Genomic DNA, 123,117 nt, shown 5'->3' with positions numbered 1-123,117 from the left:
AAAAAAAAAAACACTTAACGAAAAGAAACAAAAAACAAAAACCAGAACCCACCCAGAAGTGTACCTACACAGTTCAAATCCACGTTGTTCAAGGATCAGCTGTAGCACACACGATGTGCTCAGCACCTTAGTGCCTCAGTAAATGTCACTCTTGTTCTCCTCTATGCTTGTTTTCCTACAACCTTGAAGCCTCACGTCCACACACCTTCGGAAAAATGCTGGCCCCATGCCACCTTCTCTCTCCCCTGCACGGCCACCTCCGCCCATCCCACCCCTACCCACACACACTCACACACTCTCCTTCTGGCCAGTGTTGCTTGCCTGCCTTCTGGCACCTGAATAGTCTGACCCCCACAGGGCTCAGGCAGAGGGGCGTCAGCTTGTGTCTGGCTTCATCCTCTCCACTGCCTCTGGGGGAAAAAAGGCGATGGGTGGAGCAGGTCCTCCAAGGGGGCCTAGAAGAAATGGGTCACAGACCCCAAGGAACCATGAAACCATAGCTCCTGATGGGCTGGGCTGCCTCAGTCCACCAGAAAAAGCCCTCCCCCTCTGTGACCTGAGAAGGCTGTGAATCAAGACGCTTCCTGAATCCTGATGCATCTGTGAGACCAGAGCTCTGAGGAGCCTGGAGCCTTCAGACGTGCCTCAGGGCTGGCCAGGGAGAGGAAGGAGGGAGGAGAGCCCTCGCCCCTCCATCACCGGCCCCCCATCACTCCCTCTAGCAACATGGGTCTGTCCTCTAGGGCACCAAGCTTTTTCCTGCCTGGGGTTAGGGAAGCTCCTGGCCTCCTTCTTTGCCTGGCTGATGCCTGTTTATTCTTCCGGGTCACCTTAGCCACTACTTCCTCAGTGAGGCCTTTTCTGGCCCCCAGTGGAAACTAAGGGCTCTCTGTCCCTCTATTATTCTATCTAGCGGCCCCCTTCCTTTCACAGCCCATCACAATTCCTGATTATAGAGCCATTTGTGCCCTTATTTATTCAACCACAGCCTCTCCTACTAGACTATCAACTCCATGAGGGCAGCAAGCACAGCTTTTTTTTTTTTTTTTAACCATTGTATCCCCAGCACCCAACACAGTGATGGGCCAAACTCTTGATTTTCTCCCCAGACTTTATCCTTCGTGATTCTTCTCCAGCTTAGTAAATGGTGGCTCCATTCTTCTCACAGCTCAACCCGAACGCCTAGGAGGTCAATCTTTTTCTTTTCTTTTAATCGAAGTGTAGTTGGCGCACCATGTTATGTTACTCTCACAGTGATCTGACGGTTTCACCCTTTACACGGGGCTCACCATGCTAAGTGTGGTCACCACCTGCTAGGGGGCATTCCTGACAAATTTTCTCACACCCCACTTCCAGCGTGTCAGGGAATCCGGCTGGACTCGCTTTCCCCACATCCAGGATCCAACCTCTTTCTGCCTCCTTCACCGCCCACTTGGCCCAACGTGCCACAGCGTCTCCACCGGACAGGCCTCCTAACTGGTCCCCTGCTTCCCTGATTTGTCATCTTCCATGTGCCAGACAGACAGGAGATTTAAAAGTCTAATTCGGGGGCACCTGGGTGGCTCAGTCAGTTAAGCATCTGACTTTTTCAGCTCAAGTCACGATCGCATGCTTTGTGGGATCGAGCCCCGCGTCAGGCCCTGCACTGACAGCAGGGACCCTGCTTGGGATTCTCCCTCTCCCTCTCCCTCTGCCCCTCCCCAACACCACACGCTCTCTCTGTCTCAAAATAAATCAATAAACCAATAAATAAACAAACATTTAAAAAATAAAAGTCTGGGGCGCCTGGGTGGCTTAGTCGGTTAAGCGGCCGACTTCGGCTCAGGTCACGATTTCGCGGTCCGTGAGTTTGAGCCCCGCGTCGGGCTGTGTGCTGACCGCTCAGAGCCTGGAGCCTGTTTCAGATTCTGTGTCTCCCTCTCTCTCTGACCTTTCCCGGTTCATGCTCTGTCTCTCTCTGTCTCAAAAATAAAAGTTAAAAAAAATAAATAAATAAAAGTCTAATTCAGATGAGGTAACTCTCTTTTTTGAACTTTCTAGGCTTTTCTTCTCATTCAGAATAGAATTCAAAGTCTTTCCCAGGGTCTTCAATACCCTGGGTGAGGGGGACATGACCTCAAAGGGCACTGTGGCCACACCTCTTATTTCTCTTCCTCTGGCTTAGGCTGCTTCAAACACACTGGTCCCCAACTCTTCCGTGACTGAGCACGGGGAGTGCCCTCCCACCTTGCTGCCACTTGCTGTTCCCTGTGCATGGAACGCTCTGTCCCCCCAAATCCACGCGACCTGTCCCCCCGTTCCTTCTGAACTCTGCTCAGAGGTCACCTTGTCGGAGGGGTCTTCCTCATCATTCCTGATTTCCTTATGCTGCCTCATCTGACCCCCATCTATTAGGTTACACCTATTTACTTGTTATTTACGTGTTATCTATCCCCTCTGCTATGATGTTAGTGTCACCAGGCCACAAACTTTCTTTGGGTTTGCTGCTGTATCTTCAGTGCCAGAAACAGTATCTGGCATACAGTGGCCACTCCATACGCGTTGCTTAAATAAATGACTAAGACTTTGGTCACGCTTTGTCGAACGAATGAAATAAATGTCTCTTCTATCTGTTGGGCACAAAAACAGGCTGGAAATCCTAGAAATGAAAGAATTCCCTCTGCTGGGGCCCTCCATTCTAATGGAAGAGTCAAATATGTAAACGGTGAACTGTAAGAGAGGACAGAACTGAGTAGGTACCGTTTAGAAATGCAATTCAACGGAATAAATGTGTTCAATGACTCATGAACCGGGCAGCGCCCCATCCAGCAAGCGGACGGGGGCTCCTCGAAGCTGCACAAAATTGAAGGGGCTTATCGGCAGAAGGGAGTGGGAAAAAGGAAGTTTCTAGTGAAGCCTGGAGGTCTCCTTCCTTTGGGAAAAAGCTGGGTTCTTTCACACAGGTTACCTCGCTAGCGCTGAGGTTATGCCAGACTGACTGGTCAAAGGTCAGATTCCTGAGAGGCCTGAAACAGAAATCAGGCTGGGTATTAAGTCTTGGTTTGCTGATGTGGGGCTTAGCACAAGTGACTCCATCGTGCCTCTGGTGTTTCTTTTTCAACACGACCAGTTAGGAAAACAGCAGGAGGCCCAAGGGAAGGAGGATAGCTAACATTTACTGAGCACTTGGGGGTGCCAGGCTGGGTGTTCTCTGACATCCATCGACTCTCCGGTCGCAGAAACAGTGCAAACCCCACAGGGTGAGTGCTCAGTCTCCCCACTTCAGATGTCAGTTGGGAGTCTTGGGCCGCCCATACTTCGACTGACTGGCTGTAAATCGGAGCTTCCCATGACCTCTTGTTCAGTTTTGGTAACTTGCTGGGATGGCTCACAGGACTCGGGGAGACACTTTAATTACCTTTGCTGGCTTATTTTTAAGGATGCAACTCGGGAACAGCCAAATGGAAGAGATGCATAGGACAAGGTACGGGGAGAGGAGGCGAAGTTCCCTTGCCCTCCCCAGGTGTGTGGCCCTCCCAGCACCTTGCTGTGTTCACCAACCTGGAAGCATGAATCTCACTGTTGGTTTTTTTTTTTTTAAGTTTATGTATTTACTTTGAGACAGAGAGAGAGTGCCAGTGGGAAAAGGATGGAGGGAGAGAAAGAGAGAGAGAGAGAGAATCCCAAGCAGGCTCTGCGCCACCAGCACAGAGCCTGATGTGGGGCTTGAACTCATGAACCGTGAGATCATGACCTGAGCTGAGGTCAGACCCCTTAACTGACTGAGCCACCCAGGCGCCCCTCATTGTTGGAGTCTTTATAGACCTCAATCTCCGGCACCCCTACCCCTTTCCCAGAGGCAGAGGCCGGTGGCACTGAAATTTCCAACCCTCCAACCACTAGTTCTCTCGGGAGACAGCCTTCTCTCAGGAGGCTACCTCAGATTCCCACCCTCAGTCAGCATTAGCAGAAATTCAGGTGTGATCCAAGAGGCTCCTTATGAATAAGGAAAGACACTCCTATCCCTGAGGAAATGCCAAGGGTATGAGGGGTTCTGGGTCAGAAGCCAGGACGAAGTATATTTTTGGATTATACCACACGGCATCATTTATACACAACTGACATCATCATTACAATGATGAGGGGGACACTATTGTTTATCCCCCATTTCGCAGATGGGAAAACTGAGGCCTAGGTAAATTAAGTGATTTGCCCAAAGTCGCATGAGCCATAAAACAGAGAGCCAGGATTTGAATCCAGCTGCACAGCCCATGCTCTTAGCCACTGTTCTCAAAATGCAGGAGCCAGTCCATCATCTGAGAGAAGGCAAGTAGATTTTACTTTAAAGGGTGAGTCCAATCTGAATAGAGACAGAGATCATGACCACTTCCCGCAGGAGTACCGAAATCATACACAGGTCCCTAACGTGCGGTAACATCTGATCACCAATGGGAAGCCCTTGCAGGCCCAAGTATCTATCTGGGTGGCTTCTCCCAAGTCTTATCCATTCCTTCTGGTTGGGGCACGAGCATTTCCGTCTCACAAATACTCGGTGTGAATGTTCCATCAGGACAGGCAGCTCAGCCCAGTCCCCAGAGGAAGGTACAGGACAGGGAAGAGGGACAGAGAGCCCAGAGGACTGCCTGGCACAGCCCTCCTGGGAGGGAGGTGGGAGAATGGGGGTGTCACGGGCTCTGTGCCTTCATTTCGTCTGTCTAAGCTGGTGGAGCCCTGGAGAAACGTGACATATCGACCCAATTATGGGCCACTATCTCATGTAGTGTCATCCTGGGTCTGTGTTGGGATCCTGCCGCTAAAGGCCACAAGGCACAGAGGGAGTTAGAAAACCTAAGAATTCAAAGGTGAACATCCAGGAGGGGGTCCCCACACAACAGAGGTGAGGACAGAGTAGCACATGGAGCTGGGAACCCTACCTCCTGCCGGCTCAGAGTCTACACGTGTTACGGTCTTTATTCACCTCTAACTCTCTTCTAGCTGAGCAGGGAGACCGCTTTGGACAGTTTCTGCCTTCCCTGACTCTGTTAGAATAGGAGTCCTGGGTCCACTACCAGCTATGGTGTGGGAGTGGACATCTACAGAGGTTCAGCTCTGAAAGGGCCAGGGAATCAAAATGAGAAAACCTCTTGACGATAAATTTCATATTAAAAAAAAAAGAAAAGAAAAGAAAAGAAAACAGAATTGAAAAAAAATGAGAAAAACTCACGGGAAGTAAAATGTGGGGGGAACGGTTGAGAGCCCTTCTCCTCTCCAGAAATTATAGACCAAGGTGGTTTAAAATTTGGACTCTGGAGCCCAGAGTGCCTGGGTTCAAACCCTATTTCTATCACTTACTAGCTTGTATCCTTTGGACTATCAAGGTGCCTCTTCACACCTCAGTTCTCTGCTAAAACATCCTCACCGTGTTGGGAGGCCTAAAGGAGCTAATTCTTGTAAAATGTAGTCAACAAGCAGGGCACCTGGGTGGCTCAGTCAGTTAAGTGTCTGCGGCTCAGGTCACGATCTCACAGCTTGTGAGTTCGAGCCCCACATCGGGCTTTGTGCTGACAGCTCAGAGACTGGAGCCTACTTTGGATTCTGTGTCCCCCCCCTCTCTCTCTGCCCTCCCCTGCTCACACTTTGTTTGTCCCTCTCTCTCAAAAAAAATAAATAAACATTAAAAAAAAATTTTTTTAATGTAGTCAACAAGTGCCTGGCACATAATAAGCACTCAGGAGATGTTAGGTGTCCTTCTGTGCAGGTCCCCCCGTGGTGGCTCTGGTCTGCTCCAGTCTCTGATGGAGGGGACACTGACGGTCACCCCATCTTCCACTCACTGCTGCTCCAAATGGAGGGGCTGGTCTCCCGTGAGGTGACCCATGTCAAGAGGCCCCAGCTACCCCTTGACAAGGAGGACTGGATCAGCATCGAAGCTGGGGGCACAGAGAGGTTGGCTAGCAGCTAGAACCTAGCAAAGGCAAACTTCTTTTGAGAGCGACAGAGCAGATGTGAGCCCCAGACCCTTAGGGAATAATTATGGTTTAGTAGAGTCAGGTGGGTTACACGTCTCCCCTAAATGGGACTAAAACTTTTGGTAAGCTCCCTCTCTCTCTTGCTTCGGTAGGATCAATTCAGCCTCCTCTCTATTATCATGGTACCTTATCCGTATCCCATTGAAGAGTTCATCACACCATCCGGGTGTATTGAATTGGCCAAACTCCCTAGCCAGACTTCTGGAGATTGGGACTAAGTGTGAGTTCTCCTTCTGTCCCAAACAAACTTTGAAACAAAAAGATTTTCATGTAGACCACTCATTCATCCCACCCTGCACCTCTGAGAACAGCTAAACCAGGAAGCATCCTGTGGGAAAAGCTTTGAGCGGTTCAGAGGAAAGAGCACCTGAAAAGCAGTCAGAGGGTAACTTCCCAGGCCTGACCGTTTACTGCTCGTGACTCAGTTTCCTCATCCACACTTGTAAAATGGGAAAGTGACTCCTGCCCCCATTCACCTCCTCTGGGCAGGTATGGAAGTCAAACGTGATGCCAAGCAGGACAGGACAGCATTTTATAAATGTCCCCGTGAGGCACCTCGGTCCCACCTGTGGGGAAGCTCTGCCTCATGAAATGTCACGTGGCCTCTGTACAGCCTCAGAGAGTTCATGTCACAGTGCAACTCCCGTCCAGACTTCTGACTGTCTTCGTTTAGCAAAAGGAATTGACAAAAGAAGCCGTGTGACCCAGGCCAGAGCCCTCTCCTCCTCCTCTCTGAGAAGTTTTCCTTGCCTGGGAGCAGGAGAGTTGAATGGCAGACCGTGCCTGTGGCCGTGGCTCTATCTCGACCCTTCCAAAGGAATGCGGTCTCAGCCTGCCTGCCGCCCCGCGGAGGGCTCCTGCTGGGGAGTCGGTGCCCCTTCTCTCTTACTCCATTTGCAATCACTATTTATTTATCTTTGGAAGTTGAAGGAACCAGAGCCTGCGGCCTGGAGAGACTGGTGGAGCCAGAGAGGGAAAGTGAAGAAGCCAGTGTCTGGGCCCAGTGTCTGCCACTGGGGGCCAGGAAGAGAAGGCGCTTCCCCGCAAAGAGAGGTGGGAGACTGGATGAAAGGCCACAGTGCTGGAAAAGGTGCTACACACACCAACAAGGCCAAGAGCACAGAAGGAAGGCGGCAGATGGCGACCTTCTTAGGTGACACAGTAAAAGATGAGGAACAGGACTCCTGCCCATGGATCCCCCAACCCAGGCAGCCTGCTCCTCAGCAGCAAAGGCTCTATTAAGTGACAGGTACGGCCACTTTGTGGAGAAACTGAGGGAGCAGACACACTGGACCACACTTCCCTTTTCCCTCCCATCCCAGCCCCATTCCCAGCTTGCATTACAGCGCATCTAAGACCCTCGGTCAGACTTTCATTTCCATCCCCAGTTGTCAAGGTCAGACGCTACCCAAAGCCCCCAGCCCTCTGCCTATGGAAACTGAGTGCCCCTCTCTCACTCACTCATTCAAATGCCACAGCTGACATTCATAAACTAGGGGGCAGGCAGAGCCCCATTCTGACCCCAGAGACTAGAGATACTCCAGGATATTAGAGGCTGTGTTCAAAGTCAAATAGAGCTGTCTAGAAGGAGGCTCTCCTGACTCACAGTGCAGTGCTCTTTCCACACCCTGGTAGGTTCCCTGCTTTTTCTCTTCCCATTTTCCTCATTCCCACTGCCTCCCAAACACACACGCGTGCCCCCACCCCACACGCACACGCGCACACACATAAGAGGCCAGATCTAGCCTGTTGCCTTGGCCTTTGACCCCTCCTTGGCTGAGTGACAAGCACCCCCCGCTGCGTGAGGTCACCGGCGTCAGAGGAGGGTCTGAGACTCCTAGGTCTGTGGGAGGGAGAGCCGGCTTCCAGACTAGCCCATCAGGTCAGGAGCCAAGCGAAGCTGAGTCTCAGCGACCCCAGGACGGTGAACGAAGTTCAATCACAATCCCAAACAGGCAGCACCAGGTATCTCCGGCCAAACCCGCAGGGCAATGAAAGACCCAGAACACGGGGGCGCGGGCTGGATGAGCTTGAGCCAGGGAGGGTTTTGTGGAAAGTGATGGTGGTTGACTCTGAGGTCCGAGACGGGGTGTGGAGAGGAAGAGTCCCGGCCCCGAGAAGAGGGGCAGGAGGGAGAAAGTCTAGGTTCAGGGCGGGCTCGCGGGACAAACGGGGCCTCAGGCCGCCCGGCCCGCTCTCGCTCCCAGGAGGGCAGCGGCCTGGCTGCGTGTCGGGAGGCGCTAGGGCCTCGCGGACGGGCGAGCCGGCGAGGGGAGGGCGCCCTCCGCGGAGGGCGGGCGGGGGCCGGCGGCGGCGGGAGCGGCGCCGCGCAGGAGCTGCCTCCATCCATGGCACGGAGAGGCAGCGGCGGCGGCGGCAGCAGGAGCCCGGCGCGATCCGCTAGGTCCCGGCCCGGCAAGAAGGGAGCAGGCGTCGCGGAGCGGTCCGGCCTCAGCCGGCCCGGGAGCACGGCGCAGAGCCTCGGGCCGCGCCGCCGGGGGCCGCCTGCGCCGCGCTGACAGCCGCGCCCGCGTCCTCCCCGCCGGGGCGCTCGCCGGACATGCCCCCGGGGCGCGGCGGCGGGGACCCCGGGGCTTGCCTCCGCCCAGGGCCCCCCGCCCCGCCCTCGGACGCCCCGGGCCCCCGCTGAGCACGCCTCCCGCAAGCCCGGGTCCCTGTGGCCGGCGCGCAGACGGGCCCCAGCGCTGTGGGTCCCCGCGGGGCGATGGGCTGATGGGCGCCGCGGGACGCAGGATGCGGGGGGCGCCAGCGCGCCTGCTGCTGCCACTGCTGCCGTGGCTACTGCTCCTGGCGCCCGAGACCCGGGGCGCGCCCGGCTGCCCCGTGCCCATCCGCAGCTGCAAATGCTCGGGGGAGCGGCCCAAGGGGCTAAGCGGCGGCGCCCCCAACCCGGCGCGCAGGAGGGTGGTGTGCGGCGGCGGGGACCTCCCGGAGCCTCCGGAGCCCGGCCTTCTGCCTAACGGCACCGTTACCCTGTGAGTACCCTACTCGGCCGGCCCGAGCCCCGACGAGGGCGAGAAGGAAGACAGGACGGGAGGGGCGGGAAGAGGGGGACGGGACGTTGCCGCCGCTTCAGAGACTTTAGGACAGGCCTGCGTCCAGGCGCCGTGAAGGGAGGCTTGGAGCAGTACGGGAAGGATTAGGGCTCCGGGGTGTGGAAGGAGGAGGGGACTTCGGGGGCGGCTGTGCCCCAGAGAGAGGGACCGCGGGCGCCCACTCACCTGCACAGGTGAGGGGAATGCGCCCTGGCGGGATGCCCACGCCCCTCGACTTTCCAGTCTGGGCTGGTGTTGCAGACTTCGGGGACCTGAGGTGGGTGGGCTGGGGGAAGGCTCAGGAAAGATCGACCCGCGGCCCAAAGGGTGGCTGTGGTCGTCACCTCGGAGGACGCGTCCTTGGCCGGGCTGGAGGAATCTCCCGGGTTCACCCCGCGGGCCTGGCTCCTCCAGTGGGGGGCGCCCCACCCGCCCCACGGGCCTGCCAGCCCCGCTTCCAGACTGTCTCCGCGGGACAGGCGGGAGGGAGGGCTCGGAAAATCTGTCCTTGGGATTGCGGCGCTTCTGGCCTGGATGAGACCCCGGCGTCCCGGTAGCCCTCTGGCCCCTCTCCCTCCGCGCGCGTCGGTGAAGTGAGCTGTGCGCCGGGTCCTGCATCCCGCCCTCTCCTTTACCTCCCCTGGGTACAACACGACCTTTGGCTGTTAATCGATTGACTCCTTCGCTCCAAGACTGCGAAGAAAGAAACCTGGCTGAGGGGGAGGCGACTGCCTCCCAGCCTCCTTCCGTCATCCCGTTTCCTTTCTCAGCCAGGGCCCTCCCGAGCTCTCACTTTGCTGGCTACGAGCGCGGCTCGAACCACCACCCGCCCCCAAGCCTCCTTGATGGGGGCCTGAAGCCCCCACAACCGCAGGAGAATTAGCGACCCCGACCCGCCGCGGCGATTTCCTGCCCTGACCACGTGCTCCCAGCTCCACGCACGCCGTGGAGTGGAGGGTCCGGCCCTAGCCGCGGCCCATGCCTTTCCTGTCCCGGACCTAACCTGCATGCGCTTCCCCTTTCCTGGCTTCCTGACCCCAGTGGCAACCGTCCCCCGCCGCCCCTTGCCCAGAGTTGGGGCTGGCTCACAGTCTATCCTGATTGTGTCCAGAACAATACAGTAATGCCTCTGGTTGGGTGAGTTCAGAGGCTGCCGGCTTCCTGACAGGACACGACTGGTCAGCCTCTGACGTTCGCCGCCTGGCCTGCATTCTCCCCAGCTGTGTGTGTGTGTGTGTGTGTGTGTGTGTGTGTGTGTGTGCGCGCTCGCGCATGTGTGTGCATTGAGGGGAGTGGAGGCAATGTGTCCCCTGGCTCCCACGTCTCAGCAGCAGCCCTGGGATGTGGCCATGGCCTGGGAAGGCAGCTGTGGCTCCTCTTTCCTGGTCTCTTTGATTGTCCAGTGGTGTTGAAGGGTCCAGACAGGCCTGGGCATTCCCCGGCCCACTCAGTTCTGGAGGAGAAAAATGCTTGCTGTGTGGAATGGTTGGGCGGGAGTCTGTGTGAGTCCCCGCTGAGCAATGATAACTCAGTTCAAGAGAGGACTCTGTGTGTCTGTGCGTCTGTGCACTGGCTCTTGTGGCTGTGCTCACACACATATGGGGGACACCGTCCCTCTGCATGTCTGCTTGTTGGGATTAGGGAATCCTAACACACTGAAGGCAGAAAAGAGGGGGGGGAACATTAAAAGGTGGTTTTGCAGTACATCTTAGAATGATTTGGTAACTAATGCTTTCCAGCCATAGCTAATTCCCACCGACGCCACTGCAAGGAGTGAGTGAGTGGGCACAGCCAACTCTTGGTGAGAATATATTGTGACAGGGCAGCAGCAAACGTGACTGCTAGCTCACCTTCCCGTCGCAAACCATTCCCAGAGGAAGGGCCTCTTCTTTGTCCCAGGCCACTGACCTGGCTGGCTTAAGATACCTTCCATAGGAACAGCCCCTGAGCCTGGCTGGACATCCCCACAGTGATGGCAGGGCAGGCCCTAGAAGCCCCTGAGAGCCCACTGGCCCATCAGCCTAGAGTGCGACTGAATCCCAGCCATGGACATATTTCTTAGGCTCTCCCTCCAGGCCCCACATAATCCTGATCCTGGTTGCTGGGCAGGGATTCTCTTCTCAGGGCTCAGCCATACCCATCCCTTCCCAGCATGCCTCTTGAGGGAAGAAGAGAGACAGGGCTGGGAAGGGGCTTCAGCCTGGCAGCAAAGCATGAGGCTAAGAGCTTGGAAACCTTCTCCACACCCTCCCGAACTCCTCCTCCTTACTCTTTTTGTTTCCTTTCACCTTTTTGCCTGTCACCTGGTACAAACAATAGGACTTAGGCTGATGTTTGTTGCTTTTTTTGTTTTTGTTTTTGTTTTTTTTATTGCATCACGGCTTTACCTCCCTCCTCCCCTGTTTCCCTCCAGAATGGGCCACCAGGTTCCAGTCCCCCTCACACCCCACCCTGCTCAAGGGGACCCAGGACTCCCCCTTGGGAAGCCTGGTAGACACCAGTGCTGGGATTACTCAGGCAAAGAAAGCTCTAGATCAGGTGCCTGTGTGCAAGGAGCCTCCCGTCTCTGCTCAGAGAGAGCTTGCAGGCAGTTCTGAGGCAATTCCATGAACAGCCCTATTTACCTCACTGAAAACCCTTCCACCTCCACCCCTATTATCTTAACTTCTGCCTTCTGTTTTTGTAGACCGTGTGCCCCCTCTCCCCACCCTTTGCTCTTTTCCCTTCTAATGGATTTTCATGCACAGTTTTCCAGGAAAGCAGAACTCTTGGCTCCTTTCCTGATCCATCGGTCCCACCCCTCAGCTCAGTCCACAGGACAGCCGTGGGCACCGAGGCTCCTGTCCAGAGCAGGAGCCTTTATGGCTCTCCCCCAAGGGGGAAGGTCTCGTGGGGGGTGTGGTGGGTGACTTGTTTTGGGGAGAGCCTGGGAGAGATGTGAGGAGCCCTGTGAACCCCCCACCCATTCCTGGGCAGCAGCTGATGGGCCTGCCCTCTGCTTGGCAGCTCTGGGAGTGAGAGGGAGGGGGAAGGGATAATAAGGAATTCTAGGAAAGGACTGATAACAGATAACTCCAGAAGGAAATCTCCTGCGAGGACCTTGCAGGACATCTGAGCAGCCCCTCAGAGGATTCCAGCCACCACATAAATTCCTAGACCGTCTGCACTGAAAAGGCCCTTGCAGATCAGCAAATCCAGCCCTGCATCTCCCATCTTACAGGCTGAGCAAACTGAGGCCAGGATTAGCTGGTTGGGCTGCCTTCCATTCCTCTCAGGTGAGGGACTCAGTGCTCACCTGGCTGGATTTGGGACCCAGCGGACACAAAGGCTGCTTTCAAAAACCCAGTTCCTTCCCAACAGAACCTTGGCCCTTTTGACCTGGGAACATTCCAAGGCTGGGTGCGGAGGGGGCAGGCGCGGTACTGGTCACTCCGGACTCTCCCAGAACCCACACACCCCCTCCGCGCCGCCACCCGAGCCTCGCCTCCCGTTTCTGGGGCAGGGGGCGGCCCACCACGTCAAAAACCCGCATGGAAGAGAAGGGGCATTTGCCATTCAGACGCACCTAATGGTGGCTGGGTCCTTTTGCTGTGGGTTTGGTGGTCTTTAGGAGCAGCATGGGGGAAGGGGAGGCCCCTTCACAGCCCTTGCGCTTGCTCCAGTCTCAGGAAAGTGGTTCTCGAACACAGATCTCCCTCTGAAGCCCCAGCTCTGGACGGGGCCCTCCCCCCAGTGCCCCTCACCCCAGCCACCAAGATCCAGTTGGGGGAGTTTGGGGCAAAGTGTGCCAACAGCCCGTGCGCAGAGCCTGAGGGGAGTGGAAAGATGCTGGCTGGAGGGGCGGGCCCTCGCCAGCTTCCCCACCCCCTTCTCTTCCACCCTCTTTCCCCCATATGGTTCTCATAAGGTCTGGGCTCAGAGACAGCAGCCAGAGGAAGTGGCTGTGTACAGAGAGCTTTTGTGAGGGAGAGGAGGGGGAGGGGGAGAGAGCAGAGAGAAAGAAGGAAAGAAAAGAGGGAAGAGGCTGGGGGCCGAAGGTGGGAGGAGGCTAGGAGACTCCAACCCACTACCTTCCCCTCCTGATGCAGGGTCTCAGCTGCACCAAGCCCTTGTGGGCTTCTGACCCCGCCTGTGTGAAATCAGGGGCCCAGAAGAAATCCAAGTTCCCCCCTGACTTTCCAACTACCTGCCCGGAGAAGCTGGAGGCAGCCAGCCCCTCCCTGGAGGTCTTGGGGACTCTTGCCCTTAGGGCTCTTGTGAAAGATGTAAGGGTCCCTGCTCACATCTCAGGGCAAGCACTGGGCGGAGACCAGAGCCCTCTGGGGTTTACTGGTTGAGTCCTCATTGCGCAGATGAGACTGGAGAGGCCACCGCACTGAGCTCCAAAGACAACCCCTATAATTCAGCATCCCAGTGGTTCCAGGACCCAGAACGGGTAATTTGGCCTGAACTACTCAGAACATGTGCATGAACCCAGCTACTCCTGATCCCCAAGGAGGTCCCTTCCTGCTGACTACCATGGATCATCCTTCTGTGCTGGGGGATGGGGTGGTGGGCAATCCCCAGTCCTGGGGGTGAGTCTGAGAATTTCCCCCAAAGGCACAGGCAAACCAGTGTAATTTGAACCTGACCATAAATTGACCCTTAAATTGGGGGTCATGTTTTTAAAGGGAGAGAGTTTCCAAGTTTATGCCACATGAGAATCATTGGGATAAGAACCCTTTCCTGAGGGAGAAAAAGTTCCAGCCACCTCTGAGCTGATCCTTCCATTCAGTGGGCTCTCCTCACCGAAGTCCAGAGAGGGGAGGTGAGTTCCCCGAAGCCACACAGCCTGAACCAGTACGCCTCACTCCCTCTAAGGTATAGACAGCCCCCCCCCCCCACTCCTCCCTGGGACCAGACAGAGAGCAGGGGAGAAGAGGGGAGGGAAATGGCCCTGGGCTGAGGAACTAGAAGGCAAGTCCGGTAACTGCTAGGAAGGGGCTGCTTGGAGGGGCTGTTTATTTTCATTCCCCCAGCCCAGCCGCTCTGTTCTATTTAGGGCTCAGACACTGACAGGACAAAGCTGCCTCCTCCCCTTCCTCCCTCCTCTGGCGGGCCCCCATCCTTCCCAAACTCCAGAACATTCCTTTGCTTTTAGGACTGGTGATGGGGGTGGGGGGAGCAGAGAAACTGTGGAGTGTAGCAAAGTCAGGCAACCTCCCAGGACCCAGCTTCTCCAGCCCTTCGAGTGGGGAGAGGCGGGATGGGGGAGCAAAGGGGTGTGCAAGATGGATGGGGCCAGGTGAGGGGCAGGGGAACCAATCTGTCACAGAGGAGCAGGGAATGGGGGTGGAGAGAAGCCTGAGGAGGGAGTTGCAGCCTGACCATGAGGGGCCAGACATCTCCCAGCTGGAAAGAGAAGGAAGGTCCGAGAGCTGCACCCCCACCCACCCACCCAGGGCTCTTTGCCTGCTGGGAACCGTGTGGTGAGGCAGAAACTTCAGACTTCAGGCTCTAGGAGACACAGTATTCAGGATGGGAAAAACCATCAAATACAATGAGTGGGAGTCTTCTGTCCAAACCCTTCTTTTACTGAGAAGAAACCCCCAGAGAGGGGCTGACCTGCCCAAGATGACACAGCTCGGAGCCAGACCCAGGGTTCCTGCTCTCAGCCTCTTCCCATAGTGACAAATCAGAGACCACATACCCCCCCCCCCCGGGGACAGGGCAGAGGAGATATACTAATCCACTTCCTCCATACGGACACATGAGCCAGGGTTAAGGGGTAGATAATAGCCTAGCAAATACCTGTGTTCTTAGGGGACCTCTGTACAGAATCACTGCACAGAGGATTTGAAATCAGATGGACCCAGGGAAAGTGGTGTCTAAAGCATGCTTCCTGGTGTTTCTCTCCCTCGCTTGCACCACGCACAGCTTCAGGACGATGCCACCCCTGTGGGGGTGGGTGATGTCTCAGGAGGGCTATACTGTGGAGCCAGCTTAGCTCGGAGAGGGATGGGAGCTGTCTCCAAGCTGTCAGCTCTGCCCAGACGGAGCGGTAGGGGGCGGGGCGGGGCGGGGGTGGGAGAGGGGAGTGGAGGAAGGAGGAAACCGGGGTTCAGCGTGAACTCTGTCCATCCACCACCCCCACATTCCCTGGAGCTCTGCCTCTCCGGATACCCATCCATTCATTCAGCCAGCGCCTGCTGTTGACCAGCCCGGCGCCAGTGCCAGGAGGCGAGAGACCCGGTCTCTGACCTCAGGGGCCTTACAGTCTCATCATGGAGACTGGATACCGGCTCACAAAAGCAGGACAGGATCGGGGCCTCAGGGCTCCCAAGGAAAACTTCAGGGGTAGAAAGATTAAAGGACAAATTTGTACTTGGGTAAAAATGACTGATTACAAATTGATCCTTTCAGGTTTATTTGTCTTTGAAAAGCATTTGAAAAGAAATCCACTTTCTTCCCCCAAAACCATGCCCCCTCCCACCCCTACCCCAGGCTGAGATTTTAGGCCGTTTGGAGAAGCACTTAAGGTGGACTGGGAGTAACTTCCCAGCTTCTTCAAATCCAGGGACACACACACACAAACATTGCATCCTGTCTGACACATGGCCCTCCACCTTTCATGAATGGAGGATTGTAGACGCCGTGTCTCATTGATGTTTGTAGTGCTATTGTGTTACACGGGGCTGAGCCCACAATGGGCGTTAGTGTAGATTTGAAGAATAAATGAATGAATGCCTAGGTGTGAATGATTATAGCAGACTCGATTCCATGGGCTCAAGCTAGGGTGTTGGGGCCCCCAGACCCCCATCAAGGCACACGGACCACCCAACCACAAGCACCTGTAGCACCTCTTCTCCAGTCAGTCCTCCCCATCTCAGCCCCAATTTCTTGGTCGTGCCTGCTCCCCACCAGGATAGGGTGCCCTTGTACAGAGGGTAGGTTGGAGAAAAGGAGACTAGAAGGCCCCACACATAGGAGCCATTCCAAGACTATCTTCTTTCCCAGCCTTGACCTCAGGCCCTTGCCTGGACAGTTCAGCTTAAAGGCTGAGATCAGAGACCATATCCAGACACAACCCCCTACAGCCTGAGGAAGCAAGTTCCTACCTAGGTCTCCTTCCAATCAGGCTTCCAGCCAAGGGAGGGGATGGCAGGGAATTTCAGGAGCACTGTATGTCTCCTCCAACATGTAAGTCCCCTGCAATCAGGCTGCATAGACATGAAGGGCAGCCCTGAAGAGAAGGGAAAGGAGGGGAAGCCACAGGAAGGCAGCCTTTCGTCTGAGGGTATGTGTCAAGGCAGGGCCTATGGACCAGAGGCAATGTCACTTTTAGAGACCCTATTGTCATATCAGGCATACTGAAATGCACCCACGGCCTGCGAGGAACATAACAATCACTGCTAATCGACATAGTAGGACATTTGGTTGTTATTTAGTTAAGGGTTTGTTAATGTCAATTTTGCTTTTTATAGCATTTATATTTCAGAGGCAGTGATTATTCTTTCGTTTTCAGACATCTTTGTGGGCCCTGGAAGTGCTCAGAGGCCTTGGGCACTGTGCCCGCAGAAGGAGCTGGGAGTCTGGTTCCACTTGACCGTTCAGAGTGGCTGTGGGCCTGAGATCCCTCACTGATGGCGTCCCTAAGACACTGCCAAGGTGCCAGCAACAGATGTTGGAGACAGGTCCTCCTGAACCCCGAGGGCCTTGAGGATGGTCTGAATTCCAGGCTCAGACTCCCTGGAGAGCACAGATTCCCCAAGTGTCCAGACGTGTGGTCCTTACACGGTGGAGGAGGGGGGTATGATCTGTATGACTCTTCCTGCATCTGAGAGAACAATTTGGTTCAGGCATGTGTTGGCCCCATGTCCCACGGAGTGGTGCCCACATGACCCCTACGGGGTCATCTCTGATGTTGGGCTGGGATCTGGTGAGTTCCTGTGGCTGCCCAAAGGCCACAGGGCCTCTCTGTAGACGCCAGCCACTCGCTCCCTTGGCCTCCAGCCTCGTTAGCGGTAACTCTGCTTGCTCCTCTTCCCTAAAATAGGACCCTGGCTGGGAGAGAGTTCTGGAATAGACTCAGTGTGCCCCCTCTCCTTGGCCAGATTTCAGACCCTAGGGTAAGAGAACAGGGGACTCCAGGGACTGGCCCCCCTTCCTGGGACTATGTGACGATGTCGGAGTGGTAGACGGGGAGGGAGGGAAGAAAAGCTGGAGAGGCCGGGTTGGGTGAGCCAGAGGTCCGTGCAGCGGGGCTAGCGTGGTTGGGAAGGAGATCCACCCGGCTGGCTCCCTGTGCTGTTGCAGGGCGAGGGGTTGGGGCAGGCTGAGGAAGTATCTGTCCGGTAGGGGTGGCAGGGCGGTTAAGATGGGCCCAAGCTGGCACTGTGTCTGTGAGGCTGCGTGGAACCATGGGCCAAGGCTCCCGATCCTTCCCTGCCTGATTGCTGGGGCCGCCTGGACTGTTTCTGTCCCCTTGAGACAGCCTAGCGTGGTGGGAGCATTCTTCTTCCCATTGGAAGAGGCTGTGCGTGTCTTCTTCGACCCCTACTAACTGCCAGCTTCCTACTTGCCCAAGACAACACTAGACCCAAGCACTTTCTGTCCCAAATCACTGCCCTCTCCACCCCACCAGACTCACAAAGGGCACCTCCTGAGAACTGAACCAACAAGCACAGCCGAAGCCATTCTCTGGATAATCTGGATCCAAAGCAAAAATTCCTCAGCCCCATCTAGGTTGCAAAGACCAAAAGATCCAATTCTGGGTATTTGGGGACTTGGATCATACACCTATCTGCCTGAAGTTTGTCCAAGAACTAGAAATATGGCAAGAAGGAGACCCATGGGAGGAGAAGGGTGAACCACTGTTTGCCTGGTGTCCCTGCTTTCATGAATGGCTTATAGAGAATGGGTATGGGGGAGATCAGGGACGTGTTCTCTGCTACAAGAAAAGTATCTCATTTCAAGACAGCGTTTGCACCGGGCTAGTCAAACCGGAAGCGTGGGCTGCAGCTGACCCCCCCCCCGCCCCCGCACCTCCCCAGCACAACAGGGGCTGCCTCAGAGAGAGGGGGCCCTGCCAGAGAGGGATAGGACACCAAGAGATGAGTTGGTCCTTTTCTGGGCCATAGGCTCATCCTCACCTGACTCTGGGCTGATCCCCAATCCTTTGCTCTGCCCCCACACGCTCCCCCCCCCCACACACACAATTTCCTCAGTATCTCTCAAGCAACCCAGACTTCCTCCTGGGGAGGTGCTGGCCACAAGGAAACTGGATAAGGGTTAAGCCACTAGCCACATGTGGTTCCTGAGCACCTGTAAGGTGGCTGGTCTGAATTGAGATATGCTGGGACAGTAGAATACTCGCAGATTCCAAAGTCTGAGTACCGAAAACAGAAAAAAGGAAAACGTCTCATTACTAATTTTGTATATCGATCGCATGTTGAAATGGTAACATTTTAATACTTTGAGTTAAATAAAATATATTATTAGAATTAATTTTTAAACTTAAAAAAAATGTGGCTACTAGAACATTTGAAATTATGTATGCAGCTCACACTATACTTCTATTGACCAGCTCTGGGTTAAAGAATTTGGGGTATGCAAAAGGTGTTCAAAGGTTAAAGGCTGAAGAGTCTGAAGAATGTGGGGTGCACCCCAACGCCACCTTTAGACCTGTCTAGACAGGATTCTCAAATTAGGATCCCAGGTTTTAATCTCAGGGGATTGGGAGTTGGAGGACTTTTTTTTTTTTTTTAATTTTCTGTTCAATGATATTTAAACAAAATTCTTTTGCAGATAATTTTGAGATAATTATTGGAAGGTATTTTCATAGTGTAAGATTTTCATTTCCAAAGTCAATATTTCTCAAACTAGAATCCTCAGACATATTCTCAGGAAAGAAGATATTTTTTCCTCCCTTTAACAGGTCTCTGCTCAAGTTTGAGAAATAATGTTCTCGGGCTTCCCCCTTCATGAACAGGCTTGTGATAATTCAGCAGCCCTGTTTCTCTCTCCTACCATACCCTCTCCCTCCTCCTCCCCCTCCCCTGTACCCTCAGCCTTATCAGCATCCCATTCCCCACAAACCCAAGGAGGGGGCAGTCCCTGGGGGACACCCTTGGGGTTGGGGGGGGGAGGTTGAAACCTATGCCCTTTCTCCACTATTCTTCCTGACACTTCTAAAAACATCGAGGGGTCCTCTCTCACCTTCTCTGACATTTAATGCAACCTCTAAACCTCAAACTCTGAGCATACGAAGGGAATGAACAAGAGATGAGGCAAGGTGGGCTTTGATTTAAAAGTCACACCATCAAGAACCCGTCACCATAGAGGGAGCCCCTGCAGCCCTACCAGGGCCTAAATGAGACCATTAGAGGCCCTAAGAACTGACAAGATTATTTATGATTTATAACCACCATGTGTAATGCGATTTAAAATCATCCTAATCAATCAGGGGCACCTGGGTGGCTCAGTTGGTTAAGTGTCTGACTCTTGTTTCAGCTCTGGTCATGATCTCTTGGTTTCTGCGTTCAAGCCCCACATCAGGCTCTATGCTGACAGTGCGGAGCCTGCTTGGGATTCTCTCTCTCCCTCTCTCTCTGCCCCTCCCCTGCTCACTCTCTCTCTCTCAAAATAAATAAGTAAACTTCTTAAAGTTTTAAAATCATCCTAATCCATAAAATGAGAATAAAGGGGTCAATGTGAGTTCTAATTATTCATATAATGACAACTGTGATGTACTTTTTGAAATGTCAAGGGTGTGTGTGTGTGTGTGTGTGTGTGTGTGTGTGAGCCCTTTGGAAACCCAGCATCCCCTCCCCCGCAACGCTTTCACACAGTCACTATTCGGGCCCTGCTAGGAAGTGTCACTGTTGAAAGGACCCTTAGTTGGGGACCAGAAGGGTGGGAGGGGTCTATCTGGAGAGCAGGGAAGGGAGGGAGCCCCCTTCCACTCTAGCCTCCATCCTGGCCGTTGTCTGTCCTCCATGAGCCTCTTGAAGGTGGAGTATTGGAATGTCAGCTGTCTGGGGCCATCTCACACCTGTCTTGATATATTCACCTACCCACTTCCAGTAAGCTTGTGGGCAGAACTCTTGACAGCTGCTAGCATGCCTTGTCCCCACCCCCGTCCCCCAAGATCTCTTTTACTGTCCATCCCAGAGGCTGCCCACTCGAGAGAAGATTCCAGACCTACAACTCTGGCCTTTCCATGTCCACCAATAGGAGCAAAGAAGTGAAACCCTTTGTTTCAGCCCAGAGCAGGCAAGAGTTTGGGCTGAGAGGCTCATTAAAGCATTTTAATAAGCAATTAACTCAAAGGATGAGCCCTTTGGCTGGTCTGGAACTTCCTCCTCCCAGGGAGGGAGTCTGGCAGAGAAAGGCTAAGTGGGTGGGCAGAGTGGGTTTAGTCAGTAGCTTGGGGCCCCTCTCCTCCCCCTCTAAATACAAATAAATAAACAGAACTCAGAGTGGGCAGAGGCAAAGGCCAAGGCCCCGGCTTCCACCAGGCACAGGGTTCTATCAGTTTTCTGTCGAGGCCGAAGCCAGGCTTAGGGAGGCAAGGGTATGCAGTCCCTCTGAGCTGGGGGCCTTCGAGGGCTGGGAACAGTCCCCTCCTGTGAAGTCCTCGGCTCACAGAGTGTTGCCCAAGGATGGGCAGCTCCTCCCACCTGCCTCCATACCTACTGGACCTCCTGTTCCACCTGCCAGAGCCCTGACCCAATTCAGACCATTCCCCCTACCACTCTCCTCAGGGTATGGGGCTGAAGACCTGAGAAAGAGCCCTGGAGGGCAGGAGGAGGGCGCTGTGGCTCGGGCAGTGGTTCTAAGGTGGAAAGGGGCCATTGCAACTTGACACCTGTTCAGCCCACTTACATAGAGTCCTGAGTCAGATGCGGGCCATGGCAGGGAACCCAGGGCAGGCGAAATATCTAATTTGGGGCTCAGTGGGCTAACCAATCTGCTTGAACCATTCCCTGGCTCTTTCCTGGAGAGGGTGGGGCTCCTGTCTTGCACCATTTACAAGAAAGGGGGCACCATTTACACAGAAAGCAACATGGTTGTAGTGGTGAAACCTCATCCCCGCTCCAGCCACACTTTCTGGCTTGTAACAGCACGTTCTCCTGTCTGTGTTCTCTCTGTTCCTTCAGGCTCTTGAGCAACAACAAGATTACTGGGCTGCGGAATGGATCCTTCCTGGGACTGTCCCTGCTGGAGAAGCTGTAAGTGTTGGGGCAAAGTGGGGCAGAGGTGGGGGATAACGGTCATGGGCAAAAAGTCAGTCCAGGCAGGAGGGGGAACACTGGGTGCCGAGGGACTTCTCAACCCTAGGACCTGCTGGCTAAGCAGGGCCCAGAGTCAGACCCGCGAGACTTGACCACCAGGTGAAGGTATAGAGAGAGACCGGCTCCTTCAACCAGTGACGGCAGCGAGAAGTAGGGAAGCCTCGCTGGTTTAGGCAAGGATGGGGCTAAGGGAAGTTCATTAACGCTCTTTAATGAGCAATTAGCTGTGAGGGCTGAGCCCCTTAGCTGGCCAGATGCCATCTCCCCCATCCAGCTGGGGGCCCAGCATAAAGGGCTGAGGAGGATTTAGTGTGACTGGGGCCTCTTTCCTTGTCTCCCCCCAGCCAAACAAACCAACAGACAAAGCCCCAAAGGGCTAGCGCCTGGGCTGAGGGTGGGAAAGTGGATTACATCCAGAAGGCCCCCACCCGCGCTGCCCTGGTCTGGAGCTGCGTCCTGCCCTACAGGCCCAGGCAAGCTGGCCTTGGACTCAGGACTGCAAGGACCCCGCTGGCCAGGAAGAACTTTTCTAACAGAGTTGGGGACCTGACTCAGTCAAGGGCAAGCCACTTAACCTGCCAAACGAGCCCCTCTGTCAACTCCCTGTTCAGCTGACCAGCTCCAGGAACCATAGCCTGTATGACAGCTTTAGGTCCTGCCTCCCACAGGACATCTGGGCCCCCATCCCTCCTGGAGCCCTATCCTTGCTTCTTTCCGCCCCTTCGACACCCTCTCTCCTACCTCTGCTCCCACCCTGCTGGGCATTCCTAAATCCTTTAACAGGGCCCCTGCCCCTCTAGTACCATTTCACCAGACAGGCTTGGATCAGTGTGATGGGGGATACAGAAGAATCAGGGGGAAGCCTGCTCTCAAAGAGCCAGAGATTACAGTCTAGTGGAGACTGCGACAATGCCACGCGTGTTAGAATTAAGGAGGTTGGGGTTTCCCTAATGCCCAAAGGAGGAACCTCACTGATCTGTGAGGGCTGGAACACTCAAGGGCAATTGGGATGCAGTATCTACATGACATGGAGTTTAGATCGTTAACCATGACCATGATCTTATGAGATCATCTCTATTACCACCCACTTCACAGGGGAAGGGAAAGCCTCTCCTCCAAAGTCCCCAGGGCCATAAGGAAAGCTCAGAGGCCTGGCTGGGCTAGTACGGGTGGAAGGTGCAAGCCCACGTTCCGGGTGGAAAGGCAGAGGACGTTCTCTCCGATCTGAGGCATGCTGGGGTGGGAGGGGGTCTCAGGATGTTGACTGTGCAAGCACACAGCTCCGTGACCAGGTCCCTCTACCATCTGCTCTGCAGCTCACAGGCAGGGTGGTCCAGACAAGGTAGAAAGGACTGCCACCAAGCTGCTATTAAAAAGTCTCCTTGGGTCCGAACAAATAGGGAAAGCTTTTACCTCCCACACGCAATTAAGCGTGCGGATGCTCGGATTCCTGCACTCAGCCCAGGCTTGGTCTTAGAGGGCTGGGGGGCCGGAAGCCTCGCAATCCTTCCAGGGATCTTTTGGAGGATGACAAACTAGAGCTGCCTCCAGCCTTTTGCCCTGCCCCCACCAGAGCTGACCACCGCCCAGAGCTGCTCTCCCTTCTTAGCTCCAGCGAGAGCTGCTCTGAGCCTCCCGTGGCCCCACTGACGTCTTCCCATCTTTACCCTCTCACTTTATCAAAGACCCACAGGGGTCTCCCTGCTTCTCATCCTTCAGTCTCATGAGAGTAAACGTTCTGATAAAGAAAAAAGACAGTCCTTCCCTCCTTCCCTTCCCACCCATGCAACCACACTGAACCCCCCCCCCCCCCCACAGCACCACGGACTCAGGTCACTGCATGGCAGGTGCTTTCAAAGCATGGGAAGCCATCAGAGAAAAATGAGAGTAGTCAAAGAATAATGACTGACTGCCACATCATGTGGCGTGGCAGGCGCAGGGGGCAGGAGACAGATGAGAAGTCAGAATCCTGAGTGTGAGCCCTGCTTGGAGGTTAGGAATCATCCAAGGTCTTCATTCTAGAGCCCTGTTTGTGTGCTGAGCTCCGTTCTAGGCACTGGGAGTGAACATAGCAAACCAAGTGCCTGCCCTCATGGAACTTACCCTCAACTGATGGGACCCGGAAAATAGCAAATAAATGTACAAAGATATCAGGAAATGATAAGTACTACAAAGAAACCCAACGCAGGGTGAAGGGGGGAGAAAGCAATGGCAGAGGGGAAGCCTGCTATTTTATGTATCGAGGTCAAGGAGGGACTCGCTGACAAGGTGACTGAGCCCAAGACCTAAGGAAGGGAAGAATCTGGAGGGGAAGGCCCTACATCCACAGTATGCCTAGTGGGTCTGAGAAACAGAAGAAGGACATGTTGGGGCTCCTGGGTGGCTCAGTCAGTTGAGCGCCTGACTTCAGCTCAGGTCATGTTTTCAGTTTGTGAGTTTGAGCCCCACATTGGCCTCTGCTCTCAGTGCAAAGCTGGCTTCAAATCCTCTGTCTCGCTCTGTCTTGCTCTCTCTCTGCCCCTCCCCCACTCATCATTTTCTTTTCTCTCTCTCAAAAATAAACATAAAAAAAAGAAGAAGGACATGTTAATGGGGGGTAGTAGGAAATGAAGTCAGAGCGATGCAGGCATGGGTGCCAGGTCTGGGACCTCAGTTTCCTCATCTGTAAAAAAAGGGGGGACAGGGTGATTTGTAAGGCACATTATGGATTTTAAACTTTATGATGTTGGGGTGTGTGTGTGTGTGTGTATGATACCCACGGGTGCTGCTTGAGAAAGAAAAAAAATCAAAGCGCCCAATGATGCAGCCAGGCTTTCCAGAAGAGGGGAGGCCTCTGGGCAGAGGGGTGTGCTGTGTTCAGTAGGTGCTCATGCTTCTCAAGGATAGAAGGCAGTGCAGGGACCAGAGGAGCCCAGGATCTCCAGTCCAGCTGATCACTGCATCAGTCAGGTTCTCCAGAGAAATAGAAGAAATAGAACCAATAGGAGATGTGTGTGTGTGTGTGTGTGTGTGTGTGTGTGTATCTGTATAAAGAAATTATTTTAGGGGCGCCTGGGTGGCTCAGTCAGTTAAGTGTCCGACTTCAGCTCAGGTCATGATCTCTCGGTCCGTGAGTTTGAGCCCCACGTCGGGCTCTGGGCTGAGGGCTCAGAGCCTGGAGCCTGCTTCCGATTCTGTGTCTCCCTCTCTCTCTGCCCCTCCCCCGTTCATGCTCTGTCTCTCTCTGTCTCAAAAATTAATAAACGTTAAAAAAAATTTTTTTTAAATAAAAATAAAAAAAGAAATTATTTTATTTTAGTTCTTTATAAAGAAGATTTAATTTAAGGAAATGGTCTGTGTGATTATGGTAGCTGGCAAATCCAGAATCTGTAGGGCAGGCCAGCAGGCTGGAAAGTCAGGCAGGAGTTGATGCTTTAGTCTCGAGATGGAATTTCTTCTCCGGGAAACTTTTTTGCTAATCTTAAGCCCTTCAACTGATTGGATGAGGCCCACCCATATTGCCAAAGGTAATCTCCTTTAAAGTCAATTGATTTGTAGACTTTAGCCACATCTACAAAATACCTTCACAGCAACACCTCCATTCATGTTTGAGTAAGTTACAAGGTGCCATAGCCTGGCCACGTGAACACATAAAACTTAGTCATCAAAAACCAGTGTCCCACTATCCCAGGGATGGGGAGAGATCCTTGCCCCACTCCCAGAGATGCTAATTCATCAGGTTGGAAGGGGCCTGGGAATTTTTTACAAGGTATGCAGACGATTCTCATGCTCATCCGGGGTTGGGAACCAGTGGACCAGATGACCCCTAGACTGTGGGCCTATTCATCACAAATGAGATGCTGTGGCCTGGCGTGCAGTTGGTGCCAGGAAACACTGATCTCTCTGTGCTGGCAAGCTCAGACGTCCAGGCTTGGGCAGCTGAGTCCATGGCAGCCTAACATCCCAGAGCCTGTGAGCAGCAAGTCCCGTGGGAGGGTTGGGGCCTGGCCTAATAATGGAAATGGCAGGTCGGGGCTGCAAAAAATGCCATCATTGCCTCCTTGTGCTGAGCGCCCCTCTGGCCTTTGAAAATTGGTTAAGTATAAGCGTATGGGGGGAGTAGGCCTGGTTAATGCATAGCAGGACCTTGAGGCTGGGAGGAGTACAGAGAGAGCGCCAAGTGGGAACGTGCCTGAGATGATCTCAGGGGAGGACAGGTGCTCCAGAGAGCACCTGGGGTGAGAGGAGAGATGGGGGACACCCTTTGTGGGGCTCTGTCGGCCAAGAAAACCTGAAACAGGGTCCAGCAGAGCAGTTCATGGCCAAGGAGTGTACAGAGTCGTCCAGATGGGTGTGAGAAACCCTGTCTCTGAGCCCTCCCCTCTGTGTCCCAGCTCCCCTCGGCATGGACAAGCCTGTCCGTTGCGGAGGAAAGACTTCTGGGGTGGGGAGGTCTTGAAGGGCATAGAACTCCACTCTGGAGTAAGCGAGGTCTGGGATTGCATCCTGCCTCTACCATTTACTTTCCGGGTGCCTGTCCAAGCCTCGGGTTTCTCCCCTGGAAAAGGGCGGTGTGGGACTCCTGGACAGGCTGTTGTGGGGACAGCAAGGGCTGTCAGTAAATGGCCACTCAGTTCCCTTCTCGGAAGAGTGCGAAATTGCAAGATGTTATGTCGGCAGCCCCTCGTTGCATAGGATCTGCCCAGAGCGCCCCAGCCTTGGGTGGACAGTCAGGTAGCTGAAACGTGGGCGCCAGAAATACTCACGGATGGCCCGTTCCTCTGGTCCCTCGCATCTCTGCCCACATCCCCCACCACACGCATTCAACAGAGAGCAGGCCACCAGAAGACCTTCCAGGGCTCCGAGGGTGCCACGGTCACAGTGAGAAGCCCCCCAAACGGGGGCCAAGTGGGCCACAGGACAGGCAGCCCCCAGAAGAGGCCAAGGGAGAGAGCCTGGGCATGCAGGCGAGTCAGTGGCTGTGTGTGGACACAAGCCCGCAGAGGCTTGTGCATGCCTGGAGGAGAGGGCCTGGTGAGGGGAGCCTGGTCAGCCCCAGGATGATTTGTCATTGCCTAATGAGATTAATGAGCCCCGGGGGCTGGTATGCAGCAGTGCCGGGCACTCATTAGAAGCAGATGCTCATGGGAACGATGGCAAGGAATGGGGGGTGGGGGGGACCTGGGGGTGGAGCGCTGCTCACCCGCCAGGTGGTTTCCATTAATCTGTGGGCGGGGCCAAGAGCAAGGCCGCCTGGCCCCGCCTTCTTCCCCTTCCCATCCCCACTCACACTGGGGAGGAATGCAGAAGAGAAGCTGCCGACTTGGGAGACGCTGAGGGCTGGGAAGGGAGGCTTACGGGTTCGGGGACAGACCTCTTGCTTGCTGTTGTAGCACCGATGCCTGGCATAGTGTACATGTTCAGTAAATACCTGTTGGATGACCTAAGAGACAAGAAGAGCCCCAGACCATCTAGGTTTCCTCCAGCCGGATCCTCTCCCTGCCCTCCCCTAGACAGCCCCCATACCTGCGGGGCGGAGCGCGGGGGGAGGCCAGCCCCCACTTTCCAATGAACCCTGGAAGTCCTGGAGGGCCCGGGGAAAGCTGCTCTGCGGCCTCCGAACCTATAATTTGGTTTCTAAACCCACAGGCAGGGAGGTCTGTGGGGGCCAGAGGGAGCCAACTTGGGGCCCGCCCCAACCCTGTCCAAACGCGGTACGCGCTCCCGCGCACACGTGCACGCTCTGTCGCGCACACCCGCTCTTTAACAGCTTTAGGGAGGTGTAATTAACATGCCGTGAAGTCCACCCACTGCAAGTGTGCGATCCGATGCTTTGTAGCATATTTACACGGTCGTGCAGTCACCACGACCTCACTTTAGAGCATTTTCATCGTCTCCAAAAAGCAACCTTGAATCATGAGCAGCCACTCCCCATTCCTCCCGCTATTTCCTAGCCCGAAGCAACCGCTTTCTGCCTCTATAGATGTGCCTATTCTGGACATTCCCTATCAATGGAATCATGTCATGTGTAATCCCTTATAGCTGGCTTCTTCCACTTAGCCTAATGTGTTCAAGGTTTATCCATATTATAGTATATATCAGCAGTTCATTCCTTTTTATGGCCTAATATTCTGTTGTGTGAATGTAGCACGAATGCATTATCAGTTGATGGACACTTGGGATGTTCCCACTTTGGGCCGTCTTATGAATAATGCTGCTGCGACCATTTGCGTTCAGGTTTCCGTGACCTTCTCTTGGATGTGCACCTGGGTTCTGTAGTTCCTCTGCCAAACTGGTTTTCACAGAGGCTTGCACCATTTTACACTGCCACCAATAATGCATAAGGGTTCTAGTCTTTCCACACCCTCGTCAACACTTGCTGTTGCCTGTTTTTTGTATTATAGCCATCTCAGTGCATGTGAGGTGAGAGCTCGTCGTGGTTTTTCTTTGCATTTCCCTAATGACTAATGGTGCTGACCATCTTTCCATGCATTATTTGGTCATTTCTGTCTCCTCCTTGGAGAAATGTCTATGCAAATCCTTTGCCCATTTTTTTTTTCCAACAGGTTTGTCGTTTCATTATTGAGTTGGAAGAGTCCTTTATATATTTTAGATAAAGGTTCTTATCAGATATATTTTCTCTCATTTATATATTTATATATTCTAGATAGAAGGCCCTTATCAGATATAGATTTTCTCTCATTCCCTGGGTTGTCCTTCACTTTCTTGATGATGTCCTTTAGAGAGGAAAAGTTTTAAGTTTTTACAAAGTCCACTTTATTAATCTGCCCTTTTATTGCTGATGCTCACACACTCATTCTTACACACTCAGCTTCCTGAGCTCCAGCTTTCCCAAGAAGGGTAGAGGGTATGTTTTGCTCTCAGGAATCCCACCCCCGCCCCCCATGCCTGACTTCTGCCATCGGGTCCTTCTCCTCCAAATTGGCACAGGTACAGGGAGAAGGGTTTGCCTAGAGTCAAGGTAGCCTGCTCTGGGTTGGGCGAGGGGTGGTGGGGAGGGGAGGTTCCATCCATACACCGCAACTTTCCCAGCCTACAAGACCTGGGCTCTGTGGAAGCAAGGAGAAAGTGAGAGATTCCACATCACAGAAACATCTGTTCATCCTCATGACCTCAGCTAAGAAATGAAGGGATGGGATTTAGACAATCCCGAACAGGGGGTTGTAACCTGGGTGCCACAAGCCCTCAGAAATCATACAGTGTTGGGTGTAGTGCATTTTTCTGAAGCAGGAGTCCATAGCCATCATCAGATTTTCAAAATGATGTGCTAAAGCGAGAAGCACCAACCTATAGGGACCTTGCTGGTCCAAAAAAAAAAAAAAAAAATCCAAGTTCTATGATAGTATTTCCTCCTGCTGCTAGAGAGGGTACAGCCCCAGAGCCACACTTCCCCTGCCTTAGGGTCCATGACCCCATCAGCCCCATCAGTGAGCAGCCTCCGGCCTATGATCCTCAGGAGAAGACTCAGCCTGGCCTTCCTGGGCTCTGGAAAGGCTGCCTTGGTCACCCCTAAAGCCACTCTGTGGGTGTGAGGCAAGGGAAAAGGAGTGCCAGCGCCCGGGGGAAGCTCCCCTCTCAGCCCCCCCCCCCTCCCGTGGTTCTGGGCTGCAGGAAACCCAGGGCAGGAAGGGGCTGGGGCCCGAGTGGCCGCCTTGCTCCCATCTGCAGAGCATCAGTGGGGCAGGCGGGGTGGGGGTTCTCAAGGGGGGCCGGGGAGGAAATGAGAATAAACACAGTGAGCAGAGAGGGAAGGGGCGGGGGGCTGCGGCCTCAGCCCCTTGGCAGCCCATGAAGGGAAGTGACACAATGAGGAATGTGTTTCCCTCTGCCCGTCCCCCGCGTGGGGGTGGGAGGCAGAGCCCTGAGAATGGCCAGACCCCAACAGGGGCCAGGGGGCATATGCTGGAACAGCACTGGAGGGGGTGCTGTGAGAGTAAGGAGCCAAAAGGGGGGTGCCGGGCAGGAAGGGCAACCCAGGCCAGGCGGGGCACCTTTCCTGTCCCTCTCCAGTGTCCATGCTGCGCGAGCATCTAGGGTCTGCATACTTGCACAGTCCCCGCTGGGGCACTACCAGCATGCCTGGGTATGGAAGCCATCCCTTCTTGAGGAAGCTGGCCCCTTCTGCTGACTTTCCCTTCTTTCTCAAGGGACACGGGGTTATGGAGGCCACGTCCTCGGTATGAGAGGGAGCTCCGGTATGAGGACCCTTGGCCATGGGCGGGACTAAGCAGCGTGTTTTATTTCTCCTCTCTCTCTCTCTCTCTCTGGGTGTTTTTGTCCCCAGCTGGGACTGTCTGTGCGAAAACAGGCCCCCTGGTGGGATGGCACCCCCCCCCCTCCATCCTGGACACCCATTTCCTCTCCCAGAGCTGGGAGCGGCTAGTTAACCCCCTTGTGCCCATAATCCACAGATGTCCCTGAGACTTTGGCAGGCAGGGCTAAGTGCGCCCTGTGTCATTCTGGGCTGGAGAGTGGTGGGCCTTGGAAAGCAGGCTGGCCCCAGATATCTCTGTCAATCTCCACCTTCTTGCACAGGCCCTTTTGACAGGTTGATTACTCCAGGAATCCCCCACCCTTGCCCTCTGCCTCATAATCTACCTAGATGCCTGGGGTGGGGTGGGAATGCACAGGGAGCACCATGGAATGAAGGGAGCAAACAAGGAGGCAGCAGCCCCCAGCCCACGGTCCCAGGAGGGGAGGCAGTCTGGCTGAGCAGGGAGGTTTCCTGGCGCATTACTCCGTGAGGCTGCGCACGTGCTGGGCGGGCTCAGGAAAGACTCCGGTGGTCCTTGAGTAGTTGGGTGAGTGGCCAGCTGGTGGTCTAGACACCAGTGGCTGTGCCCAGGAAGCAGAGGATGGGATGCAGCCAGTGGGCCAGTGCTCACTTTGGTCCTCAGTGGTCCCAGATAGCTGCCAGTCTGCCAGGTTTTGAGCTGGGACCAGGTAGGCACTGGTGGGTCCCCAGTGGGCAGGAACTGCCCCTTCAGCTCTACCCTGCCACCACTGGGGGAGGTGATAAAAGGGAGGGAGGGTTGGAGTGTGGCTGTGTGGTTGAGCTTGAGCAACCAGACCCTGGGACAGACAATTTGCTCCTCCCGGTGGGTGGCCTTTGGCCCCCGTGAAGCCCTGGAGGGCAGGCAGGTGCTGGGGGGGGGGGGGCGCACCACCTTCTTCTGTCTGGACCTGCTCGGGCTCAGCCCAGAGATGGTGTTTCCCTTGCCACTTTCCCTCAGTACTGTGGGCTCCTAGGAGACCATGGCGGGAAGGCAGGTGGACAAACCTTTACCCCCTCAGCCTTGCCTTCCTCACCTGAAGAATGAGGGATCGCTGGGCGGGGCGGGGGGGTGGGGAGGAGGACGATAATGGTTGTGTCCTGGGATCAGAGACCCAGGTCAGCACCCATGCGGTCATCGGCTGCTTGACCTGTTTCCACACCTGTCAAATGGGGAGATCAACATGGACAGGATGGCTATGAAAATACCTCCCCCAGTGCCACACTCCAGGAGATCTTACCTTTGGATAGCAATTTACAAAAGACTTTCACATCCATTTTCAAGTGGTGCACACAGCAGCCCCTGTGAGATCCTGGGTAGCTCGGATTGGAGCGACCTGGAGCGAGGGCTCCCGGCTCCCAGTTCAGTGCCGGCTCCCCTCCTTGCTTCCACCATGCGCTGCTTCTGTGTCCCAGGCCCCACCCCATCTCTTGGCTTCCATATGCTTCCTGACACCTTTCTGACCAGCACCCCTTGACGGTAGCTGGGGTGGGCCGCGGAGACGCGTCTAAGGGGTGGGATCCTTCATCCAGCCTCCCAACCAGCGCTGAGGAGATTTAGAAGGAAATCTAGTTCTTGTCTGGTAAAAGTGAAGCTTCTCCACCCCAGGAGAGCATGTGGCCCAGACAGGCAGAGGTGTGAGTACTCCCACTTGCCTCCCACAGGGACCTGAGGAACAATGTCATCAGCACAGTGCATCCCGGGGCCTTCCTGGGCCTGGGAGAGCTGAAGCGCTTGTAAGTGGCATGTCCTGCTCCCCTAGCCCTGGGGACGGTCCCCTGGGTCCCTTCTCGTTTCCCCACTCACAGCGCCCCTGTCCCCAACACGCTGTATTGCTGGGGCGGGGGGCGCTGATGGAGGAGACACCTCAAGCCCATCTCCTTGTTCATCCTACTCCCCACACGAGCCCCGGCCACACACTTGTGTCCCCCACAAGTGGATCCACGTGCTGCTACGCGGCCAGCTTGCTGAGGCTGTGTGTGTGTCTCTCTAGAGATCTATCCAACAACCGGATTGGCTGTCTCACCTCTGAGACCTTCCAGGGCCTCCCCAGGCTTCTCCGACTGTAAGTGAGGGGCAGTTAGTGGGGAGGAGGGGTCTGGGAGGAGGGAGGGCAGCACCAGACCCTCAGAGTCCCCTGTGTTCCCTTCACCCACTCCTCCCTCCTCTAGCTCAGGGAGACCCTGAGATCCAGGCTCACTGTTCCCTGCCCCCCTGCAGAAACATATCTGGAAACATCTTCTCCAGTCTGCAACCTGGGGTCTTTGATGAGCTGCCAGCCCTTAAGGTTGTGTGAGTATCTATTTCCAGCCCAAGGACTCAGACCTCTGCTTCCTTTCTCTGCCCAGGAAGGACACATGCAAGTATCATGACCACCGTGGCCAGCCTTATGCATAGGCGGGACAGGCAATGGCTGAAAGCATCATACCTGCCTTCCCACCATCGCCAGGCTGGTGGTGGCAAACGCATACCCAAATGTGCCCTTCCCAGCCTCAGTCTCCCTCCCGGGGCTCCGCCCCACCCCCTGAGCCCACGCCCCCTCCGCTCTACTCTGTGGCCCCTCTACCCATTCTGCAGGGATCTCGGCACTGAGTACCTGACCTGCGACTGCCGCCTGCGCTGGCTGCTGTCCTGGGCCCGGAATCGCTCCCTGCAGCTGTCGGAGCACACGCTCTGTGCCTACCCCGGTGCCCTCCACGCCCAGGCCCTGGGCGGCCTCCAGGAGGCCCAGCTGCGCTGCGGTAAGCACGCCCTCACCCTGAACCCTTGGCGCAGACGCGCTCCTGAAGGGCCCCACTGGCTCGAGGCTCCCCCTGCCTCTCGTTCTCCAGGGCATCCTCTCCCTCAGATCCCCCTGGGGGTCCTTCTCCATCAGCTGTTCCTAAACTTTCTTTGGGGCTGCTGCTTTGTGTTTGCATCCGGTCCCACCTCCTGGGGTGACAAATGTGCTGCCACAGGAGCGCTTTTCTTTGCTTGCCCCAAACCCGCCCGCCCCCTCCTTGTGCTCTTATCTCCAGGGGCTTTCTCCTGCCCCTTTTTCCCCAGCCAGAGTGGGCTCCAGTGCAGCTCCACTCCTGGCTCTACACACCACGCCCCTGCCCCCGGCATCTCGCACGCTGCTGCTCGCGGGCCTCACTGCCCTGGTGTCCCCCCCACAGAAGGGGCCCTGGAGCTGCACACGCACCACCTCATCCCGTCCCTGCGCCAAGTGGTCTTCCAGGGTGACCGACTGCCCTTCCAGTGCTCTGCCAGCTACCTGGGCGAAGACACCCGCATCCGCTGGTACCACAACCGGGCCCCCCTGGAGGGTGACGAGCAGGCGGGCATCCTCCTGGCCGAGAGCCTCATCCATGACTGCACCTTCATCACCAGGTACAGGCCCTGCTGCCACAGTACCCATCCCCCGCCCGCCCAACGCCCTGTGCCCAGATGTCCTTGGGAGTACATTCATGGGCGTTAAGAGTGTGCTTGTGTGTGTGCCTGGAAATCCAGGACTCACGGTCTGGATAGGGGAATACAGATTAAATGCCTGATAGAAAAAAAAAGGATCATATCTGACTTTTCTTTAGTGCCTTTACGATGTAAAAGCTCTATTATCAGACTTAATCTCTCCAATAGACTTGCGAGAGAGGTATTATTATCTCCCTGATACACACAGGGAAATTGAAGCTCAGGAAAACAATATCTTAAGGCCGATGGGAATGAAAGGAGTATGTACTTGTATCCCTCGCTCAGTTAAAGGAAAAAGAACCCCGAAGCTCAAGCCCTGCACACTTAGGCCAGGGTGACGTGGGTGGACGGGGCCGGGGCACTCAGGGAGAGTGGCGCGGCCACCTGGAGCACCTCGCCGAGCCAGCCCTCCCCCTGCCCGCCTGCAGCGAGCTGACCGTGTCTCACATCGGTGTGTGGGCGTCAGGGGAGTGGGAGTGCTCGGTGTCCACGGCCCAGGGCAACGCCAGCAAGAAGGTGGAGATCGTGGTGCTGGAGACCTCGGCCTCCTACTGCCCGGCTGAGCGAGTGGCCAACAACCGCGGGGACTTCAGGTGCGGTCGCCTCTGCTGCCCCAGAGGACCCCCCCCTCCCAGCCCCCACCCCCGCTCCTGCGTCTGACAGCACCGGTGACCAGGGTCTCCCCATCTGCTCTGAGATGCAGACAGCACTTTTGTTGTCCAGCTCCAAGTGCCACTGTCCCGCTGCTGTATTGACAGAGCCCTTGTCTTTTGGTATGAACTCCCCATCTGAGATGTGCTGTGCAGAACAGAAAGTTTGGGTGGATTTTTTTGTTTCTTTGGTTTGCTTCCTTACATTAACAGTACACAAAACTCTCACACAACACGCCGTAATATCTCAATGGCCCCCTCAGTTAGCGAGGGCGGGTCTGTTCTCGCCGTTGTACAGCTGAGAATACTCAGGGGTGCCAAGGCTAAGTGACTTGAACTCAGGGCTCCGACTCTGAACACACACAGAGTTAGAGAGAAGGTGGGGCTCAGGAGCCCCTGGAAGGCCAGTCCAAACCCTCGCTTCCGAAGGCTTCCCCCAGGTCCCAAGGGGCCCGAGCATCCAGGTTCTCGAGGGCAGGGGAGGGGCCCTTGCTCTGAGGGAAGGAAGAGCCTGGGGCAACAGCAGCCTCCTGCTTCTACCCCCAGGTGGCCTCGAACCCTGGCAGGCATCACAGCCTACCAGTCCTGCCTACAGTACCCCTTCACCTCAGTGCCCCTGAGCGGGGGTGCCCCGGGCACCCGAGCCTCCCGCCGGTGTGACCGAGCTGGCCGCTGGGAGCCCGGGGACTACTCCCACTGTCTGTACACCAACGACATCACCCGCGTGCTCTACACCTTTGTGCTGGTGAGGCCAGGAGAGGAGAGGGGCAGGGGGCATCCCGTCTGCTCTGGGTCGGGAAACGGGAAGGGGAGAAGCCCGCTGGCCCCACGGGGCCCGGAGGCCCCCTCACGGCCACTCCGCCGCCCCTCCTGTCCGTGGGCGTGCGCGGTGAGGGGCTCTTGTTCTCTCGATTTTCTTCTTCCAGGCAATTCAGACCACCCCCTCCCAGGGCCACCCCGAGCATCTTTAGTCCCAAACACAGCAAGGACAGCCTTAAGGGGGAAAACAAGGACAGCGTGAGGTCGTCCCATTGTCCTTATGCCAGTGGTGTTCGGAGTGGACAGCCTCGAGTCCTGAGTTCATTCCTTCCTTGTGCCTCGTGTCTTGATTAGACCCAGCTGGTGGGCTAGACCCCTCTCCCCAGGCACCGGCACCCTGAGCATCAGCACAGACAAGGGGGCCCCCTAGGGGCAGTTCTCGGGGAGAAGGAGCAGAACTGGACGGTCTCCTTTCTCCCCTCAATTCTCCCAGATGCCCATCAATGCCTCCAACGCGCTGACCCTGGCCCACCAGCTGCGGGTGTACACGGCTGAGGCGGCCAGCTTCTCGGACATGATGGATGTTGTCTATGTGGCTCAGATGATCCAAAAATTTTTGGGTTATGTCGACCAGATCAAAGAGGTGAGATTCAACCCGGCCTCTGGGGCCCCTGGAAACCACCCTGTCCCTTGCTCAAGCCTCTTGTGTCCCCACCCCTGGGCCCCAAACCCGACTCCTGCCCTCAGTGACTCCCTGCCCCCCGCCAGCTGGTGGAGGTGATGGTGGACATGGCCAGCAACCTGATGCTGGTAGACGAGCACCTGCTGTGGCTGGCCCAGCGTGAAGACAAGGCCTGCAGCGGCATCGTGGGTGCCCTGGAGCGCATCGGGGGGGCTGCCCTCAGCCCCCATGCCCAGCACATCTCTGTGGTAATATGGGTCAGCTGGGAGGAAGCTCCTTGGGGAGCCTCGCACTGGGAGGGACCTTAGAATCAACGGGGGCCAACCCTCGCCAGCCAGGACAGACACACTCCTCTCTTCAGGCAGCAAGTCCTCCAAGTATGCACCTGCCGTGCGCCCAGCTAGCCAGAGCACGGAGCATGACTCAACGGAGTGGAATTCAGTTCCGAGTTGTCAGGAGCAGTGCAAAGGAGAGGGGGCCAGTGAGAGGGAGAAGTTGTGCAAAACTTCACGGTGGGGAACGGAACCGTAGCACCAGCCCAAGGAACTAGAGGGGCTTGGGATCAGGGTGACAGCACTGTGATGGAATGAGGAGTGATGGAGACATCTGTCCCCTGAAAAGAGGGTGAGATCGCCAGGGGTGGGTTGTGAACCCATTAGCAACCACAGGGGAGCAAGATGCTCTGCCTAGGCACTTCCGGAGGTACAAGGAGGCTGGACGTGGACCCTGCTCCACGGTTTAGTTGGGGTGGCAGAACTAGTATCTGTTGAGAAGTGAGCAAGATACAAGGTAGGGTGTGAGTGGGAGGAAAGGTCTTAGGAGGAAGAAGGTGCCATCGCCAGGGGTAGGGGAGACTCGGCAGCAGACCTAAGACTGCCAGGCCTTGGGAAGATGGGAAGGAAGAATGCGTAGGGGGACACAGCCTAAGCAAACCCACAGAGAGGGACCGTGTGGTCTCAGCAGGAAGCCAAGAGAGAGCCGCCAGATCTCAAATGGGGGGGAGTGACAAGTTCCCTGTCCCTAGAACTCAAGAAACGTGGCATTGGAGGCCTACCTCATCAAGCCACACAGCTACGTGGGGCTGACCTGCACAGCCTTCCAGAGAAGGGAGGCGGGAGTGCTGGGCATACGGCCCGGAAGCCCCGGCCAGAACCCCTCCCCGGAGCCAGAGCCCCTGGCCGATCAGCAGCTCCGCTTCCGCTGTACCACGGGGAGGCCCAGCATTTCTCTGTCGTCCTTCCACATCAAGGTGGGCACTGGGGGAGGCGTGTGGGGGCGGATGCTAAGAGGGGATGTGCCCAGATGCAGGTGCCTCGTGGAAGTGGGTGCTGTGAGTGGGAGCTGCTCCAGAAAAGGGGTAGAGGGGAGGGGGGAGGGGGGAGCCGTTAGGCCTTGGAGTCCTAGGGGGTCCTAGATGTCTCTGAGGAACTCCGATGTCCCCCCAGAACAGCGTGGCCCTGGCCTCCATCCAGCTGCCGCCCAGTCTGTTCTCGTCCCTTCCGGCTGCCCTGGCTCCCCCTGTCCCCCCAGACTGCACCCTGCAACTGCTTGTCTTCCGAAACGGCCGCCTCTTCCGCAGCCACGGCAACACCTCACGTCCCGGAGCCGCCGGGCCTGGCAAGAGGCGTGGCGTGGCCACCCCTGTCATCTTTGCAGGAACCAGTAAGGCGCTGAACTCCCCACACCCCTTCCTGCCCTTCCCTCACCCACAGCACCCCCTAAGAGCCTGGGGGAGTGGCAGAGGAGAGTGACCACACCCCATTTCCCAGGAGGCTAGGGGACAGAGACATCCTGTAAAGGGCTTCTGGAGAAAAGCCTCAGGAAGACATTGGGATGTATATCCCAGATTTGTCAAATTGCAAAAGTTAAAAACACAGACCCTTGACCCACCTTGGCCTCCCTCCCTCCGACCTCCTAACCTGGTGCCAACTTTCCCTCTCCGGGTGCCCCCACTCCCTCCATCCCCGAATCCTCACTTCACCTTTTGTTCCCTGAGTACAAGTACCTTCCACCTTCCTGTCCCTGACCCCAGCCCCAGAGTCCCCTCTTTTCAGGTAGGTCACCACCATTCATTCAGCACTTGGAACAGGCCACCTCCCAGTGCTTTATTTTTCTTTAAAAAAATTTTTTTTAAGTTTATTTATTTATTCTGAGAGAGACAGAGACAGTGTGAGCAGGGGAGGGGCAGAGAGAGAGAGAGAGAGAGAGAACTCCACACAGGCTCTGCATTGCCAGCGCAGAGCCTGATAAGCGGCTTGAACCCAGGAAACCGCAAGATCACGACCTGAGCCGAAACTGAGAGTCGGATGCTTAACCGACTGAGCCACCCAGGCGCCCCCTGGTGCTTTATTTTGATCCATCCCTGTGTCACCCTGGTGAGACTGACCACCTGGAAGGCAGGGCCCGAACTGGCACCTAACCATGTCCCGAAGTCCGGCCGGCGCCCGGCCCGCGGGCGTTCAGTGCACGCTCGGGCTGTTGTTCACTCGCCGCCACCTAGTTCCATACAGCCAGCCTCCCCGCAGCCCGGTTCCACCCGTGTGGACCTCCCTGTCTCCCGCAGGTGGCTGTGGTGTGGGGAACCTGACCGAGCCAGTGGCCGTCTCGCTACGGCATTGGGCTGAAGGGGCCGAACCCATGGCAGCTCGATGGAGCCAGGACGGGCCGGGCGGCCCCGGGGCTTGGAGCCCCGAGGGCTGCCAGCTCCGCTCCAGCCAGCCCAACGTCAGCTCCCTGCACTGCCAGCACTTGGGCAATGTGGCCGTGCTCATGGTGAGTGCAACAGGGGCCCAGAGGCTGGGAGAACTCCGGGGAATGTGTGGGAGGTGAGAATGGGGGTGTTCGGATCACCTGGGGCCACAGAGAACTACAGAGAGGACAGCAGCCTTATCGGGCCTCGTAACTGTAGGACTCATGGGGAAACGTCCCTCTGGCCTTCCCCACACCTTTTCATCTTTCAGGAGACAGGGAGGTTCTGCCTCCGCTCATCGAAAGGGATGGACCTGGAACTCCCCAGCCCGGTCTTCACATCCTGCACATCCAGATTGTTAAAGTGGAAAAAAAAAAAAAAAATCTGGGAACATTTCTCCTTTCTGGTCACCCCACTCCCTCACCACATTTTGCACCCCGCTCTCCCAGATCAGCTGGATGATAGAAACTTCCACCTCTTTCCTCATCCCTGATTTTCAGGCTGAGGCTCAGAAAAGCTCCCGGAAGGGCAAGAGACTAGGAGGGAGGAATAGGCAGGCAGTAGATGATTAACACTGCCTAAGACTGACTTCCTAAGAGCGGACTCGCAGCACTTACATCTTCACCTACCTGGACGGACTAGGGGCCAAAGCTGACAGGGCTTGGGGAAAGGAAAAGTGGCCTGGGGGGCTGGCCAGGACTCCATGGGGTGGCCTCTACCCCTGGCTTCCTAATACGTCCTCTTTCCTACTCTTTCTAGGAGCTGAGTGCCTTCCCCAGGGAGGTAGGGGGCTCAGGGGCAGGGCTGCACCCTGTCGTGTATCCCTGCACCGCCCTGCTGCTGCTCTGCCTCTTCTCCACCATCATCACCTACATCCTCAACCACAGGTGGGAGCGCCCGCAGGAGGGGTGGGCGAGGAGGGAGGGCTGTGGGTCTCACCAAGTACTGGCCAAGTGTTCCTTTCCCCAGTGGGGCCACATGACTTTCTTGGGCCCTTGCCTAGCATTTTATTTGCAGGGTCTAGGGCTGGAAAACACACCTTGGGGGTTAAGCCCTTCCTGCCCTGGGGCCTCTATCACACTCGCACACATGTATGCACATAGATATCTGCCTTTCCCTCTTGCTCTCTGAATTACCTTGAGACCCCATGGGCCTGATCTTGGGCGGAGTGGCCCATTAATTACTATTTCTGGGGCAGCTCCATCCACGTGTCCCGGAAGGGCTGGCACATGCTGCTGAACTTGTGCTTCCACATGGCCATGACCTCCGCCGTCTTTGCAGGAGGCATCACACTCACCAACTACCCGACGGTCTGCCAGGCAGTAAGCAGGAGAAGGGGCTGGAGCAGGGTGGGGGGCGCTCCTAGATGAGTGATGGCAGCCTAGGCACAGAGTCTGTGGGTGCAGGGGGAAAAGGGGACTCATGCTAACAGGCCCCAGCTCCACTGTTGTGTCCAGCCTTGCTGGGGTCGGGGGCATGAGAGGAGGGGAGGTAAGAAGTAGAGAAACTATGAGATGGGTCTTCAGTGGAGAATGGGGTCTGCAAGGAGAGGGCAGGGACAAGCCAGAAAGCAAGAGCAGGGGTGTCAAGTCTCCGGAGTGGGAGAGAACCCCGGGCTGGAAGTCGAGAGGGTGACCACGGGGTCAGAACCTTGAGGAGGATCTGGGTAGAGCTGGGGATGGGAACCTGGGAGGAGCGGTAGAACGCTGCGCACTGAGGCTCTGGGGTGGCTCCAGTCGTAGCGGCCCCGTCCCCCAGCCTCAGTGGCCTCACCCTGCAGGTGGGTGTCACTCTGCACTACTCTTCACTGTCCACACTGCTCTGGATGGGTGTGAAGGCCCGCGTCCTCCACAAGGAGCTTACCTGGAGAGCACCCCCTCCACAAGAAGGGGACTCTGCCCCGCCCGCTCCCCGTCCCATGCTCCGGTACATGCCTCAACTGTCAGCTTTGCAAGGGTGAAGGGTTCAGAGGCGGGTATAGAACACCAAGCTCTGTCCTCCCAGGGTGGATGCAGGGTGGGTCCAAGATCCTGGGAGATCACGCTCCAAAGAGAAAAGGCCCTAGGTGGCACCAGGTTGCCCAAGGCCATGGGGTGGGTGCACCCTTAGGGCTTTTCCTGCATGACAAAGCCAGGGAAGGAAGAGACTCCAAAGGGCATTGGACAGGGATCCTGGCCATGTGAGCAGCACCCTGATTTCTGCAGTGTTTAGGGTGAGAGAGCAATTCTAGCCTCTGTCCCCTAGGAATCTACTGAGCCTGCCCCGTAGGGGCCTTGCATCCCAGGCAAAAAATTCTGACAGAATTTAAAGGGGAAAGAGGATGGGACAGAGACCCTGAGTCAAGGTTTCCGGGCACCTGGTTCCAATTCCCTTGGTTCCCCATCTCTCTGATCCCCAAACCCCATTCCTCTCCAGGTTCTATCTGATCGCTGGAGGGATCCCACTCATTATCTGTGGCATCACAGCTGCTGTCAACATCCACAACTACCGGGACCACAGCCCCTAGTGAGCGCCCCAAACCCACCCACCCTGACACTGGACGCCTTCTACTTCCTTGGCAGGGGCACCTGCCAGGCCCGCTCAGCCGGCAACCCACCCCAAACCCATGCATGTTGACTCAGCCAACCTCTGCTTTTCCACTCACCATGTCCTATCACCCCAGCCACCCAGCCACCTCAGACGTGCTCCCCCTCCTCATCCACTGCCTGTGTCTCCCCTCAGCTGCTGGCTGGTGTGGCGTCCAAGCCTAGGAGCCTTCTACATCCCGGTGGCTTTGATTCTGCTGATCACCTGGATCTATTTCCTGTGTGCAGGGCTGCGCTTAAGGGGTCCTCTGGCACAGAGCCCAAAGGGGGGCACCAGCAGGGTCTCCCTGGAGCCAGGGGAGGAGCTCAGGGCTTCCACCAGGCTCAGGAGCAGCGGCCCCTTCCTGAATGACTCAGGTTCCCTTCTGGCTACTGGGAGCGCGGGGGTGGTGACACCCGGGCCCCCGGAGGATGGTGACGGCCTCTATTCTCCGGGAGTCCAACTGGGGGCGCTGGTGACCACGCATTTCCTGTACCTGGCCATGTGGGCCTGTGGGGCTCTGGCCGTGTCCCAGCGCTGGCTGCCCCGGGTGGTGTGCAGCTGCCTGTACGGGGTGGCAGCCTCCGCCCTGGGACTCTTCGTCTTCACCCACCACTGTGCCAGGCGCAGGGACGTCAGGGCCTCCTGGCGTGCCTGCTGCCCCCACGCCTCCGCCCCCGGCGCCTCACCCCGGGCCGTGCCCGCCGCCTCAGAGGACGGTTCCCCCGTGTTCGGAGAGGGGCCTCCCTCCCTCAAGTCCTCCCCGAGCGGCAGCAGCGGCCACGCGCCGCCCCTGGGCCCCTGCAAGCTCACCAACCTGCAGCTGGCCCAGAGTCAGGTGTGTGAGGCCGGGGTGGTGGCCCGCGGGGAAGGGGAGCCAGAGCCCACGGGCTCCCGGGGGAGCCTCGCGCCCCGCCACGCCAACAACTTGCACCACGGGCGCCGAGTGCACAAGAGTCGGGTCAAGGGGCACCGCGCGGGGGAGGCCGGCGCCAAGAACCGGCTCAAGGCGCTGCGCGGGGGCGCGGCGGCCGGGGCGCCGGAGCTGCTGTCCAGCGAGAGCGGCAGCCTGCACAACAGCCCGTCCGACAGCTACCCGGGCAGCAGCCGCAACAGCCCGGGCCTCCAGCTCGAGGGCGAGCCCATGCTCACGCCGTCGGAGGGCAGCGACACGAGTGCGGCGCCGCCCCTCGAGGCCGGCCGGCCAGGCCAGCGCCGCAGCGCCAGTCGCGACAACCTCAAGGGCGGCGGGGGCGGCGCGCTGGAGAGGGAGAGCAAGCGCCGCTCGTACCCGCTCAACGCGGCCAGTCTGAACGGCGCGCCCAAGGGGGCCAAGTACGACGACATCACCATGACGGGCACGGAGGCGGCCGGAGGCGCCTGCATGAAGACGGGGCTCTGGAAGAGCGAAACCACCGTCTAGGGCGGGGGTGGGCGACGCTGTAGGACAGGCTGGCCATGTGGCCCTGTCACCCAGGCTGCTGGGGGGGAGGGGGGGCGGGGCCTCAAAGACGTCAACCGGTACATCAACGGGTTTGAGGTAGAGGCGCCCATGGCTGCCGCTCGGCACACCAGCTTTAGTCCTGGAGGCTGGGGAAAACGACAGGGGGAGGCCTGCCACCGCCAAGAGGGCAGTCCCTCTGGGGTAGCGACAATCCCAGGACCACAGGCATGATACATTTCCGTCCCAGCCCAGGCTGCTTTTGGCAGTCAAACCGGTGCCGTCCAGGGTTAGCAGGGGAGGTCCTGCCAGCCCGTGGAGTGAGAAACTGCCCCCCCAGAGCCCCCAGGTGGTCTCCTCCTTAGGTACTCCCCACAGCTTATCCACCGTGCCTCACTGATGGTCATCGGCCTGATCAGGAAGACACAGATGACAGGAGCTTGAGAACAGCGTTCTCTCCTCACTGCCCTCGTCAGAAGTCAGCCCTCTGTGCCTAGATCCTAGGGCCTCCCCAACCCTGCTCTTGGCCAACCAGGGGGCCAGCCTAGCAGTTGAGCCAGGTGACCAGGACCTATAGGTGCTGCTTTTAAGATAAACTATGCAAGAGAAGGTAGAACCGTGTGAAAGCAGCTCTGGAGATGGAGTTCTAGGGAAGGGGGTGGGAGCAGGTGGGAAGGTTGCACCATCAGGGACGGTGGGACACTTCCCACAGGAGTGGTCCACACACCACATGGCAGGGCTGTAGAGGGGGCATCCCAGGACAAAGCCAAGGCCCTACACCTGAGAAGCTGACTCTGCCAGATGCCTGGGAAGGATCTGAGGGAAGTAGAGAGTCGTAGTGCTTAGATTTGGAGCTGAAGGCAGTCACGCCCTAAACCTGGCCCTATAAACAGTGCTCCGAAGAGAGGCTCTACCACAAGGCTGCAGGTAGTGTTGGGGAAGCACTTATTGTTCAGTTGCAAGCCCCACATCCCTAGTCTCAGCTTTCTAACACCATGGGGCTGAGGAAGAGACTTCCCTGCCTCCATGAGGCCGTATGGAAGGACCAGTCCAAGAACTGACCTCTAAGTCAGGTTAGGGAGAAACCTCCCAAACATCAAACTGGCTTCCTGCCTCACAGACTCCCAAGCTGAATCCCTCAAGGTATCAGGTAGGGTCCCTGCAGCTCACCCGGGCCCTGTGCCTTCACTACTTTTAAACACCAGCACCCATATTTTCCCCCAACCTAAAAAGTCACCACCAGCCTTTTACTAAAGGACCCAATGAAGGTGGAGGGAAACCTGGGCCTGGTGAAGAACAGGAAAACAAGACCTGGTCTAGGTCCCCTCCCAGCGTCCATGTCACTGCAGCCTGATCACGAAGGCAAAAGACATAAGGGAGGGGAGAAAACCCACACACCTTGGGATGAATCCTGTTATTTATGCTTGCTGCACAGACAATATTAGACAAAAAGAAAAAAAAAAAGCTTCGTATTATTCTTCCACATATGCTGGCTGCTGTTTACATACCCTGCCAATGCCTTAGCACTGGAGAGCTTTTGCAATACGCTGGGGAAAAAAGGGAGGGAGGGGATGAAAAGTGCCAAAGAAAACATGTTTTTAAAAGCTTGAGTTTTATACAATAGAATGTTTTCTAGCAGATGCCTCTTGTTTTAATATATTAAAATTTTGCAAAGCCCTTGAGCTATAACCTTAGTCCACCCACGGTCCTTTTGTTATGAAGTGGAGGATTTCATGACCTCATACACAAGAACCCATCGATGCCTATAGGTGGACACTGGGCCCACAGCTGCCCGGTTTCTGTCCTCTGGGGGCTGATACTGTTCAAGATACCACCCGCTCCACACCAGCAGCAAGGGCCCATCATCAGGCCTGTAGCAGCAGCATTGTACCCGGTTCAAACCAGGAGGAAGCCTAACCTCCTCCAACCAATCTAGGAGGAAAGCCATCCCACGTAATTCAAACATGGGCCACTTCTCCAGCACCAAAGGACCGATTCTCTCCAAGCCAATCGTCCCTGCACTGCTCCCAACTTCTATTCCAGGACCCAGGGTCCAGGTAATTGCAGAGTCCCTCGGTTCCTTTAAACAAGAAAACACCTAAGGACTTACATATGCTGATTTCTCCAGATAGGACAGGATTATTATTAAGCTGCTGTCAGAATGTGGTGAGTGCTCCCCCGGACGTACATCAGGGAGGGTTAGAAACACTCCTGGCAGCCTGTCTTGCAGCTTGAGCTTTTTCAAAGTCCTTAATTTCCTGAGGGGTACGCAAATACTGCTCTATTTCACTATCAGATATGTTCTCATCTCCGGTGACTGTGGAGACTGGGGGTGGGGGGCAGATCCGCTTTGGGGGCTTCAACATGCAAGGTGGGAGGAGAGGGGCGGGACTAGCTGGCCGCTTCCCCTCAGGCAAATCTAAGGAACTACTCGCCACCTCCTCTTTTCCCTGCTCTGGCCCCTGACACCGTCCCCGCAGCTCCTTCTCCCCAGCTTCCATCTCTGCCGTTCCATCGCGAAAGGCCTTGCGGACCAACGTGTGGCGGTGCTGGAGAAGGTCACCGATGTGCTTCACCACAGAGCGCTTGTCGAGCTTCAGAACCTGCAGCCAGGCCAGCCGCTCGGCCATCCGCAGCAGCACGGAGAGCAGCTCCTGCAAGCGGGAGGAAGCGGGGTAGGGCAGGTCCACGTTCGCCAGTTTACAAAAACGGGCCAGGGAACACGTCAGCCGATGCGAAGGCTGCAGCGACTGCCATGCCAGAAAAGTAGCAGCAGTGATGACAGGCAAGGGATGCCGCCCAGTCACCAGCCACGTCTCATCCGCCAGCTCCACCAGCTGCAATGTTCGCGACAGCATCTTCTCTTTGTCTTCCACGTATTTGGCTGGCACAGACGGGGAGGCTTGGAACAGTCTGAAGCTGAAATGACCAAAAGGAGAGTCTGGTCTCGATGCCCACAGGGGAGGGGACTGCTCTTCCCAAGTGAAGAAAAGCAGTCCACTCCAGGTGGGCTATTCTGTCCTCTTGGAACAAATACTCAAACTTGCTGGCAGCGGGTTTATACAGGTGCTGAGAGAAGACAGGCTGCGTCTCCCACCCGTGAGGTGAAGGGCAGGAGCATGCAGGGGGGAAGCTAATGTGTCAGCGACCCCGTCGGCCAGTATTCTCCGTGCTTTACACATGCTCTCCTATCATCCACTCTATGCCCCATTATGTGCATTTATAGTTAAAAATCTGGCCCAGAGTCATCCAGCTAGGAAGTAACCAAGCAAACCCAACACAACTTGACACTGGTAGCCTGTGCCTTCTACTCTATTTTCAGAAAAGAAAAGGAAGAAGAGAAAAGAAGAGAAAAGAAAAGAAGAGAAGAGAAGAGAAGAGAAGAGGAAAAGAACGTGGCTCCTAAAGAAAATAAAATGAAAAAAAAAGCAGTAGCTTCCACCACCGGCCCAGTCACTAACATCTTGTCACCTCCACTTGCAGATGATCCTGCTGAGGCAGGGCAGTCGCACACAGTCAAGCAGGCCACGCACAATGTGAGAGCCGCAACTCAGCGGCCCGGTGACAAGGCTGATACCTGCGCTGCCTACATCAGGCATCAGGATGCAATAAAGGCAAAGGGATTCGGAAATGCCAAACAGTTTAGAAATGTGAAATGGAATCAGCTTTATCGCCAAGTACTAGGAAGAGAGACTACAAGGGCACGAGGGAGGGAGAATATAGATTTTCCTCCCAAATCCCTTTAGATGCGCTTTGGTGAAAAAGTGACAGAAAGGTAAAAAGATGGAGGGCTAAGGGTCCATCCCGTCCCGGGGGTTCCCGGTAGGCAGGTACCTGCTACAGTACGTCTTCACCAGGTCTGCCAAGCACAGCGAGGGCACATCCAGCCCCAGGAGCTTCACTATCTGCATGTAGGTGCCAGAAAACACATCCAAATCCGCATACAACAGGGCGCAGACGGTTCCCATGGTTAGGGGCCAGTTATGCTGTCGGCAGGTGATCAAGACACAGCACCCAACTAGCACCTCCTTCTTTTGCAGCCTGGCAGCACGGATGCCAGAGTGCCGGTACGCCTGCTGGTAGTAGGCAACTGCCGTGTCCTCAAATGTTGATGGCAACTGCAGGACTCGACAGAGGTCTCTCACTCGGCGGAGACCTAAGAAAGCCCACAGCCAGAGTCAGAGGGGTCAAAGGCACTACTGAGTGGCTCCTAGCAACTTCTGCTACACTTGCCTCCCATACCAGTTGCACAAATGATGTACTTTTCTACGATGACAGGAGTGACGCTTGGTGAGGTCATTCTAAAGACACAAAGAAATCTGGGGAAAGAAGTCACATTTCAACCCACCACTCTTCAGGGGCTGGTGTGATTCAGAGCCAAGCCAAAGTGTGATCTGGGATGCTTAAATCAACCTTTAACATACCCCTGACAAACCCACACTGTATACTGAATTGCCGCCTCTCTTAGACCATGTCCATTCTTTATTTCGGACTACCATTCTCTTCTACTCTACCTTACATAGCAATGCTGAAATCAGGAAAAGCAAGAGGATGGGCTGGACCATCAGAAGAATTTTCTTTAAGGCCACTGTGTCATAAAAGGTTGAGTCTCACCTCGTTGCTGGCTGCGGCTAACTTGATCGTTTTCCCCTGTGCTTCGGGAATATGTTACTTCTGTAAGATAAGGGACAACAAATAGCTTTGTTTAGCCTTTATTCACCAGACCCCTGGCCTCCCGCCACACAAAACCAGGGAGAATTCATATCATTAGGCTCTGCTCCCTGTCTCATGAAGGTGCCCATTCTTGCACATTAAAAGTCCATCTGGTTTTCTACGTTCACAAGCAGTATCAAATACAGAGACTGAGGGGAGCCTGGGTGGCTCAGTCGGTTAAGCGGCCGACTTCGGCTCAGGTCATGATCTCACGGTCTGTGAGTTGGAGCCCCGTGTGGGGCTCTGTGCTGACAGCTCAGAGCCTGGAGCCTGTTTCAGATTCTGTGTCTCCCTCTCTCTGACCCTCCCCCGTTCATGCTGTCTCAAAAATAAATAAACGTTAAAAAAATTTTTTTTAAAAATACAGAGACTGAGGAAGGTTAAGACGGCACTAAAGGGGCTTCAAGAGTTCCAAATTTGCAGCCATCTCTCCTGTATATCCAATCTAGGCAATTTTCCTGATTGCTGATTTTGAGGGCTGCACTGGTCAGGGACTCAGAAAGAAAGAAAAAAAAAAAAAAGATGTGTTTGTCAATTAGGGCTAAAGGCTCCTTCGGGCTCATACTTTGTCCGCACTTGTAAGGAATTCCATCCGTCCATCACACCCAGACTAGATAAATTGAGTGAAACTCTGTTTCTCTGTTTCATTTGGTCGACGTTTATGAGACCTAACACATGCCAGATACCGTACCAGGTGCTAGAAAAACGCAGAGGAATGGCCGTCCCTGCCCTCCTGCAGCGCTCCTTCACTTTAGGTCACTTACTCCCGTAGTTAAGTGTACACGTGACAACGAGAGGGCGTGAGAGGAATAAGAGGAATCTGATGTCAATCCCTCCACCACCCCAGCCTATACCCACGGCCCTGGAAAGGCCGGCACAAATACCTCGGAGGTTGCCCTCGTCGCTGAAGGTGGTAGTAAGGACTCCCTCGGTGACGACGCAGCCACAGTCTGAGCACACCAGCTGGCTCTGCGAATAGTGAGAGTCTTCCACGAGCTCAGTGGAGCCGCAATCGGGGCAGTGGCCTCCGCCCGGCATGTCACAACCCAGAGTCTCGGAAGCTTTCAGATATCTACTCGCACGTCCGCAACAGCAACAGCGCGGAAGCCGGTACTAGGAGGGGAGCCTTCTAAGCGCTGCACCTTTCTCTTCCGGCCAGAGCAAACGCGGTTTACATAGGCAGTTCTGTACGCCGGCGGAGAGCCACTTCCGGTCCGGGTCTCTGCAGCCTCGGGTAGAAACGTGAGCTAGGAGAGAAGGTTCCTGGTGTGGACCGCGTCTTCGCCTTGCCTTCCCCCGGCGTCTGCGGTCGGTTTGAAGTGGGCCAGACCGGGGCGAGGGAGTTGAATTTAGGTGAGATTTCTTCTCACGTGGACACACATAACAGACAAGAAATTGTGGCCATTCCCAAACAAGTCTAACTTCTGAAATGCTGGGGGAATCGTAGATTCTCTGTTACTCTTTGGTAACAAATGTTGATTTTGGCCATAGTGCAAAGTATGGTGAGAAAGCAGGAAATTATGTTCTACTCTCCAGAGTGGCTTTCCCAGGCAAGTTGTTTCCTGTCTATGCAGTCTATTTTTCTCAACTATAGAATGAGGGAATTGAATTAAAATCCAGAGTGACAAGGGGCGCCTGGGTGGCTCAGTCGTTTAAGCGTCCAACTTCAGCTCAGGTCGTGATCTCACAATTCATGACTTCAGGCTCCCCCTCGGGCTCTGTGCTGACAGCTCAGAGCCTGGAGCCTGCTTCAGATTCTGTGTCTCCCTCTCTCTCTGCCCTTTCCCCCTCCAAGCGCTTGCGCGCGCTCTCTCTCGCTCGCTCTCTCTCTCTCAAAAATAAACAAACATTAAAAAAAAATTTTTTTTAATCGAGTGGCAAACTCAAATGCTTTCAGAGACTAGGCAAGGAATATCCAAGGGAGTTGATAGTGAAAGAATATGGAGTGATGAGGCTTTGGGCAAACTGGAGGGTTCAAGCAGATGTAGATGTTTTAAAACCGAGCTTAAGCTGAGCTTTAAGATATTCCAAGATTCTGCTACAAAGTTCCTAGCTTGCTATAGTATAACTCAGAGAATCTTGAACAAAATTGTGCCTCTAGTGATGCTATCACAGAAACCAAGCTTACAAATTTAAAATGATGTATGTTATGTTTGAATATAAATTAAAAGTCGCCAAAAGAGTCATGTAATCACACTCGTTAAGAATAAAGATTTTAACGCCTGAAAGGTTTAACCCATTGTGTCTGAAAAATAAGAAAGTTGAGTTAAATGACAAGGACCACCAAAGTCTGTCCATATGACTCCAAAAAAGCAGATGGGAGTCATCACAGCACGTGCCTAAAGTGTGTGCGGGGAATCTGTTTCTCGGGCCGACAATGGAGAATTAGGCTCCTGGCATCAGCAGATTTTAGGAGCTGTTCTGGGCTTAATTTCAACCTTACATTGGGGGTTGGGGCCGGAAGGTAAGATCAGCACTTTTCCCTGAGAACAGAAAATGTTTGGACAGCTCCTGTGCAGAATGAATTGAGGAATACGGATGTTTTGTCAGCCCCTTAACAAATTGGGATACTCCCTTGAGGAATAAGGTACAGGTTACAGGTTACAAGATAAGATACAACTGCCTTCCTTAGAAGACTAATAAATTCTGCGTCCCAGAACTGAAAAGATTTCAAAATAAAAAATGGCGCTTACTAACCTGAAGAGACAGACGACACAGTGACCATGTACCCAGAGAGACCTCAAAGGAGTGGGGCCTCAAAAAAGAAAGGGATCTGAGGAGACAGGGCGGTAGGTTCTTTTGAAAGAGCTGTAATCAGTGGTCGGGACAGAGGACTCTCTGTATGCCTAATGAGACTGTGAGTTCCCTGGACCACAGTGGGGAACAAGGGCATCTCTGACACAAAGATTGCGTATTACCTGCAATCCAAGCATCAGCTTTCCCTGCTTCAAATGTTGCTTACCTTTAGTATAAATTGGGAAGGAGGTGCTGTGCCTTACAAGGATTGCCCGTTCAACGGAAGCCCCTCCGGCTCACAAGCACCTCCCCCTCTGCTCACAGCTGTTCCCCTCCCTTACTACCGCACGACGGAATTTCCTGCGCCTCGGATCTCTGTGGGCTAGCCGCATGCTCTCCCACTGACCAGTCGTCAGTTGACCTGGGAGCACAGAGCAGCCAGACTTCCATTTTCTCCTTTTCCGCACCAGTATCACGAGACCGTTCGTGCACCTTGCTGAAGGGTGGAGGAACTTAAGGTGATCGTAACATAAATGAGAAGTATGTTTGTAAAATGGGAAATTTCCCAAGACTCTCCTCACAGTTCAAGAGGTAAGCATTTAGAGAACAACCAAACCATGGGTGCCTGGGTGGCTCGGTCAGTTGAGCCTCTGACTCTTGATTTTGACTCCGGTCATAATCTCACGGTCATGATCTCATGGCAATGAGATGGAACCTGTGTCGGGCTCCCATACCCATGGAGCCAGCTTAAGACTCTACCTCTCCCTCTGCCCCTCCCTGGCTCGCTCTATCTCTCTCAAGAGAAAATAATAATAATAACAACTAAATTTTAAAAAACAACCAAACCAAAATACCTTCAAAAGCGGTCACCCCCCTTTTCCAGTTTCTTTCCTTGATGTGCATACTTAAATATACCACCCCATCCCCAAAAGACTGCTTTCTCAGAGCATGCGGACCTCTTCTTTTTAGAGAAGTCCCACCTACTACCCCAGGACTGGATCACACTGGAGCGTTCACCTCCTTCCCCCAACCCAAGATACAGTAATCCCCAACAGTTCATTCCCTTACATTTGAATTACTCGCTCCAGCCCCACACCACAAGGGGGCTTCAACACAATAGCTCTGGGTGGGCACTGGCATTCAAAGTCTCCTCTAGACTTGCCCACTAGTGCGAGGTGTGTGATAAGGATTTACTTCTGGCTGTCCAGCAGGTAAATTCTGATAATTCCGGCATGCTTGTGTGTGCACAAAACACCCCTCAGAGACATCCATTAGTTTTAGACACTACAGTCGACATCCCTACGGGGGTGGGGAAATATGTTCCCAAGAGCAACATAATTGCACTGGGAGTGGTTCTTTACATTACCCTACAGAACATTATCAGACTCCTCCCACCCCCAATTTTGTGCAGATCTTGAACCTAACTACATTAAAAAAAAAAAAAAAAAAAGTGGGATTTTACTAGAGTCCTCTGCCCATGAAAGTCGCGTTAAAATTCTTCTTTTCCCAACATTACTCTTAGTAAAATGGAAGAGCGGTGTTATGATCTTTCAACCAGCGCCTATAAGGGGTAGCGGAGTGAGTGATTCTCTTTTCCAGTCACAAGTGTGTGATACCCCAAGGGCCTGGCCCTCAGACAGGCTGGGAGGTAGGCAGAACCCAGACCAGAAGATGGCGCTCTCTAGTAAGACTTGAAAGTCCAGGGGCGCCTGGCTGACTCGGTCAGTAGAGCGCGCAACTCTTGGGGTCCTGAGTCTGGGCCCCCCACTGGGGGGTAGATTGTACTTAAGATTTACAAAAACCAATTTTAAGGCTTGTAAGTCTGGGGTTCTCCACTCTCTGAGGAAGAAGTTCATTTATTTGCCTTTCTCTGGAAATTAGGACCGACACAACCTCCTAGTGCCCTTCCTGCTGTTATAGACTCTTCTAAGAGTTACCGTCATTCAGTGATAGTGATGATCTGTTTACCAGATGCTCCTCAAACCCCTCTCCCCCATGCCACCCCCACCCCCGACCCCAGCCTCTGAAACTGGAACCATGTTTCTTGTCTCTGTATAACCAGTGCCCACGTGGTGCCGGGCACACGGGCTTCTGGAATGCAGAGCGCCCAGAACGTGTGGATTTGAGTAGAAAGCTACTGGGGAGGGGAGGCTGTTGGAAAGGCTGCCCCAACCATGGTCCAGATGTGAAATACGGACCTCAAGCCACAGTTCTTTCCAGAGAGGAGAGGGGAAAGGAAGACACTGCTGCTGTGGGGGCTGAAGGAAACTCCCACGCGTTCTCCTTCAGTTAGATGTGTGTATTCTACTCAGTTGTTCGCCCGTCTAGCTCTCCCTCTGATTGCAAGTCTTTGTGGGAATATGTGGCTTTGTCGTCCCGGTGTCCAGGGGCCACCTTCTATACTGAGGGCTGGCATTCAGTGAGGAGCTAGTCCACTCCTGTGAACACCTGTCCCAGGTGGGCCTGTAGGAAGCAACAGCTTCTAAGACTAAACTTCTCTGAGACAAGACGATTCTAATTTAGAACAAATCACCAGGGAGAGCTGGGCTGCCTCTGCTCCTTAATCTGGCCTCACCCCTGGGCTCCTCCCAGCTCAGTGGACCGAAAGGAAACCTTATCACTCTGAGCCAGTTTCACTCCGAGCCCTGAGGACACGCTCTCCTGTCACACTAAGCCTGGCAGGTGGCTCGGGCTGAGGAGTCTTTCTGACTGGATTGCCTTCCCATCACCTCAACTCTTTGGTGGGAACTCAATCTTCTCTACCGCTCACGGTGAGACCGCTATGGCCTACAGCACGAACTACCTAAATCCTGGTGCCAGCTAACTCCCCTTGCTCATATCCGCCTTCTCCTTTTGCATTGTTCATGCCATCCCCATTACACACATCGCCTTTCCTGGGCTGAGGATTAACGTGTTCCATTTCTTCAACTCCGAGGAACAAAGGCATCCGATAACTCTAAGAAGGTGGTCCCAGGCCACCATTCGCTGCACAGACTGAGAGCATGAATACCAGTCAGCTTACTTACCTGGAACGTCCCTCCTCAGGGAGGCTGTGGCTTAGCTGGCCTCATCTTGAGAGGGAATCGAGTCATACCGTTTCCCCGCCTGCACCAGTCCTCCAGGATCCCAAGAGAATTACAACATGATCTCCTTGACTCCCAAAGTGATCCTAGACTAGGGGTTAGCAAACTCTGTAAAGGGCCAGATAGCAAATATTTAGGCTTGGCAGATGATAAGGTCTCTGTTACAACCCCTCAAGTCTGCTTTTATAATGTGGAAACAGCCATAGACAATTATGGGAACAAATGAGTATGGCTGTATTCCAGTAAAACTTTGTGGACACTGACATTTGAATTTCATGTAATGTTCGTGTGTCATGAAGTACTGTTATTTTAATTGTAAGAATTTCAGTATTCGGTGTGGTGTTGTTGACTATGCCCATCATTCTGTACATTAGATCTCCAGACTTATTCATTTTATGTTAAAAAAAAAAAAAAGCAAAAATCATTCTTGCTTCGAGGGCCATATAAAAACAGGAAGCAGGCTGTATTTACTGACCCCTGTTCTAGACCTCCAGGTCAGACAGACAAGGAGTTCAAATCTGTTCTTCTTTTTTTAATTTTTTTTCCTTTTTTTTTAAAGTTTATTTATTTTTGAGAGACAGAGAGGGAGGGAGGGGCAGAGAGAGAGAATCCCAAGCAGGGTCGACACTGTCAGTGCAGAGCCCATTGAGGCGCTCGATCTCACCGACCTGAGCTGAAATCAAGAGTTGGACACTCAACCAACTGAGCCACGCAGGTGGCCCGAAATCTGTTCTTAACTACTCACTCTGCCACCCCAGGGGAACTAAAACTCTCCCCATGTCTAGGACTCTGTTTCCTCATCTGCATGACGGAGATATTATCTACCTTGATGAGAATTAGAAATAGTACCTGTCAGTGTGTAGTGACTAGTAAGAATACAAATGCTTAATGCAAAAATGCTGTTGCAGTCAAAGCTAGCCTGAAGGGCACTTGATAGGCAAGGACAACAGTTTTCTCTCTCCTCTGAGGGCTTATCAAGGGCACCAAGGGGACTATTTCCAGGGCTCAGATACAGGTTTCTGTGTAAACCTGTAGAGATCTGGGGGCTTTGGGACACGTTGGCTCACAGAGCTTCAGGAAGCCTGTTTTGAATGTGAATCCGCCTTCCCCTGAGGTTGAGGGCACAGCCCCTGAGAGAACACCTGGAGAGAAGCCATGGGAACAGGATCCATTCGCTGGTGGACGTTGGGTTCCAGCAGCCTGTGCTGCTGATGTCTGGGCCCTGGTTAACGTGTCAGAACCACACCCGGTAAATGACTGCTTTCCACGGGCAGCGGCGGGGCGGGGTGCTTCCCCAGCAAGCGTTTATTCTGGCCCAGAGGCGGCCGATGATAAGCGGAGCCGGAAGTAACCTGGATGGTATCCGCGGCCACCACAGTTCTTCCGTGTGCGTGTGTGTTTCAGGGGGCGTGGGGGAGGGGGGCGGGGGGGGGTGGTTAGTTAGCTGGGCACGTTCTCCCCCAGGATCACTATCCGTCCTGGTTGCAGAACAGTATCCAAAGGCACGCAGAAATGTTCAAAGCAGTCCGTACTTACTGCACTGCCTGCTCCCATCTTCATTTTAAAGTGTATCTGGGGCGCCTGGGTGGCTCAGTCGGTTGAGCGTCCGACTTCGGCTCAGGTCATGATCTCACAGCTCGTGAGTTTGAGCCCCGTGTCGGGCTCTGTGCTGACAGCTCCGAGCCTGGAGCCTGCTTCTGATTCTGTGTCTCCCTCTCTCTGCCCCTCCCCCCTACTTCTCTCTCTCTTGCTGTCTCAAAAATAAACATTTTTTTTAAGTTAATAAATTGTATCTAGATAATTAAGACACCAGGTTGCAACAGGAGTCTAGTGCATACTGTAAGAGCTGGACCATGGTGATCACTTCCTAATGTATATAAAATGTCACGTCACTAGTTGTACACCTGAAGCAAATACAATATTGTAGGTCAACTACACCTCAATTAAGGAAAGAAAAAAGAAAATCCAAATTAAATTTTTTTTGAAAGTCATGCTGCCATTTTTTTTTAAATATGTGAAATTTATTGTCAACTTGGTTTCCATACAACACCCAGTGCTCATCCCAAAAGATGCCCTCTTCAATACCCATCACAAATTAAATTTCTTAAAAAAATAAAGTGTATGTATTTGTATAAGAGGGAAAATGCCAGGACAAAGAATCAAAATAACAGTGGTTAGTTACCTCTTGGTAGCGAGGAGCTTAGGATTTCTTTTGTTCTGGGCATAAGCATGTACAACATTACTTAGAAAAATCTACAGGCCAAGTGAGTGGACAAGGGAGTGTAGGGGAGAGGAAAAGACACCATTCCTTCAGAAGGAGAACAGGAGAGGGCTTTTCACCAACTGGGAAGCCAAGGTGAGAACCTGAAGCCGCCTGACAGACGCCCAAGCTCCCAGGGTCCAGGGGGGCTTGACTTCCTTCAGCTCAGAATCCTGGATTTGGGAAATTTCACTCTTTATGCTGTTCATAGATCTTACAATCGTTCTCTGTATTTTCCTGGTTGTTGTTGTTATGTTTGTTTGTTTTTTGTTATTAGCAGCTAAGCTAAGAAGACTTCAGAGAAAGGAGAGAGTTGTGTCCCTCAGAGGCCCGGAGTTTGAAAGACACAGCAGCCTGCCCCTGAGGGCTGGGTCTGGCGGCCACGGGGGGGGGGGGGGGGGGGGGGGCAGAACCAACTGCAAAACAAAAAGTGAAGGACCTCAGAGGGAAAAGTTAGGGTCATTTGCATAAAGAAACTTTCTTTCCCTAAGACTCTCCTTCCAGAGGGTTTTGTTTCCTTTTGTTTTTCTTAAATTGAACCTGGAGGGCTGTGTTTTAAGAGAAGTTGCTTTCATATCACTTTACATGGCAGCCCCACCACTGACAACTAGTTGGGGTAACCAGGGAGGCCTTCAGGGGCGCCCCCCCATCCCACCCGGAGGGGCTTCACAGGGCAGTACCTGTACCAGGCCCACCTCTGTCCCTCTATAGTGTGACTTTTATCACAGGGCAAGAAAAAGCATCTCCTCCCTTTCAAGAGGTCGGGGCCCTTGGAGCATGGACTATGGTTGGGAGGCAGGCCGACCTCTCACCTCATCAGGAAAGGCTCAGACTTCCAGGAGAGCTGAGCTCAGGAGAAGATTCCCTGTGCTTCCCCAGTACCCTCTATTCAGGAATGGAAAAACCAAGTTGACTGAACCAGGGATTTGGCTCCCAGATCTCGGGCAGTGTGAACACAATATGAATTCAAATCACATCCCCACAGTGAACCTTTCACTCTCTAGGAAACTGGTGGGGGATTGGGGTGGAGGGATCAAGGAAGGGACCTTGCTCACACACTCAGCCAAAAGTGCCCGGTGCTGAGGAACAGGCGGCAGCTTTTAGTAGCGGGGACAGAAAATTCAAATGATGTCCTTCTGGTAAATGCCACGGTCCCTGCAGGCCAAGATTGAGGGACGTGTCGTAGGGAAGGGATCAGAGACGTCCCATCCTCTGTGGGAGAAAGGGCATTGGGACCTCTGGGCACCAGGCAAGGTGGAAGCAGCAGGAATCCAGGTGAGAGACCCTTCATGGGGTGAGAAACACTGGTAATTCCCCAAGAGAAGTTTTCTAGAAGACGGAAGACATTTTGCTGCACCCACACAAAAGTACGGACACAAATCTTTGAAAGGTAGTACCATTTTATTTAGTGTTATAGAAATTTTAGGTTACTTGTTAAAAACGAAACCAAAGAAGTTAAAAATTCCCGAAGTAACAAGGCAGGGAATAGTTTTACAATCCAAAAATGCTGGGCAATCCTGCAATCGGAGGGAGGAAGAGGTCAAGTCAGTGGCTCCCATAGTAGATACTGAGAAACCAGAGTTGCCGTTCATGTGACTAGTAGGAGGTTAAGTTCTCCACCTAAGGCAATGACTCTTTCGGCCTTGAGGGATAATTCATTAGTAGTTCTCAGAAAGAAAACAGAAAGGTCAATTGGGAAAAAGGACCCAGGGAGGGAAGATCCTAATTTAACATTAAGTTGCCTCTGGACTTCAACACAGTATGTGGCTGAGCGGCAAGGATCCTCCCTCCTCTCTGACCTTCTGAGCGCCGCCCGCTGCGGGCAAAGCTGGACAGGGCATGCATACACCCCATCCGTGCACACACCTCTCCACTCAGCAGAGGCAAAGGGCAGACTTTCTTGCTCCTCCGTTCTGCCACCCCGATGTGGCTAACACACAGGAATAAGACGGAGGGCAAGAAACCTGTCAAAGTCCAATGAGATGGACAGCAAATAGTCGGGCAAAGGACTGACATTTTTTCAGGAGTCTGACCTCCAACTGAAGTTCACTGCAAGGTGTTTGGTATTTAATCGGATGCTTCCCTAAAGTCCTGACTGCTCTTTCTGAAGGCAGCCGGGGAAGGCCAGGAAGAGGAGAGCTGCTCCAGCTTCTCCAGAACACAGCTTCCTCCCAGGGTCCTTCAACTGGGTTAGCGTTTACAGCAGCCAGAGGCGGGTCCCAGCTCTCTTTGTGTACTTGGGTGTGTGCCCCCCCCAACCCCCGCCAGTTAGAGGAGCTCCAACCCTTGCTAATGGCTCAGAGCAGACTAAAATTCTTCCTAGATAAATTCTCCCCCAGAGACGAGAGTCCTCGAGGACAGTCGTTAACTAATGACCTCCAGGTGATCTACGCTGAGAGGTGCAGGAATGCTGTGAATTCGGGTTTTTTCCAGCAGTGGTAGAAGCCAGACACCCTTGAAGTAAATTGTCCTTCATTCTCCAGAGTTCTCAAGTGGCATTTCAGAGCACAGGAATTCACTCCTCTACCCAGACTTCCCTCTCAAACACTGACCGAGTTAGTTACGTGCCCAAGGTCCTAGAAGCAGATTATCTCCAGACCAACCACCTCTCGTGAACAGGTCTCCACACCAGCCCTTCTAAGGAGAAATCATTCAGACCACACCTGCCCCCAGTACACTTGGGTTATCACAGTCAAAATACACTTATAAGTAAAAAATATATTGCAGAATAAATATATACACGCACATTTTCAGAGTTCAAGTGGAATATAAGGTTCTTTTTGCAGGTATGTAAATAACTTTCATAGCACTCCAAAAATACAAGGCATCTGAGAGGCTTACAGTGGTCCCCACTACTGTAAGACAGTATTAAATAAAATAGCTAAAGATAATTAACAGCTAATTCGATAAATCAAGTTACAGTATCATCCTTCAGATTAAAGTGCTCCGATATAACTAACATTGCAGCAAACATGATCCTGAAAAGGGCCTCTGCTGACAACCATCTTGCCTTTTAACCTCCATATAACAAGGACAGACAGAGAAGCGATCCCTAGCCAATCCTCAAGCCCCGCCCACCACGCTAGCCTCGGATATTCTTCCCCCGGCAGAGAGGTAAAGATTTGATCAGATCCTGTCACAACCACGAGAAAAAACTGACCAACGCAGAAATATTCTAATTCCAGTATTAGGTTCCGGACAATGAAACTACCTGAAGGATCGGAACTGGGTGCTATTAGTGAAGACGTGTCCTAGCTTTAAAAAAAAAAAAAAAAAGGGTATCCTCCTAGATTTAAAAATACAGCAAACCAAAACTAAGTGTTACCTTCTTGCTCTTCATAATTTTATAATACGGTGGGGGAAACGCCGGGAAATGCTGCTGAGGAAATCCGGGGGCCAAGCAAGGCCAAAGGAATCCTACTAAAATCATTCCGTACCTGGCGGAACCATTTTAGTGAGTGTATGGGTCATCCAATCCCTTATCAAGGCACTGACTAGGCTACTCTAGCCAGCTAGGAACCCGGCTATCATGAGACTTTGACCAACCCCATTAAGTGAGTGCAAAATGATTCTCTAATTCCCTATTCTACTTCTCATGTCTCTGCAGACACGCCCTAAGGATTGATAAAGAGCACATTTTAAGGCTAGAGAGTAGTGGTAGCTAATGTTTAGAAAAGGCAGCTTGTTCAAAATCTGCAAGGCACACTCAGGGGCTTTCTTTAAACTCCCCTGCTCCAGTCAAATCAACAAGACCAAGTCGAAGAAGCCCAGAAGGTTCACACGGTATCAGAATTTAGCACCCGCAGCCAAAAGCCACCCTGAGCTACTCAAAAGCCAAGCAAGTGTGTGTAACGCAACACTAACCACACGGTTCTTCTCACTTCACCCCACGCTTTACTGACTGGGGGAGGAAGGGGTACGTATCTTTAAATTTTAATATCAAAGAAAGAAAATCATCCCAATGTTAAATACATGAATATCCCCTGCGCCATCTGAATCTCTGGGCCAGGAGCAGATCTTATGGCCATGTCTCCGATCAGAGCATAAAATATTTACAGGATAGTCAAAGGCACAGTGGCATTTAAAAACAAAACCCTGGGACTGTACAGTAAAAGATTCATTGTAATAATTAACCTGGTCTCGGTAGAACGGACTCTTGCCAGATAACACACAAGGGAGATAGATGGTGATTTTGAGCCTGTGTGCCAGTTATCAGGCATGCTGAGTCCTTGACCTCCGGGGCAGGTGGAAACAAACTCACAAAGAAGTCTCGGTGTCGCAGGCTGACGATTCACATCTTTCCTGCCTTTTTGCCGACCTGAGCGGGAATCCGGAGGATGTTGGGGGTCTCCTCCATGACCCTGACTAGCAGGTTGTCAATGTAGTCTTCCAGCTCGCGGACCTGAAACTCCTTCTTGCTTATCGTCTCCTTCTGTTTGAGGACCAGCTGGATCAGCTCATCGTGGGTTAGCTGTGCATAAGCGAAGGCAGGGTCCGATGGGTTGTATTTCTTTAGGGGGAGAAAAAGTGGTAAAGTCAGCAAAGAAGTCAAATATTTAAAAGAAATACAAAAGAGGAAAATGTTAGCCGTCTGAGCCTCCTGGGAACGTGTTTTCAGTTCTGGTGGAAAAGCAGTTATTGACAAAGTTTTCTGTAAAGGACCAGACAGTGAATATTTTAGGCCTTCCAGGCCACATAGGGCCTTTGTTGCCTGTTATTCAATGTAGTAACAGGAGGTCTGTGAACACCTGGGATGACTGATGTCCACCTGTAAAGTGACCAGGCCCAAACGGTGAGGAAACACTAGGTAAGGACTGAATAAAAAGCACCTAATCATACCAAGTCTCCAGTTGTGTGGGGGAGCGGGCAGGGGAGGGGGGGGACGCAACTTAACTTTTCCTGAAATTTTAGTTCAGGGGATTTAGAAGTTTAAAGAAACAAATTCCTAGAGCCACCTCAAGACACTTTTGCCCCCAGAACTCGGAGGCAATCAGTTTCACCACCCTGAGGGTCAAACAATTTCACTTAGGAAGGCTAAGAGACCACCTTCTACAAGAAGCTAAGTCAAGAGAATCCTCATGGGGAACCTGGGTGGCTCAGTTGGTTAAGCGTCCGACTCTTGGTCGGGTCATGACCAAGGCTCGGGTCATGATCTCATGGTTCAAGGGTTCGAGCCCCGTATCAGGTTCTGCACTGGCAGCACAGAGCCTGCTTGGGATCCTCTTTTTTCCCCCACCTCCCTGCCCCTTCCCAGCCCACTCTCTCTCCCCCTCAAAATAAACAAACAATTTATTTATGATATATTATAATAAAGAAATAAGAAGAATTATCATTCACTCTTTGACAAAAACACATAGACGGCCCTGTTCAGTCCCGTGACATAAGCTGCCTACACACTAGCCAGAAATCAGAGAGATAGGCCACCTCTCCCACCCTGGCTCAGAAGGGAAGCACAGTGCTTGTACGACTGGCTTAGAAGCCCACACCAACATTTCCATCCGCAGAGCAGGTTTTACCTGCCACAGGCTGCACAGAAACAGGTGAGATGTTGGACTACTTTTCAAAAAACAACTTCTCCCTTAATTTTTCTGTTGTTTTTGTTTTTTACCTTGTTGAAGGCATACATCCCTCTAGACCTCAATCGCTCTATTTGTAATTCTAAAACAACCTTCAGCCAGAAAGTTGCATGCCTGGAAAAGAATTCTGGAGACTGGCTGTACAATGTGACTGTACTTAACCCTACCGATCTGTATGCTTAAAGGTGCTTAAAATCCCTCGTACACTGTGGTGGGAATGCAAACTGGTGCAGCCACTGTGGAAAATGGTATGGAGGTGCCTTTAAAAATTAAAAATAGAACTGATCCGGTAATTCCACTACTAGGTATTCACCCAAAGAAAACAAAAACACTAATTCAAAAAGATATACGCACCCCTATGTTTACTGCAGCATAGTTTACAAGAGCCAAACCATGGAAGCAGCCCAAGTGTCCTCAATAGATAAATGGGTTAAAAAAAAAATGTGGCAATATATACAATGGAATGTTATTCAGCCACAAAAAAAGAACAAAACCTTACCATTGCAACAACATGGACGGATCTAGAGAGTATAATGTTAAGCAAAATAAGTCACAGAAAGACAAACACCATATGATTTCACTCACATATGGAATTTAAGAAACAAAACAAAGAAAGAAAAAAAAGAGACAAAAACCCTCAGACTCTGAAATATAGAGAACTAGTGGTTACCAGAGGGGGCGTAGGTGGGAGTATGGCTGAAACAGGCAAAAGGGATTAAGAGTACATCATAATGAGCACCGAGTAATGTATAGAATTGATGAATCATTAAACTGTACACCTGAAACTAATATAATACTAAATGCCAATTACACTTGAATTTTAAAAAATAATTTTAAAAAATTTTAAATGCTTAAGATGGTAAGTTTTATGTTTATTTTACCACAATTGTCTTTAATGTTTTTATTTATTTTTGAGACAGAGAGAGACACAGCATGAGCAGGGGAGGAGCAGAGAGAGAGGGAGACACAGAATCCGAAGCAGGCTCCAGGCTCTCAGCTACCAGTACAGAGCCTGCAGTGGGGCTGGAATTCATGAACCGTGAGATCATGACCGGAGCTGAAGTCGGACGCTTAACCGACTGAGCCACCCAGGCACCCCTACCACAATTTTTTTTAATGTTTATTTATTTTTGAGAGGGAGAGAGAGAGAGCACGGGGGGTGGGGGGGGAGGTAGGGGTGGTGCAGTGCAGAGAGCGAGAGGGACAGAGGATCCGAAGTAGGCTCTGCGCTAACAGAAGCAAGCCTGACGCGGGGCTCGAACTCATGAACTGTGAGATCATGACCTGAGCCAAGGTCAGACACTCAACTGACTGAGCCACCCAGGTGTCTCTACCACAATTTTTAAAAAACTAGTTGCATGTCTATTGATACATCCTATCAAGAAAAAAAGTACTCTTTGGAAACAATAGCGAAGAATATGTTCTCAAGGGTTTTTAGATCATAACTCTGTCATGTAAGGATTTTATTAAAAAATGTGGATCACATAAGATACTCTCTGTAAGACAGTTTGTGAGATAGAAACATGAAGAAGCTGTCACCTGGAGGGAGGGACAGGCAGGGATTCCTCGAGAGTAGGGACCAGGTATGCGCAGGGGCTCAGGGGCTCAGAGTCCAGAGAGCTGGACAACCAAGCGCCCACTGTCACACAAGAGATCACGACAAACTTCACAGATGGGAGTGACGAGTCAACTAGACTTTGGGCATGGATTAAAATTGATTTCCCCCCCAAAATAACAGGATTCTGATTTTCACTTTAAAGGGAATATTCCCTCATAATGGAAAATCTCAACTACAGAAGAGGGAAAAAATTATTGCCTGTAACTCCATCTCTCTATTGCTGGATATTTAGGTTGTTTTCAAAATTATACATAACAGTTTTTATTAAAATGCCTGAGCAGAAATCTTTGATCATATCTCTAAAATATTTCCTTACGATAGATGCAGAGGATTGAAAGAGCATGCATACTTCATACCTTACAAACTGTGAAACAGCGATTCAATTTGATTTCATAATCCAAAGGGGAAAGAATGTAAGACTTTGAAATCATTACACGATCCTAGACATGTGATCATTTAAAAAACTGCAAAACAATCCAGCATTACAAAAAGTGAGGCAACAGCCATGGTGAGGAAGAGGTACAAAGAAAATATCTGTTAATTCCTTGTCACATATTTCCTTCCAGGATTTTTGCATTGGACTCCCCCTCCCATAGTTGTAATAATAATAATAATAATAATAATAATAATGTCTATTCAAATTTGGGTCCAACTGTTTCCATATTAATAGGACAGATGATTTTTGGATCTAGGTGGCTGTATTATTTTTAAATTTTTTTTTTTAATGTTTGTTATTTTTGAGAGAGACAGAGAGCAGCAAGCAGGGAAGGGGCAGAGAGAGAGGGAGACACAGAATCAGAAGCAGCCTCCAGCTCTGAGCTGTCGGCACAGAGCCCAATGTGGGGCTTGAACTCACCGACCGCGAGACCATGACCTGAGCTGTAGTCAGCCGCCCAAACGACTGAGCCACCCAGGCGCCCCTAGGTGGCTGTATTATTTTTAAATGGAAGTGTTAAAGCCACTTGGGTAAATAATACACTAAGTTTTAAATCATCTAGAAAGAACAGAGGCCCTAAAACATGAACCCGCCTCCCAAAAAAAAAAGCCATTGTAGCAATGCTTCAGCTATCTTTTCATAACTTTAGCTATGCAATTTCTTTCCCTAACCTCTGTCTTACTTTGCAACATTCCAAAGAGTAGTTACTTTTATAAATATTATTTACGGCTTAGTACAAAGCATCTATTATACAGAGGGCCAATAGCAGTCTCCAGGAAACTTTCCATATTTACTCAGAATATTTACGAGGCATGGTCCAGGACCAAGCGCTTTGTTGCAGTCGGCCAGAGGGGCAGCGGTGGGGCGGACAAACCGTAAGCAAAATAAGCAGCAGTTGCCTTTGTTGTAAGGCAAGTTATTCTCTCAATCAGGGCCAGGAGATAAGCCCCTGATTACATGAGCTTTGAAGAATAAATAAAATGGGAGCCAAGGGTCTTGCTCACTTCCCGACAGCTAGGTGTTTGTTTCTCTTTGGAGCCCAGCTGCATTCCACAGTAAAAGGAAGGAGGGATGGGAGACTGCTCCACGACCCTGGTTTTCATTACTGTCCCTTTTATGCTGTCCTTTTGCCCGGTTTCCTGGTAAATATCGTTAACTCCAGGAAGATAAACGCGGCCTCCTCTCCACACCCACAAAAGCCAGCCAAGCTGCGTTGGTGGAGTTATGGTGTGGATTTAGGCTATGGCTAAAACACAGCAGGCACACCGTACTGGCCACAGCTGATCATTCTGAGAATGATGCTTACTTACCGGCGGCCCTGGAAGCATGTAATACAAGCGAAAGAGAAGACAAGGCGGCTGGAAGATGCTAAACAGCTCGCAGCAACCATCTGTCATCACCGCTCAGCCTCTTTACCTGAATCTCTGATCTCAGGGACCCTTTAGCCCAGCTCCTGGTGGCACAGGTGCAATGGAGCCAGAGGTAATACCGACTAACCAATGCTTTAAAAATGCTTGCGGGAGTAAAGGAGGCATGAGCGAAAAGTTTTTATTTTAAAAACACAAAAACTGGGGCGCCTGGGTGGCTCAGCTGGTTAAGCGTCCAACTCCTGGTTTCAACTCAGGTCATGACCTCCAAGTTCTGTGAGTGCGAGCCCCGCATCAGGCTCTGCACTAACAGTGTGGTGCCTACTTGGGGTTCTCTCTCTGCCCCTCCCACTCACTCTCTCTCTCTCTCTCTCTCTCTCAAAATAAATAAACTTAAAAAAAAAAGAATAAAAACACAAAAACTGGGGTGCCTGGGTGGCTCAGTCAGTTGGGCGTCCGACTCTTGATTAGGACTCAGGTCAGGATCTCAGCTGATGGGATCCAGCCCTGCATCAGGCTCTGCGTGGACAGCATGGAGCCTGCTTGGGATTCTCAGTCTCTCTCTCTCTCTCTTTGTCTCTCTCTGACTCTCTCTGCCCTGCTCGTGCTCCACCCCCCCCCCCGTCAAAATAAACTTTAAAACATAAACTAAACAATAAAAAATAAAAACAGAAAAGCTACTTGATGTCTTACACTGCACAAGACTGTAAGATCTCTGATTGAATGCAATTTCTAGATGCCCTAAACTAAAATAGAAATAAGGTTCATTTCTACTGACAGTGACTACCCCAGGAGTCAAGAAATTCCTCTCCACATATTTGAAACACAACACATCCTTGCCCACCAGTCCCTCAGTAAATCATTCTCCTCCAGCCCACGTGACAATGAGTCAAAGACCAGAGGTTTGCAACAAGGCAGTGTTCTAAATCCTCCTGATTTGTGAACCAGAAAGGGCAGAATGGAGACACTCTATAGCAGAGATCATCTGGGGCTCTGGGGGGGAGGGAGGGGTTGGTTTTGTTTGATTTGTGGGCAGGAGTTGTTGTTTTAAAGTTAGCCCAAGCTTTTTAAAGAGAAGAGACCCTCTAATCAAGCAATATTCTTCCTGGAGATTTAGCTTAAGAAGGGAAAGAGTTCTATGCAAGAAATTATTGACTATGACAGCATTCACACTGAAAAACAGAAAACAGCCCAAATATCCAATAATAGGGGAACAGGTTAAGTAAATATTGATATAACCATTTCATAGAATTAAGTAGCAACATAAAAAAATGCTTATGGTATACTAGATAAACCATCAAATGAATAAGAGAACCAGTGTCTCCATGCAGGCAATGGGGCTGGAAAACCACCAATTTGGCCACTGATGTATTCATCAGTGGATACAAAAGCCTGAGAATGAAAGGTTGGTGAGGAGCAGGATACCTACAGAGTCTGAAATTAATTCCCCACAAATTCTTATTGATTGTAAAGGGGATAAATAGCAATGTTATCCTAGAGACGCTGGTGGGCACCACCTACAGAAAGTCATCAGAGTTAACACTCCCACTACCAGGACAAGCTGATATCATGTGCCTCTTTACACGATGCACCGGGAAGGGACACATGACTTGCATGGTTAATTCCTGCCAAGAATGCATAACCTCAACCAAACCATGAGGTTTTGAGCAGACAAATCCAAACTGAGGAGAACTCTACAAAACAACTGATCTGAAGTCTTAGAAAATGTCATGGTCTTGAAAGACAAAGAAGGCTGGGGGATCCAGGATAAAAGAGTCTAGAGAGACACAGCAACATAAGAGCGAGAGATCCTGGATTGGATCCCGGACTAGAAAGAAAGACAGAAAAACGAAGGAGCACACTAATGAGACAACAGGTGGACCTGAAATTTGGGCTAGAGATGAGAAAAGAGGATTATGCCAATTTTAAAAGTCGTGATCCTGATTAAATGTCCTTATTCTTAGGAATCACATGCTTAGGTATTTTAGAGGTAAAAGGGGCATGAGGTAGGCAACTTACCCTCTAGCGGTTCAGAAGAAAAAAAAAAAGTATGTATATACAAAGACAGAACAGACAGGGATGGGGAGAGAGAGGGTGGCAATGATAAAACCAATGTGGTAAGATGTCAACAATTGGTGAATTGGGATGAAAGGTATATAGGAGTTCTTTGTTCTATTCTTGCAACTTTTAATTTTGAAATGACTGCAGAATAAAGTTTCAGAAAATTATATCTATGCCATGATTACAACCCCAGGAATTTTACACTCGTGCCAAAAGATAAGAAAAGATACACGGGGAAATGAAAATATCGAATTTGAATGGACCAGATGGTGGGTGACATTTTCTTCTTACTGACAAGAAGTAACAGTATCAATCACGTTGCTTGGGGACAACAAACAATCTGACAATAAGTCAGTAACCAAAAGGGAAATAGTAATTATCCAATGGAAAGTGCAGAAGCTCCCAAAGATTATCCAAAGACACAGACATAAGGTTAAATTGCTCCTGGCGTTACCTGCTACCCAAGGAGGTGTACATAATGGTGGCTCTAGAAACGGGTTTTGTATAGATCCCTAACTAGCATGTCTATTTCTTTTTTTTTTTATTTTTTTTTAATGTTTATTTATTTTTGAGAGAGAGAGAGACAGACAGAGTACGAGCAGGAGAGGAACAGAGGGAGGCAGACACAGAATTGGAAGCAGGCTCCCGGCTCTGAGCTGAGCTGTCAGCACGGAGCCCAATGCGGGGCTCGAACTCACGGAGAGTGAGATCATAACCTGAGCTGAAGTCGGGCGCTTAACCGAAGGGGCCACCCAGGCACCCCTAGCATGCCTATTTATTGGAGAAAGCATACCTTCATCATGGCTTCGTTGATCATGTTCTCACTGATGATGGTGGCAGTGCCCAAGCTGGAATTAACAATCTTGGGGGCTGCTGCGTTCATTGGCTTCACGGGATGAAGTCTAAAGAGAAGGGGATAGGATCCTTAGACCTTTCTGTAATGACAAAACTGAGAAACTGTCCATCTCACAGATGGCAGTCAGCAAGACAGACAAGGGGACAGAGTGGTGATACATTGTGTTCACACCCCCAGTCCAACACACGCCAATGTTCCTGTGGAAATGAAAGCAGTCAGCACAAGGCAGCCACAGGGTCAACAAAGCCCACCCACCTGACAGCCAGGGGTCCTGACATTCTCGTGAGACCCTTGGTCTCCTGATCACTGTCAGAAGAACATTAAAGATGGTCTCTTACTTTTGAGACAACGACAGCCTCAGATTGCACCGTGTGAGTCCCTACAGAGCCTGCTGCTCCTCAACAGTAAAGGAAGAGTTCAGAACAAATACGCCCGCTTCACATCGGCCGGTGCTTAACGCAAGCTTTCAACCCTGCTAGGTTCCACCACTCTGTCTCCGTTGGCTTCTGATACTAGGAAGATGCTGGTCACGAGACATCTCTGCAATCTGAGAGCCCCAAATCTGACTATGGTGAATTATTCCAAAACTGGCTTTGAAGCCTGTCACTATGTCCTCCTTACAAACGTAGGAGTGTCTAGGGGAGGGATTCCCACCGCAGGGGGAGACCCTTTGAAAACAGCCCCTATCAGCCAAATGCACAGTATGTACCATCAAGATATCTGTGCGGTTAGAAAGCCAGAACCTCGGCAGGCAAAAAGCAAAGGGCAGGGTGGGCAGGGTGGGGGACATCACTCACGTCGAAACAACCTTTCCCGACTCTCACCTGTGCTTGGCTGACCCCGTTCCCGTGCTCGGCTGAGCTGAGACTGGATGTGTCTCTGAGGGTGAGACCCAGGCCTGAAGAAGCGGCTTCCTCTTGCCAGAATTGTCCACCTTACCAGCAGGGCCCTCTGCTGTTGCTTTTTTTTGAGATTCTGCTGTACTGGTGTGGTGCGTGTCAGCGTGTGGGTAGCTAGGGAAAGAGTGTGGAACAGGAAAGGTCTCAGAAAAGGAGGGGCTGGGTACAGGAGAATCCAGGGCCGCTTCAGGACGCTGGCTTGGCCCCCCATTTCCCGGCAACTCTTCCTTCTCGCCACCGCCAGGACCTGACCGCTGTTTATCCGAGCGTGAACTCTTGCCACAATCTGGTTTATGAATTCCCAAAGCTGTGGTCGGGAAGCTGTGGTCCGAAGAAGAAGCTGTAACGGATGCTTTGGGCGCCTTCGACTGGGGGTCATGCAGGCTCTCGGTGGGCACCGCCCACCCAACCGCCTGGCCTCTCGCCCCCTTTCCCATCTCAGGACGGGCAGGTGACGCGCTCAAGGAAGAAGGCCCGGCTTCCGGGGCTGCCACCCGGGCCGTCTCTCCGTCTCCGTCATCTTCAACCTGATCCACTCTTTCGTCATCTGATGCCACTTCGGGGATGGAAGGAAGGGTTAAGCCCAGGTCAGCCAGGACTGGAGAGCTAACACCTGGGGCAGAGGGAAGGCCGCCCAGGGGGTCAGACAATAAGCCTTCGTGATCACTGGCTTTGCTCTGATTCTCGGCCATGAGCAGATGGTCTCCCTCGACCCCACAGAGGGGAAGGTCTTGCCCCGAGCTTGCTTCACTCACGGGGCCTTCTGAGAAACTCTCCTCGCAGGGGAGGGCAAGGGGATCGGCCGTGGAAGCTAGCGCACCCTGACTGGCCGCTTCCCTCTTGGAGTCCTCTGTGTGGACAGACCCGGCAGGCTCCCCATCTGACCCATTTCCAGCCGTGGCTCCTTCCCGTGGCGGCTCCTGGGGGTTCCCTTCATCCTCCTCCTCTGACCCGGGGGACTTCTCTAACTCCTCCTCCGTAAAGAGCTGCTCAGAAAATGACACCCGCTTCTTGATTTTCTTTCGGCCCTCGTGGACATTCTCCTCGTGCGTCTGCATCACAGAGCCAAGAGCGGGGGATGATTCTGCCATCTGAAGAGGGGACACTGCTTCTGGAACCACAGAAGCCATTCTGCCGTCCTTCACTCTGTTCTCCCCACAAGACCCACATGGACTTGTGACGTCTGTGTCTTCCCCCATCGGAGGCTTCCCAGCTGGGCTTTCAATCTCGCCACTTGGGGATGAAAGGGCGAATGTCATTTCTTGGGTCCCTTGAGATGAAGGGACAGAGGCTTGTTCTGAGGGGGGCAACCTCAGAACTTCTTGTGGCTTGGTCTCAGGCTGCTTCAGGAGAGACTTCGCTGAGTCATTACTGACAGTGTTCTCTGGGCCTACCTCACTGGTCTTCCTCGGAGAATCTTCTGCCCCTTTTCTCACTGGAGTGGGTAGCTGTTTAGAAAGTGACCCCGAGGCACAAGAAACAGTCTTTGGAACTTGTGTTAAACTCTCCTTTTGCCATTCTGCTTTAAGGAGTAAGGATGGTTCTTCAGGACCGGCCTGGCCCTTGTCTGTGGAAGGCCAGTTTTCAACCGGCGTGGATGTGGAAATGGGGGCCGCTATGGGAGATGAGAAAGAGAAGAAGACAGAAGGAGATTCAGAGGACAGTGTCTCTGAGCCATGACCCGATTTAGAAAGGACAGGTGTCTGGCCAGAACTGGAAAGAAGAGCGGAAAAAAAGAGAGGAGAGTCAGGGGAAGAAGGAAGCCTGGCTGTGGGTTGAGCCTCTGGAGACACTTCCAGTCTGCAAAAAGGACAAAATAAAATCTGCAGGTCAGTTGCAGATGCATCAGAAGAGGCAAAAAAAAAAAAAAAAAAAAAAACCATGTAAAAATAAAGTTGATCCAAAGGGGAGAGCTTTTTTATACTTGGGGCAGTATCTTAAGGAGTTAAAGAAGGAGGGAGCTTCTGGGTGGGTCACCTGGTTAAGCATCTGACTTCTGGTTTTGGCTTAGGTCATGACCTCATGGTTTGTGAGTTTGAGCCCCGCATCAGGCTCCTTGCTGACAGTGTGGAGCTGGCTTGGGATTCTCTCTCTCCCTCTCTCTTTGCCCCTCCCTTGCTCTCTCTCTCCCTCTCCCTCTCTTGAAAACAAATAAGTGAACTTTAAAAAAAAAAAAAAAAGTTAAGGAAGAAACAACAACAACAAAAAGAAGTTAAGGAAGAAACACGAATTATTTAACACATAAAAGGGACACTTTTTAAAACATTTTAAAAAAATGTTTATTCATTTTTGAGAGAGAGAGAGAGAGAGAGAGTGTGCGAGCGTGCAGGGGAGGGGCAGAGAAAGGGGCTGGAGGGAGGATCTGAAGCAGGCTCCCAGCTGACAGCACAGAACCCAACACGGGGCTCAAACCCATGAACTGTGAGATCACGACCTGAGCCAAAGTCGGACACTCAACCGACTGAGCCACCCAGGTGCCCCGTAAAAGGGACACTTTGATCACCAAGCACACCTGCCACACAAGGGCTGTTGCCACAGAAAGAGAAAGCTCCAGGTAAAGCAACAGTTTACAGTGTCTTTTGGTGATAAACAAAAAGCATCTAAAAAGTTCAAAGCAGTACAAGAGGCACCTCAAGGCAACAGGCACAAATTTTGAAGAGGAATGGCCTGCGTGTATGTGTCTGTGTGTCTGAAATCAAAGTAAGCAGAATCTCAAAAAAAGTCTCCCCCACCCCAGACCACAGAAATACTGTTCGTGCGAACGTGAGTCATGCTGAAAGCAGAAAGTTCCCGACGCATCACCCCCCCCACCAGGCTCCTGCCACGAGGGGCACCCTAAACACTCTGAGAACTGTCTCGGGCACACTCAAGGGTGGATCAAGGGTCTCTGGTGCCAGCAGACCAGAGCCAAAGTGCAAGGAGGAGAGATAACATCTGCCTCAAATGGAAATATGTGGTAAGAACTTTAAATACACACATGTTCTGCGCATAACCACAACCCCAATCTGGTATTCCCAACTTGCAATACTCAGAATCTGCTACACCCTGCGGCAGTCCATCGGGGTCTGAACGTCCTACTGAGACGGGCAGACCACACATGGTGGCCGTGGCTTTGGGCCGGGACGCATCACTGCTGCCTGTGCAGGGCGGGCCAGGCAGGCAGGCAGGCAGGCCGGGCTGGTTGAAAACCACTTAGACTATCAAATGCTTGCCACACACAGGGACCGCCATAGAATGATGAGCAAGAGGTGCTGTAACGGTAGACCCCGCTGATTACACGGAGCAGTGAGGGGCAGGCCCTGCATGAGAAGGAACAAGACTCACCGAGGCTTGACAGCTTTGGTCTGCGGAGCCCTTACAGAGGGAGCAGGTGGTGTAGGTTCAGACTTGGGCTCTCGGTCAGCTTCCGGTTCTGTGATCTGCACGTCCTCAAAGGGATTCAGGGATTTACCGCGTCCGGAGACAACAGCCGTAGTATCCTTCTCGGATCTTTCTACTAGGTCTCCGTCAGGCCCCGCCTGGTCCCCCCTCGGTGTGACTTCCATAAGCGTGCCTTCCTTCTCCTTTCCTGGGACCGTAGGGGGGCTTCCGCCTTCACTGCCCTTAGCCGCATCCTTCTTTCCTGTCACCAGAGACAGCAAAGAGGACTTCTTGTTCTCCTGCTTCTTGCTCTCCTTGGTTTCTTTTGCCGCCTCCAAGCTCACTGGAGCCGTGTTCTCCTGAATGTCCCCACTGATCTGTGGCCGGTAGGATGGCAGAGACATAGATTTCAGAGAGTCTTTTGTGGAAGACTCAGAGAACTGTCTGTCGGAAGACACCGCCCCAACGTCCCCAGGCTCCTTCCAGGACCGAGTGGCCAGGTTTTCGGTGGAGGAGAACAAATGCTTCTTCCTGAAGCCCTGGGGGGACGGGGAAGAAGAAGGGGTGCTGTCCTTGGTCTCGCTCTTGGCTTCTGGCTGCTCCACATAAACATGGTTCCCGTTGATACAGACATTAGAGCGAGAAAGGAAGTCATTCTTAGACCGAAGGCCACCAAGAAAGGGGAGTCCTCCTTCCTTCTTGGGAAGGTTGAAATTGATCTGGTTCAGTTGCTTAGGATGTGCACTCTCTGTTCTCTTGGGAGACAGGACTATGGGAAGAAAAGCAAAGATCCAAAGGAAACAAGGTGTTAAACGAGTGGTTCACAACTGGAAGGGGGTCCGTCTCTCCACGTCTGAATACATTTTTGGTAAACCGCCATTGGGTGTGTTATTGGCATCTAGCAGGTAGAGGTCAGGGTTGCTGCTAAAGATCCTACAGCACAGGGGGCAGCCCCACAACAAAGAATTATCTGGCCCAAACTACCAATAGTGCTGGGATTGAGAAGCTCTGCATTAAACCAATGCGAAGGGCAGAATCTGGCCAACAGCAACCTGCATTTGGTCATTGAAATTGAAGTTCAAAACACACATTTAATTCACAGTTAAAGGAACTGAATTCCTCAACTTTCATTAAGGATGTAGCCCATGAAGGTTACACACATCAATAGGACCTCAATAAATACCTGATGAATAAATGAAATATCAGAATTACTCTAAGGTTGCACGATTTTACCCTTAACTAGAAAAAAAAAAAAAAAAAAACAACCCAGATACATACATTTCGTTAATTCCAAAAGCTTATATTAATGTACATCAGTTATAGAGCCAGACGTTTTAGAAAAGAATTTATGCATTCTTAGAAACCAGAGCGCTTAGAAATAGAGAAGCCTTTCTTTTTATTTATTTATTTATTTATTTATTTATTTATTTATTTATTCATTCATTCATTCATTTATTTATTTTGAGAGAGAAAGAGGGCGTGCACGCATGAACAAGCAGGGGAGAAGCAGAGACAGAGGAAGAGAGAGAGAATCCCAAGCAGGCTCTGCACTGTCAGCACAGAGCCCAATGCGGGACTCAATCCCACAATCCATGAGATTATAACCGTGAGCCGAAATGAAGAGTCAGACACTTAACTGACTAAACCACCCAAGCGGCCCGAGAAGCCTTTCTAACCAAGATCATCCATCATCATGACCATCATCACCATTTTAGTAACTGAGGAACTGAATTAAAATCTTTCTCTTAAGATTTGTTTCTTCTCTCTTTTTTTTTTTTTAAAGTTTATTTATTTACTTTGAGAGAGAGAGAGAGCGAGTGAGGTGAGCAGGATCAGGGCAGAAAGAGAGAGGGAGACAGAGAATCCCACGCAGGCTCCATGCTGTCAGCACAGAGCCCGATGCGGGGCTCGATCCCAGGAACCGTGAGATCATGACCTGAGGCAAAGTCAAGAGCCAGATGCTGAACTGACTGAGCCATCCAGACACCACATTGTTTCTTCTCTCTTAAAGCAAAGTAGACTGAGAGACAGAGAGAGAGAGAGAGAGAGAGAGAGAGAGAGCCAAGTAAGGAGGAGGAGAAAACTCACCATCTGAGGCAGAGGAGGACTCATCCTCATTTTCATCATCCTCCCACCGGGACTGAAAGCCTCCAGGACGAAGCAGCACTTTGTCTGACTTTGAAGTAGGCAGGACAGACATGGACTGGGAAAGTGGTGTTTTCTGCAAATTTGACTTGGAAAACAAGGTCTTGATCTTCGACTTCTTTTTCTTGTCTTTTGAAGTAGACTCATCATCGCTGTCAGCGGAGGGTGTGACGCTGGGAATGACGGCTGAAGCAGTATCGGACGCGCTATCCTTATGCTTCCCCTTGATCTTGTCCTTCAGCTTCCCAAATGGATTCCGAGACTTGTCTTTCATGGAAAGGTCAAACATGCTGGCGGTCATGTTGTTTCTCATAAACTGGATGTCAACCTCAATTTCGCCTCGCTCTTTATCCTTCTTTCCTGGTTTGGATTTCAAGGTATACCACCTACAAGGAGAAAGGCTGAGAGGTTACCTTTGAATTGGGCCTAAAACAATGTTCACAATGTCCATTAACTTGGCCTCTCTTCTTCTCTGCTACTACCAACCTCTTAGATAAATGCATTCTTGGGCTCTCTTCTTTGGAGAGTAGAGGGTGGGGTGGGGAATGAAGGCAGAACCTGTAGTTTTATTTTTGAGAAGACACCCCGTAGGCAAAGATAGGATCTGATTCTGTACTGAACGTACAGTCACTTAAAATCTTTATTCGATAAGCTATTTCTAAAAATAAAATAAATATAACAAACATTCCATCAAATCCTCTCCTAGGACTGGTATTTGGCTTCAATAGGGGAAAGATGCAAAGATCATACACAAACAGAAGGCAAAATGGAAATTGACACATAAATCTCAGAAAAAAGGGCAAGGGTTTGTAGAACCATCCCTGCCGGGGAGTTGATAGAAAACACAGAACAGAATAAAAAAAAAATTGTTTTTCAAAAAGAGTGCAATAAGCTAGTCACGAGATGACAGATATGGTATGATTCGATTTCTATGAAGTACCTAGAGCCGTCCAATCCACAGAGTAGAACGGTGGCTGTCCAGGGCCGGGGCCAGAAGTGAATAAGAATTAGTCCTTAATGGGTACAGTCTCAGTTTCGGGAAATAAAAAAGTCTGGACAAGGACGGTTGGCGGTGGCACAACAGTGTGAATGTATTGGACTGAGCCATACACTAAAAAACGGTTGGTAAATTTTGTTACGTATATTTTACCACACTAAAAAAATAATAAGAATTAGAAGTAGAAAGGAGGCATTCTTCCCTAGCTTAATACTCCTAAAAAGAGAAGATTTCAAACATTATCCAAGTATTTCAATGGGTCATTTGCAAACTACTTCAAGACAGGGCAAGTATTGTATCAGTCCAACTCGACTGAAAGACAAACTTCAGAAAAAGAAATCTCCCCTTGGCATGTTCCATCTGGTGACCTCCAAGAAGGTGAGGCGGATCCGTGGCATGACCACTACAGAGCAAATAGGTCTGAATCCACGGTCCACCGACAGCCATCCCCGGCGTTACCGTACAAACTGAGAAACCGCATTTGGATGTTCTTTGGGGTGACCTACTTAAGAGCTGAGGGCCGTGGACGTAAAGGAAATGACGGGTTTGCTCAAAAGAGCACAGTTTCCTCCTTCACTCTCAGCCTGTCTTGCTCGCAGGGCAGATCCCTGCCCCACTACCTTAGCTCGTTTTACAACTGAGAGGAAAGGGGCAGAAGGAAGCAGAAACCTAACACTTAAATAGCATCTACAACATAACCTGGCACTGTGCACACTTAGGAACATCCTGGAATTAGTGTCCCCAGAATGACACACAGTAGACATTATACTCACTTTACAAAGACACTGAGGCTCACAAGTTAAGTGTTTCGTACAAGGTCTTACCACTGTTAAGGGGCACAGCCAGGATTCTGAATCAGTTCTGCATTTCTCCAAAGGTCCTATTCATTCTCTAACCCCAAGATTCCTGCTTTACACTCTTTGCTAACTCACCTCCCATGGGCCATGTTCGCAACACACAGAGAGGAGATTCAAATTTAAATTCTTTCTAAATAAATAAACTTTAAAAAAAGGCGGGGGGCTGTGAGGGGTGCCTGGGTGGCTCAGTCGGTTAAGCGGCTGACTTTTGATTTTGGCTCAGGTCACGATCTCAAGGTTGTGAGACTGAACCCGTGTTGGGCTCTGTGCTGAGTGGCGAGTCTGCTTGGGATTCTCTCTCTAGGTGTCTCTGTCCCTCGCCAGCTCTCTCTCTTTCTCAAAACAAATAAATAAATAAAACTTAAGAAAATAAATAAATTCTTTCTGAGGCAGGTTTAAGCTTCTCATTTAAAAGGCCCTACCATAGGAAAGAAAGTACCGAGGAAAAAAGTACTAAGAAATGTTCTAGGAAGAAAAGGGGGAAATCCCACCACAGTCACCACCAACCATAAATCATGAGATTACATATAGAGTCCAGTATACAAAGTCATCAAGAACAACTTAAACTTGATTTAAAAAATACATCCAGGGGCGCCTGGGTGGCTCAGTCGGTTAAGTGTCCGACTTCAGCTCAGGTCACGATCTCGCGGTCCGCGAGTTCGAGCCCTGCGTCGGGCTCTGGGCTGATGGCTCAGAGCCTGGAGCCTGCTTCCGATTCTGTGTCTCCCTCTCTCTCTGCCCCTCCCCCGTTCATGCTCTGTCTCTCTCTGTCTCAAAAATAAATAAAAACGTTAAAAAAAAAATTAAAAAAAAAATACATCCAAAAATTGGAGAAAATGATATAAGCTACTATCCTGGACTTTTAGAGGAGATTTTTTATGGTTTTTAAAACCACAATCCACAGCTGGGGGGCTGGGGGGGGGGGCGGGGCAGGGGGAGATGCAAGGTGTTTACGGACAACCTCACCCCTGCCAGCCTAGTGTCTTCACAATACATTTTCCAAGACCTAGCCTGGAATAGCTTGCTTATTTGTCATTTAGATGTCCAGAGGATTATTTCTTTTTCTCATCTGCCCGTCATGCGGCTAAATGGTAGCCCTGGTGATGAAGGGTGGTTAGCTTTGGTAAATACCGACTGCAGGCACCTGAAAGGGGAAGTTGCTGAAGCTGAATGCAGAGGTTCCGATGACCACACCGGCCGCAAGAAGTTTGACCTCTCTGCCCACGGAAGCGGGGTCAGTCCGGCCTTCTCCCCAGCCTCCTCCACACAACTCATACTGTTAGCCAAGCAGGGGATGCAAAGATGACCTTCAAAGCGTGCCATCGACAGTTCCTGGGACCAGCCCTCCTTTCCAAAAGTATCACCACCAGTCTGTTTACTTTGATCGAAGCTACAACCGACTCTAGAATCCTCCCTGGGCACCTATGCCCAGGATCAGTCCCCAGGGAACTAAAGTGGGATCTGTTTGGGGAACTTCTAAAACCACTAGGAGGTGTGAATACATGCTCCAGCAACTGTTCCTATCCTTTATTTTCACAGGCAAACCTCAAACCAAAGACCAGGTAGCCAAGAACAGCCACAGAGCTATTTAAGGATGTGAAAAGCAGACTGAATCACAGGTAAGCGTCCCATGCAAACGTTCAGAATTTTTAACAATCTGTGCTGGATTTGTTAAAGCTGGAAAAGAATACAGGAACTGTTCCGTCTAACAACATGACATTCAAACCACTTAAGCAAGGAATCTTTGGCACAAGGATAATTTTATAATAAATGAAAGCCATGATTCATAAATGTCTCTCACCCTAAGAAATCCCAAGCCAGATACGTTTGTGGGTTTCCGCATTCAAGCATCAATTTTATTTTAAGTGCCTTTTTATGCATTTGTTTTTTAGCTCACTTAATTCCAGCACCTCACGGAAGCAATTCTTGAATAACAAAGTCTCAGCAAAGCCACCCAGTGTAGGTAAGGTGGCAGCGTGGGTGTGTTCCAGCATTACCTTTCAGGTAGGCCCAGAAAGCTTGAATTATCTCAAAAATCAGGGCTGGGTTGATTTTCCTAGTCCAAAGGGCAGGGTACAGAAAGAAAGCCATAATCCCAAGGTAGTGAGTTTGTTTTTAAGCCCGTGAAAAATTCCTGCAACCTATCAAGAAAATCAAATGATCCCTTCTGTAATCATGTAATTATTTTAACTTATAATTAAAAATTCAATTCTTTGGAAATTAAAAGGATCTCTGAATACATAAAAAGTGATAGGAAACATAAAAAAAAACTATATTCGAAAGTAATAACAGGCATAGGGTAAAAATTCAAATCATACAAAATGGTACAAAATGAAAACTTCAATCTTCCCACCCCTCCATGCCCCTCAGTCAAGGGATGATGGTCCTGGGCACACAAAAACAAAAACGCCCATTATCCAAACAGGCTACCCTGCTATTTTAGAGTTTTGGGGGGTTTGGGGTTTTAGGTGTTTTTAATCGAACACAAGACAAGGCAAGAGGTAAAAATACAGAAAAATTCATTTATGTCTTCTATTGCCTGGGCCCGCATCGTCAAATCTTCTAGGCCTTTCAATAGTCATTTTGAGAATTATCCAACCATGCCCAATTCTCAGGGCCAGTCTGCTTTCAGAATGCACCGTGTCTCACTCCGCGGCTCAAATACGTGGAAAGCTGATCACAGGGGGCCTTCCATCGGAATGTGGCAGGGTGAGGGGAGTATGGTTCCTACTCTTGGGAAATGAGAAGTCTCACAGCAATGCAGGCTTTCGGGATTATCCTTGTAAAGGACTGGCCGGTATGTCTCAAAAATAACCTTTCTGCAGCTGAAACAAACATGTTTTTCCTTTGAAACATTCCGCAGGGCAGACACGTACAGAGAAATGATGACTTCAAAGATTCGCTTCCAATTTTTTTTTTACATAGCAGCCACTGGAAATACAAAATGAAAAGGCCAGATTCTGCCCTAAAAGGCATACCCTCCAGTGGGACAGAGAGAGAGCTGGCTCACCAAACATCACAAAGTGCTCCATTAGAACCACTGTTGCCTTTTCTTTCTGACTTTGAAGCATGAGAAAATAATTAGACACGGAAAGAAATGCCCGCTAACGCATAAAATTTCATCCCAAATAAGGGCTCTCACACACAAATAAGGTCCTCAGCAAAATTAAATACGAACCACCTACCTAGGGGCTCCAGCAAAACGAATTAATACTGCATACTTGTATTAGACACAGGAGGCTCCAGGGAAGGCAGGGAAAAAAAGACCACTATGGCTCTATGAGTCACTTCAACATTTTCATGTGTGTTAATTTCCAGGGCTCTCTGTCTGTGGGTCTGGTCTGGACTCAGGGTCAGTGGTAGACTGGCCCCCACCCCAACCTGTTCCCTGCAAAATCTCAACCGTGACTTATAGCATGAGTCATCTCCATGGTAACCAAGCATCATGACACAGGGGATTATGGCCTCAGGTGAGGGAAGAAGCAGGAAGAACAGAAAGGCACCTGATGTAGTGTTTGACACAGAGGACACTCTCAATCTTTCATGGATGAAGAATTTTTAAAAAGCAACTCATTCGTTGTCTTCCCCAGGGAATAAAAAGAAGGCTGAACATGTGGGGTTAGCAGTTGAGAACATCTGAATGGGGTTCTGAAAACGAGGGATTCCATATGGGTGAAATGTCCAGACTCTTCTCCCGGTAGCCTAGAAGCAATGGAGAGCAAACAGGGACAGAAATGTTTATGGCCTATAAAACGTCTGTGGTGTTCCCTACACGGGCGAGGCAGTTTCACATGTTTTGTTACTGCCCTTTGTAGCTGGTCTTGATTACCTTACTCTGACTACAGAATGACCAATCGGCCAACCTTGCCTCCCTCGGTGACTCTTCCTCTCTGCCCGTTGTTAACAACTTGGAAGAACTCCTGAGAGTGGCAAATGGCTCATTTTTTACCCCAACCCCTAAAACAGCCATTCTAGCGGCACTGAAAGGCCACCTGTAGCCACCAAACTCCATCCTGAAAACTGGTAAGTGGTGTGCTAAAGGAGGCAGAACAGAAAAAGCAGGTTGAAAATGCCCTGGGTCCCTTCCCTATTATTTGCTCTACAGAAATTCTCTTAGAAAGTGAGCACAACAAGTTACAGAGAATTTTTTGTTAATTTTTTTAATGGACTTACTTTCATGCTAATGTGACCATTATTCCTTTTTACATATCTTCTTGAATTGTTTTTCCTGTACGTTTTAACAACCACTAGCTGAGACACTTCAGGCAAGTTACTTAACCTCTCTGTGGCTCAGGTTCCTCTGAAACAGGGCTGAAAGCACCTAATTCATAAGGATGCTAATGAAGATTAAGGGACTTAATATATGTAGTGTCTGGCACTTAATAAGCATTCAATAAGTATTAGCTATAATCCTTACTCAGTTGTAACCAGAGTTTACATGTGATTTTATTTTTATAGCGTGTGGTGCGTTCTTGCCCTACAGTCTTCATACCCACCATTTCTAGTGGCTGTATGATATCCCGCCAAATGCTTCTATACCGTGGTTTACCCCCACAGATAGTTCTCAGAAGGGAATTTAAGATCTCAACATTTCTGACTGGCCCTGCCCCTAGATAACCAAACCTATCCAACAAACACAAACAATAAAGATCTGCATTTGAAGGGAGGAGGAAATGGCTCAGTTACAAAGTAAGTCTGTATTACGCAATCTCCAAAATTAAAAAGTATACGAGAGTCTTTTAAAACACCACAGTCAGTGTGTATTTTCTGTAACTTACTGAGAGATGTAACGATCCTCAGATCAAACCCTTCAGGGTTTCTACACAGCAGACAAGACACAGGGCTTCCAAACTACTGCAGGGATATGCCGAGATGGCGTGACTGAAGTATAAGGATCAAGACATGTTTTCTAAGTTGAAATCACTCAATGCTAGACTCCTTATAGGTGAAGACTATAAGAAATAGCAAGTATCGGTATTTTAAGATTCTCTACAAATTAGAAAAACATCAACCCGTTTTTAAACATGGAAGTGCACCCCTCCTGCATTCATTTACTTGCCATTTTTTTTTTTACTTGATCATATCTCAAAAAGCCACAAATGTTAATATTCTACCATCAGATCAGGTATCTCGCCTCTTGCCCAATTGGTCCGTCAAAGAACAATGTCTCGGCAACCACAGGGTCCTTTATTATTCATGCAAAGAGACGGGACAAACATGCAATGGCTTTTGTTCACCTTCTCAGGACCAGGACAAAAGGAAACAAATACACTCTAGCATAAGGGATCCAACAGTCCACTCCCCACCCCACAAACAGGTTCACACTCTTTCTATGAGAATTCCTGGCAAGAAAGTAGAGTGTCTATGATTTATTGTGTAATCAGCTAAGTCCCAAGAAAGAGGAGGAGGGGAACCCACATTTTAAAATCCTGTTTTAACAACAAATGACTAGCAAAAATGCAAAGTTCCATTAGCATAAAAGGAAAACCCCAGTTTTGGTGCTAGAAGAGGCAACACCCTTGAAGAAATATCCCGGGACCCAGCGTGCTGCCTGGTGCCCTCCACACAGGACATCCATTCTTCATGATCACAAGAGGCCTTTTCAGACCAGGCTTTCTGGAAGCCTGAATTGTTCCACCTAGGTTAGCCAAGTCCCTTCTCATAAAAGAGTGTTTAAAAGGTGAAGCGTACAGCAGCCACACCTCTAGAAACATTTTTCTGGGATTTCTTATAAATGCCTCCCCTCTACTCCATTCAAAGCCCAGCATTCAGGAAAGGACACTTAATTAGCGCTGCCTTTTTTCTCTCCACAGGCACATTCCTAAATGTGTCCCTCAGGGACACCCTGGAGACTAAAATCCTTGCTTTTTCTCTAACAGAAGATCTACAGCCTTCTCTCTGCAGGAAAGGAATTTCTCATCTCATTAGTGGCTAACTGCAGCTCCCTCGCCAAAGGCATCATTAGCAGAAGGGAACCTGCTTCCTTGGTGTTAAGAAAAGGCAACTGACAAGCCACAGCCCAAACTAAGAAACTGAAAGAGCAGAGCTTTGACTTCATACCTCCAGCACCCCTGGTCTTTGATCCACTGGGCTAATTCTAAGATTAAACAGTTTTCCATGTCCACGCAGGCAAACGACCGCCCGCTCTGTGCCTACAGGGACCTCAACCATTCACTCACTCACACACATGTTACGAGCTCCTGCGTTGGGTCACACAACAAAGAACAAGACCAAAGTGGTCCAGGGCCAAGGGAAAGGCAAGCAGAGTCAGACTTGGTCTCCTAAGCCACAGCTCGGGCGCAAGATCTGACCCAGGACACATTAAGAGGAGAAGCTCTCACTGCCAAGTCTTTTCCCAAACAAATATCTTGGCAGTGGACCGATTTTCTTCAAAAGCCAATACAAGGGTCCCGGTGTTGATTTTGTTGGAATTCAAAGGCCCAGAGATTTAGAGATCTGCACAAGACCCAGAACCAAAGGTCACACAAAGAACTGCTCTGAGATGAAAATAAAGCCCAAAACGACCTCCTATCACTTTCTCCATTAGCCTAGGGCTTCATCCTTCTGGAATTAGCCAGGGCTGGCGTCTCCAAAGTGTAGAGTGAGGAGCACAGTTTTCTAGGATGTATGGCAACTAAAATTGTACTATTTTTAATAGATACCTAAGATTACTGTTAAGGGCGAAAAGGGTAAGGTCAGCAAGCCTATGTCAGAGTGGGTGACATTTTAATAAGCACATGTATTGCTTTCCATGTAATTATAACATTTTTTGGTTAATCGCTACAATTAAAATGACATATCAAATACATTTATAAAAACCTCCCTCCGATGGTAGTTACAGAACTACAATAGAGGTCTTTGTAACCAAAAGGAAGTTTAAGCACAACAAAAAAGGCACAAGACTCTCCTGAACGATCACCTTCCCTAATGTGAAAAACATGTAAATGGTTAACTTATTAGAGTTTTATTTTTCACTTATAGGTTTCTTTTTCCTAATGTTATGTATTATTTTCCCTTTTCTTAGTCCTATATTCCTTGAAGCAGTGACCTCATCAGCTGTGTTAGAGTGCACCGGTGAGGTTTTACTAGCTACGTACACTATTACAAAACAAAGACTCGGCCTGTTTTAAAACTGTAAATACTTGGAGACACACATATACACACCCTGGTTTCCACCCTGGTTTCAATGGTGTTTCCTACTAATTCCTTCCAACAGAAGACTCAACTCACAGGTGTCACTGCCCAAAGCTGTCTTTGTAATGGTGACCTCACTCTGCTGGGGAAAGAAGGCACCATCACTTCCTGGTTCATTTTCAACAGCAAGCTCTCTTTATTTTATTAGTAGTTCATTCTTATCACTTCCTCTTCTCTCCCCCCACCCACATCCAATCTATCACAAATCAGGCCAACTAAACTTCCAAAATATCTCTGAAATCCACCACCTCTGTCCACCTCCATGGCCATCACCCAAGTGCAAGCCACCACCACTGGTGGCCTAGATTACTGTAACAGCCTCCCATTTTGTCTATCTGATTCCAGGCTAGGCCTGCTTTGAATCCATTCTCCACCCAACAGCCACAGTGGTTTTTGACAACGAGGATCACAACACCCTTTGATTTTAATACTCGGTGACTTCTCACTGCTCTTAAATAAAACCCTGCCTTCCTCTTCAGCCTCAATCTATACAATCCCTCCAGCTTCCCAGGTGTGTTCCAGCCTCAGGGCCTTTGTGCAGGCTGTTCCCTCTGCCTCAGGCCCTTTTCCTCCACTTGTCACCAGAAAAATCTCTTTGTACTTCAGGTTTCTGCCTCAGAGAAGCATCCCCTTCTTTAAGCCATGTCCTTCCTATTCTTTCCTCTTATGACACCCTGTTCTCTTCCTCCACAGTACTTATCATAATCCATGATTATTTATTTATGTGTTCATTTGCCTAACGTCTGTCTCCCCCACAAGGCTCTGAACTTCCTGAAAGCAAGGATCATGTCTGTTTTGGTCACTATTGTTTACACCCCAGTGCTTGGCACCTAGAAGGTATTAAAATACATTTACTAAAAATACAAGCATGAGATCTTGCCATCTGCCACAACATGGGTGGACCTAGAGGGTATTATGCTAAGTGAAATAAGTCAGACTGAGAAACACAAATACATACGAGTTCACTTCTATGTGAAATCTAAAAACCGGAACAAATGGCAGAAACAGGCTCATAAATACAGTGAGAACAAAGTGGTGGCTGCTAGAAGGGAGGGGGTGGCAATGGGCAAAAGGGGTAAAGGGGAGTGGGAGACACAGGCTTCCAGGTGTGAAAGGCATCGGTCACAGTCGTGAACGTGCAGCATAGGGAACAGTCGTTGGTACTGTAACAGCACTGCATTGACGGATGGCGGTGAGTATAGCACAGCGTATAGCACTGTCGAATCACTATGGTATACACCTGAAACTAACGTAGTATTGTGGGTCAACTATACTTCACTAAAAAAAAAAAAAAAAAAAAAAAAAAAAAAAAAATAAAAATATGGACTTTAAAGACCAAAAAAAGGGGGGGGGGGGTTGGAACTTTCCCCAAGCTAACTAAATATCTTATAAATGAAATCGTAACCAAACAATACCATGAGCTCCCGAGTGGCTCAGTCAAGTAAGCGTCCGGCTCCTGGTTTCGGCTCAGGTCATGATCTCACAGTTCTTGAGTTCGAGCCCTGAGTCTGGCTCTGCACTGACAGCCCAGAGCCTGCTTGGGATTTCTCTCTCCCTCTCTCTCTGCCCTTCCCGGGCTTTCTTTCTCTCTCTCTCTCTCTCTCTGTCTCTCTCTCTCTCTCTCTCCCCTTCTCCCTCTCTCTCTCTCTCTCCCCTGCCCTTCAAAAAATAATAATAAACAAATAATACCATGAGGAACATGAGGGAGCATCTTGCCCATCACCGGAACAATGACTCTCCCCTTCTTAGTCATTTCATTCCATGGCTACAACCAGGTTGGGGTTACTTGTCCCAGAGCTGACAGACAACTCTGTCTCAAGCACTGAGCTGTCAGTTTCCTACACTGGAGTAGGAGGGGACTGTGAGAGGCAGGAGGGTTTCCAGAAAGGCCCAATGTTACCTTTAAGGGGAATCCCAAGAAAGGAAAAATTTAATCAGTAACACTGCTCCAATTTTCCAATCGGTTACAAAAAAAACCTAACTGCACTTAGGAAACTTAACATTCAAGCACAAACACTGACTGCTTTTTTTTTTTCTTAACGTTTATTTATTTACAAGAGAGAGCAGCAGAGGGGCAGAGAGGGAGACAGAGGATCTGAAGCAGGCTCTGTGCTGACAGTTCGGGGCTTGAACCCATGAACCGTGAGAGCGTGACCTGAGCCAAAGTCGGACGTTTAACCTACTGAGCCAACCAGGTACCCCTGACAGCTTATTATTTATCTCTCTGGTCAATTAAATCATTTCTCCACATCCAACTCTCCCAGGAAAACAACCATTGAGCCTTTATTTCTTTTTAATAACCCGGATTTCCTCTGGCAACTTATTATAGCAGCTTACTACACTTATAGTTCTTCAAAATCTCAAATCTTTCATGTGCAACCAAACTCCCTCTTGCATCTTCAAGAGACATAAGAAAATGACTCTCCATCACTCACTCTCCCTTCACAGCTGGAAGACTATTACAGTATTAAGTGTCATGATATTTAGTTACACAATGGCCTTTCAGTCACTAGCCTGAATGGATGTTTATTTTAATCTGTTTTTAACAGATTATTTCCCCCAAATTTTGTTGCTCTTAGTATCCTAAAAAGGTTCCCCCCACCCTTCTGGCCTCTCAGCTTCAGGTCTGTTTTATGAGCGTGAGACTTAACTGGTTCCCATTTCACCAAGGCCCAACTGTGACCCCAGGTCTTTAATAAGTGCAAAATAAACACATTTCAATTTCTTCTTCTTTTTTTAAATATTTTTTAATGTTTATTCATTTTTGAGAGAGAGAGAGAGAGAGAGAGAGCGAGAGCATGAGTGGGGTAGGAGCAGGGAGAGGGAGACACAGAATCCGAAGCAGGCTCCAGGCTCTGAGCTGTCAGCACAGAACCTGACGCGGGGCTCAAACCCACAAAACGTGAGATCATGACCTGAGCCAAAGTCAGATGCCCAACTGACTGAGCCACCCAGGTGCCCCCATTTCAATTTCTTCTTAACAAAAGGGGCCACACACTATTCCCTATTAGAAGTATCCTACCTCTATGTCAGTCTCCACTTGGTATTTTAAAGATGTGTGTCATCACACTAAATTTGAGGTCCCCCAAATTTGAGTCATGAAAAGCACATTTTCTGAACTCCAAACATATGATGGATGAGGGCTTATCAAGAGAACAAAGGGAAGTATGAGCACAGTTAACTCTTAACGTCTTGAGTTTCTGGACCCGTGACAAAAGTCATACTCTAAATAGCAGCAACTCTTCTTTGCTAGAGATTAACACACATGCATGCACGCGCACGCGCGCGCACGCACACACACACGTCGAAACCAAAATTGAACTTATGATTTGTTTCTGGTTTTTATTTTATTTTTTAAAAAATTCTGTTTTAATGTTTATTTATTTTTGAGAGCAAGACAGAGATACAGCATGAGCAGGCGAGGGGCAGAGAGAAAGGGAGACACAGAACCGAAACAGGCTCTAGGCTCTGAGCTGTCAGCCCAGAGCCCGACGCAGGGCTCGAACTCACGCACCGTGACATCATGACCCAGCCGAAGTCGGATGCTTAACAAACCGAGCCACCCAGGCGCCCCTGTTTTTGGTTTTTAATGTCTAAGGTGGAGTCAAACCATTAATAACTAGTTCAAATGATTTTCCTAGCCCAACCAGTTTCCTTCTGGTAAACTTCCACCTCTCTCGGTATGCATCACTCTCCACGTGTCAGCCATCTTGAGCACCCAAGTGATGTACCAAGGCATCAGAGAAGCTCGGTTTCACTAGGTTCCCTAGCACCCTGGAAAGTCCCAGGAAGTGGCAGATGGAAAGCTTGCAATTTCACCTACTGCTGATGGGGCAAAGAAGACTTCCTTTGCAGTTACAAAAAAAAAAAAAAAAACACATCAACTAAGCATCATTTTCCTACAAAGTTGATACTGCAACTAAGTGGTAATCAGCTCCTACAGTAGACAGGGGGAACCATCTAGGTTTAGGATTACACTGGAGAGAATGACAGAAAGGAAGATGTAGACCTCTGAACCCTTTCTGAAATGGGGAATTTAAGGAGGTTTTCATTCCTCACAAAGCAGTAACAGAACCTTCTGAGCCTATACCCAGGCCCCATTAATCCAGGAACCTGGAAACATCTTATAAACATCAATTAAGCCGGTAACAAGCTCCACGTATAAATAGGGAAACTTGGGTGTTTAGAGATCGAGTCGCTTGAAGCCTAACAATGAGTCAGGACCAGAGTGGGCACCCGACCCAGGAATCTGGAACCCTCATCTCTGGCAGGGACATGTGATCTATCCTTCAAGAGAATAAAATGTTCCAACAGAAACAGACGGCAGAAACAGATGATAATATCCACACATCTTGGGATGGGACAAGACAAAGGACAGCCAATGACGCCCAGTTGAAGCCGGAAAGGAAGCCAACCCAAGGCCCCAAATGTCATTTAATCAAATGGAAAATTAGCATTGCTTCAGCACCTCCTTAGCAAAGACACTGCTCACCTTCTGGCTTGTAAGTTGATGCCAAGAGATATCCTATCCATCCTCACCTCAAGGCTCTCTATTTTTATCTGATTTGAATTCAGAAAATGCCTATTCATCTTTGGCCAGATAAGTGAATCAGGTAATACATTCACAAGCATGCAAGCTGAAATTGGACCCACCCTGCAGAAAAGGGAATCTGGTAACTTCAAACCCTCTGGCTTTTACTGTCCTGTTCACAAGGGAAAGTGAAAATGCCGTGTATATCTAAAACACCCAATGTGAATCAGTATGCTTCACCAACTGGAGGACCTGTGGTAATATGACTGACGTGCCTATTTACCGTCCAGCACAAAGCAACCGATTAAGCTAAGGAGCCCAGCTTTTGGTATAGGATATGAGCATAATCAAATGTTCCATAATCAAATGCTCCATGGCAAACACGTGTGAAAGAGAACAAACAAATGGGTGACACCTTGAAGTGAACTGGGTGTTGTCCAGCTTTCCCTGTGGGAGTGAGATACCCTAGCACAGAACTCCACACCTAGAAGCCACTGAGAAGCCACAGGCGAGCAGTCATCCATTCTGAGTAGGACCAGAGAGAACCTGACAAACTCCAAAGAGAAACAGTGCCTACCACCCACTTTAGCTTGGCCAAGGGCAGACCCTGGCTCCAACCAGCACACCTTACTAATTTGGGGCCCAGGACAAACAGGGTTAATAATTTTCAGTCTGAAAAGTTAAATTGTTTTAGCATGCTTTGGGGAGGCAGGGGAGGAGGGGGTTGAAAAGGGGAGGAGAGAGAGAGGCAAATTCTCTTCACCAACCCCTTAAGCAGCGCGGCCACACTGCAATGCCTCTGCTCTGCCCCTCGGTGAGCCTCTGGGGCCCGAGAGTGTCAGTGGGTTTCACTCCTTCACTTAATCCTCCCTGCGTTCTGGCCCCGCCATTCCCAGCTCAGTGGCTAGGACAGTGAAATACCCAGGAGGCTTTCCACAGAAGCTAATGTGTGTATCATACATACACACTACCCACAGTAATAAGAAGAATTCGTCAGCCCACATGTATTTTCAATTCATCAAAAATTCATTAAGCGCTTACTAAGTTCCGGGCGCTGAGCGTCTCCCTGCAGATTCAAAACTATCCCAGGTACTCCCCGCCCCCACCCCGCACGCCCGCCGCAAAGAGCCCACACGCTGGGAGAGCTGGGGTGGGACAGCCGAAGGAGAAGTTGAAGTTAGGTGAGAATACGGTGACCGGCCGGGGAGATCCCTCTCGAAAGGCCTCTCTCCGTCCGTCCCTTTGGGACGCAGCGGCGCGGTGTCTGCCGCGCGCTAAGTGGATCTCAGCGCCAAGCCACACGTTCGCCCCGCACCTCCCCGCTCCGCATCCCCTCCCCCGGCCCGCACTCACTGGGTCTTCCTGCGGCCCTGGTCCCGGTGCAGCTCCCGCAGGTCCACCTCGGCCCGGCCCAGGAACTTGTCGAGGCCGAGCAGCGCGCGGTGCAGCACGGTGAGCTGCAGGGTGGCGGCGGCCGCGGGCGCCGCCCCGGCGGACAGCAGCGGCGGCAGCTCGAAGGTGGCCTCCTCACGCCACACCGGCGCGCCCAAGCTGCGCTCCGACACCGAGGTGGCGTACTTCTCTTTGCCCACCTGGATCACCGCGTACGCATCGCTCGTGCCCCCGGGGCCCTTGGCCCGCAGGCCCCGCGCCTGCAGCACCGTCACCTGCACGTGCGTTGGGGACCACACGGCCCCCGGGCCCCGGCCAGCCGAGGCCGCCAGGGACATGGTGACCGCGCCGCGGCCGGCTCTGAAGCGAAGAGAAGATTACCGGGATGTGCGGCCGCTGCGGCCCACCCCGCCGCCCCAGCCACTTTAAGGCTTCCGGCCACGCCCCCCCCAGGGCCCGCCTCCCCCGCCCGGGCCGCCCCTCCCGCCCCGCCCGCCCCACCTGCCGCGCCGGGCCGGGCCTCCGCCGCACTGGCTGGAGAATACCGGGGCGCGGGAGGCCGGCGCGGCCGGGCGGGGGCGGGGACTTGGAGAATTCCGGCGTGAGAGGTGTGGTTAGTTAAGGGACGAGGTCTCCAACTGCCAAAGGTCGCACGGCCCAACCGGAACTGGCCGGGGCACTGCCTTGGGAGTCAGACCTCTTTTCCAATCTGGCACCGCCAACTGGCAGGTGTGTGAGCTGGCACAGGTTACTTAACATCTTTTGGTCTCAGTTTCTTCATCCATAAAATGAGATAACAATCACCTGAAACAAGTGCTGTAAAAAAATAATAATAATAATAACGTAGCCTGGCACGCGGTGAGTTCTCAATCAAGAGTAGCTATGAGGGATAATGAACGCGATTCCAAATTCACCGCTTTTTCTGTTTGGGACAGTCGGCGGCTTACTCTGGAGAACGGTGGTTTCTGGGATGGCTCCAGGTGGGCGGGGGAGGAGGAGGATCGTTCGAGGGCCAGAAAAGGGGAAGGTAAGGGGGTGGGGGGAGACGGCCTGGAGGTGGTGTGGGAGTGTCTTATTTTGCCCTGCCCTCACCAAAAAAGGTGAGGCTAAGAGGCTAAATTAGGGAAGGAGAATGAAAGAGGAACTGAAATTAGGATTGCTAAACCAGACCTCAGGAACAGAGTGCCATTCCCCCGCCCCCACCCCCCCCAGTTCCCCAATTCTCCCTGGCTGGATCCTTTTCAGTCTCTCCCTTCTTTTTATCTCTCCGCTCCCAATCATTTACTTCCTTGTTCCAGATATCCATTGGATTGGCAGATTCCCTTCGTTCCCAATATGCTACCTCAAAGGCTCAACCATGGATGGGTCATCAGATTGGAAAGGGCACTTTGAACGTTTTAGGTTATACAGCTAAGGAAAGGCCCAGAGGAGAGAAGTAACTCGTTCAGGGTCCCACAACAGAGCCAGGACTAGAACCTAGGTGTCCTGACTCCTGTCCAATGTTTTTGCTACAGAACTCCAATCTTGAATTGCTGCTAGTTTCTCACCTGATCACTAGGCTATCCTCCCTTCAATTCACACTACACATTGCTTTACTGACCTGCATAAACCTGCGATTTTGCCTCACCACCAACTGCATATACTTCAGACTTCACATTTCAAGGCACTCCTATTTTGTCCCCACCCTAACTCATCCTCTATCTCCCAAACAAACCTCCAGGCCTGTACTCACTCCGTTGTCCTGTGGCTGCCCTGCCAACCCCTCTGCCTACCCCGGTCCTGCGAGACTTCACTTAGATTTCCCCCACGGTTTAGCTTCCAGTAGTCCCTGTCAGAGCGGGGACCAGGTGGTGACTTACTTGTGTCTTCCATAGCCCCTGGCAGAAACCTGGGTACACAGTAGGTACTCACAAAGTGCCGTGGAATTGAAGAGTTTGCAGGTTGTTCCAGCCTATATCAGTACATAGCATTTCCTGTTACCATGGAGGAGATTAGAAGATACATTATGCCTCAGGTTTGCAACGGAGGGTAGCCACCCTGTGGGTAAGACCTATTCAGTACATTATAAATATTTAATGGTGATAGAAAGGGAAAAGAAAGGAAGCACCAGACAGGTAAGTGATGGGAAAGCCTAACAGAACTCTGTTGTTTTGGTGCCATTCCCCCCCGCCTTTTTTTTTTAAGTTTATTTATTTTGAGAGAGAGAGAGACAGCCTGTGGGAGGGGCAGAGAGAGAGAGAATCCCAAGCAGGCTCCACACTGTCAGCGTGGAGCTCCATGCCAGGTTCAAACTCACAAATGGTGAGATCATGACCTGAACCAAAATCAAGAATCAGACACTCGGGGCACCTGGGTGGCTCAGTAGTTTAAGCCCCAGGCTTCGGCTCAGGTCACGATCTTGCGGTTCGTGGGTTTGAGCCCCACATTGGGCTCTGTGCTGACAGCTCAAAGCCTGGAACCTGCTTTGGATTCTATGTCTCCCTCTCTATCTGCCCCTCCCCTGCTCGTGCTCTGGCTTTCTCTTTCTCAAAAGTAGATAAACATTAAAAAAAATTTTTTTTAAGTAAAAAAGAATCAGACACTTAACCTACTGAGCCACCCAGACACCCCAACCATTTCCCTTTCTTGACAATATATTAGTGTCATTCAACCTCATGACTCCATTCACTATCATAAAGATTTATTGAGAACTTACTTGGTGCCCGGCATGTGCTAGGAACTACGGAGGGCACAAAGCCTTCTGAACAAGATTCAGTTCCAAGGCACACACTGACAACTGCTGTAAAGGAAGTTCTGTACTAATAAAATGCTTTGGGGGTTTTGAGGTTGGAGTGATTTTTCTTGGTGGGTGGATTTTTATGAAGGAAGTGCGGTTGAGCTGAGCCCTAAGGCATATACCGCATTTGACAGGCAGAGAGGGGGGCACAGGGGAAGAATATTTCAGAAAGAACAGAACAGCCTATGCAAAGGTATGAGGGCCAGAGAGTTCATGGCATGTGCAGGGGTTATGAACACCCCATTGGGGCTGGAATGTGGGATATTTTAGGAGGACACTGGGGGTGGGTCATAGAGATACCTTGGTAAGACAGCCGAGGTAGGCGAGCCCAGATCATGTAGATCATGAACACCAGGCTAAGGAGCTTATACCACCGTGTTAGGCCAGGGTGAGCCACCTTCAGAGGATTTTGAGCACTGGCGTGATGAGGCTGTGCTTCAAGTTGTAAGGCAGGTATGAGCTGAAGTAGCCTGGCAGCCAATATCATGGCAGGACACAGCCAGATGGCTTCATTTTCACCTGGGGACTGCCTGCCTCTGGTGCCATTCCACCCTGCCACTTACTAATCCTCGGGGTCTATTTCAAGTTGGTACCGTATTAAATAAGGCATATGCTTCCCTCCCGGTTTTCCTACCTGTGCACTGCTCAACTACATCCCAGCTGAACAAAGTCAGAGATTTGGGGTCAAAACTGTCCCTGGGAGGGGCACCTGGGTGGCTCAGTCGGTTGAGCGTCTGACTTCAGCTCAGGTCATGATCTCACCGCTCCGTGAGTTCAAGCCCCACATGGGGTTCTGTGCTGACTGCTCAGAGCCTGGAGCCTGCTTCGGATTCTGTGTATGTGTGTCCCTCTCTCTCTCTGCCCTCCCCTGCTCGCGCTCTCTCTCTGTCTCTCAAAAATAAACATTTAAAAAATTTTTTTAATCAAAAAAAAAAAAAAGCTGACCCTGGGAATAAAGTTTTTCAGCTCTCATCTCCTATCCTCCCCCACACTCACATTGTTAGTGCAGCCCCACAATAAAGATAGCAAGGAATTAAACCTAGCTGGAGAGCTTCATTGGCTGAGTATGACACAAAGCATCCCTTCCATTCATGGAAATGATTAGAAGACAAAGTGTGGGGGGGGGAGGGAGGAAAAATTACGAGCACCTTGTGACGTCATGTGTTTGGGTTTCTGTCAGACACATGGGCTCTGTGGTTAGAGCAGAGGTGGTAGGTAGACTGGGGAGGACATGGCTGCCCCACCACCTCAAGAAATCAAGATGAAGATCCTTCCAGACACAGGACACTGGCAGGGGCTCACTCAGAGGAGTGTGGGCTCACCAGAGCCAGGCACTGGAGATTTGTCGGAGAAGAGAGAAGCCAGGAGCTAGAGCACAAGGTGTGCTTGGAGCTGGCTTACCGCCTGCTAGACGCCTTGGTGGCTGTTTTCTCCCTTCCTCCAGCCAGAGCACATTGTCCCTCAAGATTCACTTGCTGACCACCCGGGGGTGAGCCTGTCTTCTCCCAATATTACAGCCCCCCAGTCCAGACCGGGGGGTGTGCAGGTGCAATGACAAGGACCAGGAGCCCTGTTCCCCACTTGCACTCGGAGGAATCCACCTGGGCGTCCCTCCCACCCTCTCTGGAAGCCTGGGCAGTCCTGGGGCGGCTGACCCCTCGCAGGTTCACTGCATTCCGGGAGTGTTTATAAACACCTCCCACGGCCGGGGTGGGGCAAGGTGACTTCTCCTTCCTCTGGCCGGCTGGCCTCTAGCCCTGATGGAAAGAGGAAAAGAGTTTCTGTGAGCCCTGAGCACGTGGACAAGGTGCCTGGCAGGTTGGACTGGACAGGTTAGCCCTCCTGCCCTCCTCCCACAGAGGAGCACACCAGGACTTCAGACACCAGCTGTGCGGTTGGGTGACCAGGGGGGGATTTGCTTTTAGGAGGAGCCGGGAGCAATCCCCCAGGATGAGGTCTCCGGTAGAGCCATGCTGGGGGTGGGAAGAGCGAGCAGAGGGAGAGCCGTTCACTACTCTGCCACTGCCAACCAATCGCTCCTGCCCACAGCTCCTCAGTCCACCCCCAACTGCAAGAGATCCAACTCAAAACCCACCTCTGGAGGCGCTGAACGAGCTAATGTGCTAGCCAGCCCCAGGGAGGAGGAGAGAGAGGCCGGTAATGGCTGCTTGTCTTTCTCCTTTGCCTCGGACTGTGGGGTGTGGTGACAGATGTCCACACATGACTCATTCACTGCCGTGCTTGGTAAACAGCCTTCTGGCTTCAAGTCCAGCTGCCCGACCAACCAAAGAGACGATCAAGGTGCGTAGGCTCTGTGAGCAAGGGGCTCCCCTCTCAGGGGTCACCGAGCCAGGAAAACAAGTCCCCAACGTCAGGCTCTCTTTCCACTGCCCCAGTGGGTGTGGCAATGCAGAGGTTAAAACTGTGGCCACACTGGACAGAGGCTGGTCCCAAGAGACAAATGGCTAACATTTCCCCCTGCGGTCTTGCTGGCAATGTTACTTTGTTTAACAAAGCTTGCGTCATGAAAGACACAAAGGCATTCTCTTTCTAATTTGCCAAGTCTCTTCAGAGAAGGCCCTGGAATCTTCCAAGTGAAAAGTTGTCTAGAGAATGTGGACCCCTTACCTTTCCCTGCACCTCTCCCTTTGAGAAATTCCTTCTGGTTTCCTAGCTTATTTCTTGCACTCTGATTCGGCACTTGTTTCGTTCACCTGTAAGCGTCTGGAAGCAGGAAATGTGGGCTTCACCATTTCCAGATCTCCCGATGCCCTGCTAGCAGAAGGCAGGTCAGGTTAGGCAGGAGAGGCATAGAGGACTTGGAAGCCTCCAGCATTTGTCCAGTCAAGGCCACTGGTAGCACAACCCAATAGAACCGTCTTTTGAAAACATAGGTTGATTCTTTCTGATTATAAAAGAAATATGTGTTCATTGTAGATACAAGCCATGCTTCGTCTTTCCATAATCAGTGTCACGGCATAGGGGGAAGGAAGGCAGAAGTTCCGAGCATTTACCCCTCCGCAAACTGTCCCATTGGAAGCTACCCCTCAGGGCCTTGTTCTCCTGGCCTGGTCCATAAGCCTCCGCTTTCTCAACCTCTGGGCCCCTGGACACAGGCCTGCGGAGGCAGAGCCGGCCAAGACGTGGTGTAAGCAGCCCACCATCCCTTCACTTCGCTTCCTCTTCAACGCCACAGCACACAGCACAGCGCTGACGGGCATGTCGACTGTTGACCCTAAGGAACTGTAACGCAGGCCGGGAAGCCTCAAGGCAAGCCCAGCATTTGACAGTTCACTAAGTCCAAGGTTGGGGGTGGGGAGCACAGCCAGAATAAAGCTCCTTACCTAGAGGTTCCCTCTAGGAGGCAACCTTTTGAACCAGGTTCAAACCAGGTCCTATCTTTAAGTACCCTCTTCTTACCTGCCCTTATAGTCCCTCTGATGAAATCTCTGCCCACCTTCGGGAAATGAGAAAGAAAATATTGTCAATAATCAGAATACGTGGGTGGCTCAGTTGGTTAAGCATCTGACTTTGGCTCAGGTCATGATCTCACAGTTCAGTTCGTGGGTTTGAGCCCCTCATTGGGCTCTGTGCTGACAGCTCAGAGCCTGGAGCCTGCTTCGGATTCTGTGTCTCCTTCTCTCTTTGCCCTTTCTTCTCTCTCTCTCTCTCTCTCTCAAAAATAAATGTTAAAAAAAAATTTTTTAATTTTTTTTTTTTTTTTTTTAAGTAGGCTTCATGCCCAGCTGCAGCCCAACACCGGGCTTGAACTCACAACTCTGAGATCAAGACCTGAGCTGAGATCAAGACTGAGAGATTTAACCAACTGAGCCACCCAGGTGCCTCCATTCATAATTTTTCATAAACACAGGTATTGGAATCTAATATATTCAGAAAATAGAAGAAAATGTATAACATAGAAACAGATTTTTTTTTAAAACCACAGCCATAGTAAAGGAAAGAAGGTGAAAAGGAAAATGTACTATAAACATTATCAGCAGAAAAGTGCAGAAAAGCGTTCAGCTTGGTGAGTCTTCAGCACCCAGGTCAGGAAACAGGACAGTATCCACACCTGCAGAAAACATGCTAGAGTCCCTCTCAGTCCCTGGGTCCCCTCCTTTCCATAAGGTACCTACCACCATCCCAGGTTCTGTCTTCTACATTAGTCTTGCTATTTTTGAACATTGTATAAATGAATCATACATTAGGTATTTATTTGGAGTCAGGCTCCTTTCACTCAGTATTACGAGAGTCACCAGTGGTGTTCGTGTATAGTAATTTGTTCACCTTTATTGTTTTATAGCAATATATCACAATTTATTTTTCATTCTACAGTTGATAGACATGGCTTGTAGTGGGTTGAATGACGCTCTCCCCCCCCCACCAAAAAACAAAACAAAACAAAACAAATGTATGCACGTCCTAATCCCTGGAACCTGTGAATGCTACTTGTTTAGAAAATGTGTTTCTGCAGATATAATTAAGGATTTGAGATGAGGAGATCATCCTGGATTGTCCAAGTGGGCCCTAGATCCAATGACAGACGTTCTTAAAGGAATGAGTCACAGAGGTTATACAGAAGGGGCCAAGGCCATGAGAAGAGGCAAAGGCATCCACAAGTCAACGAATGACCATAGCCACTACTGGCGGCTGGAAGAGGCAAGGAACAGAATCTCCTCTAGAGCCTCGGGAAGGAGTGTAGCCCTGACATCTTGACTTCAGACTTCTGAGCTCCAGAGACAACAGAGAGAGATTTAATTACTGTTTTAAGTCACTGAGTTTGTGGTAGTTCATTATGGCAGCCACGGGAAACCAACAAAGAGCTATTAAGAATAAATTGCTGTACATTCTCATGTGTCTTTTTGTACATGTACATAAACATACACACACACCCCTAAGAATGGAATTGCCAGGTCGTAGGGTTGGGTATATGTTTAGCACTCGGAGATATTGCCAAATAATATTTTAAAGCAGTTACACCAATTTATACTCCCACCAGTGCTGTTCGAGAGATCCAGTTTCTCCACATTTTTGTCAACCTTGGCATCGTCAATCTTTTGTATGTGGCCCTTCTGGGAGATGCACGGTGGTTTTAGTTTGTATTTCCCTGATGACTCGTGAGGTTGAGCACTTGTTTATTAGCCATTTGGATATGGTCTTTTGTGATGTGCTATTCAGGTCTTTTGTCCATTTTTCTTTTCTGTTATCTATTTTATTGATTTGTAATAAATATTTGTATTGTTACATAATATATATAACATACATTTCTATTATATCATACATATAATATATAATACTTTATATATGTAACACATAAAAATGCTTTGCAAATATCTTCTCCCACTCTGTGGCTTGCCTTTTCACTCTCAGTGGTGTTCCTGGGTAAAAAGTACTTAGTTTTAATGAAATTTGAGTTATTCATCTTTTCTTTTATGGTTAGTGCTTTTGTGTCCTGTTTACGAAATCTTTGCTGCCCCCAAAGTCATGAATATATTCTCCTTTATAATCTTCTAGAAGCTTTATTGCTTTACCTTTCACATTTAGGTTCATTATCCATCTGGAATTAATCTGCATGTATTGTTAAAAGATAATTTTTTTTTTTTTTTTTTTTTAAGATAAAATCATGGGGCACCTGGTGGCTCAGTTAGTTAAGACTCTAACTCTTGATTTCAGTTCAGGTCATGATCTCACCATTCACGGGATCAAGCCTTGCATTGGGCTTCTTGTTTTCAGTGGATCTCTGCCTGGGATTCTCTCTTCCTCTCTCTCTGCCCCTCCCCCACATGTGCGCACACACGTGCTGTCTCTCTCTCAAATAAATAAACTTAAAAAAAATTTTAAAACATAAAATCATGACACTCATACACATATGAAAATAAACACATATAGGGGCGCCTGGGTGGCTCAGTCGGTTAAGCGTCTGTCTTTGGCTCAGGTCATGATCTCATTGTTTGTGAGTTTGAGCCCCATGTCGGGCTCTGTGCTGACAGCTCGGAGCCTGGAGCCTGTTTCGGATTCTGTGTCTCCCTCTCTCTGCCCCTCCGCTGCTCACACTCTGACTCTCCCTCTCAAAAATAAATAAGCATTAAAAAATTTTTTTTAAAAAGAAAATAAACATATGTTAAAATTTTATTTAATTCATAAAGAAGAAAAATGGGCAAGGTGTTTCAACCTGTTCAAAGGTGAGTCCAAAGAACAGACACATTGATAGATCAGGAATATTGAAATGAATATGCAAATTGAGGCAAAATAAATTTTTCTCTGGGGGAGATGGTATCCCTCCATGAGACAGAATTTATTTTCATGAATTTTGCTTTGCTATCAGTTATCAGAGTTATAAAATAGTTGCCATAAAATCACAATCAGATAACCCAGAGGGTATGCTACAAAAATGCAGTTTTCCACGGAAGCATAAATTTTTCCTACCATATAGTATCAGATAAGAATCAAGATTCTTTTTTAGTTTTTTCACAAATATATCCCATAGACCCAGCCCCATTTATTGAAAAACCTAGCTCTTCACTGTCACAGTTATGTCAGATTTGTTTCTGACCTCTATTCTGGTCCATTGGTCTATTAGTCTATTCTTGAGCCAATACCACACTGTCTTAATTATTATAGCTTTCTAATAGTTCTTGATATCTACTAATGTAAAGCCTTCAGCTTTGTCATTCCTCCTTCTAGATTTCTTGACTATTCTTGGCCCATTGCATTTTCATGTTCATTTTATTTATTTATTTATTTATTTATTTATTTATTTTAATTTTTTTTTCCAACGTTTATTTATTTTTGGGACAGAGAGAGACAGAGCATGAATGGGGGAGGGGCAGAGAGAGAGGGAGACACAGAATCGGAAACAGGCTCCAGGCTCTGAGCCATCAGCCCAGAGCCTGACGCGGGGCTCGAACTCACGGACCGCGAGATCGTGACCTGAGCTGAAGTCGGACGCTTAACCGACTGCGCCACCCAGGCGCCCCTCATGTTCATTTTAGAATCAACTTGTTCATTTCTAAAACAAAACAAGACCAAACAAAACAACAACAAAAACTTGCTCAAATTTCGATTGAGATTGCATTGAATTTATAGATCAATGTGGGGAAATTTAATATCCTTATAATATTGAATCTTCTAAACAATGTGCAAGATATATACCCTTTTCAAATTTAATTTCCCTCAATGTTTATAGTTTTCTGTGTAGGTCTTGTTCATCTTTTGTTAGGTTTATTCCTAGGTATTTGATGTTCTTGATTCTATTGTAAACAGTATCACTTTACATTTTCATTTTTAATAGCCATTCATAATTTGTAAAGTCTCTCTGATCCTGGGGCACCTGGCTTGCTCAGTGGGTAGAGCACATGGCTTTTGATCTCCCGGTTGTAAGCTCAAGCCCCACATTGGGATTACTTAAAAATAAAATCTTAAAAGGGGTGCCTGGGTGGCTCAGTTGGTTAAGCGTCCAACTTTGGCTCAGGTCATGATGTCACGGTTCGCGGGTTCAAGCCCCGCATCAGGCTCTGTGCTGACAGCTCAGAGCCTGGAGCCTGCTTCAGATTCTGTGTCTCCCTCTCTCTCTGCCCCTTCCCCACGGTGCTCTGTCTCATGTTAAAAAAAAATTTTTTTTTTAAATCTTAAAAACACAAAGCAATGTTTGGTCTTCCTCCTCTCTTTTTTTCAATTTTTTTACTTTTTATTTGAGAGAAAGAGCACGGGGGGGGGAGAGTGGGGAGAGAAGGGTGGTGGGGTGGGAAGAGATAAATGGGGGAGAGGGGGGAGGGAGAGAGAGGGACGGTAGGAGGAGAGAGGGAGATGGTGGGGGGAAAGAGGGGCATGGGGAGAACAGAGGGATGGGGCAGGGAGCATGGTGGGGGAGAGGGATGGGCAGGGAAAGAGAGAGTGAAGGAGAATCTTAAGCAGGCTCCACACTCAGTGCAGAGCCCTACGCAGGGCTCAGTCCCACGACCCTAGGATCATGACCTGAGCTGAAATCAAGAGTTGGTCGCTCAACCAACTGAGCCACCAAGGTGCCCCTCATTTTCCTTGTCTTCTTCTCTGAACTATGCACCACCCAATGAGGTCCTTGACGCCTATCAGGAAAAAGTGAGAGGCTCCCTTGAGAATGCAGAGATGACCATTTGAAAATGGACTTTTAGTTCTTCACCTAAAGCCCTCATTTACTTCAGTTTCTGTCTTTGTTTAATATCAAGCTTTATTTATTTATTTGAGATCTAATTCACATAACATAAAATTAGCCATTTTCAAGTGTGCAGTGCAGTGGTTTTTTAGTATCTTCGCTGTGTTGTGTAACCATCGCCACTGATGCCAGAACATTTCCATCACCCAAAAAAGAAACCCCATGCCTATGAGCAATCAGTCCAATTCCTCTTTCCCGGCCCCTGGCAAACGCTAATCTGCTTTCTGTCTCTGTAGATTTGCGTTTCATGTACATGGAATCATACAATATGTGGCCTTTTGTGTCTGGCTTCTTACATGTAGCCTCGTGTCTTCGAGATTCGTCCAGGTCATAGCCTGTGTCAGTACTTGATTCGTTTTTATGGCGTGGCCTCTGTTTTCCCACAGGAAGGGAGTGAGGATTGGTTCGTAGGAAATCTTGAAAACAAAGAGAAACAAGTAAAAATAAAAATTCACTTATATTCTACCTTGGAAAAATAATGACTGGTTTTGTTCCTGTTTCAGTGTTATTTCTTCCCGGTGTTTCTCTCTGCCCACTTGTCTTTTATGTAGTTGAGAGTATATGGAGCACACACTTTTGTATCCCATTTTGCCCACATTTTTCTCATTTTATTGGAAAATTTCACATACTTAATTTCCAATGGTGGTTTAATTTCATTATGTGAATGTCCCCTCGTTTTTTAGCGATCTCCCTCTTATCACACATAATACTATATGTAATACTTCCATGAAAATCTTTGTGCATAAAACACTGCTTATATTTAGACTTACTTCCTTAACACATTTCCTGATGATACATTCTGGGAAATGGATCAAAAGTTGTGAACATTTTTAATATTCGTTATACATAATGATGAATGTCACTTCCCCACAGCAATGTATTGGATGAAAAGCTATTTCACCCATCCTTCTCCAATACTGAGTGTAATACACTTTTTATTTCTGTTAATTTGATAGGTTAAAATGGTAATTTTTGCATTGATGCGACTGCAAAATAGGCAATTTGCATTTCTTTGATTTCTAGCAAGTTTGTTTTTTTTAATTGTTTTTTTAATGTTTACTTATTTTTGACAGAGAGAGAGAGAGACAGAGTATGAGCAGGGGAGGGGCAGAGAGAGAGGGAGACACAGAATCATCTGAAGCAGGCTCCAGGCTCCAAGCTGTCAGCACAGAGCTGGATAAGGGGCTTGAACTCACAGACTGCGAGATCATGACCTGGGCCGAAGTCAGACGCCCAACCGACTGAGCCACCTAGGCACCCCCGATTTTTAGCAAGTTTGAATATTTTCTTGCGCGTCAAATCAATTATTTTATCTTACACGCGAAGTGTCTGTTCGTATCCTTTGCCCAACTTCTTTACTGGGGTCTTAGCACTTGGTTACTGATTTATAAATGTCCTTATGTAATACAGACATTGACCCTTTGCATCTATTTTTTCCCCATTTTGTTGTTTACCTTTTTTTTTTAATGTTTATTTATTTTTGAGACAGACAGAGTGTGAGCAGGGGTAGGGGCAGACACAAGAGGGAGACACAGTATCCGAAGCAGGTTCCAGACTCTGAGCTGTCAGCACAGAGCCTGACACGGGGCTCAAATTCATGAACCATGAGATCATGACCGGAGCCGAAGTCAGACAACCAACTGAGCCAGCCAGGGTCCCCTTGTTGTTTACCTTTTAACTTCGTCATTAATTTTTCATTTTCATGTAGTCAAACATTTTCTCTTGGGGGGATGAAAGTCATGTTTTCCATTGCTCTCAAGCTTAGAATGTCTTCCTCTGGATGTGTGATTCACTTATGTTTTCATACAGCTTTTTTTGGCCTAAGTTCTTACCATTTTACATGTTAATCTTTCAGGAACTTATATTAGTACATGATGTGGTTTAAAGATAAATTTTACTTTTTCCCACAAAGTGCTACTTAAATATTCAAACGGAATTTGTTGAATAACCTGACTCTTCCCTAATTGGATTTATAATCCTTCCTTACCATATAATTCTTATATTTACAGGGTCTGTTTGAAACACTTAGTCTGCCTGAGTGATTCTAATCATCTTAATAATATATAAGATTCCGTCAACTTACCCATTTTGGGAACTTTCAAGAAAAGAGAAGATATACAGTGGAGAAGATAACTTGGTTGAGCCCTCTTTGCTTGATTTTATTGAATCCTGATATCACAGGCAAAAGCTCTATCTTCTAAATGTCCATAGCCTGTCTCCAGGATGAACGACACTTAAACCATCCCATAGCATTCATGAACTAAGGAGGAACTCACTGAGAGAAAAGCTTCCTGGGATATTTTAATCAAACATTAGTAATCTTCTGAAGATGTATATCCAATAGAAAAAAAAGAATACAGGTAAATATATTTAATGGTACTTTCCAAAAATACATGAAGAAAAAGAAAGGTTGGCTTATGTTTTAAGGGTTCTCAACTAGATCCTTGTCTTCATACAGGAAGACAGACAAAAACGTAGTTTCATGCAGAAAGTAATTATGCAGACAAATGTAAAAATGAAACCATGACAAGTGCTATGGAGCTATCTCTTGTCAGCAGTTTTTTATTTTTCAAGTTATTTTGACTACAATGACATTTGACATCGGGACACACAGGAACTAGTACTTTAAGCTCTGACAGTGACATCAGGAGGATGAGTAGAAATTAAGTGGGTAAAGAGAAGAAGAATGTTCCAAACAGAGAAAGCAATACGTGCAAAGGCCCTGTGGCAGGACAGAGCAAGCAATGATAAGCACTGTAAAAAAGGCTACTTGGCTGGATCTCAAAAGCAAGGGTGATCGTGATATGAGACAAGGCTAGAAGAGTCATAGGATGCATACCATGTATGACCTCAGAGGCCACGGCAAGAACGCTTGCCTTAGATTCAGATTTGTTTTGAAACGATCACTGGCTAGAGTGGAAGATATATAGAAATATTAGTCAGGAGGCTCTTGCAGCAGTGCCGGCAAGAAGTTACTGCAGCCTGGTCTGAATAGTAATGGTGGAGATGGAGGAAAATGAGCGCAGGCAGTTATCCCACAGAACTCAATCAATACCCGCTCTGTGCCATGCTCTGTTCTAGATCATGAAGACACAGCAGAAAACAAGCCAGGCCAGGTCCCTGCCCTTAGGAAGATTATATTCTGGCTCCCAGCCTCTGGCTTGCCTAACTGTGCACACGATGATGCCATTGACTGAGACAAGGAATCCTGGAAGCAGGATCAGGTGCTATTTTCATGTTGAGCTTTGGGTGCTTTTGAAACACCCAAGAGGATGGTAAATGGATATACGAGTCTGCAACTCAGAGGAGAGGTCTGGCCTGGAAATGTATTTTCTTCATCAGACCTAGAACCGAACCAAGGGATAAGAGACATACCAGGAAGTATCTTTGTGTGCATAAAGCGGGGCTGGAAGTTGTACAAGAATTCATCCCAAATTTACTGCACACTTGCAATACACTGAAAACTAACATGTTTGTGGGCAGCTACTACATATCTGTACGCATGGATTATGCACACCCACGACATACCTGCACACAGGCAATTTGCTGGTACTTGCTGATAAGTTTCGTTGTTTGTTAGAGTTACTATTTTTTTCACATACTGTGACGCTAAACTCCTCATTAAATTGTGAGAGTATTGATCCAAGTCGGCTTTATATTAGAATTATTGAAGCATATGTCTACCCTGCAAGAACTTCTAGAGGGTAGGACCCTGCCTAAATTTCATTGTTTGCCCTAGAGTTCTGCATTCAGTGCACAAAATTAATTTTTTTTTCTCCCTCAGTCTCATTCATTCATTTCATTTATTAGGGGTCCGCATTTGTCCTTAAGACACTCAGGACAAACAGTTAAAATTGTGCACATAGCACAAATAATCATTCCTCTATTACTTGCATTCCTAATTCCATTACCTTGCCTATGTATATATGCATATGTGTTTGCATCGACATATATCATCTTCTTCTGTAAGAAAGTCCCAGTCACGATCACACTTCTGTTTAGATGTGCAAGAGGCCAATCTCCATGAGAAACAGAGTGGTCTGGGTAGCAATAGGACCGAGTGGTCTGGGTAACAATAGGCATAAATCTTAGTTTAGACTCTTTAGCTCTGGGACCTTCAGCAAGTCGTTTAATCACTTCCAACCTGAGTACTCTGTATGAATGGCTATAAATGGTCTCTTACATCTCCAAGATGTTTTGGAATCCAATTTGATAGTAAAAATGGCTTTTCAACATTTAGATGCCTCTGACCACACAACTTTGACTGAAACACGTCAGAGAAGGCAGGGAGATACTTCTTTTTTTTTAATTTTTTTTTTCAACGTTTATTTATTTTTGGGACAGAGAGAGACAGAGCATGAACGGGGGAGGGGCAGAGAGAGAGGGAGACACAGAATCGGAAACAGGCTCCAGGCTCTGAGCCATCAGCCCAGAGCCCGACACGGGGCTCGAACTCACGGACCGCGAGATCGTGACCTGGCTGAAGTTGGACGCTTAACCGACTGCGCCACCCAGGCGCCCCAAGGGAGATACTTCTAAGTATTTGGTAGAGCTACATTCATCTTTTAAGATTGCGGTGGGGGGAGGGACCATTGGGGGGTGGAGGTGGGGGCGTGAGTTAAAACTGAAAGCCAAGATTGGTGCTGGAAGTTACCAAGCATCATCTGGCTTGAAAGTTGCTCTAGGCAGGGGTGCTAGAAGGACCACCCTTTTGAGGAAGGGGAACAGAGGGTCCTGCAGTTTGAGAATTACTTAGGTTTGTAGCTGGTATGAAAATATGACCACTGTCCTGATCGGCCTTCATCTGAATGTTGAGGTCACCATGTGGTGCGTAATGGAAAATAAAATTAAAAATCATGAACTATCGCTCGGATGACTTAGTTTCATGTTATTTTCTGCTTACGTTTTGCTCATCTAATAGACTTTTTTAGGTTATTTCAAATGTTCCGGTCTTATGAGTTTAGAGCTTCAGGGGCTCTGCAGGGAGTATTAGGGAAAGGTCATGAGTCCACAGTGGCAAATGGTTAATGTCACAGCAATCCCCAGCCTTCACCCCACCCCAAAGCCTAGTGGTAACAGCAGCAACCCTGGAAAGATGCTGAGGGGAGAGGCATCGGGAATGCCAGGAGTCAAAAGTTAAGCCTGTGCGGTCCTGCCACCTCTTTCCATGAGGAGATCCTCTCTCTTCTGTGAGTCGTGGAAGATTCTGGATGTTATGGTCAGTAAGGAGTGCAGTCATTTTCTTATATTAGCCCAAGGTTTAGCCAATATCAAAACATCTGACCTTTCAGAGTCGTGTTTTTCTTTCTATTTATTTGTACCCTGCCCCGTCTCAAAAAGGACTTAAGACCATTTACAAAATCCCGTAAGTGAAGTTCAACAGCATCAAATGAGAACACCACGGTCAGGTGTGGCAGAGGAAAAACAAGGGTAGGGACATAAAAGCCTATCAAGAGCGAGACTGGCAATGTGGAGTCCCAAAGGCACATGGGGCTTTGGTGTGTTGGGCTTTTTAAAACCTGCTGAAGCTGTCAAACCAGTGTTGTGTTTGCATTCCCCAGAATCCTACTATTGTTGGGGACAAAGCCCAGTGAAACAATCAAGTCCAGATTCACTGGATAGAAGGAGACCTCCTAACTAACCCAATGCCCCAGCTCAGCAGAAAGCACCCAGTTCACTAGTCCCCATGGATGCTTTCTGGAACCTGAGCTCACTGGATAGAAGCCTGAAATTTAAAGCTACAATTGAAGAGATGTTTCCCAAGTGTCTGGTCTGTTTTACTGTGGAGTCCCAGACCCCTAAGAGCACTCTGAGCTTTCTCAGGAGACAGGAATCCCAAGAGCGAGAGGAGCAGGCAAAGCCATCGAAGCTACCCTCAGCTGGGGACAGGGTGAGTCAGCAAGGCTGATGGAGGGGTGTGTGAGAATGCCTCTGAATTTCTTTACCCCTCCCAGACAAACTACCGGTGGCCACCACCCAGGATTTCACCTGAGCCACATTCCAAAGACATTTGGAATACCAGCGCACGTGGGAAACACACAAGAGAACAGATCTCAGCCCTCCCTCCTCCCTGGGCCAGCTGAGGAGCTCTAAAGAAGCTCAAGGAGGAAGATGCTTCCCATCGCCCACACCCTCCTCTGCTGTGGCAGCTGGAAGGGAGAGAGTCACCAGGGTAGAGATGCCTTCTCACGTGAAAAGTTCAGGTTTCCCCTCCTCGCCTCCCAAGTTTACTAAACAGCACCACCTGCTGTCTCCAAAGTCAGGAAACCGGAGAGAGCCGCTGTGTGTGAGCCTCGAAGACTCCTGCTTGGGGTGGAACAGGTGTCCCCCTCACTGGGAGAGGCTCAGAAAGACAGAAAGGGGGCAGGATCCCACCCCCCACACCGCAGGCCAGCTTTACACCCTCTCCTCCACCACCCCTGCCTTCTCCACGCCACCCCTCCCCTGTCAAAACCCACCAATTTCCCAGAGCTTTACACTAACTCCCTCACCAGCACCACCTCAACCATCTCCCCAACACCCACTTACCATCCATAAAGGGGGTCCTAGACCCGAGTTCTGTCACTGACTTTTGCACTTCCTGGCAGGAAGAGGTGGTCAACTGCCTCAAGTCCGGTAGGGTGGTAGACCCCTAAAAGTTCTCATAAGGGACATGTTGCCTACTGTCTTAAAAAAAATTTTTTTTAATTTATTTTGAGAGACAGCGCAAGCAGGAGTGGGGGAGGCGGAGAGAGAGGGGGAGAGAGAGAGAGAGAGAGAGAGAGAGAGAATCCCAAGCAGACTCCTCACTGTCGGCACAGAGCCTGATACAGGGCTCAATCCAGCGAACCATGAGATCACAGCCTGAGCCAAAATCAAGAGTTGGAGGCTTAACCGACTGAGCCACCCAGGAGCCCCCCAGTAATTTTTTTAAAAATTGTGGCAAAACACACATAACATAAAATTTACATTTTCAAGTGTACAGTTTAGTAGGGGTAAGTAATTCAGTGTCCAGAACTGTTTTCATCTTAACCCTGGTAACATTTTTGACATCAGCCTTCCCCCCCTTCCAACCTTCCATCCCCTCTCCTATCTCAAGTTTTTCTGCATTGTCATACATTTTTTGTTTGTTTGTTTTAAGGTTTATTTTTTTTTAATTTTTTGAACGTTTATTTATTTTTGAGACAGAGAGAGACAGAGCATGAACGGGGGAGGGGCAGAGAGAGAGGGAGACACAGAATCCGAAGCAGGCTCCAGGCTCTGAGTTGTCAGCACAGAGCCCGACATGGGGCTCGAACCCACGAACTGTGAGATCATGACCTGAGCCAAAGTCAGACACTCAACTGACTGAGCCACCCAGGTGCCCCGTGTCATACTTTTTTTTCTTTTCCCTAATTGACATCATGAATCTTCATGGAGCTCACAAAATCTACTCCATCAGCTTAGCCATCTCTCAATTTCCCACAGGCTATGTTTCAACGCTGGTTTATTTCACTTTTGTTTCTCCCTTCCTTAAGGCAGTTTTAGTTCCTTCTGACAAAGAGAAGGCAGGAAAAGAGAAAAGAGTTGAGGTTTGCCCATTTTTCTGCTGCTACAGCTCTGTGAAGAGTCTGCCCAGGAAGGAGTTAAAGAGTGGGCATCTGGGCTGCCTGGGTCCCGAGGATCCCTCTGGGGCACTGGACAGGGTTCCCTGAGTCCAAGAACTCCTGGAATTGTATGCAAATTGTATGTGCTTGTGGGAGTGCATGTGTGTGTGTGTGTGTGTGTGTGTGTGTGTGTGTGTGTGGAGGGACAGAGAGACATTCTCTACCTTTCCTCAGATTCTCAAAGGGGTCCCTAGCCCAGAAAAGCCTAAAAGCCACCAACCACCGACACCCACCCTTGGAGATTTCATTTATCCAGCTCCTTCCTTGAACAGCCTATGGCTGTGAACTACATGTTGCCCAACAGTATCCTTGCCTTGTTTTGACCACAGTGTGGATTGAGTGAGGGAAAACATCAAGGAGTGGCAAGGACATCACAGAAGGAAAACTGGAGCAAAGATCTAGGAAAAAAGATTGAAGTGGAATCATGAGGGGAGGGTTAGAATCTGCCAATATTCCTGGGAAGCCAGAGAGATAAGGAGGCTACACAGAGGCCTTTTTTTACCCCCCAGTGTGGCCTTGGGTGGCTCTTTGAGTTCTCACCTAGTGACTTTAGTCACCATAGAATCTTCTGGAAGATTCCTGCTAATAATAACTCTTATTGAGCACTTATTATGCTCTTTTCAGACATGACCTTATTCATCCTCAGCACAATTCATCAAAGTGGGTATTTTAATCCTCATTTTGCAAAGGAGAAAACAGAGCCTTAGGAATAATAGGTAATTTTCCCAAGGTCAGAACACAGATTTGAACCCAGGTCTGCCTCACTTCAGAGCACATCCTCCTGACCAGTAGGCTATCCCTTGTTGTTTTAATTGTAATAAAATGAAGAAAAGCTCATTTAAAAAAAAGATTATTTATTTTTAAATGTTTATTTATTTTGAGGGAGAGAGCATGAGCACACAAGCAGGGGAGGGGCAGAGAGAGGGGGAGGGAGAGAATCCCAAGCAGGCTCCGCACTGTCAGCACAGAGCCTGATGCGGGGCTCCATTTCATAAACTGTGAGATCATGACCTGAGCTGAAACCAAGAATCAGACACTTAACCAACTGAGCCACTCAGGCGCCTGTACTTTTCTTAAGTACAGAATATACCCTACGTCCTCCCAGCCCCCTCCAGGGAAATCCATTTTCACTGGGGAAATACGAAATAACCTGCTCAGGTGTGTGTAGAGGGAGATGATACCCCCAGGGGGTGCGCTCCAGTAACAAGAGGTGCTTTCTGAGCCGCCTTCTAAAGACTGGACCCTGTGGAGCAGAGAGTATAAGCTTGGGGTCTGAACTAAGCTGCTCAAGATCATTAAGAAATTTGTGAGGCATAAATAGGAGAGAGGAAGGGGAGGAAAATGAGCTGGTAATCAGCCAGGGACTTTGAGGGAACAGGGAGGTCTAATAGGGAATTCACGAAGTTTGCCATGTGGGATACCAAAAGCAGATGAATATACCACGAAGAAAGAGAACTACAGGCCAATATTTCTGACGAACATAGATGCAAAAATCCTCAACAAAATACTAGCAAACGGGATTCAACAATACATTAGAAAAAAATCACACACCACGATCAAGTGGGATTTATTCCTGGGTTGCAAAGGTGGTTCACTATCCAGAAAACAATCAACACTGTGCACCGCATGAATAAGAGAAAGGATAAAAACAATATGATCATTTCAATAGATGCAGAAAAAAGATTTGACAAAGCACAGCATCCATTCGTGATTTAAAAAAAAAGTAGGTCTAGAGAGAACATGCCTCAACATAATAAATGCCATATATGAAAAACCCACAGTGAACATCCTACTCAATGAGAAAAACTGAGAACTTTCCCCCTACAATCAGGAACAAGACAAAGAAGTCCACTCTCACCACTTTTATTCAGCATAGTACTAGAAGTCCTAGCCATGGCATTCAGACAACATAAGGGGGGGAAAGGCATCCAAATTGGTAAGGAAGAAGTAAAAGTCTCACTATTTGCAGACGATGTGATATTATATATAGAAAACCCTAAAGACTCCACCAGAAAACTGCCACAACTGATAAATTAATTCAGTAAAGCTACAGGATACAAAACCAATGTTCAAAAATCTGTCTCACTCCTACACACTAATAATGAAGCAGCAGAAAGACAAATTAAGAAAAAAATCCCATTTACAATTGCACCAAAAATATAAAATATCGAGGAATAAACTTAACCCAAGAGGTGAAAGACCTATACTCTGAAAACTATAAAACATTGATAAAAGAAATTGAGGAAGACACAAAGAAATGGAAAGACATTCCATGCTCATGGATTGGGAGAACAGATATTGTTAAAATGTCCATACTACCCAAAGCAACCTACAGATTTAATCCAATCTCTATCAAAATACCAACAGCATTTTTCACAGAACTAGAACAAACAACCCTAAAGTTTTTATGGAACCACAAAAGACAGCCAACACAATGCTGAAAAAGGAAAACAAAACTGGACTTATCACAATTCCAGACTCAAATTACAATACAAAGTGGTAGTTATCAAAACAGTATGGTACTGTCACAAAAAGAGACATATAGATCAAGGGCACAGAACAGAAACTCAGAAATAAACCCGCAATTATATGGCCAATTAATCTTTGATAAAGGAGTAATGAATATACAATGGGAAAAAGACAGTGTCTTCAACAAATGGTGTTGGGAAAACTGGACAGCAACATACAGAAGAATGAATCTGGACCGCTTTCTTACACTATCCACAAAAATAAACTCAAGATGGATTAAAGATCTAAATGTGAGACATGAAACCATAAAAATCCTAGAGGACAGCACAAGCAGTCATTTCTCTGACATCAGCTGTAGCAACATTTTTCTAGATATGTCTCCTGGGGCAAGGAAAATAAAAGCAAAAATAAACTAGTAGGACTATACCAAAATAAAAAGCTTCTGCCCAGTTAAGAAAACAATCAACAAAACTAAAAAGCAACCTACGGAATGGGAGAAAATATTTGCAAATGACATATCTGATAAAGAGTTCGTATCCAAAATATATAAAGACTTACACAACTCAACACCCCAAAACACAAATAATCTAATTAAAAATAGGCAGAAACATAAACAAACATTTCTCCAAAGAAGGCATCCAGATGGCCAACAGACAGACACATGAAAAAACGCTCAACATCATTCATCATCAGGCAAATACAGATCAAAGCTACAAGGAGATATCACCTCACACCTGTCAGAACGACTAAACTAAAAAACACAAGAAACAAAAAGGATTGGCAAGGATGTGGAGAAAAAGCAACCCTCGTGCACTGTTGCTGGGAATACAAACTGGTGCAGCCACTCTGGAAAACAGTATGGAGCTTCTTCAAAATTTTTTATTTTATTTTTTTTTAATTTTTTTAACGTTTATTTATTTTCGAGACAGAGAGAGACACAGCATGAGTGGGGGAGGGGCAGAGAGAGAGGGAGACACAGAATCAGAAGCAGGTTCCAGGCTCTGAGCCATCAGCCCAGAGCCCGACGCGGGGCTAGAACTCACGGACTGCGAGATCGTGACCTGAGCTGAAGTCGGACGCTTAACCGACTGAGCCACCCAGGCGCCCCTCAAAATTTTTTAAATAAGGGGCATCTGTGTGGCTCAGTCGGTTGAGCATCTGACTTCGGCTCAGGTCATGATCTCAAGGTTTGTGAGTTTGAGTCCCACATCAGGCTCTATGCTGACGGGTCAGAGCCTGGAACCTGCTTCAGATTTTGTGTCTCCTTCTCTCTCTGCCCCTCCTCTGCTCATGCTCTGTCTCTCTCTCTCTCTCCTTCGCTCTCTCTCTCTCTCAAAAATAAATAAACACTTAAAAAAAGAATTAAAAAATTTAAATAAAATCACCCTATGATCTAGTAATTGCACTACTGGGTATTTATCTCAAAAAATACAAAAACACAAATTCAAAGGGATACATACACCCCTATGTTTATTGCAGCATTATTTACAATAGCCAAATCATGGAAGCAGCCCAAGTGTCCATCGACTGATGAACGGACAAAGAAGATGTGGTATGTATACACAGTGGGATATTATTCAGCCATAAAAAATAATAGAATCTTGCCATTTGCAACATGGATGGAGCTGAGTATAATGCTAAGTGAAATAAATCAGAAAAAGAAAAACACCATATGATTTCACTCAAATGTGGAATCTAAGAAACAAAACAAATGAGCAAAGGGAAGAAAAAAGAGAGAGAGAAATCAAGAAACAGACTCTTAACTATAGAGAACAAACGGATGGTTGCAGAGGGGAGGTGGGTGGGGTGATGGGTGAAATAAGTGATGGGGATTAAGGAGTACACTTATCATGATGAGCACTGAGTAATGTATAAAATTGTTGAATCACGATATTGAACACCTGAAACGAATATAACACTGTACGTTAACTATACTGGAATTAAAGTTTTAAATGTAATTTAAAAAGATACGCATGTTTGTAAACTTAAAAAGGATTTTAGGTAGATCAATGATCTTTTGCATTCTAAGAAAATGCTACTCAGTTATATCCTGGCATTTCAAGGCAAAAAAAAAAAAAAAAAGAAAAGTTTTCCATAGGGGGTAAATTCAATGTCTGTCCCCATGACAGTTTCAGCTTCGTGGTGTGAGATCAGTTTTAGAAAAATGTGATGTGCTGAATTTGCTTCAAAGGGAGAATGGTGAAGAACCAAGGCAGAGGTGGGGGGAGGCCCACCCCCACTCAGTGTCCCATATTTATTGAGTTCCTAGGAGTGCCAGACCCTGCATGAGAGCCTAGGAATACTGCCCTACAGAGGTAACTGACTTAGGTCTCTTAAGGGAAAATTCAGGGAATAAAGACTACACCTAGGCACCCACCTTACACACTGACAACTTGGAGCTTCTGCAAAAGTGCTGGTTTCTACAGAACTGGGTAGAGTGCCCTATCCCAGGAGGCATTTTCTGGCTCTATGGAGCCAGGAGTCAACTAATTAATAAAAGTGCTATCACAAACATTTGACAGCTTATTATATGCCGGTCACAGGTCATAGGGCAAATACGTTTCCTGCTTTATGTTACATCAAATTGTCAAAGTCAGAGAATAAAATAAAATAAACACAAAGTGCACACAAGGAGGTATAAAGGAAACAAGAAAGAGGAAATAAATATGTTTGTGGGGAGCAGTGACCCTACTTTGCAGGAGAGTGCGATAAAAGCTTTTGTGAGGAGGAGGCATTTAAGCTGAGAAGTGAGACCCACACGAGGAGAGAGGGGCTGACCTTGCAAAAAGCAGAGAAAGTGTTCCTGGCATGAGAGTGTGCAAAGGCCCTGAGACAGCGAGACCTATTTATGTTCCAAGAACTGAAAGAAAACCGGTGTGGCTGCAGTGTGGTGAACAAGCGAGAGAACGAGGCCTAAATCTTATATCACAGAGTAGGGTTAAGGTCCCCCCTTACAGGTTTATGGGAGAGGAGTGAGTGGGCGAGTACACATATTTGGCTGCCATGGAAGGCCTAGAGGAAACAGGGAGCAAAGGCGAAGACCCACTGGGGGCGCTCAAGAGCAGTTCCGAGTCCTTTCTCACTCCCACCCCCACCCCCACCCCAGTCCAACCGGGCTCAGCTGTGGGGCTTCCTCCGCCCTCCAGTCCTTGGGCGGAGACAGGAGCCCCAGCCCGGGCTAGCCCAGGGCCCCAGGCACATGCCTAGGTAGAGAACGCCTCCCTCCCACCCCTGGGCTCCACCTGTGGGTCAGGCTGCTCATTGGCTCCAGCGCCCAAGATGGGATCCCAAAGCCAGGCCGTGAGTCACTCCTCCAGTCCCCGCGGTCCACGTGGTCCTGGAGGCCACACACTTGCTCTGTCACAGAATCCTCGGTTTTTCTTATTTTCTTAGCGTCCTCGCCCTGGGGTTTCCTTCCAGGTCCCGTCCCCCCCCCCCCACCCCCCCCCCCACCCCCGATTCAGGGCCGAGCCTGGGGCCGCCTCTGCCTGCGGAGAACAGGGCCCTGGCCTGGAAGAAGCGCCCCGGTGCCTGGGTTTCCTTCAGCGACGTCCTCAGCCATCTGTTTACCAAAGAAGGCCGACCTGCCCCTACCTCCTTTTCTTTTACTGCGAGGTCTTGCCGGGACCCAAGCTGATGGAAAAGGGGAGAAGGCAGCCCAAGAAGTGCTGGGTAAAGCCCAGCACACACCCCCACAAACTGCTGGCCAAAGACTCCCACGCACGTCCTCGGGATGCAACAGAACCCTCTGGAATCTCAGCGTGCTCCTACGAGAGAAAGTTGCCAGACACCTTCACAGGCGGAGTCACTTTAAGATCAAGCTCCCCGACGGCAGATCGCGGTGAAGCAATGACTGCACTTCCTCCCTCCCGAGCACACACACACCCACACCGGATACTTGAAGAAGCCAGGGCTAGCCAGGTCCTAGCCGCCAGCAATGCCGGGGAGGAACTCGATTGCCACCAGAAAAGGTGGAGCCGTGCTCTGTGTAGAAACCGCCACGAGCGTCGGCTGCAAAACCTGGCTTTTCTGCAGCCACGCCCGCTCCTGAGCAGCTGGTGGCCCACAGGTACTCTCACCTGGCTTTCCCAGTCCTAAGAAAGGCTGTGCCCCAGTCTGTCCCTCCTACCCGTTCCTTTATCTCCCTGGCCCTACCAGCCTCTCTGCGCCAAGCTTTCCTGGCGCGCAGTGTCTGCTCCGAGGGGACGCAGCTGTGCGCTCTTCCTTCTCCGCAAGACGCAGAGCTCTACAGGTGGCGCCTGGCACGCGCGGACCCTGGAGGCTCCTCTCCATGGAAGCAGGCTTCTTCTGGGCCCTGTTCTGCGTGCTTATTACCTCCTCAGGGTTAGAGGCTAGAGCCCTCAGGGGGAGAGAATGAAGGAGTGACGGCAGCAGCCTGACTGGGGGCCAGCGGCACCCTTAGGAAGGGTGAAGGCCCTGCGCACATGGACCCCTGCACCCTTACTAGCTGGGTGACCTGGATTGGGCAGGTTACCGATGCTCACCAAGACAGGAGATGTTGGACGTAAAGTGCTTAGAAGGGTACAGCTCCAGATGAGCATTCAGCATCCGTTAGCTAGGATGGTAATGGTCATGACTACAGTCTGGACTCATTGGAAGAACCAGATGTGTTTACAGACCATTTACTCAACCTAAGTCCCAATGTTTCCAGTGTCCTGGGCTGGGTTACAAGGAAAACAGTCCCCTAAGAACAAAAGGTGAAAATGTATTCCCTCCCATGTTAACTCCACCGGAAAGTGCACCATTATCGAAATGCTGATTTTATTTTTTTAATATTTATTTATTTGAGAGAGAGAGCACAAGCTGGGGAGAGGCAGAGAGAGAGAGAGACGGAGACACCGAATCTGAAGCAGGTTCCAGTCTCCAGGCTTCCAGCTGTCAGCACAGAGCCCATTGCAGGGCTACCCCCGAGAACAGCGAGATCCCGAAGAGTGAGATCATGACGTGAGCCAAAGTCTGTCGCTCGACCAGCTGAGCCACCCAGGAAACCCTCTAAATACTGATTTTAGACTTCCACCCACAGACCATCACTTTCTACATTTCTCTGCTTCCAAGATTGCTAATGGACTGGCCCTCATGACCTCTCCACTTTGTATCACTCCTATCTTTTTTTTTAATTGACATCATCAATTGCACATATTTAAAGTGTACAATTTGTGGGATGCCTGGATGGCTCAGTTAAGCCACCAACTCTTGATTTTGGCTCACGTCATGATCTCAGGTTGGTGAGATCGAGCCCTGCTTTAGGATTCTCTCTTTCTCTATCTCTGACCCTCTCTCCCTCTCTCAAAATAAATAAATAAACATTTTTTAAAAGTATACATTTGATACGCTTTGACATATGCACACACCTGTGAAATCATCACTATGACCAGGGTAGTGAACATACCTACCACCTCCAAGAGTTTTCTTGTGTCCATTGGTAACCCCTCCCCCTCAGGCCACCACTGATCTTTTTGTTACTATGGTTTAGATGGCATTTTCTAGAATATTATACAAATGGAATCATGCAGTATGCACTTTTTTGTCTAGCTTCTTTTACCCAGCATAACTATTTGGTGATTCAGTCACGTTGTGTATATCGATAGTTGATTTATTTTCATTGCTAAGTAGTGTTCCATCTTCTAGGCATACTGCAATTTGTAAATCTGTCTAAATCCATTCACCTGTTCATGAGCATTTATTCCAGTTGTTTCTGGTTATTGGCTATTCCAAATAAAACCACCATGAACATTCATGTACGAGATTCTGTATGGACATGTTTTTCTTTTTCGCTTGGGTAAATACCTAATAGAGCAATAGTTGTATCATATGGTAAGTAGTGTTTAATTCCTTACAAAACTGCCAAAGCGTTTTCCAAAGTGATAGTATCGTCTTACATTCCCAGGAGCACTCTATGAGAATTTCTGTTTTTCCACATCCTCACCGACACTTAGTATGGTCAGTCATTTAATTCGTATTTCCTTAGTGACTCCTTATTGACTACTGACGCTGGGCATCTTTTCATATGCTTTATTTGCCACGTGTATATCTATTTTTTCCTTGGCAATGTATCTGTTCAAATCTTTTGCCCACTTAAAAAATTGTGTTGTTTTCTTATTATGAAGTTTTTAGAGTTATTTATATATTCTAGATACAAGTCCTTTATCAGATGGGCGATTTGCAAATATTTTGTCTCAGTCTGTGATTGTCTTTTCATTCTCTCAACAATGACTTCAAATAGCAGAAATGCTTCATTTTGGTAAATTCAAATGTGTCTATTCTTTCTTTTATGGATCATTCTTTGATATTGTATCTCAGAAATCTTTGTGTAACCCAAGGTCGCAAATTTTCTCCTGTGCGTTCTACAAGTTTCTATTTTTAGGTTTTACATTTTCCATTGAGGCCTATGATCCATGTTGAGTTCAATTTTATATATGGTGCAAGGTACGGATTGAAGTTATTTTCTTTTTTTTCTTCTTTCTTTCTTTTTCTTTTCTTTTTTTTTTTTTTTTCCATAGGATATCCGACATGACAGCCCCCTTCCGTTGCATTACTTTTTCCTCTTCATTAAAAATCAGTTGTCCACGTGTATGTGTATGATCGTTTCTGAAGCTCTCTCCTGGTCTACCTTTACACCAATACCACCCCATCTTGATTAGTATACCTTTATAAAACTTCAAATCAAGTAGTGTTAGTCCTCAAACTTGGTTGTTTTTCAAAATTGGCTATTCTAGGTCCTTTGCATTTCCACATGAAGTTTATTTATTGGTTTTATATTCCCCTTCCCTCCGACCCACCTCCCCTCTGGCAACCATCAGTTTGTTCTCTTAAGAGTCCGCTTTGTGGGGCGCCTGGGTGGCTCAGTTGGTTAAGCGTCCAACTTTGGCTCAGGTCATGATCTCACGGTTCGTGGGTTTGAGCCCCGCCTTGGGAACCCGGAGCCTTCTCCAGATTCTGTGTTTCGCTCTGTCTTTGCCCCGCCCCTGCTCACACTCTGTCTCTCTTTCTCTCAAAAAGAAATAAAACATTAAAAAAAAAAGAGTCTGTTTTGTTTTTTTAGATTCCACACATGAATGAAATCAGATGGTTTTTGTCTTTCTTGGTCTGACTCACTGTTGGTTTTTAAGACTATGCAGAGCTAGAGAGAGGGGATGCAAACACATTAGCTTAAAACCCCACAAAGCTCACTGCTCTAATCAAGAGTGAGGGGTTTCCAGGGTGGCTCAGTCAGTTAAGCTTCGGACTCTTGATTTCAGCTCAGGTCATGATCTCTCAGTTTGTGACTTTGAGCCCCACATTGGGCTCCAGGTTGGCAGTGCAGAACCTGTTTGGGTTTCTGTCACTCCTTCTCTCTCTGCTTCTCCCCCACCTGCTCCCTCTCTATCAAAATAAATAAATGAACTAAAAAAAAAAAAGAATCAGCTGGGTTTTTTTGAATAAACAGTCCCTGGATGGCTGCAAACCTTTGACTAATTTCCAGAATTATGAAAAAGTTGTTTCTGTTCAATGTTGCCGGTTTCTCATTGTTTTTACAGAGGAGAGAATTTTCAGAGGTGCTTACTGCACAATTTTCACCAACGTCACTTCCTCCCCTCTTGTCTTAACTTTCCTTCACAGCCAGCCCTGGTGCCAGGGTCCAGACAACAGTGGCTGCCTATAAAATCTCATGACCCTCTTGCCTTTTTCTCCTCTGCCCTACTCTTTACTGCAGGATTCCTGACCTGATCACACTGGGTTACCCTCCTTCTCTGAGTCTGCATATAAGTAGCTGAATTTTGGGGCACCTGCGTAGCTCAGACGTTTGAGCCTCTGACTCTTGATTTCAGCTCAGGCCATGATCCTAGGGTTATGAGATCAAGCCCTACATCAGGCTCTACACTGACAGCATGGAATCTGCTTGGGAATTTCTCTCTCCTTCTGCCCCTCTCCCCTGCTCATGTACTGTGTGTGTGTGTGTGTGTGTGTGTGTGTGTGTGTGTGTGTAAAATAAAAAATAAAAAATTTTTAAATTAGGGGTGCCTGGGTGGCTTAGTTGGTTGGGCATCCGACTTCGGCTCAGGTCTTGAACAGTCTGTGGGTTCAAGCCCCACGTTGGGCTCTGTGCTGACAGTTCAGAGCCTGGAGCCTGCTTCGGATTCTGTGTCTCCCTCTCTCTCTGTGCCTCCCCTGTTCATGCTCTGTCTCTCTCTGTCTCAAAAAATAAATAAAAACATTTAAAAAATTTTTTTAATTAAAAAAAAAGTAGCTGAATTTTGCTGGAGAAAACCATATAACTGACCTCAAATGGGCACTCAGCACAGGCAGACAGTCTTATTACAATTAATTAATACGCTTTCCCAGTCTTAAAGAGAAGCAGAGAAATGCATATTGATTCCTGATTTTTCAATTCCTATGCATTATCACAGAGTATCTCATTTCCTGCCTTTGAATGCTGATGAGATTAACTGTTCATCCTTCCTGTCTGCTGAATCTTTCTCCACACTCTTGCCAGTTATTTTAGTTTGCATTCTTTAATTCATGATGAACAACAATTTTTTCAGGTTGAAAATTTCCTTTTTAGTACATTTCTTGCTTATATCCTAAGTCCTTTAATAAATTGCTTGTTTATGTCCATTTTTCCATCAAAGTATTTTTTTCAAGATTTTGTTTTTAAGTAATCTCTACACTCAATATGGGGCTTGAACTTACAACCCCAAGATCAAAAGTTGCATGCTCTACCAACTGAGCCAGCCAAGCACCCCAAGGTATTCTTTTTCTTGATGTCATATATGTTGCATATCAATAAGTGTGTGTGTGTGTGTGTGTGTGTGTGTGTGTGTGTGTGTGTTTTACTTTGGAGCTAATAGCAAATGCTATTGGTCAGAACTGGTGTTTCTTAATGACATTTAAACAGCTCAACTCATAATGTCCTATACCTTTTTGTATCCCCCTGAGCTAAAAATGTTCCTCATACAAAACATAAAGGAGGCTCAAAATTTACTGTGGATGATGACTGAAATGATACAGGAATATCTTAGAGCAAAAATTTCCTAATTCCCAAAGGCTGCTTTCTAGAGAAGCCACCTTGGCAAGTGCTTGACATAGTCTTATAGAATTTAAGAGCCAGAAGAAAGTTTAGGTGATCCTCTATTTCATTCTGGACAATGTAAGAAAACTTAAGGTAATTTAAGAAATTAAACTTAAAAATTTAAGAAGTCTGGGAAGGGGTGCCTGGGTGGCTCAGGGGGTTAAGCGGCCAACTCTTCATTTCAGCTCAGGTTGTGATCTTACAGTTCCTTAGTTCTAGCCCCACATCAGGCTCTTCCCTGACAGTGTGAAACCTGCTTGGGATTCTCTCTCCCTCTCTCTCTGTCCCTCCCCTGCTTGTGCTCTGTCTCCCAAAATAATATATATATATATATATATTATCAATAAATATAATAAAATAATATATAAATAATAATAAATAAATAAATAATGTATAAATATAAATAATATATAAAATAAATAAATAATATATAAATAATAAATAAATAATAAATAAATAAATAAAATAATATATATTATATATATATCAATGTTTGTTTAATATATATATCAATGTCATATATATATATATTTAAGGAAGTCTGGGGAATAACAAAGTTTTCAGATAAGAAAAGATCTTGAGAAAATCTTATTCCAACCTATCATTTATTTTTTTTCCAACCTATCATTTATCAAATGAGCTCCCAAAGAAGGAAATGACTCATCAAAGATACCCATCTCATTAGAATCTCACTGGTTATTCATGTCATGAATGGACTTCAAACTACAAAGTTAGACTCTAGTCTGGAGAGATAAAAGCCAGATGCATACAGAATGTGGAGAGGGTAAATGTTCATACTTCTTGAAGCTGAACCATTCCAATTTGAGATTAACCAGCGAGATATTATTTATGTTTAGTAGTCCACTGTTTAAGAAAAGTTAGGAATACTTACCCACATGCACTTAGACATTTGATTACATTTTAAACAAAATAGAAGAATAAACCATAAAACATTTACAAAAGTTATCTATGAAAGACAAGGAAGTAGCATGGAAGGTACAGTAAAAAAATAAAATTAAAAATAAAAAAAAAAAAACAAAACTTGGGCACCTGGGTGGCTCAGTCAGTTAAGCATCTGACTTTGACTCAGGTCACAATCTTGCAGTTTGTGAGTTCAAGCCCCTCATCAGGCTCTGTGCTGACAGCTGGGAGCCTGGAGCCTGCTTCGGATTCTGTGTCTCCCTCTATCTTTTCCCCTCCCCCCACACCTCTCTCTTTCATGCGTGCGTGTTCTCTTTCTCTCCCAAAGATAAATATTAAAAAAATCTTTAACTCTTAAACACAGAAAACAAACTGAGGGTTGCTGGATGGGTTTAAGGTAGGGGGGTGGGCCAAATGGGCAAGAGGCATTAAGGAGGACACCTGTTGGGATGAGCACTGGGTGTTATATCTAAGGGATGAATCACGCTCTACTCCCAAAATCATTATTGCACTATATGTTAACAAACTTGAATGTAAATTTAAAATAAATAAATAAATAAATAAATAAATAAATATTTTTAAAATCTTTAAAAAACAAAACAGGGGCGCCTGAGTGGCTCAGTCAGTTAAGCGCCCGACTTCAGCTCAGGTCATGATCTTGCAGTTTGTGGCTCCCAGCCCCACGTCAGGCTCTGTGCTGACAGCTAGGACCCAACAGCTCAGAGCCTGGATCCTGCTTCAGATTCTATGTCTCCGTCTCTCTCTCTGCCCCTCCCCATTCACGCTCTGTCTCTCTCTCTCTCAAAAATAAATAAACATTAAAAAATTTAATAAAATAAATTTAAAAACATAAAAAACAAAACAAGCACTAATCTTAAAAAAATTATTTTAAGAAGTCCAAGTGTAGGACAATCAGGAATGAAGATAAATGATATTACATATGTGGACGTGTGATATATTGGATGTATGTTGATAGGAAGTAATTGTTGGTTTGGAGGTGTGTGATGTTGGTATTATGGCTACTTTAAAAAGAGGAGCCCTTGTCTTTTAGGAGTACATACTAAATACTTACAGATTAAAGTATGTAACAGTTTGTTTCAAAATAATTTGGAGGTATGCCTGGAGAGATAGAAGAAACAGATTGGCTGTGATGTGGTCATTGAAGGTGGATATGGCTACAAGGGGGGTTCATTATATAATTCTTCCTACTGTGTTTGAAAATATTCATAATAAAAAGTTTAAACTCATTAATACTTTAAACAAAGAGTAGTGGGGCGCCCAGGTGACTCGGTTGAGTGTCCAACTTCGGTTCAGGTCATGATCTCTCGGTTGGTGGGTTCAAACCCCACATCGGGCTCTGTGCTGACAGCTCAGAACCTGGAACCTGCTTCAGATTCTGTGCCTCTCTCTTGCTCTGCCCCTCCCCTGCTCACACTCTGTCTCTCTTTCTCAAAAATAAATAAAAATTGGGGTCTATCCACCAAGAAGACCTAACAGTTATAAACATTTATGTGCCAAATGTGGAAGCACCCTAATGTATAAATCAATTAATCACAAACATAAAGAAACTCATTGATAGTAATACCATAATAGTAGGAGACTTCAACACCCCACTCACAGCAATGAACAGATTAATCAAAAAACCAACAAGTAAACAATGGCTTTGAATGACACACTGGACCAGGTGGACTTAACAGATATATTCAGAACATTTCATCCTAAAGGAGTGGAATTACATTCTTCTCCACTGCGTGTGGAACATTCTCCAGAAGAGACCACATACTGGGACAAAAATCAGCCCTCAGCAAGTACAAAAAGATTGAGATCATATCATGCATACTTTCAGACCACAACACTATGAAACTCGAAATCAACCACAAGAAAAAATTTGGGAAGGTAACAAATACTTGGAGACTAAAGAACATCCTACTAAAGAATGAATGGGCTAACCACGAAGTTAAAGAGGAAATTAAAGAGTATATGGAAGCCAATGAAAATGATAACACCACAACCCAAAAACCTCTGGGACGCAGCATAGGCAGTCATAAGAGGAAAGTATATTGCAATCCAGGCCGTCCTGAAGAAGGAAGAAAGATCTCAGATACACAACCTAACCTTATGCCTTAAAGAGCTGGAAAAAGAACAGCAAATAAAACCCAAAACCAGCAGAAGACAGGAAATAACAAAGATTAGAGCAGAAATAAATGCTATCAAAACCAAACCAAACCAAAACAAAACAAACCAGTAGAACAGATCAATGAAACCAGAAGCTGGTTCTTTGAAAGAATTAACAAAATTGAGAAACCACTAGCCAGCTTGATCAAAAAGAAAAAGGAAAGGACCCAAATAAATAAAATCAAGAATGAAAGAGGAGAGATCACAACCAACACAGCAGAAATAAAAACAGAAATAAGAGAATATTATGAGCAATTATATGCCAATAAAATGGGCAATCTGGGGGCGCCTGGGTGGCTCAGTAGGTTGAGCATCTGACTTCAGCTCAGGTCAGGATCTCACGGTCTGTGAGTTCGAGCCCCACATCAGGCTCTGTGCTGACAGCTCAGAGACTGGAGCCTGCTTCGGATTCTGTGTCTCCCTCTCTCTCTGTCCCTCCCCCACTCATGCTCTGTCTCTCTCTCAAAAATAAACAAACATTTTTTAAAAATGGGCAATCTGGAAGAAATGGACAAATTTCTAGAAACATATATGCTACAAAAACCGAAACAAGAAGAAATAGAAAATTTGAACAGACCCATAACCAGTAAAAGAAATTGAATTAGTGATCAAAAATCTCCCAAAAAACAAGAGTTCAGGGCCAGATGGCTTTCCAGGGGAATTCTACCAAACATTTAAGGAAGAGTTAACACCTATTCTCTTGAAGCTGTTCCAAAAAACAGAAATGGAAGGAAAACTTCCAAACTCTTTCTATGAGGCCAGCATTACCTTGATTCCAAAACAGACAGAGACCCTACTAAAAAGGAGAACTATAGACCAATTTCCCTGATGAACATGGATCCAAAAATCCTCAACAAGATATTAGCCAACCAGATCCAACAATACATTAAAAAAATTATTCACCACAACCAAGTGGGATTTATACCTGGGATGCAGGGCTGGTTCAATATCCACAAAACAATTAACATGATTCATCACATAAATAAAAGAAAGGACAAGAACCATATGATCCTCTCAATAGATGCAGAAAAAGCATTTGACAAAATACAGCATCCTTTCTTGATAAACACCCTCAAGAAAGTAGGGATAGAAGGATCATACCTCGAGATCATAAAAGCCATATATGAATGACCCAACGCTAATATCATCCTCAGTGGGGAAAAACTGAGAGCTTTCCCCCTAAGGTCAGGAACAAGACAGGGATGTCCACTCTCACCACTGTTATTCAACATAGTATTGGAAGTCTTAGCCTCTGCAATCAGACAACACAAAGAAACAAAAGACATCCAAATCGGATAGGAGGAGGTCAAACTTTCACTCTTTGCAGATGACATGATACTCTATATGGAAAACCCAAAAGGTTCCACCAAAAAACTCCTAGAACTGATTCATGAATTCAGCAAAGTTGCAGGATATAAAATCAATGCACAGAAATCAGTGAATAGGTGAATTCCTATTCACCAACAACGAAGCAACAGAAAAAGAAATCAAGGAATCAATCCCATTTACAGTTGCACAAAACACCATAAAATAGCTAGGAATAAATCTAACCAAAGTGGTGAAAAATCTATACACTGAAAACTTTAGAAAGCTTATGAAAGAAATTGAAGAAGACACAAAAAAATGGGAAAAGATTCCATGCTCCTGGATAGGAAGAATAAATAGTGTTAAAATGTCAATACTACCCAAAACAATCTACATATTCAATGCAATCCCTATCAAAATAACACAAGCATTCTTCACAGAGCTAGGACAAATAATCCTAAAATTTGTATGGAACCAGAAAAGACCCTGAATAGCCAAAGAAATCTTGAAAAAGAAAACCAAAGCAGGAGCCATCACAATCCCAGACTTCAAGCTACACTACAAAGCTGTAATCATCAAGACAGTATGGTACTGACACAAAAACAGACACTCAGATCAATGGAACAGAATAGAGAACCCAGAAATGGACCCACAAA

The 123,117-nt window shown here is 49.2% G+C and overlaps 3 protein-coding genes across 4 annotated transcripts; 1 reads left to right on the top strand and 2 right to left on the bottom strand.

Annotated features, from left to right (window-relative positions):
- The first annotated feature begins 8,741 nt into the window (after window positions 1-8,741).
- Window positions 8,742-41,905, top strand: ADGRA2 (adhesion G protein-coupled receptor A2). The gene is made up of 19 exons (XM_030312638.1): window positions 8,742-9,004; window positions 21,205-21,276; window positions 31,277-31,348; window positions 31,606-31,677; window positions 31,833-31,904; window positions 32,190-32,353; window positions 32,771-32,984; window positions 33,491-33,655; window positions 34,259-34,457; window positions 34,965-35,114; window positions 35,240-35,401; window positions 36,178-36,402; window positions 36,599-36,815; window positions 37,717-37,925; window positions 38,602-38,729; window positions 39,041-39,164; window positions 39,623-39,768; window positions 40,258-40,347; window positions 40,564-41,905. The coding sequence occupies exons 1-19, from the start codon at window positions 8,742-8,744 to the stop codon at window positions 41,828-41,830; spliced, it is 4,011 nt and encodes a 1,336-aa protein (XP_030168498.1). The 3' UTR covers window positions 41,831-41,905.
- A 1,536-nt stretch (window positions 41,906-43,441) lies between these two features.
- BRF2 (BRF2 RNA polymerase III transcription initiation factor subunit) lies at window positions 43,442-48,238 on the bottom strand. Its single transcript, XM_030312639.1, has 4 exons — window positions 47,446-48,238; window positions 46,463-46,522; window positions 45,683-46,004; window positions 43,442-44,767 (listed from the first exon to the last, which is right to left on the bottom strand). The coding sequence occupies exons 1-4, from the start codon at window positions 47,597-47,599 to the stop codon at window positions 44,038-44,040; spliced, it is 1,266 nt and encodes a 421-aa protein (XP_030168499.1). The 5' UTR covers window positions 47,600-48,238; the 3' UTR covers window positions 43,442-44,037.
- Window positions 48,239-56,022: 7,784 nt separating this feature from the next.
- Window positions 56,023-88,333, bottom strand: RAB11FIP1 (RAB11 family interacting protein 1). 2 transcript variants are annotated; one of them, XM_030312636.1, is made up of 6 exons: window positions 87,891-88,333; window positions 72,902-73,344; window positions 70,778-71,582; window positions 67,379-69,253; window positions 66,492-66,600; window positions 56,023-59,150 (listed from the first exon to the last, which is right to left on the bottom strand). In XM_030312636.1, the coding sequence occupies exons 1-6, from the start codon at window positions 88,265-88,267 to the stop codon at window positions 58,932-58,934; spliced, it is 3,828 nt and encodes a 1,275-aa protein (XP_030168496.1). In that variant the 5' UTR covers window positions 88,268-88,333; the 3' UTR covers window positions 56,023-58,931. The 2 variants fall into 2 exon arrangements, with proteins under 2 accessions (XP_030168496.1, XP_030168497.1); XM_030312637.1 differs by lacking the exon at window positions 67,379-69,253 and having other exon boundaries at window positions 87,891-88,329.
- Between the last annotated feature and the right edge of the window lie 34,784 nt (window positions 88,334-123,117).

Source organism: Lynx canadensis, chromosome B1, assembly GCF_007474595.2.
Source record: "Lynx canadensis isolate LIC74 chromosome B1, mLynCan4.pri.v2, whole genome shotgun sequence".
NCBI classification, from domain to species: domain Eukaryota; kingdom Metazoa; phylum Chordata; class Mammalia; order Carnivora; family Felidae; genus Lynx; species Lynx canadensis.
Note: the sequence above shows the minus strand (reverse complement) of the source record. Positions and strands in the feature narration are given on the sequence as shown.

Coding starts and splice junctions, on each gene's coding strand:
- ADGRA2 (XM_030312638.1), top strand. CDS start 8,742: ATGGGCGCCGCGGGACGCAGGATGCGGGGGGCGCCAGCGCGCCTGCTG. Junction 31,349..31,605: donor CTGGGAGAGCTGAAGCGCTT/GTAAGTGGCATG, acceptor GTGTCTCTCTAG/AGATCTATCCAACAACCGGA. Junction 34,458..34,964: donor TGCTCTACACCTTTGTGCTG/GTGAGGCCAGGA, acceptor CAATTCTCCCAG/ATGCCCATCAATGCCTCCAA.
- BRF2 (XM_030312639.1), bottom strand. CDS start 47,599: ATGCCGGGCGGAGGCCACTGCCCCGATTGCGGCTCCACTGAGCTCGTG. Junction 46,523..47,445: donor CGACGAGGGCAACCTCCGAG/GTATTTGTGCCG, acceptor CTTATCTTACAG/AAGTAACATATTCCCGAAGC. Junction 44,768..45,682: donor GTGAAGACGTACTGTAGCAG/GTACCTGCCTAC, acceptor TGGTCATTTCAG/CTTCAGACTGTTCCAAGCCT.
- RAB11FIP1 (XM_030312636.1), bottom strand. CDS start 88,267: ATGTCCCTGGCGGCCTCGGCTGGCCGGGGCCCGGGGGCCGTGTGGTCC. Junction 69,254..70,777: donor ACCAAAGCTGTCAAGCCTCG/GTGAGTCTTGTT, acceptor TCCTTTTTGCAG/ACTGGAAGTGTCTCCAGAGG. Junction 66,601..67,378: donor ACGGGGTCAGCCAAGCACAG/GTGAGAGTCGGG, acceptor CCTTCTCTTTAG/ACTTCATCCCGTGAAGCCAA.